The sequence below is a fragment of the Dromiciops gliroides genome, chromosome 4 (assembly GCF_019393635.1).
Source record: "Dromiciops gliroides isolate mDroGli1 chromosome 4, mDroGli1.pri, whole genome shotgun sequence".
Taxonomy (NCBI): Eukaryota; Metazoa; Chordata; class Mammalia; order Microbiotheria; family Microbiotheriidae; genus Dromiciops; species Dromiciops gliroides.
The window spans coordinates 214,546,890-214,691,068 of NC_057864.1; the positions used below are offsets into that span (position 1 = coordinate 214,546,890).

Here is a 144,179-nt window from a genome sequence, read left to right on the forward strand (position 1 = left end):
TAAAGCCCTTTGCAAATGCAAAGGTACTATATAACTTTGATGATGATGATGATGACAATATAATTCTAGATATTGACTACACTGTGGCTAATTTTGCAAGGACCCATGACATTTCTTTCTTTTTTTTTTTTTTAGTGAGGCAATTGGGGTTAAGTGACTTGCCCAGGGTCACACAGCTAGTAAGTGTTAAGTGTCTGAGGCCGGATTTGAACTCAGGTACTCCTGACTCCAGGACCAGTGCTCTATCCACTGTGCCACCTAGCTGCCCCCCCGACATTTCTTACCTTGGGAACGAATATAATAAATAGGTTCAACAAAGCTTAAGCTGTCTGAGCTTTAGCTGTTTGAGCCTTGGAGAGCCTGTGACTGAAAGCTCAGTTTCCCCTCTCCCTGGGAGCTGTAAGAAGAAATATTGCTCTTAGCCTCCCTAGGAAGTAAGAGAAATATATTTTACTCACTTAAGGAGGTGGTCCCAGAGGTGTGCAAGTGTTGAGGTTTAGTCTGGATGGTTTCAGAGAAGACACTTAGCAGTCTCAGTTCGCTAATGATGACAACGGCAAACTCTTACCACAATGGCTCGCTCCTCTTTTACTTTGGCTTTCTCCCAGGGACTCTTTTCCACTCCTCATTCTCTTAAAATATTTATTTGCTTTTTTTATTTTTAGTCATTTGCTTTTTTAAAAAGTAATTAATTAATTGATTAATTTTTTGTGGGGCAATGGGGGTTAAGTGACTTGCCCAGGGTCACACAGCTAGTAAGTGTCAAGTGTCTGAGGTCGCTTTTGAACTCAGGTACTCCTGAATCCAGGGCTGGTGCTTTATCCACTGCGCCACCTAGCTGCCCCCTTTTTACTATTTATTTAGTCATTTGCTTTTTTTTTTTAAATTAAAAAAAGTTTTTTTTTAATTTTTAGTGAGGCAATTGGGGTTAAGTGACTTGCCCAGGGTCACACAGCTAGTAAGTGTTAAATGTCTGAGGTCACATTTGAACTCAGGTACTCCTGACTCTAGGGCCGGTGCACTATCCACTGCGCCACCTAGCAGCCCCCTAGCTGCCCCCTAGTCATTTGCTTTTAAAGAAGCTAGTTACTCCAAATTAAAATGTTTGTTGATTGTAGCTGTTTGAGCCTTGGGTGCTAGTATGTGACCTGGGGGGTGAGGACGGGAGTAGGGAGGATTAAAAGCCACTGTAGGGAAGGCTAACAGAATTAGATTTTGCCACTGTAATATATATTTTTCTTAGAGAAATTCTCTCTGGCTGAGGGCTCAAGACAAACCAAAGAGATTTTTATGATGACTATTATTATAATTCTCCCAAAGCAGGAAAAATAATAAGGGAATCTAGACCAATAACCCTAAAGACTAAGCTATGAGTCAGCATTTTTACGTAGTGGGAGGAAGTGTGGGGAATAGAATCTAAAGGAAGCTCCCGTGAGGCAGTGGCCAGCATACAAATTTTCAGCATCCTTGCTAGAGGCTAAACACTGCCCCCTACCGACCTCCCCTCCTCCCCAAATCCTGCCAGTTAGGGAGAAGAAAAGGGTGATAATTAGAGAAAACATTAGCATCCTTGGGGACTCAAAAAAAGATGGATTTGGGAAAGAGTGGCTCCTCCACCTGATAAGGGGAGTAGAATAAACTAACTCACTGAGCCAGGTTCACGAATAAAAATGGCAGCTGAAAGAAAGACAGTTACTGCCCTTCTATTCTAATAAATGAAGAACAAAAATAAAATGTTGGTTGTGTCCATTTTTGAGTTTTCTTGGCAAACAGGGTTAAGTGACTTGCACAGGGTCACACAGCTAGTAAGTATCTGAGGCCAGATTTGAATTCAGGAAAATGACCTTTTAAAAAAAAAATCAGACCTATGATTTTATTGATATAGGGAACTCTCAATGAGGAAATAACATTCAGTAACTTAGTCTCAGAGTTGGTTGGGACTCTGAGAGGATGTGACTTGCCAAAGATCACAGGTGTGGGAGAGGGAGCTTGAACCAAGATATTCCTTATTCTGTACGAAGCTTTCTCCTTTTGGTTCTCAAATATAATCTAACTACTTAAACCTTACACCTCTCCCATTAATCCTAACCACAAACAAACTACTGTTCTGGCCTTATTTCCAGCTTTTCAAGTACCCTTCATCTCTAACCAAATGATTACTTGTTACACACCTTTCCTTTATTGCTTATGAAGTTCCCTACGCCCAGAAAGACCTCCCTTTTCCACTAAATATCTGCTTGTTAAAAATCCTACGCATCTATAGAAATATATTTTTGCCCTGAGGAAAAGTGGGAGGGGAAGGAGATGGGGGGGGAAGAGGGGAAGGAGGGAAGGGAAGTTTGGGGGAGGGAGCTGCAAAAAGCAAAACACTTTTGAGGAAGGTGAAGATGTTCTGCATAACAGCACATGTATGACATATATTGAATTGCTTGATTTCATAGGGAGAGTTGAGGAGGAAGGAAGAAAAATTTAGAAAACAGAATTAGCTCAAAGACCTTAACCTCATCTGAGAGGACTCACACACCCAACTGGGAGGAGTAATCTATTTAACCCTACATGAAAGTAGGAGGGGAAGAGGATAAGGAGGGAAGGGCAAAAGAAGGGAGGGTAGATTGGGGGAGGGGGCAGTCAGTAGCAAAACACTTTTGAGGAGGAATAGGACAAAATAAGATAGAAAATTGAGTAGATATCATTGGAAGGGAATAGGATGGAGGGAAATAGTTATGATGATTGACTACAATGTCAAAATGTATGGTACTTACTCTGCTGGACTACTGTGAAGAAAATTCTTTGAATTCTCTCATAACCTAGCTAATGTAGAGTTGTTTTCCATGACTACTCATGTATAATTTATATTGAATTGCTTGAGTTCTTGGGGTGGGGGTGGGAAGAGAGGGAGGGAGAGAAGTTGGAACACAAAGTTTTTTTTAAAAATTGATGTCAAAATTTGCTTTTACATGTAATTTGGAAAAAAAATTTTAAAAAAATCCTACCCATCAATCCCAGTGACATGGGGAAAATGGGGTAGGGGGTTCAGGATAGGGGTTAGGGGTCCTTAGGAATCTCTCTTTAAAGAATTACACCCTCTTTGCACACAAATCCAGTAGAATAAGATAGTAGTTTATTTAGGGGCAGGGGAAGGGAAGGGAAACCAAGAGAGAAATCCTTGGACTTCTCATGGGGAGAAAGACATGGCACAGAGTGTGGCTCTGAGATACCAATCTCTTCAAGCAGGAGACAGGCAGATACTTTTATAGAGATCCAATGGTGGTCCAATGAGGTGATCATCTGACTGTGGAAAGTTCTCTTATTGAGGGAGGACCACTGCCCTCTGGTGTTAGCTGGGGGAGTTGGGTGAGGGGTGGCTGTGGATCTCTCAAGCCATCTCTCTCCTCCTCCGGCCACAAAGGCAGCAGCTACACCTAATCTTATCTCCCCAGGGGTGGAGGAGACTGAAATGAAGGGTGGGGGTCCTGGAGCTAGCTCAGTCTGATCTGGTTCCACTTATCTCTTTAGGTGTGTCTGTCCTTTGTTTTAATTTCTCTAGGAGAAGTTTCTTTGATGTGCCCCAGAGAACTTCTGGGGTGGCTTGGGCCCATAATACCATTTTAAAAGCCACCTCCCCTCTAAGCCTTCCATGATCCCTTTTAGATCAGGAAACATTCCCCAACCCCTCTTAATTCCAGTGTTAATGATTTCCTATGTATCCAGTAATATAACTTGTTTTGGGCAGTTTAGGTGGCACAGTGGAGAGAGTGCTAGACCTGAGTTCAAATCTCACCTCACACACTAGCTGTGTGACCCAGGGCAAGTTACACCACCCCGTTTGCCTCAGTTTCCTCGTAAGTAAAATGAGCTGGAGAAGGAAATGGCAAACCACTCCAGTACCTTTGCCAGGAAAACCCCAAATGGGCTCGTGAAGAGTCAGAAATGACTGAACAGCAACAACAACTCGCTTTGTATATCTTTGTCTTCCCCATTAGATTGTAAAATTTTGAGGGCAGGGACTGTTTCTTTCCTCTTTTTGTATCCCCTAAGGATATTAGGATAGTGCCTGGCACATAGTAGGCACTTAATAAACGTTAATAGATTGATTGCTCCCTCTCTGAATTCCCAAAACACTTTAACTAATTTATATTTTCCTTATGTGGTTATGTGGTTCCTTATGTAGTCTATCTTGAAATACACTTGTGAACACTTCTTGATTTCCTTTTTTACATAGTACCTTTCTCGAGGTAGACTAAATAAACCTTTGTGAAGAGCCAGGCAGTAGGTTGGAATGAAATCCTTCTTGCCCACAAGGAGTTTATATTCTCAAGTAGGAGACTAGCCTCTTAGCTTTGAGCACCGGAGGCTCTTGATGAACGTCTACGGTAGCAAGCAGAAGGAACACAAGTAAGCCCGAGGGAGGGGGAAAAGAGACACCCGCGGGACTGCTCCCAGGGCGGGGGAAGCGCAGACGTAGGGAGGCGGGGGGGGGGGGGGGAAGGGTGGTGTCAGGGACCTTCCTGCGGTGGAAGCCGGAACCTTGTTTTCGGCTCTGCGTGCCTGGGGGAGCGCGTTGAGCGTGGCACTGAGACGTCGGCTGCAGGCTGAGGCCGGGCGGGCGGAGCTGGAGCGGCGGCGGTGGCTGCGGAGCGGGCGGAGGAGCGAGGCCGGGGCCAGGGCTGGAGCCGGAGCTGCGGCTGCGGGCCACTCGGGGCGGCGGGCGGCGGGGGTCGGGCGGCAGGGCTCGGCGACGGCGGCAGCGGCCATGGCCGAGAGCATCGTGAGTCAGTTCCCCGCGGGCCGGCCGGTGCGGGCGGGGAGGGCGAGCCGAGTGGGGCGCCTCTGGGATGAGGCAGCAGATTTCACCGCCGAGGCCTGCGGGGCGTGGACCCGCGTCTCCTTCGGCCCCTGGCACTTGGGCCTTCTGGCTTCCCCCCTTTCCCTGGCCCTGCCATCTGGGCTCTTTCTCAGACTCGGCCTTCTCCGGGACGCAGCCTCCGGGAGATCGCCGGGGTTTGGGGGAGAGTCAGCCTTCCCGGGGGAACACCCCGACCTTGGAGGCCAGGACAGGAAAAGTCCCAAATAGAGACCCCATTTCCTCCCCAGAGCAGCGGCCGCAGTCCGACCCTGTCTTTTCCATCAGCTCCCCATTTCTCCTTTCTGTCCCCCACTTTTTTCTCCTTATGAATGCCAAGGAGCAAAAAGTAGGTACAAATAAGGATACCACAAGAAAAAAAACAGCTCCTTCCCCTCCACAGGAAGGAGGTTCAGAACAAAAGTACAGTAATGTGACTTTTTTTTTAATTTCCAAGAAAAGCTTGGTAAATGCTTGTCTAAAAGGAACGTGGCAAAGGAAGTTTATTTTTCTTTCCTTGCTTTCCTTGGCCCTGTGCTTGGGAAATCAGACTTCACTGCACCTTAATACTTTACAGCAAAATTAAATCTTAACCAGAAAGCACAGAAACCGGTTGTTTCTTAGGCTGTGATAAGTTTTATGGGCTTTACCAAAGACGCAAGTGACTCAGGAAGATTAGGAACGATGTTTGGGGCAGTAGCATTTTGGTGGTTAAAAAAACGAGAAGACAGTGAGATGAGTGATGTCCAGACTTAGGGATGGTGGTGCTTCTTGCACCTGCTGTTTGGGCAGCTCTTCAGGGTGAAATCGACCCTCCCTGGATACCTCTCTGTTGAGCCAAACTTCTTGGTTCTAGACTTTTCACTAACCACTGCTGCCTCTATTTAGGTTTGTTTTATGAAACCGGATTCACTGCTGATTCTGTCTTTAGGGAGGAAAAGAAGGAATAGTATAAAAGAAAATAAAGTATTGATGCTTTTAAATATAAGGTTGCCGATATAAGTTATCGAAATCAAGTGACTTGGGGCTAGAAATAGGTTAGGAAACTGTTGGTGGTAAAAAGCTGCATTTACAGGAAAACTAAACCCTTCCGTTTAGGGTAAGAATGGTCAGATCTTGTTACAAAGTTCTTAAATCTAGTGATATACAGGAAAAAACACTTTTGTAAGGCTATACCACCATTAATAAAGCTAGGTGTTTGTAAAATTGTTTTGACTGAACAACTAAACACATTTACACATATACTTTTGAAATGTTTCTTTTAGGGGAAAATTAATTTAGATACATTATGTTTTCTCAAGAATATTGAGTGTATTGTTGAGATCTTCAAATCAGGCAAAAGCCAAGGGTTCTTAAAATAGGGTCTTGAGACGTATTATTTAAAAATATTTTGTGAACTCTACTTGAGTATAATTGGTTTCCTTTGTAAGCCTTTGTCTATGATTTTATGCATTTAAAAACATTCTGAGAAGGGGTACGTTGGCTTCACCAAAGTGCCATGGGGATGGGGTGGGGTGGGGTGGGGTGGGGGTGGGCACAAAAAAAGATTAAAGCCCCATGAATTTTAATTCTAAATATTCTGTTTCTGTGACATATGTAGTAGCTATCATAGTCATCCCTGTTTTATAGATATATAATTTTTATATAGGTATGTACTCAGGTCTGTGTCTCTTCTTGTGTCTTCTAAAACTAGTACAAATCTTTAATACCAAAAAAACTTGAAATTGGTTTGGGAGCATATATTCTGCGCTGTTTAAGATGATCAAATCAGAATAATGTCTGTAGTTTGAGGGACTATTTCAGAAACCTGGGATTCAGTCTCTTAGAGGAGAAATAATCTTGTATTTTTGAGCAGAATCGATTAGTTCGGAATGAGTTTTAATATTCCCAATTATTGTAGGAGAATAGGCAGAAGAATATTTTTCCCTTGTTAATTTAGAGCTAGAGGATTCAAACATGAATGGAAATGTTTTTATAAGTATGTATATGTTTTACATCAAAGTATTAAAGTTCTATTTAATGTGGAGACATTGACAGAAATCTGAATCCATATATGAGATGAACAGTCCAAAATTAAAAGGGCTAGTCTGTGATTCTTGTTCACAAAAGTTAAAAAGTTTAGGGTAAAGAGATAAATTCACTTTTTTCTAAACTTTTAATGAATGGAATGTTCATAATGTTCATCAAAGAAATACAGTACCTTAAACTTAGAAATTGACAATGGAGGTTTTTGGACAAAAACTTAGTGATTTATAAAAAAAAAAACAACCCAAACCCATCCCATTGTTATAGTATAATGAGCCCTGTATTTGGAATCAGAGGACCAGAGTTCGAATCCTGAATCTTCTACTTATGATCTGTGATCTTGGGAAAATCATCTCAAATCTCTTAAGTCTATTTCCTTATCTGCACACTGAGGGTGTTGGACTAGACCTTTAAGATCCCTTTCAGCTCCAAATCCTGTGATCCTTTGTTTTAGAGGGGGACATGAATTAGTCTTGATGAATATGATCCTAGAATGTGTCAAGTTCAGGGAGTCATGAGCCAGTGGGGCATTTTGCCATGTAATAGTGAAAATAATTTTTTAACAGATCATACATTTCTCATATGAGTTAGCACTTTTATCCAATAAACTGCACAGTAAATGCTGAGAAAAATAACTATAACAGAAGTGCTTTCTGACAGTCTGTTGTTGCATGGACAGTTTCTGTTCAGATGGTTAGAGCAGCATTTATTTTTCCACAACATTGTCCTTCTGTTTCAACATCACTCTTTGAAGCAATAACTTTGATTCAAATGAAAAATTTAAGTCCTCTTGGAAAGTGGACACCTCTGCCCAGTGGACAAATATATCTACTTCCCAACTTACCCTGTGCCTGATCTTTTAGGCTTGCTATAAAAAGCATAGAAGCAGGGTTGTATAGTGGATAGATCCTGGAAAACCTGGGCACAAGTACCACCTCTGACACTTAATGGTTATGTGACCCTGGGCCAGTCACTTAATCTCAGTGACCTACCCAGCTCTCTAAAACTAAGTTGCAGAGAAGGTACCTGTTTGCATTGATAGAGGAAGTTTTCCTCTTTGAAAGTTCCTAGACTAGTGAAATAACTGTCCCTATCCTCATTTCCTGTAAAAATGTATTGTTTTCTCTGTTATGGCACAGTACTATTAATTCTTTTGTACTTCTTACCAAGGATAAGTGGTGGTTTGATTTCTTGTACTACAGGTCAGCCAGTGCTTTTGTAAAAGGATTCCAGAATCAAGTGAATTCCTTTTCAGAAGGACTTTGAATCTTCTTTCAGTGATGATACATGTTTTCTTTCATGAATAAATCTCAAAGGCTCAGGATAAAAATAATCTCACTGTCCCAGATCTAGTCTTTTATAATTCCTAAAATGCAAGCTGTGTTATTCAGCACAAAACATAAAACCATTGCTCTTTTCAAAATAATCTTAAACTTTCGAGTCAGAGCTGTGCCTTTAGATAACACCACATTACCTGGTGATGATTGCAAATCTTCCTTTTCACCCTTTCATTTTCTAGAAAGAATTGATTTGGTATTGAGAAAAAGGAAAAAAAGTATGGTCTATGGCTTCTGAAGTTTCAGTGGCAGTCTTTGTTTTAGTGCTGAAAAGCTACTGTCATTTTTGTCTCAACCAGATAATGGGACAGGACTTTATGTTTCTTTTCAGTAACTCCTTTTTGTTTCATTTTTAACAGATAATCCGTGTCCAATCACCAGAGGGGGTGAAGCGGATCACTGCAACAAAGAGAGAAACAGCTGCAACATTTTTGAAAAAGGTATTTGTGACTTTGGTGTTTACCTTTCAGCAGTTTACCCTTCTCTGCCTGCCATTCTCTGCCTCCCCCTTCTCCCCCCAAATCAATCTCTTCACTCATTTCTCCCCGACCCATGTGGATTATAATTGGGTCAGCATTCTATAAAATCCTGGGGTTGGGTATGTAGCAAAACTGGTTGGCAGTTGGGATCTTACAAGAGGACTTGGTGGTGAAGCTATTAAATACTTTTTGAAAAGTAAAAGATATTTAATTTAAACTATATTTCCATTTGTACTTGATGCTCTTTATTGCCTACCCACATGGTAGAAACAATTTGAATATATAAACTATGAATAAAAGAAGAGAGGCCTTAAAATAGTAACTACAAGGTTCAAAGGAGCCTTGCTGAAATTTTAAATTACTCTTCTTTTTTGCTTTTTTAACCTGAGTAATAGACATCTGCTAGCAGTTTTTTAGAAGTGTGAGTTGACACTGATGCTCTGTATGAGATCTCTTCATAGACTTTATGAGAGAGTTAAAAGATTTAACTGAACTGAAGTGACTGTTATTGAAAACTTTGTGGGGAGAGTATGGACAAGAAATAATAGTAAATTGAATTAATTATTCTTCACTTTGAGTTTTTGAGGTTATAAGATTGCTACAAGCATTCTAAAATTTGACTCTTATTTGCTAGAGGTTTTGATGTTCAGTTTCAGAAGCAGAATTCTCAAACACTGAAACAAGAAACATCAACATTTGCTTTTTTTCCAGGGGTGAAACTAGAAGACAGACCTTGGAGCTCTGACTTTGATTTGCTAGCAGAAGAGCTTGATTTTTAATCCCAATACTTCCCTCCTAGCAGTTTATGTTGCATCTTGCCTTTCTTAGGGAGAGTTTATACATAACAGCCCCAGCTGTTGATAGTCTGGAGGGATTATATTGATGGGATGTGATTTGTGAGCATTGTTGTTTCTACTCTCTTCAGCAGACCATCATAGAGCACCTATTGGCCAGGTGAAATTTCCCAGAATTATTCATAAAAATAAAGGCAGAACTGGTCTGAAACGTGCTTTTAAAGTGCATCCCATCCTGTCCCTTCAAAAAAATTGCCTTAAGAAAAGTAAGGGTAGTAAGTATTATTAACTCTTCCTATTCTATCTGTGTCACCATTTTATAAATAATCTCATTGATTAATATAAATGTCTTGTCATCTAGTCCTTAATAGCATCATACTTGATAACATTTGATAACTAGCTTAATATTTTACTTTGTTTTGGGAATTTATATTTCATAGAATTGTAGAGATCTTAGAGCTTTATTCAGGTCTTCCACACTACTGATTAATCCCTTCCACCACATTTCTGATATTGTTTACCTTTGACTTTGTTGAAAGTTGTTTTTAAAAGCAAAGTAAGGGACTGATATAGAGTTGACTATTTGAAAGATGGAAGTGTGATTCTTGTGCTTCTCTCATATGTCTTTTGGGCAACTGTTTAATATCAAGTCAGTCTGTTACAAGATGTTCTTTACATTATTTTTCTTTTAATCTAAAAAATCAAGTTTCACTATCTACTTCGACTTGTTTTTTTGTTTTGTTTTGTTTTTTAATGCTAGAGTATCCAGCTACATTTAAAATAATAATTTTAAAATTAAAAAGTTCATCTTTAGAGACTTGCTTTTTAAAATACAAAACGAGAGAGGAGCACCAAGGTGTTTCTCTTCCTTCATTGTCTGTTTGCTCCAATTTGTCCTGCAAATGGCTGCCAAAGTATTCTTCTTAATGTGCAGCTTTGATCATGTACCTGTGCCACTCAAAAACCTTCCATGGTTCTCTGTTGTCTGTTGAATAAACTACAACTCTGTGAGCTTCACAGCCAGGACCCACCACAGTCTAGCACCCGATTTCCTTTCTAGCTTAATCCCACAGTACTCCCCATTATGTCATTCATTATCCAGCTAAATTGGAATGTTCATCATTGCTTTGAATTTGTCCCACTTTATTTCTTTGTGCCTTTGCTCTGTACTTAGAATGTATTCCCCATCCCCTGTTCCTTATTGCTTCCTGTTGAAGTAATTCTTATCCTTTGAGACCCAGCTCAGGTATTACTTCCATTGGGAAGCTTCCCATGATCTTTCACCCAACACTGCTCCTCAGGTAAACATAACTTCCTCGTAACTCTCATAGCAGTTCAGAAGTACCCAGTAAGATATATAACACTATATTAAATCAGGAATCATCATCATTATTATTTCTCTGGTAAAGTCCTGTTCCAGTACATCATCATCATGGCATGAAGGTGACCCTGCATTCTTGAAGACTCTGCCAGAAAATCACAAGCTTTGACAGGTCTTACCAAGTTGAATGGATGCAAATAGGGGCTTGGCAATGGACCGGAGGGCTGGTATCCAAGGACCAGCCTAGCGGAATTTAGAGAAACTCATCACCAGGAGTTTGATTGTGGGGAGGGGAGGGGGAGCATGGCAGATTAGGAAGACTTGTCCATTAACAAGCACAATAGTGAGATCTTTTTTGTACCAGAAATGACAACACTAATTAAATCATGAATACTTGAAATATTGAAGTATGATCATTATTATTTGTACCTTTTCTATTCATTTCTATTCTAATTTGTATTGCAGTTATTTGTCTTACCTTCCCTGTTGTATGTTATTTGAGGATAGAAGCTGTTTTATTCATCTATCTTGTACAGAGTGGATGCTTAATAAATATTGAATCAAATTGTGATTATATCTGTTGCTTTATATTTTCATTAAATTTATTTTTATCATATATTCTGTTGACAATCTGTATGTACAAGGGATTGGCTTCTTTTGAACTCAATTTCTTTACTCTAATTGACTCTAGAGTGAACAGCATATATGTAGGAGGTACCACCTGTCTTTCAGAGGGAATTCATTCATTTGGAAACTACTCAAAAGTTAGCAAAATAATAATGAAGGATCCCATTAAATTCAGGCTTTTCTGAACTTAAGAACTTAGAAAATCTGGGTGTGTTCTCTTGTGTGTGTGTGTGTGTGTGTGTATGCATATGTATGTGTGTACATATGTATATGTGTGTATGTTCATGCCTTTGTTGTTTTGGGTTTGTTTTAGGTTGCAAAGGAGTTTGGCTTCCGGAATAATGGTTTCTCAGTTTACATCAATAGAAACAAGACAGGAGAGATAACAGCATCACCAAACAAATCCCTCAACCTGTTAAAAATTAAGTAAGTACTCAGTGGGGAGAGTTTCATGTAGCAAGTGTTGACTGCTTCAGGTAGATTCATCTGTAACTTATCTCCTCAAGGCAGTCTAGATACTTTCCTATTTACAGACCAATATATGAGCTGTCATATTTCTTGCAAGGTGTTAAGCAGTCAAACTGAGTTTGCAGTTACTGTTGAGCTAGATTTGATTGACTTGCAGTATTCTGAGAGGTATGTCATTGAGGGAAAAGATTTGTAGCTTAAGTGTACTGAGATTGGATAAACTGCACACTCAGCTTCTTAGGAACAAAAGACCTTGAATGTAGTTCTTTGGGAAGAAATCAAGTCAATTAACTTTATACTTGAAGACCTCTATTGTGCATGAATGCCAACAGTGTGGTTTCGCCAGAGACTGCTGGGGTTTTTTCAGGTGGCAGAATCCTCTTGGAGACATTGCTTCCCTCTGTAGCTAGACATGAGTGCCAGTGGTGACTCCTACTCTACAGTCCTCTTCTATTTTTTTTTTCACTGTTGCTCCACACCGGAGTAGGTTTTTTGGATGTACGATAATCACATTTCCAGCATGCAGAACCCTTAAGTTAGTACAGTCTCAAGCTAACTGGACTCCAGGGGTCTCCTCAGAACACTGTATAGCATGAATTCTGTAGCTCTTGGGTATGTGTTTGGCCAACATTGTATGGGTCTAGTTTGTCAAGAAGCAGATGTTCTTTACAAAGCTTTTTGAACACTATAGTTAGTAGGAGAAACACATGATAATTTAGTGCAAATCATAGGCATCTTTAGTGCCTAGCATGGTGCCCAACACATAGTAGGTACATAAATGTTTTTTGATTGATCTCATGTGTAACATTACTCTGACCAATCATTTCTCATGTCATTAATTTGTTATCAGCAAACATTGCAAAACCCTGCTTTTTGGTCAGTTGTTAGAATTGCAAATTGTATAGTCAGCAGTAATCCCAGATAATAGTTGAATCCTCAGAGAAACTTCTTCTGAGCATCAGTTTCCTTAGTAGGGCCTATATTTATTTGCCTATGCCTTCCTTCTATGGAACTAGCTACTCCTTCATAATGTTTGCCTATGGGTTTTCCAGGATCCAATTAATGTTATATTAGTCAACAATCATTTATTAAGCATTTCCTATAGGCCAGGCATAAAAAGAAAAGTGGAAATACTGCCCTCAGGGGACTCACATTTTATTGAGGGGGACAACATGCAAACAATTAGGTACATACAAAATATATACAGAATAGACAAAAGATAACCTTGGGAAAGCACTGGCATTGGGGGAACCAGGACAGGCTTTTTGTGGAGGGTGGGATTTGAGCTGAGCCTTGAAGTAAGCCAGGCAGAGGTGAGAACATTTTCAGCATTTGAGATAGCTAGTACAGATGCATGACCAGGAGAAGGAGGTTTGTGTGTGAAGAACAGGAAGTGGCCAGTGTTGACGGATCATGGAGGTCATGGGAAGGGTAAAAAGAGGCTAGGTTGTGAAGGGCTTTAGATGCTAGACAGAAGTTTATATATGATCCTGGAGGTCTCTTATTGGAAATGTTCGTGTTCTTTGGTTTGTATAGACATATATTGCATCTTAAGAACCATCTTTCAGGTGACAGGTCATCATTGTGGTATTGGAGAAAGTGGAAAAAAACGGGACTTTTTGTAGAGCAAAGGAGATGAAAAGAACTAATAATTTAATAATAATAGTAAACTCAAAGTTTGCAGTGTTTTACCTTCATGGTATCATTTGAGCCTTACAATGGCACTTTAAAGTAGGTCCTACAGGTTTTTTTGTTTTATTTTTTGCGGGGCAATGAGGGTTAAGTGACTTGCCCAGGGTCACAGCTAGTAAGTATAGAATTTGAACTCAGGTCCTCCTGAATCCAGGGCTGGTGCTTTATCTACTGCCCCCAGGTCCTACAGGTTTTATCACAGTTTGCAGAAGAGCTAGCTTAAGTTTAGTGATAGTAAGTGACCTGCACAAGGTCACACAGGTAGACAGCAGAAATGGAGTACAAACTAGAGTCCTTTGAACCCAAAGCCATGCAATTTTGGGTTCTAAACACATATAAGCTAAGTATAATTGGTAAGTAGATGATAAAGTAGAATTGTATTGTTTTAACTTCTAAATTTCATACCCCATCTTTCTATAGTGCTTTGAGTCTCAGGAGCCCCTATGATGATTAAGATAAAGGGCATTAGCAAAGATAATTTATCTAATCCAGATTATAGCACTTTGACTTTAGACTTTTAGTTGGGTGATCTTTTGGGTCACCAGTATAAATCTGTGCTAAAGAACATGTTTTACATTTAAAATGATGGAAAATTTGCTAATATTTTGTTTTTTGGAGTATAGTACAGTTAGAGATGACAAAGTAACAAATTTTTTTACAGTAAAGAACATAAAAAACAAGAGGATACTGGCATAATGAAAACTGAGACTTCATTATAATAGTTGACACAATCATTTGCTTATCTTAGGGGACCCTCATATTTTGTTCGATTTTGTACATGTGCTCACTAAATCATTATTGATAAAAACATGCATTTAATGTTCCTTATTTGAATATAGACATGGCGATTTGTTGTTCCTGTTTCCCTCGAGCCTTGCTGGACCCTCATCTGACATGGAAACTTCAGCCACACAAACATTACGTGCTTGGGCAATTCCCAATGTGGTAGAAGATGAGATTGATCAATACCTTAGCAAACAGGATGGGAAGATTTATCGAAACCGAGACCCACAACTGTAAGTGTTGAGTGTGTTCAAATAGTTCATTTCTTTCTTCCTTATTTAAGCAATCTTTTTTTTGTTTTGTTTTTTTAAGTGAGGCAATTGGGGTTAAGTGACTTGCCCAGGGTCACACAGCTAGTAAGTGTCAAATGTCTGAGGCCGGATTTGAACTTAGGTACTCCTGACTCCAGGGCTGGTGCTCTATCCACTATGCCACCTAGCTGCCCCTATTTAAGCAATCTTAATAAAGACAAATGACAGGGGGAACTAAAGGGATGAGTAATGGGCCAGTGTGGGCCAGTAACCAATAAAACTAGACATTGAGGTCTGAGTCTACTAAGTATCTAATGAAAAACTCAAGTATTGAATTTGAGTAGTAATTTCTAAATCAGTTCTCAGGTAAATTCACTTCAAATCATTTGGTTAGTTTTCTCTCAGATTCAAAATTTCTCTAACATGCACTTTCAGAAGAAATTTGTAAAGTACTGGGGAAAAGTTTGAAAAATGACCAAGGGAAAGAAGCTTTAAGTCGATCTTTAAGAATTATTATACTGGGGGAAGCTAGGTGGCGCAGTGGATAAAGCACCGGCCCTGGATTCAGGAGTACCTGAGTTCAAATCCGGCCTCAGACACTTAGCAGCTGTGTGACCCTGGGCAAGTCACTTAACCCCCATTGCCCTGCCCCTCCCCCAAAAAAGAATTATTATACTTAAGTTTCAGTATACTGAAAACTTATATTGAATTATTTAGGCAGCAAAATGAGGCTTGAAAAGTTTGAAATGGGCAGAACTGATTTTTTTGCCAAAAAGTTATGACACTAGTTTGGATTTGTAATAGATCAAAAAAAAATTTTTTTAGTGCATATTTATTTATTTATCAAATGGTTTGCCAAATCATATGAATGTGAATTAAATGACTATACAGTAATGTGTCAAAGTATTCAATGTATTTACCCAAATGGGTTGAAAATTCATCCATCATCAAGGGATAGAAATAGCTAAGCCAAGAATAAATATATTTTTAATAGCATGTCAGTAGTATGGTCCCTCCACTTTGAGTTTTTCATTGCTTAAGAAATCATTTATTCTATAAATGTTTATAGAAATCACATGATTATATAAAATGTATATGCACTCATATACCTATTAAGTTTTTTTTTTTTACGAGACCAAGCAGAAATCTCTTGGTTTACACCCAGAGATATGAATATACCTCTGAGAGAAATTGTTTGTCTCTCTTGTACTAACTCTTTTTAACTATATAACTTTGTCAGTATGATGTAGTGCTGATATTGAAGCATTGGGATTTCAAATGCTGCATTAGCAACTTTTATTTCTTAGGCTAAAGAACCACAAGTGGTACTCAGTTATAGTTGGCTTTGATCCATGTCTCAGCCGTAACCATTAGCAGCACTCCTCCTCCATTTGAATTTCCTCCTAGGAACCCAATACTAGATTTCCTTTTATTACCTGTAACTTCATTGGAAATCTTTTCAAACTGGAATGTGCATGTGTTTTTTTAATACTCAAGTCTGACATGTTATCAATAGGAAATTGTGTAGTAGAAGACAGAAGTGATGGGAGGGTAAGGATGCACTGGTATAGAAATACTGCATATATAGTGTTGGATTTTTCTAGTGTAATGATCAGTTTTGCTGAATTTTTGCTTTCTTTTAATTTATTTTTTAAAAAATTCTTTGTTATAAGAAATTACTTTCCTGGAGTAGAGATCAATATGGGAGAAATTTGGGTGAAATAAAAGCAAAAGATATCAGTAAGAATATTTAATAAAGAAATTATGAAAGCATAAAAATGCTCTTAAACAATCTTCTGAAGGTTTCTACATAATCATGTTTTAAGTCATATATTATTTTTAATGGGTAAAATAGTAGACAGCAGCAGATAAATTAATCTGTGCTTTTTTCTTTTGCCTGTGATTTTCCTAGTTGCCGACATGGTCCTTTGGGAAAATGTGTGCACTGTGTACCTCTTGAGGTAAGAATTTTTGTGTGTGAGAGAGAGAAAAGAGAGCGAGCTCACACATATATTTTAGTGTTGGTTGATGGTATCTTTCATAGAACTGTCTAAATACTCTCCCTAAATCTCTCCTTGATCAGTAGTAGCAATTTGAAGAACTTAATGTATTTATTGTTCTGGGCCTCATATTCTCACCAGTGTGAGCTGCAGAAAGAGGATGAATCCTTATTTATGATAGTGACCTTCTCTGTGGATTATGTATGGTTAAAGCATTTGTTTTACTGTGATAAAGAGGCACCATTTACAATAGACTACCCAGCCAATCCTTTTAAAAAACGGACACAAAGCTGTGCTTGTCAGTTTTTATGCTTGTCATTGTATTGATTTACTTCTGCCCTGAATCTTGGGTCTCTTCTACCAATTTGCCCTGTTGAGATTAAGAGTTTCCATGATAATGCTGACTGGTAACCAGGAGCCTTGAATTTATAGCAAGACGACCCTGATTTTCTAGACGGGCTCACCTGACTTCTGGTACTTTTTTGTAAAATTCCTCCTTAAATTGGGGACTTTTTTGGTGAGGCAGATATAAATACAAGGAGAAAATCTGTGGGGTTTTGAACAGAGTGGTAAATTAAAATGAAGCATCCACTTTTTTTTCTGTCACTAGTGCCTGGCTTACAGAGGGAACACATGTTGCTAGGTTATTTTTCTGTAAGCAGTTGAATCCAGTTTGCTTGTTTTTCAGTAACCAGCATGTTTTCAGACAGGTGCATAACCAGACTCTTAATATTTGCATTTTGGCAGCCATTTGATGAAGATTACTTGAACCATCTTGAACCTCCTGTGAAGCATATGTCCTTCCATGCCTACATTCGAAAACTGACCGGAGGGGCTGATAAGTAAGCAGTTAGACTGTAGTAGACAAACAGTCTTTCTTTCTTTTTTTTTTTTCGTGAGGCAGTTGGGGTTAAGTGACTTGCCCAGAGTCACACAGCTAGTAAGTGTCAAGTGTCTGAGGTTAGATTTGAACTCAGATCCTCCTTACTCCAGGGCCAATGCTCTAATCCACTGTACCACCTAGCTGCCCCAGCAGTCTTAACAGAAAGAAATGCCTTTTTTCATTGCTGGCAGTCACCTCATGATTGCCACCAGATATAGGGATGATTAAAAACAGGGTTGATTTAGTTTGTCATATGGGAAGAAACTCCCAGGGAATCAGTGAGTTTTGTTCAAATTAGGGGGGGAAAAAAGGTAGGTTATGTAATTGCCAGTTAGCTAACTAGTGCTGGGTGGCTCTGAAAGTCATTTGGAGGTGTCTGTGAAAGGCTACATGGCATGATGTATACAGCATAGGACTTTGGAGACAGGGAGACTTTGGGTTTGAACACTGCCTTCATTGTGTACTAGCTGAGTGACCTTGGGCAAATACCTCCCTGAGCTTCATTGACACAGGGGTGTATTGATAACCTCTAAGGTCCTTACCAGATCTATATGATTCTGTGCTTCTGATCCTAGAATCAGACCCCAAATAATGACTACTGAGGAATCCTAGTGGAGAATTTTAATGATCTCATCGGGCTCTCAGGAGTAATGCCTAAAGGGGCTAGATGAACACTGCAGAGCTTTGTGCAATCTAAGACCCCTCTACTGAGGAAACATCTCAGGATGGTTTTAGCCTATGAATTTCTCCATCTTTATTACTTCTGTTCTGGCTGTAGTTCTTCTTTTCCAGTTTAATTACTGTTCTTAGAGGAAATTTCGTTGTGAGAATGGTGGGACTTTGGCAGTTGGTGTTGGAAATACTTTTCATCACTAATTAGACATCAAGATGGGAATTAAAATGGAGCCCTAGCCAAAATTGAGTTTGGCAGTGGCCAGTTAAAAACATTTTGATCAGACCCATCTCAGATGTTACCTGTGAGGTTTCCTTTTGTCCACTGAAGACATACCATATCAAACAAGTGCATTTCAACTTGGTCTTTAAACATTCTTATTAATATAGCTAGACTAGGCAGTGACTGATCAGCAACATTTAGAGAAGAAAGCATCGTCCATTTGATTGGAGATTTTGCTCTGACAAGCCATCGACATCTTAGAGCACTTTTCCTTTGAGTCCTATTTAGAGGGAAGATAGAATCTAATCTCCCTCTTATTCTTGTGTGGCAGCATGTAAAACTCTAGATTGTCGGGGCAGCTAGGTGGCGCAGTGGGTAGAGCACTGGCCCTGGAGTCAGGAGGACCTGAGCTCAAATCCGGCCTCAGACACTTGACACTGACTAGCTGTGTGACCCTGGGCAAGTCACTTAAGCCCCGTTGCCTCACCAAAAAAACCCCTCTAGATTGCCAAAGTAAAAGCAGGAAGGGAATTTTACTTAGCGGCACTTGCATTTTGTAAGGCTCTTATTAACTAGAAGGGGCAGTGGCATAGTGACTTGATGGAAAATCTGTTAGAGTAAGTGGGCCATTATTGTGACATTATCTGGAAATGGGCTTCATGTCTACAAGTGTACATTTATGTCTCAGTTGCTGATATGCTGACTTACTATTGAATATGAAAATAAAAATCATACCATTATGTTCACCTGTATATCTTTAATACTTTTCCCTTAGGAAGATTGGCACACTGTAATGAAGTTATTTGTCCAGAGTTAGCAAAAGCCAGTCATTGATAGAATGAGGTGTATATAACTCTTGCTTTCTGGGTCGTTGCTCTTAACTTTGGTTTTGGCAAATAGAAGAATTTTATGTTTAACTGAACTAAGGTATAATTTTCCCAAGTGTTACTCATGTATTTCCCTGGAATTATTTGAGCAACTTTTTTTTTTTTTTGCAGGGCAATGAGGGTTAAGTGACTTGCCCTGGGTCACGCAGCTAGTAAGTTGTCAAGTGTCTGAAGCTGAATTTGAACTCAGAACTCAGGTCCTCCTGACTCTAGGACTGGTGCTTTATCCACTGTGACACTTAGTTGCCCCCTACCTGGAATTATTTGAATGATTGGGATAGGTAGTTTGTAAGTATAAGGATAAAAGCACAAAAAGGTGATAGTTAATGAAACTCATTTAAAACATCTTTGGAAAAATTTTCAGAGGATACTACAGTATAGCTAAAAAAGTAGTTGTCAGACAGCATTCTTGAAAATATTCATAAGATGTCAGTGACAATAGATAGGTGATGGCAGTAAAATCGTAGATTTTTGTGATAAAACTGTTTTTTTCCCTGTTGAATCCAAATGAACAGAAGCTCGTTTTTTAAATGTGCTAGAATTTTAGCTATTTGTAATAGAATAATTTTTAGCACATGCTTTCTGCTCCTGCCTGCCAGATGTTTAGCTCCTTAGAGAGGATTCTGTTCATGAAATAGAAGGTATTTAACATATTCTTTTGCATCTCTCTCTGCTCTCCCCAGGCCACATTTTGATATTTAATTAAAGCTGCTTTTTATTTAGGGGGAAATTTGTTGCCCTGGAGAATATCAGTTGCAAGATTAAATCTGGTTGTGAGGGACATCTTCCATGGCCTAATGGCATTTGTACCAAGTGCCAGCCAAGTGCCATCACACTGAACAGACAGGTGAGTTGCTACATTGTAATAGAAGACTTTCAGAGGTGTCCCTTAAGCACCTACTGCATAGACAATAAGCATAAAAAGCATTTGGTGATTGATTGGTTTGTTGACTATTCCAAGGTCATCAGATATCAGAAATTTCAGCTCTTGGGGGAAGAGAATCTCAGGCTGCAGGTTTTCCTTTTTTCATTGTTCAGTGTAGTACAGTGTTCTCTCTTACTTGATAATGTCTAAAATATCATCAGTGTTTGTCCTGTACTCTTGTGTGGTAGAAGACTAATTTGATTCCTTCTAAGACTATTTTAAAAAAAAATTTTTTTTTTTTAGTGAGGCAATTGGGGTTAAGTGACTTGCCCAAGGTCACACAGCTAGTAAGTGTTAAGTGTCTGAGGCTGGATTTGAACTCAGGTCCACCTGACTCCAGGGTCGGTGCTCTATCCACTGCGCCACCTAGCTGCCCCCTTCTAAGACTATTAACAATCCCTAGTTGGTACTTCTAAGTGCTTAACAAAAGGTAAGTTTGGGGTTATAGCTCGAAGAGAACAAACTTCTCGACTCAAGGATATAGTAAAAGATGAAAATCAAATGTAAAGCTAATCGTAATGTTCTGTACTCATTCTTTTTTTTGTTTGTTCGGTGAGGCAATTGGGGTTAAATGACTTGCCTGGGGTCACACAGCTAGTAAGTGTCTGAGGTCAGATTTGAACGCAGGCCCTCCTGACTTCAGGGCCGGTGCTCTATCCACTGCACCACCTAGCTGCCTCCTGTACTCATTCTTTACCCCTGAATTAAAATACTCTCCTACATGACTTTCCTCACTTGCCTCTCCAGTGACCTTTCCCTACTTTCCTAAACATTGTGTATTTTATTTTCCACAAAAGTTTTTTGGACGAGCATTTTAATAAATAATACTTTAAGACAGAAGTTCTTAAGCTGGGGTCCATGAACCCTTAAAAATATTTTTATAATTATTTCAACATAATTGATTTTCTTCATAATACTATGTATTTTAATACATTCTGAGAAGGGTCCCTAGATTTCGCCAGCTTCCCAAAGGGGGCACCATGACACAAGAAAGGTTAAGAACCCTTGCTTGCTCTAAGAAGAATTTGAGTTTTTATAATGGTAGTGTTTCCCTGAGACTCTGGGTAAGAGTTTACCCTTTTCTACTTATCTTGGTTGGCATGATTAATAAGTATATTGATCTTAGTCTCTTTAGTACCATCACTGTTCCTGAAGCAGTTTTAGTTTGCAGAGCTTCTTGTTATCCCTTCATTTTGACCCATCTTTATTCCAAATATTTATTAATTTATTAATTATACTTATTTTTATTAATGTTAATCTTTGTCATGCTTTTCCATAAAATTGTATACGTAGGAAATAGAGTTATGAAAGGATTAATCTAGGAAAATAAATTATTTGAATACCATTACTTTATTAATCTCTTGCAATGAAAGTCATCCTGATGAACCTAATTCATTTGTTTCACAGAAATATCGGCATGTAGACAATATCATGTTTGAAAATCACACAGTTGCTGATCGTTTCCTTGACTTTTGGAGAAAGACTGGGAACCAGCATTTTGGGTACTTGTATGGACGATATACAGAGCATAAAGACATTCCTCTTGGCATTCGGGCTGAGGTTGCTGCCATTTATGAACCCCCTCAGGTACAAACAAAAACCTACAGGATTTGATCATTTAGTGTCATCATTTTTTGTAGAACTAAAAGAAATCAAATTTTCCCTCCGTTTCCCATTCCTGAAGGCTGTTTGAATGCTATTTTCAGCTAGCATTTCTAAATTTTCATGCTGAAATTCTTTATCTTCATTAAGCGCCCCCTCATTTCAGTTAAGACCAAATAGTCCTGGTTCAGCTTTGAAGTGGAGCTGGAAGCATCTGTTCCCAGGGACCTCATTGCTTGTAGTGATATTGGGGCGCTGAAAAGTTGACAGCTCTACACAGGTGCAGTGTATGCTGCTTGAAAAGGACTTACGGTTTTCAGACCATTCTCTCCTTAAGCCTCATTCTTGCATGTGGATGAAATATCAGATGAGCTTTGGATGCTCAGACTTTGTTAGCTATGACCTGTCTTTTTATCTGATTTTCCTAGAGCATTTCATTCATAGATCCTAAGGAAATCCAGCCCATAGTATTTACTATAGAATGTAGTTAATGAATATTATTAACTGTGGAATATATATGGCAACCAGTTGGAACATTGGAATGTCTTTGGTTGCCACACATATATATCATATTTGTCTGGCAATATTTACATCTGTTTTTAAGCTGAAATCCCACAGTATATTTGGGAACACAGTGTAGGGTATTTTGTGTCTTTTTTTTTCTTTCATGATGACTCATCATTTTGCAAAAGAGTCACTAGGTGGCAATGGAGATGCTACTTAAGAAGCTTTACTTTCTTTCAATTTAGGTCACATATTATAACCATCTTGAGAGATCCCAAATTTGTAGAATGTTTATCTGGAGCTATTTATCATAAACCATTCATTACTGTTTTAAAACATTCTTTTAAAAATAACAGTTTTAAGAACATTGACTTTAAATTTTTTCCTAAGTTGAAATAGCTCAACTACATCCAGCTTAGTGGAATAGAGTGGTCAGGTCTCTAATTTGGAGATCCTGAATGTTGAAACAGTTGACTTTCAGCAACCCTTGAGCTCATTAGGAGTTGAAGCTCATGCTGCCACATGTCATTAAACAAGTACTTCTCTCTAGATTTGTAATAAAGTCTTGATTTGACCTGTGCCCTAGAGGTATTAATGATCTCCATATGGGGGATATTTAGGCCAAAATAACAGTACTTTTGTTGGTTTGCCAGAATTTGACTAATTTACAAGGATATATTCAATTAGTAAAACTCATTCTTGGGATTAACTTTGCCTTCTCATTCCTGCAACTGGGAGCTCTGCTAGTATTCTTATTCTTAATGAGCTACAAACTGCATTTAAGTGAAGGTTAAAGTTCTTCAGTAAACTTCTTGACTACTAGGAAATTGGAGAGTTGGTGTTCTTTGATCAATTTGTATGTCTTTTGGGTATTATATTTCATATGAGTAAACTCATCCAGAACACATGAAGGTGAGTTAATTTGTCACAGAACTAAATCTTCTGGCTACTCTGGTGTAATAAATAAGGTACTTAATTTTGTGAATCCTTTTGAATTTTTCTGGATTGATGTTCTCCCCTTTTCTATTCTACATAATATTTTGTATTCCTTTATCTCTCAATATCCTTTCATGGTAAAGTGGCTATTAAGCTAAATGTTATTTTAAATTAAAGTACACAAATATTTTTTCAGGCTATTGCTTGAGGTTTTGTTTTGTGGGGTGCTTTTTTTGGTCTTAGCATTTGTACTGGCTTTAATTTTGCTCTTGGCTTCGGTTGCTTCTGAACTGAACAAGTCCATCATTTGGAACAGAATTGTATATCCAAAAAATTACATTTTTTCAAGGGGGGAAAAAGGTGAGGAAAACCTTCCATTAGTTTTTAGTAACAGTATACTTAGAAAAGAGCTTTTCTCCTAAACCTAAACCAATATTATAAACATTGTTTTCATTTATTTTTTCTTCTCTCAGCAAAGCTATGTTGGGGTTGGCTATATTTTCAGTTGGTTGCTTAAAGTTCTTTTTTGCCCAGACAATTCTCCTTTTCAGCATATTTGCGCCTTTTTGCCTCCTAACGAGAGATGAGAGTGAAGAGGATACCCATGGTTCTGGTTATCAGCCCAGTGGTTACTCTACAATTTCTACTCTCTAATATTCTCACAGATCGGTACACAGAACAGCCTGGAGCTCCTTGAAGATCCCAAAGCAGAAGTGGTAGATGAGATTGCTGCCAAACTTGGCCTGAGAAAGGTATTGGAGCCTTTTGTCAGTTATTCTGAGTCTTTTTAGGAAAGAATGTTAGGGTATTGTATTGGGTGAATGCAGGCAAGAGCGGGATTTGCCTCATCTGGGATCAATTCTCCCCAGCTGCACAAGGTCAGTTGCAGACCTGACACATTTTGAAGCCTCATTTGTGTTTATTGGGCGCCAATAGTTTTTACGTTTTTTGGCCTTAAAGTGAAATGGGAACATTTCCCTGAGCATAAAATGATCCAAATGCAAGAGCCACTCTTCTTTGGGGATTACATTAAAGAGCAATAGAAGGAAGACCCTTTCTTTTCTGTCCCTGTCAGGAGTGTATTTCTGGAGTATTTCTTTAGGCATTGCTACTCTGGTACAGTTCCCTATCCTGGTTTCTCTTTCTGTAGGGTTTTGTGTCTATTTTTTGAGGTATTAGTAACCTTCAAAGATTCTTCTAAGTTGTTAATTTACTTTTCTCTATGGTTGTAGGTCCAGTCCAGTGGTCATTGAATCTTCTGTAGTTTAGAAGTCTGAGAAGACAAGTCTTTTACTGTTTACTAGTCAGAAGTGAAATCAGAGGAGAAATTGGCCCAAAAAGGAGGAGTCTGGCATTCTTTGTTATTTGCTATAAATATAATCTTCAAGGTTATGAGAAAATTAATTTTTAAAGATTCAGAATTGAAAGTAGTGTTTTCTTCATATAATTGTTGGTGTTTAGAAGCATTCTTTCCTGGATCCATCAGTTCCTTCTAATTTTGTAACTACAAGGAGCTGTTGTTTGGTTGAAGAGATCAAATTCCACAAGCAGATAGAAAATTTGCCTGTCCTTCCTCCTGGCAGGAATAAAGAAGCATGGTGGTGAATTGCAGAGACCCAAGTTCAAATTCTGGCCAGATCACTTAGAAGCTGTGTGACCATGGGCATGTCAGTTACTTGTGCCTCAGTTTCCTCATCTGTAAAATAGAGATAATGATGCTGATGCTCCTATTGCTTTACCTACCTCTCATAGTTGTTTTGGGAAGAGTACTTTGTAAATGTGTGAGATACTGTTATTTCTTTCTAGCCTTTTAGATTCCATGGGACATGAGGCTACCTCATGCCCGCTCAGAAAAATTAGTTTTGAGAGAAGGAAGTGTTTGGTTGAAGGTCAATGTTAATGTTACCTAGTACCTCCTGGGGCAGGCTCCTTCTGAAACAAATGAGGGAACACGAATGCCAAGGATTCAAATATTTTAAACTAGACAGAAACTAATCTTCAATTATTGCTTGTTCTGTACTATTGTAAGCTATGTGGGGAGTATTAACAGCCAGGTCAGATGTTCTAATCTTGTTCACAACCTAAATTCATCCCATCCTCCTCTTACCCAAAGTATGCTACAGCTATTCCTTTTCTCAGCCTCACTCAACCACTCCTGTGCTCTCATGCCAAGTTCCCAAATGCACTTCCAAGGTTCCCAAACTCCACATTCAACCAGGTTCTCAGTCTCCCATTCACTCCCAAACCACTACCCTCCTATGCTAAGCCCTAAGATGTAACGTGGAGCTTTTCAGGCTCCATACTCAACCACTTTTGCCCCACTGCATCAGCTCAAGAGACCCTCATGCTTGCTATTCGACATTTCTACATAGGTACTTTGATTACAACCACTAACTCTCCTTCCACATATTTGTCCCACTGAACTTCCAGACCACCTTGACATACACCAGTCCTTTGTCTACTTCTTGTACTTCTGATTAGCTCCAGAGGAAATGCAATCATTTGTTCTCCTTTCTGGCTAACTTCATAGTGTCCAAAGGGGAAGAAATCTTCCAATAACAGGGACACGCCTTCTTCCATTCTCCTCTTTCAGTTTTGCAGAATCCCAGCCTCTTCCTAGGCATAGGTAAAGGGTGAGATCTTTGAAAAGAATATACTTAACTCTCAGAATGAAGAGAGTGAAAAAAGACAGAAGCTGGCAGTCAGGGTAGATGAACTGAAATGAGTAATCCCAGGTCTTCTAATGTGACATTTGAATCCAGTGATAGATTCTCGGGAATCTTTGTGGACAGAATTCTTTTGTAGCCAAATCGATAATGCAGAATAGTGCAAGAAAAAGTTCTACTCACAAGGGAATTCTTAGTATAGAGTATTTTTTTTTTTTGGTGAGGCAATTGGGGTTAAGTGACTTGCCCAGGGTCACACAGAGCTCGTAAGTGTTAAGTGTCTGAGGCCAGATTTGAACTCAGGTTCTCCTTACTCCAGGGCCAGTGCTCTATCCACTGCACCACCTAGCTACCCCTCACAAGGGAATTCTTAATGATGCACTAATGTTTCCTGACAGAAACTTAGCTTACATGGGAAGAATTTTATGATGGAAAATTCATAGGTCTTCTGGTTTAAATAGGTACAAGCCCAAAATGTCATGGACTGGTAAGATAAGATTCTTCTCTTTTAGAGAGATACCCCAAAATATATGTATTTTCTCTTTTATTAAGGTTGGCTGGATATTTACAGACTTAGTCTCAGAAGATACCCGAAAGGGTACTGTCCGATATAGCCGAAACAAGGTAAGGAAAATGCAGAGTAAAGTGAAAAGTGTCTACTGTTTTTAGCTTAATCAGCTAGTTTAGACTAGAGATTTTTGTAATAAACCAGTTTTATTTTGAATTGACAAGTTACTTTTACAATCTTCCACTGAGTTTCATTATTTTCCAAAAGAGTCCCTATAATAAATTAGAGCTATAGTCATTGACCCTCCTGATATTAGTGGCATGCAATCCATTTTTACCTTAATAGGAACACTTTAGCCGTGTGTTCGTGGGAGATGCTGTATGCGATTTCAGAGTAGTAGTTCTGGATAGTCAGTTTCAGTGAATGTCATTCATTAGGTATTAAATGCATACTATGTATGAGGCACAGTTCATCATGCAGGGGATATAAAAGTGAAAACAGACAGTGCCCTTAAGAATCTGGTAGATATTAGATTGGATAGGAACACAAGTAATTGCAGTGTACATTAGAATACAAGTCCACAAAAGAGTTCCAAACTGAGGGGCCACAAGAGATTTGAGGAGAGGTCAGCTGGATTTTAAATGAAGAAAAAAATGTAAGTGGACAGAGATGAAAGTAAAAGGGGGGATCAGTCCACTCCAGGTAGTCGAGGCGTTTTTTTCTTCCTTCCTCAATCCCCTCAGTTAAAAATGATCTGTCCCTTCTTACATTGTCTTGGAGGGCTTTCTCCCTTTCTTTGTCTTTGTAATCTAAGTGATCACCTAGCCATGTGCCATTCATGTAGATGATTACTAAATGGTGCTTGAATTGAATTGAATTTTGTCTAGCACTTAAGACGTTACCATCTTGCATTGTATTGTGTTAAAATGAAAAGGAAATAGCAACGCATTCTAGTTGGGGTTCTTCTCTTCTAGGACACATATTTTTTGAGTTCAGAAGAATGTATAACTGCAGGAAACTTCCAGAACAAGCATCCCAACATATGCCGGCTTTCTCCAGATGGTCATTTTGGATCCAAGTTTGTAACTGCGGTAGCTACAGGTATAAACTGCTTCAAAGTCAAATTTGTAATATCACTAATTTGTGTGTTTGTGTGTATGTGTATTTAAATGTATTTGTCTTATACCTTTAAGCAGTTCTTTATACTTAACTGGCATGGTGCTAATCCATTCTTATAAAAAGGCCAGTGAAGGACAGAGGAGACAGTTGTCCCCATTCACCTGTTAAGTGAGACTCAGCACAGGAAAATGACTGTATCAGAGTCACCCTCACAGTGGCAGGCGTAGAATCCAACCTAGTCTCATGGGCCAGAGCTCTCTCCACTAGACGTTGTTTTTGGCAAGTTAATTTTTGGCTCCCTTGGATCTGGACATGCTTCATTCTTTTTTTTTTCTTTTTTTGGAATCTTTTTTTTTTTTCCCCCAGGGCAGTGAGGGTTAAGTGACTTGCCCAGGGTCACACAGCTAGTAAGTATCAAGTGCCTGAGGTCGGATTTGAACTCAGGTCCTCCTGATTCCAGGGCTGGTTCTTTATCTACTGTGCCACCTAGCTGCCCCCTTGGGTCTGGACATACTTCTCCCCACTCTCTGAAACAAAAATGTGAAGTCCAGTTCTGTGGGAGAATGGTAATTTATTGTTTCCCAACACTGCTGAAATTTGCCTTTGACCATCCTAATAACAGAAAGTATTCTCATTCATTCTTGTAGTAGCCCACGAAAAATACATAATAGGGAAAGCTTAATGCTTGTGTTCTGTGCTCCAACTTGTTCCTTTTGTTTTTCTGAATGTGGTGGCTATTCTGAGATGCCTTCCATAGAGCTTCTTTAGGAGCAAAGAAGTTTTTGGTGTATATAACATGTATATCTAAGTTTCTTCACACACACATTATAGTAGAATTATAAAAGATTATGGCCTGTAAGAGGTGTCATGTAATGCCTTCCAGGGAGTCTTGAGATGCTGCTATAGGAAACAGCAGTACAGAGCACCATGTGTTCTGAGAGGAGTCCAAATTTGAACTGGAGACCTAATGTACAAAACCATCAATCATTGTTAATGGATGGGGATTCACTCACTGCACTAGGCATTTTGGGGGTTTCTGGGGAGCAGACATCATCTCTGCTTTCATAGAGCTTATATTCTAGTTCAGTTCATTTAAGTTTTTACATGGAACCTGAATAGATCGAGGAAAACTGTAACTTAATAGCTACAAGACTTATACACAAGTCATTCATACAAACTGTTTCTTCCATGCCCTTTCTTTCTACCCAGCCACTGCCCTGCCCTGAGAAAGCATAGTGTTCTTAGAGGTGACTCCTGAGGACTCCCATGAAGGGGAGGGAGGAGCATGTCAGAAACAAGCACAAGGGGGAGGGAAGCTGAGGCTTCTGAGGTGGTAATGGCTCTTGGCCCCCAGTGTTTTCTTTCATATTGCCTGGGTAATTCTACTGAAATTGTACTAATTAGAAATTCATTTGGGTTAATAACATCCTCTTTTTCTTTTAAAAGTTTTGATCACTATCTTTTGGTTTTTGATCTTTTCTTTCTGGTGTTCTTATTTAGCATTTTATTTTTCCCCAGTTACATGTAAAAACAATTTTTGACACTCATTTTTAAAACTTTGTGCCAAATTTTCTCTACATCCCCCTTTGAAAAGGCAAGCAATGCAATATGTTACACATGTGTAGTCATGGAAAACAGTTCCATATTAGTCATGGTGTATCACCTTCATTTTCAAGTATGTTCCTATTGTAGCTCCTTCCTGATCCAGAGAGCATCCTTTGTCCAGGGAAGAAATTAGTTTATCAAACCAACATACCCACATTTGACAGCAGGTACATTGTTTCATACTTCTGCAAAGAAAGAGGAAAGGTGCGTTTTTCTCCATTCTTCTTCAGGGCCAAGCTTAATGATTAGAATTACACAGCATTGGGGCAGCTAGGTGGCACAGTGGATAAAGCACTGGCCCTGGATTCAGGAGGACCTGAGTTCAAATCCAGCCTCAGACACTTCATACTTACTAGCTGTGGGACCCTGGGCAAGTCACTTAACCCTCATTGCCCCGCTCAGGCCCCGCCCAATTACGCAGCATTCAGGGTTTTTTTCTCCTTTTTACCTTGTTATATATATTTTTATATGTGTATATATATTTTTAACTGGTTCTGCTTCATTGTATCAGTTCCAGTTTTCCCCTGCACTCTTCCTATTTGTTATTTCTTCCACCACAGTAATACTCCATTCTATTCATGTACCACTGTTTAATTATTTCCCAGTATATGGGCATCTACTTTGACAAACATTGTCTTTAAAAATACAAATACCACTGAGTGGCTATGGGGCTTGTGGTCATTCACTCATGTGTATGAATTAGTTCAATCAGATCACCTTTGTTTTAACACCTGACATAATTCAACTTCTCTGAGGGAGTAGCAATTTTGATTGAGAGGAAGTGGGAAATTCTGAAGCACAGAGCCCTTGGAGGGATAAGACCTTGTCTAGGGTGAGAAAAGAGGGGAGGAGAGGAGTAAAGAAAGGTAGGAAGGATACCAGAGATAGAGTTGACTTTTTTCAAAATTTTGCCATGGACCACAAAGGAAAGGGAAGGGCCTTTTTCCTCCTTTTTCTCCATGTACCCCTTCCACCAGAGCATCTATTAGTGCTATCGGAATTATAGTCCTCTTCCATTATAGGCTAAATATACTCTTGTGAGCTAGCCTCAGAACCTAATAATCATTTATAACTTATTTTCTATCTGTAAATAAGCTCCTATGATCTGAAAAACCAATTTATAATGCAGCTCTCTTCTGATTTGGAAACCATATATACCTTCATCTCTTAAGAGATGGGGGAAAAAATTGGACTTGCAGTCAAAAGACTTGGGTTTGAGTCTCAGCACTTGACAAGTCATTTAACCTTTGGCCTCCTTTTCCTCATAAAATGGATACCAAAATATATGCAATACTTATCTCACAGGGTGGTTGTATATAATGTCATGTTTTGTAAGCTGCAAAGCATATATATGTTGTTATATGTTTATTACTGGACTACCCTGCTCTGAGTGATCGATGTTCTTAATTCTTCATTCCTTATATTGTTAGATGAGGATAGACATTTGACAAAGCTAAGTCATCAATTCTAAAAGTAGAAATTTGAGAAGGTCCCTTAGTTACCACTGGACCCTGCCTCAAAGGATTAATGCTTATAACTTGATGGTCTACACTTTTCTTTTTGATGTGAATTTTCTTAATTATATTTCTCAGTATTCAAAATAAAACTGCTCTTTCCACTAATTTAAAGAAGTTTTTATTTTTTTGATTTTCATATATGTGCAAGTGACAATGGGTGAATCCCAGTTGATAGACTTAGGTGGCTTAGCTTGTGAAGGGGATAAAGTACCTTTCTCTGACCATGTTCAGAATACCTCCTGTTTGAGCCATTCAGTGGTGGGAGAGCTTTCTTCAGTGAATTTGACTGATCTCATAGAGCTAGAGAGTAGCTCCTAAGATCAGAATGAGAATTCTGTGTTCGCAGTTTGGGTGGCACATATTTTTGGAATCCACTTCTTTTTTGTTTTGTTTTGGTGGTGGTTACTTTTTTGGGGCACCTAAAACAATAGTTAAAATTATGTCTGGGAAAGGGAAAGTAGAAGCTAAAAGTGACTTTATATAACAAATAATCCACATTGGAAAAGTAGATGTTAGTCACACAGTTTAGCTACAGATTCGGTGATATAGCTTCTTGAAAGAACACAGCAATATAGATAACAAAATCTCGCATTTCTATAACATTTATTGGTCTACACATATTTTCCTTGAAGCAGCCCAATGTGGCCTGTATTATTCATCTATTTTACATTTGAAGAAACTCAGGCTCCAGAATGTTAGATGACTTGCCCATGAAGATATGAAGGTAGGCTTCAAACCCAAGTCTTCCGATGCCAGTCCTTTTTTTTTTCTTCAATTTTTTTTTCTTTATTCAGAACTTAACAAATACCAAGTAAATTGGGCATGTCTACATACAGAGTAGAGCAGAAAAAGGATTGTGCATGAAATAGTTGAATCTGTTACATACAACTTTTTTCCTTTTATGTGCATAATAAATTCACTATGTGACTTTCAAAGATGTCCTACTTGTCTTTGTTTCTTTCTGGCCTTTGGTTTTCTCCTGAACAGTTTAAAAAAATGCTTCAGTGACCCTTTTTTTTTCTTTTTCTTTCTTTTTTTTTTTTTGCAATCCTTTAGGTAGCTAGCTACCTTTTCCCTTGCTGCTAAAGAGCTGGGGGGTTTTTTGTTTTTGTTTTTCTGGTGGTGGTGGTGTTTTGCAGGGCAATGAGGGTTAAGTGACTTGCCCAGGGTCACACAGCTAGTAAGTATTTAGTGTTTGAGCCTGGATTTGAACTCAGGTCCTCCTGACTCCAGGGCTGGTGCTGTATTCACTGCGCCACCTAGCTGCCCCCATGAGCTTTTTTTTTTTTTTAATAAATAATGTTGGATCAAATACAGCAGGGCTTATTAGATTTTTCTATTGCTACCCCTTCTTCAAGTCCCAAACTTCAGCATGACTTATAGGTGTTAGAAAAGAATATGTCTTAAGAGCTCTCTCTCTACCAGTATGGTAACCTGTCTAAACTCCCTGCATTAGGCATTCTAGGTTTTTGAAGACTTTTTTTTTTAAATCTTTGACTCCAAATGGTTAATTATAGTAGAATCTTAAAAAACTTTTATAAAGGAAAATGATGGTCAATTTAGGCTTTCTCTGAGTCTTAGCCCATATTTGGTTTCTGGGAAAGTTAAAAATGGAAGGTTAGGAAGAAAATTTGAGAGGGCTGTCTATTCCAGATAATTTCACAACACCATTAAATAAACCATCAGGACTTCAGTTTCTTGATATTCCACATGGCAGGGGAATTTACATCTCATTGACCTTACCTTTGGAGTATCTCCATATGGATTAATTTTGCTTTGCTTAACAGCCTTCAATTTTACAAGTAACACTTTCCATTTTCCTCCCATTCTCAAAGGTCAGATTTTTTTTTTTCTTTCCAGTGTTCTGTTACTTGTTTACTGATAAACTTGATGACTAGTTCAGGTTATAAACACCCAGATTCAGATGTTAACCATGTGGTCTTCCCTCCCCTTTTCCCCATATCTCAACCCATCTCACTTTCCCCTTCTTTCCTCCTCCTCCTTCAAGCAAGTAGAACCCGGTATTCTTCTTGTGTGGCTTAATTATTGATTAACCACTTTGTACTATGGAAGGTACATATGAATCCCATCCCTGACTTCTAGGAGTTGCCATTCATTTGGATGCAGATAATGATTTTCCCTTAAATACTCCCATAAAGACCTTGCACTCAAGATTTTGGGCTTTGGTGTCCCAATTAGTTTAATACATGACACTGAAAATTAATGGAAGCGGTGCGGGCAGCTAGGTGGCACAGTGGAAAAAGCACTGGCCTTGGATTCAGGAGGACCTGAGTTCAAATCCAGCATCGGACACTTGACGTTAGCTGTGTAACCCTGGGCAAGTCACTTAACCCTCATTGCCTTTAAAGAAAAAAAAAAAATTAATGGAAGCCAGACAGAAGGTGGGCTGTCTTGGAAGCCAAATGAACATCCTTATTTTTAGCAAACATGTTCCCCTCTATTTTTGTGATAGCAAACCAAGTGAAGCAAAAACGTGCAATGATTTTCCAAGGACATCCAAAGAGAATGGGTCGGAGCTGTCACTGAAAGAGATAATTTTTGGTTTTGTATAGATCAAAGCTTCTTTAACTGTGGGTCGCGACCCCAAATGATGTTGCATAACTGAATATGGGGGTTGTGAAAAAGCTGGCAGCAGTAAAAGGTTATGTATACTTATTTTATATACCTACATACCCAGGGCTATGTAAAAATTTCACAGGCAAAAAGGTCATGCAAGTGGGGAAAATTTAAGAAGCCCTGGTATAGATGATGCCTTTCCCTGAGTATGCAGACAGAATGCTGTGATAGTAACTTTCCGTTTTGCAAAAGGTTCATTTGCCCATGAAACTAAGATATTTTTATGGCATTTTTAGTCATTTTTATTTCAGGGTTTGAGCTTATTTCAGTGTACTTGAAAGTCAGTCTTTACTAGACTTCTCCCATACAGTTTTTTTCCTTTTAGGTAGGCTGGTGTAGTAAAAAGAGACTGAGAGTCAGAAGACTGGGGTGCAAGTTTCTTCTTTCTTTCTCTCTGACTTTGTGCAGATAATGTAAATTTCTGAGCCTCCATTTCTTCCACAAAATAATAGGAGCATGGAAAGGATTCAGTGTGATCATGTGAGCTGTTGTGTCTTGAACCTGATTTTAAGTTCAGCAGTTCTGTTTTTGTTGTGAGAAGGGAGACCTGCTATGTATGCATAGGATGGCTGGATACAGTTGATCATTCCTAGCATGTACCTTTTTTTATATTCCCTGGAGAGATGGCGTTTTCTGACACTTGTACTTTCTGCTGTATATACCTTGGTGCCTGGAGGAACACAACATGGTGGGGTAGTTATTTGAAATGGTTGGTTTGACAGTTTACTTAGATTTGCTCAATTCACAAGAGGGTACCACTGACCATAGCCTATGCATGAATTTAAAGTATGATTACAGTAATCTTAACATAGTAATGTGTGCCTGAGAACATTTTTTTTAATTGTAAAATAAATACCTTTACAGAAGTATATATGTAACTAAAATCAGTTGTGAGGGATTATCCCTCCTCTTTGAAGAAGATGTTTTTTTTATATGCTTGCCTGAAATGGGTTTGTTCTGAAGGTTGCTTTCTCTTTCAGGTGGCCCAGACAACCAAGTTCATTTTGAGGGTTACCAGGTATCTAATCAGTGCATGGCATTAGTCCGGGATGAGTGCTTGTTGCCATGTCGAGATGCACCCGAGTTAGGTTACGCTAAGGAATCCAGCAGTGAGCAGTATGTGCCTGATGTGTTCTATAAGGTAAGAAGTATGAGGTTTGTATCAAGAATTTATCTAATGGGGGCAGCTAGGTGGTGCAGTGGATAGAGCACTGGCCCTGGATTCAGGAAGACCTCAGATCAAATCTGGCCTCAGACCCTTGACACACCAGCTGTGTGACCCTGGGAAAGTCACTTAACCCCAAAAGAATTTCTCTAACATAAGCAATTGTCTTCATTCTGAAGTACTCAGATCTATTGAGTAATTAGCCATTTGTCTACCACAATTAACTGTTAGAACTCTCCCCATGAACTAAGACACAATAAAATTCTAAGGGATTTTAATTGGCTACACAATCTTCTCTTATCTTTGTGTCTTCAGCAAGAATACTGAGTGAATTATTTGGTTAGATTTTGGCAGTCATCCACTGTGGTCTGGACTTTATACCTATTTTCAGTTTTGTTTTTTTCTTTTGACCAGTAAAAATGATGTGGTTAAAATCAAGCTATTATAAAACCTGTCAAGATTCCTCCAGATGTTAAGAGCCAGAAAATATGAAGGCATATATATTCATTGATGAGATGTGATAGAATAGTATCAGGGAATATGATCTTCTGAAGTTTGATTTAGATCCTCAGTTCTAGCACAAATTTAAAAATTATTTTACATACTATTAGGTTTAAACATAACTAGCAAAACTGTATTATCAGTATTAGCCAAAAAGCCTTCCAACTGGGAATTTGGTTAGCAGAATATAGTCTTTAATAAGTACTTATTTTTTGATATCACACTTTTTTAAAAACAAGAATTCCTCTATAGTCATATTTCTCTTACTACTTGGAATAAAAATTGACAGAAGAAAGGCTTTTAGAAACTTAGACATGCCCATTATAGATTTTTTTTTAAATGAAAAAAAAAGTAATGTGAATCAGTTTCTTACTCTTAATGTGTCATTTTATCATCTTGTTCCATTTGTGAAATTTATCTTTGTCTTTGATTATTCCTAGTCTTGAGTTTGTCCTTGGATCTCTGTGGTGACTGGTAAAAAGAAAGATCTTTTATTATGTTGCTAAAAATTAGTTTACTCTTGCAACTGAGAGTAGGACACATACAAAGTCTTGTGTGCCCATAAATGCTACTAAATAATACTAATATTTGCTTTTTTTTTCCAGTTTTCTTCAGGGAGAATGACAGGATTGGAAAACATGTTCAGTGGTGATCTAGGTCTATTTTGTATGAAACAACTACATTTTGTTTACATGATATGACTTTTTCTCTGTTGTGGTTCTAATTCCATCTATGAAACACTGTAGCTGATTACAAGGAAATAGAATTCATGATGTCTCACTCTTTTCCATTTCTATGATCTTTGAAGTTCTTTGACATCCTTTTGGTCTTATATTCTAGACAGCTATCTCTTGATGAGTCTTAAGGATGGTATATTTGTGATCATAGTGCATTTACTTCTGGTATTATTCTCATCTTCCTCTTCTTGGATACAATTTGAGGGATGAAGAATTTGATTAACTACTAACCAGTTACTGACAGACTTGAGAGCCATTTTAGACTTTGGTCACAGTGTAATCTGTTGTATCAGTTCTTACTTCATGAGATAAATAAGCCTACATTCTGGGACATTGGTGTCTATATCACTTTCACTCTAAAGCAGGGGTTGTTCATTTGGAGTTCCTGAACTTTTAAAAAAAAAATTCTATTCTGCTAACTCCATTTATATTCAGTTGGTTTCTTATGTAATCACATCTTTTATTTTTTACACTTAGTTGCCAAAGGGGTCCATTCATACAAAAAAAGGTTAAGAACCCCTGCCTTAGAGCAAACAGGATGAACAAGACAATAACAGCATTCTGTGAAAATTTCTAAGCTCTAATACATTTTTTAATGACTTGTGAGAGTTAAAACATTGAATGAGGAAACATGTTTCATTACAAGTCCTGGTTGGTTGCATTTTTTATAATTTACATGGAGACTTCTTGAAGATTTGGTTGCCTTTTGGTGTTCTTGAAATTCACTATGTTGAATTTAAAATATTTTCTGGATTAGAAACTTAACAGGTAAATTTTTCATAATGCTGTTGAGCATCTGAAAAGCTGCTGGTTTTGTTTTTAATGGTATAAGAGGTGTTCTTATAAGTTCACATAGTGAAGAGGAGTATGAGTGAAGAAGGTTTGACTTTCTCAGATACATTATCCATAGGGCATCACATCTCATTTACTGAGGCATCACTGACTTTTAGTCAGGGCCAGATGCAACTGTGATCATCTGTGGCACAGATCCTCTTCCTGAGGAGGTGGGCTGTATCAGGTCTGTCTGCTTTAGCCTGATAAGGAGTCAGAAAAGCACTATAAGCTCCTTCCCATTTTTGAACAGTTTATGTGTTTGTCAAAAGTAAGTATGTTTCCGGGGGCAGCTAGGTGACGCAGTGGATAAAGCACCGGCCCTAGATTCAGGAGGACCTGAGTTCAAATCTGGCCTCAGATACTTGACGCAAGTCACTTAACCCTCATTTCCCCGAAAAAAGATAGAAAAGAAAAGTAAGTCCGTTGTGCATTCTGGAACACTACTTGTTGGAAAGATGTATCTTTCTCCCCAATTAGAAATAGTAGATGTTGAATTGCTTCAGCTTAAATTGTCTAGAAATGAATTGTATTGTCTGTTTTGTTTTTGTTTTCTTTTTTTAGTGAGGCAATTGGGGTTAAGTGACTTGCCCAGGGTCACACAGCTAGTAAGTGTTAAGTGTCTGGGGCTGGATTTGAACTCAGGTACTCCTGACTCCAGGGCCAGTGCTCAACGCACTGTGCCACCTAGCTGCCCCTGAATTGTATTGTCCTTCTGTTTTTAAACGGTGGAAGGACTTCAGGTGGCTGTGGTTAGTTTTAAAAAAAAAAATCATCCTCTCAGAAAGAGTGATTCTTTGCTTTTAGATTAGCTTTACTTTCCCTTTAGCTTATTTCCTCTAAGCTTTTTGGATTAAAAGTTTTACCAATGCACTTGAATTATGTTGATATAGAAATCTAAAGTAGTAGTAGCAATCAAAGCAGTACAGCTGGAGGAAATTATTAAAAGTGTGAGGTGGAAGTGTTAGATCTAGTAAGCAAAAAAGGACATCAGAGGTGATGGGCATGTTTTTTCTTGTAAATTATATTGTCTACGCTTATGGAACAAGAGTTTAAGACCCTGCCATGTCCCACCCATTTATTTTATTTTATTATTATTATTATTATTATTATTTGGTAAGGCAATTGGGGTTAAGTGACTTGCCCAGGGTCACACAGCTAGTAAGTGTTAAGTGTCTGAGGCCATATTTGAACTCAGGTCCTCCTGAATCCAGGGTTGGTGCTTTATCCACTGTACCACCTAGCTGCCCCTATGTCCCATCCATTTAAAAAAATTATAGCTAAGGCTTACAGTGCAGCTCCCCTGTGGCTGACTCATTCTGGTGGTTTCTAACTGTAAGTCTGAGGAGAACAGAGGAAAAAATGGCTTCTGTATCTGTTGTGCAGGAAAGCACTTATTAAGCCTTTTTGTTTGTCTTTCTCTGAGAAAAAGCTTTTTGCCATTGCTGCTTTTGTGCCACTATCTTATCAGCTTTGATGGGCAGACTTTCCTGCCTTTTGATAGGAAAAGCATTGTACATGAGTCAGAAAACTCATTAAATTAGCATCCAGTTTGAGGGGCTAACCATTGCTTTCACATTTGGTGAACCATCCAAAAGAATGTTGACCAACCGGTAAAATGTATTTATGTGATTTAGTTTTGACCCATTTTTAGAGGCTGATGGATGAAGATCTTGACAGCTACCAGCCAGCTATTCACTTTGATTTGGGAGCCAGTTAGCACATTTGAATCCATTTTTCCAGTCAGTGGCCTGAAAACCGAAAGGGCAAACATAGTGTTTTCTTTGGAGGGTTTCTTCCTTGACCCACCTTTGGCTCCTTTAAGATAAGTTCCTTTGAGAACTAATTTGGACAGCCTTATTCAATCTGAGGGTGTATTTTTTTATATTGTTTAGTATAAACATAGTAGTATGAGTTTTTAGAGTGTTAAGAACATATTTCTATGTTTTTTGTTGTAGATCTCTTGAATTCTTGATTTCAAGCTTCCTTCCCTGTTTCCATATAATATATGCTATTGGATTATAAAATATGCTATTATGGGGCAGCTAGGTGGCGCAGTGGATAAAGCACCAGTCCTGGATTCAGGAGGACCTGAGTTCAAATCTGACCTCTGACGCTTGACACTAGCTGTGTGACCCTGGGCAAGTCATTTAACCCTCATTGGCCCCCCCCAAAAAAAGAAAAATATATAAAATATGCTATTCTATTATGCTCTGTAAAATATAAGCTATTGATAACTATGGGGCAAGAGAAGATTTGATATAATCACATCAAATCTTCTGCTGGATTTGGATGTCTAAACATTACCTGAGGTTGATTGTTGGTTGTTGGTTGGGGGGGAAGAAAAGTAAAGGATGAAGTTAATGCGCCCTTGGAAACATTTAAGTTATCCCATGTTAATACTTTTTTGTAGTTTCTTGTATTAGCTTTAAAAACATACATTTCATTATCAGCAGTAAGTACAGATGCTGTCCTTATATTAAGATGCCATTTTATTGTTGCTTTCACGTGCAGAGATTTCACTGAGAGATAACTAATACAAGAGGACCATTTCATTTGGGTAACCTATGCATTCAGTGCTCATTTATGTCCACAGTGGGTCTTGCTAGACCCCCCCCCCCCCAATCCCTCTCTCACCCTTTCCCCCAGAAGCTGAGTCTGATGGATATGACTGTTGACTTAACTTCCTACTTCCTGAGCATTTTTATGCTAACTGACTGAATCTTAAATGGACAGCTGTAAGATGAGCAAATGAAGGGGGTCACTTCTTCCTTACTCTTTACACCTTATAATTCTAAACCTTCCTGCTCCCCATCTAACCATAAAGTCTAGTCGGCATTCCTTAGTACATTAGTGAATTTACTAATCATGACCTCTTGACGTTTTCATGGTGATCTCCTGGAACCAGACATGTTATAAGTTCTGGCTCAGTTAACAGGGTTTTGACATGTTAGAGTAAAGTCTATTTAAATCTCTCTTTAAATAAACAAATAAATAATCAAGCAGGCTGTTCCTTCCAAAAAAGACATTTATACATTCCAGAAATACAATTTGGTTTGTTTTTTGTATTTGTGAGACTGGTGAACTTTATATTGGTTATTATCCTCAAGAGGCATTACCTGTTAAATTTCAATCGCATTTCAGACTCTGGAAAGTTTAGTTTTGTCCATTCTTCTGCAGTGGTTTTTCATCTCTTTAATTTCTACAATAAGAAGTCTATAGACTCCAGACTGTTTTGTAGACATTAATTGAACATAACTTTTCCTAAGCATTCTTAAACATTAAAGTTCTTAATCAGGTTACATATCCAACTATTTCATTTAGTTGTCCAAAGGAAACTCAGCTAACTGTGTCCTTTTGGGTGTCTGTGTCCCAGATTCCAAACTTTTAGATCTGGGTTGTGAATAATTTACATGCAGTTTTTGCTTGCCCTTTCAAATTTATACTGCTCTGGTATGAAGACCCTGGAGGAAATATTGAATATAGGTTGCATTCTTTCTAAGCTGAATAGCTGACGTCTAATTTTCCTGGGAGTAGGGATTATTTCACTATTATATATGTTTCCCAGTATCTGGCACAAAGTAGGTGCTTAATAAATGCTTGTGATTGATTTATTGAGCATGTTTTCCTTTTTAAAAAATTCAGCCCGTTTGCTTCTCTGTAAGATTTTGCCATGAGATGACTTTTGATTGACTAGGAGTGATAAATTGAGTTTACATGACAGGCCTGTGCCTCCTCCACTTTCAGATCCAGTCAGCCAAGAATTCTACAGAAATGTGCCTCATTAAGGGTCCCAGGAAATGTGAAGAATATTCAACATTTGTTGAAGACTTGGCTTGAGTGAATGAATGGAAAAGCATTTAAGTGCTTGCTTACTATGTGCCAGGCATTGAAGAAGAATATATACTGACTCTACTGTATGTAACATGGTGGGGAGCAACATGACCTTATGTTTTATCTCTTGCCTCCAGGGTTTGGTAAACATATTGAAAGCATATGTCGAAACTCTTCAGTCAGTGTTGGATACAGTTTGTCACCTGGAAGTACTTGAGATGTTTTTATAACATCATCTAGTGCATAGTCTGTCTTAAATTATACAAAAGAAAGTAATTCTGGGGCATCTAATGTATTAGTCCAATCATACTTATTATCAAAATGCCTTTGTGATAACAGGACACCTTCTCGGCCCTGTGTCTGTGAAGTTAAAAGGATCTATTCTCGATAGCTCTAATAAATGAGGCCGTGTGGAAGGTGTTATTTAAGATTCTCCTGTTCAGAAGGATAAAGGAAGTTCTCATTTTATGCAGATTTCATTGAAGGGGAGAATGTCTCCACAACATATGGGAAGTAGTTTAGTGTCATTACTAAACATGAACATTGCTTAGCATCATAGCACTTAGCCCTAGTAACACTGCTTACCACTCCTGCTATATTATAGTGTATGCTATTTTCTCCCCAGATGCTTTCTTTTTTTTTTGTTTTTTAGTGAGGCAATTGGGGTTAAGTGACTTGCCCAGGGTCACACAGCTAGTAAGTGTTAAGTGTCTGAGGCCGGATTTGAACTCAGGTACTCCTGACTCCAGGGCCAGTGCTCTATCCACTGTGCCACCTAACTGCCCCCCCAGATGCTTTCTTAAAAATTAATTCTCACACAAGCTTGGTTTACAGGAAAAGAAAATCAGATCCAGGCTTCAGGAGTTTGTAATTGTTGTCTTTCTACTCTGCGTTTATTTTCTTTTCACTGTCCAAACTAGAGCCACAGACTGCCTTAGAGTAAAAGGGATTTTAAAATTTTTGTGATGTGTGATTAAGTAATTGAATTTAGAAAGACCGTCAGGGAGAACAACTGACTTCTGGATACCTCATAAAGGAGCCTGAATTACAGTTCTGTTTTCTGGGTGTTGGTGATTTTACTAGTTATGTTGAAAAGCATCAGTTTCCCACTCTTTAAGCAACAGTCTCTGACTTGCTTAATAAAATCGCCAGACAGAATAGGCTTGGAACTATAGCATGTCATTTGTCATTTTAGTTCACTGTATTCTGGGGGGATGGAGGGACGTAGAAGAATGGTGAGGAAAATCCTGTAGATGAGGATAGTTTCTAATCTATCACTTTAGGGTATTAAATTAGACCATTAGGAACCTTTCATATTTATTGAGCATTCAGTATGCTATTTAGCAGCATAAAACATATTGAAGATGTAGGTAGGCATTGCTTTCTAAACACAGTAAGGAGAGGGCACTTCTGCTTAGGGTTGAATGCTTTTGCTTAGTTCTAGGCACATTAAAAGTGTCCAGTAAATATTTAATGACTCGTTTAGCAATGCATTTCACAACATGTTTACCCAAGCTGTGCAAATTTTTGAGCTACTATTTTTCATCACAGAGGATCCTGTTTGTAACTTAAATTCTTCATAGAAAACTTCAGAATTAGTTAAGTCCAATAGGGAAATTCTGACAGATTGAGTTAAGATCATTCCTGTGTCATGAAAAATGATCCTTTGTTTAAACTGTCTTGGTCTGAACAGGCAGAGCCCTAGCTTTTAAACTAGGAACATGAAAGATAGCAAGGATCTTGTTCTTTGCACTTTAAAGGAATTTGGGCTGCTAGCAAGGACTAACCCTAAGGCTTTCAGGAGATGGAGTGTTTGCTATGATACCTTGTTGCGCTCTACTTCACTTCTTGATTCTCTCTGCTGGGAAATCCCAGAGGAAGCTGCTAGTTTCACTAGTTTCCCCTTCTTGCCAGTGCATTGGAAAAGATCTCATTTTCTTTTTCTAAAACAAGATGGTGCTGTCCAGTCTGGAATTTCCTGCTCTCTTGTCCCAACACAAGCTGCTTTTGGTCCTGTCTCTCCCCCACCTCCCACACACACAAGTTGCTGTTTTTTTCCTTGATTCCTGCCATCTGGTGCCTTTGCTTCTAAGCAGTACATAGATCAGGGGAGCTTAGCAATGAGGACCTTTAGTTTCTGACTCTTTCTTGTATCTTGCTACAAGTGGAGATAAAATTGCTGACACTTTACTGGTTGCCAAACTTAAGAGTTAAGACATCTCCCTCCTAGTGTACTCAGTCTGACATTTGCTAAGGCCCATAAAATGTAATTGCCTTTTAAAATGGTACATGGGGTTAGGGATTGGCTGGCAAAAGCACTGAGGCAAGAGAAGAGGGAGAGATAAAAGTTACCTGGTTTTCCCCAGGGAGGAGAGGGGGATTCAAGTACTCTTTTTGGGGGGGGGGAGCAGGAAGTAGGGTTCACTTAGGTAGTTAAATTAAGAGGGAATCACATGCCATACACAGAAGAGGGGGTATTTAACATGAAAATCCCTGGAGGGGAAGAAAGATTAAAGTGAACAGGTGCTTAGAAAAATGTTTCTGCATATTAGAACTTAATTAGATTTGAAGATGATTTCCAGATGGGCTAATTATATATGTTGTTGCAGGTTATTTCTTGTAGGGGCAAGAGCATATTTTTGGAGGTGGTGGTTTAGTTTGATTGGATTTGATTCCTGCCTACCATATCATATCGATCTAGAAACTGCTTCTTTGGGGGCCTTGAGATCCCATTGAAAAGGTCCCATGTCTTTGACAACTCTTTTCAAAACCAATAGAACCTAAGAAAACGAATGCCCCCCAGCTACCCTGACTGCTACAAAATAACCCATAAGGACAGCCACCTGTCATGTGAATAGGATGATTGGTTGGAAAGTCATTTCAGCTGTGAAAGGAAGAAAACTGAAAAAAAAATGACACATTTCCAGAAAGCTACCTTTGAACCATGGTAGATCATTTATTATTTAAAATTTTTATTTTCAGTTCCAAATTCTCTTCCTCCTCCTACCCACTCCCTCACCCATTGAGAAGGCAAGAAATGGGATACCCGTTATGTGTATGAAGTCAGGTAAAACATTTCCACATTAGTCATGTTGAGGATTTTAAAAAGCAAGAAAAATTAATTAATAACTAAGCTTCAGTCTGCATTCAGAGTCCTTTCTCTGGAGCATTTTTTCATCAGTCCTTTGGAATTGTCATAAATGATTGTATATTATCAGAGTAGCTAAGTCACAACCAATTATTGTTATAATATTGCTGTTACTTTGTACAATGTTCTCCTAGTTCTGCTCATTCTACTTTGCATCAGTTCATTTAAGTCTTCCCAGGTTTTTCTGAAACCATCCCCTTCATCATTTCTTACAGCACAGTCCTATTCTGTCACAATCATATACTACAACTTGTTCAGCCATTCACCACTTGATGAGCATCCCCAGTTTCCAATTCTGTGCTTCCACAAAAAAGAGCTGCTATAAATATTTTTATACGTGTGGGTCCTTTATCCTTTGTGTATGATATCTTTGGAGTTACAGACCTGGTATAATGGTATTGCTGGGTCAGAGGGTATGCACAGTTTTATAGCTGTTTGGCATAGTTTCAAATTATTCTCCAGAATGTTTGGATGGTGCATCATTTGAATGGAAATATGAGAGTCTAAAGTCTTGTTGCTATAGTGGTTATTGCCATTATTATTATAGAAAGCAAATGATGATAGTGCCTAAAGTATGCCAAACAGAATGGTCTAGATAAATTTGAGTAGGGAAAGTATACTTTCATTTGAGGGTCTGAGCTAGGCCTTGGAGAAAGGGAAGGATTCTTTGAAAGATTGAGTTGGGAAAGGAATGTACCTCGCTTATAGGGATAGGGGTGACAGGATGGGACAGTCCATGTGAATGCATGGAAATGACAGATGATATAGAGGATGAAATTGAGAACAACTCAGTTTAAGCTGGACTGTAGATAATGGATGTACAGAAAGGCCTCATGCCAGAAAATTTAAAACGAGAGAGGTCCAAACTGGGCCCCATAGATTTCTCATTCAGAGAATGGGATTGTTCTGGTTTACAAGTATCTTGTAGTGATTGCCTCAGAAGAGGAAGATACTGAGCTGCTCTGAACATCTCCCAGGAAGGGTACTAATGTGTTGGATGCTGGTTTTGAGCCACAATGCACACCTCAGGGGAATCGACTTGCAACCACTTCAGTGTCTAAAAGCCTTAATAACATAAACTTTTATGTAAGGCCTTATAATTGGAAATTACGGATATATAATTTATATATGACTCAATGAATGATTTAGAGAATAGGTGATGATTCAGTTAGAAAAATCACACCCCCCCAACATAATCTTGAATGAAAAGCGTCAGTTCTTACGAATTTATTTCTTGAGCTATGTTTGAATTCAGAATGTTTGACATAAATCAGATCTAATTGTCATGTTATGTTTAATGAACATATGCTGGCCATTTTTCCCCATAATTAAACTTTATGTTCGAAGCATCTGACAAAGCAAAACAAGTTTAGACTTTGACAGATTGTCAGAGGGTTTTTAAAAATTTTCTCTGTATTTTGTGAGAGAGTGTGTATGTATTCATTTGTATATATGTTCATCAAGATTTTTAAAGGAAAGTTTTCAGAACTATGAATGGGATTTTAGGTAATGGTAATTAAGTGTTGTTTGTAGAGGACAACAATGGTACAAATCAACCCTGGGTGAAAGAGACACATATCACTGATCTCTATGCTTTTTTACTTATCCAGCTCACAGGGCCACCGTATCACATTAGAGCTCCACCATTTGGGAATTCCTGTTCCCTATAGTGTCTTGCTATTAGTAGTACATTTACTTTTCCATGTTATGGCTGTATTAAAATGCTCTAAGAAATGAAGGAAGATGGATTAATTATGAAAATACACAGATTTTCCTGTTTAATGAACTTAAGAAAGAATTGAAATGATTCCAAGGCTGACTATGAAGGAGAAATATCCTGTCCATTAGTGTTTCTATATCAACAGAGTGCTAAACTTCTGGCTTCTTTTTCTTTTAGGATATAGATAAGTTTGGTAATGAGATCACTCAGCTGGCCCGCCCCCTCCCGGTGGAGTATCTGATTATAGATGTAAGTGTTTCCTTTATATTTACTCTTTTGTGTTTGTGTTGGAAGCTGTAATATACCATGGAAAACAACTTAGATCACATATCATAAGGAGTTCTAAGCATGCCTAAAAAAGTTCCATGGGGGAAAAAAGGATTAGGACTTTAAAAAAACAAAGGAAAAACAAATTCCAGGGATTTTTTTGTTTCCTTAAAAACAACTGATCCTAGCCCCCACCCAGTTGACAGAATGTCACTGGTCTTATACTTGATGTGAGGGTGCATATGAGAAGGCCAAATAAAGCAAGTTGAGGTTGTTGTTATCCTGAGAAATAATATTTGGCCACTCCTGTCAAGATATTTCTTACTAGTGGACTCATTTTAAAAGATCTACAGTATAGTTTCTTCAAATAAGTCAAATCTAGTCTCAAACCCATAATGTCACTATCTTTACTTGCAAGAAAACAGTCCATTCCCCCCCTCCCCAACTGTTTTCCCAGAAACCCAAGAAATAACTGGTTTTTTTGACTTTCCCAAAATTTTTTTTTTAATGGTTTTGTTTATTTTCTCTTGTCCTTGTTCACCTCAACCCTAAGCCCCTGGTGTTTTTCTCCAGATGGTACTCATCCCTTCCACTCTGCCCTCAAGCACTCCTATTTCATAATTAATAAATCTCCCTTCATTTTAGACCCATCATGCTCTTTCCACTCTCAGACCCAGAGATCTGGCTCTCAGGATGACAATATCTCTCTGGTCATCTTTTCCGGTACTAATTGTACCTTTATCTTCCTTCATATACCCCTGTTTATTGGTCCTGGGGGGAAGGTTGGAACACCCCTCCTTTGAGGTTCTTCTATTGCCTTATCTAGATTCTGGTGGCATTTATCTACAAGTCCCCTAGATTATCTTCTCTCCTTTCTTTTTTTTTTTTTTTTTTGTTTATTTTTAGGGCAGTGAGGGTTAAGTAACTTGCCTAGGGTCACACAGCTAGTAAGTGTCATGTCTGAAGCTGGATTTGAACTCAGGTCTTCCTGAATCCAGGGCCTGTGCTTTATTGATTGTTCTACCTAGCTGCCCCTCCCTCCTTTCTTTCTTTTTTTTCTTCCTTTTTTTTTGGTGAGGCATTTGGGGTTAAGTGACTTGCCCAGAGTCACACAGCTAGTGAGTGTTAAGTGTCTGAGGCCGGATTTGAACTCACGTCCACCTGACTCCGGGCCGGTGCTCTATCCACTGCACCACCTAGCTGCCCCCCCCTTCTTAAAGTATTTAATACATGGCTTACAGTCTTTTACCCCAAACTTGGGGTCCTTGTCTTAGGAGACTTAAGCATACATGTTGATGTTCCTTCATATACACTAACCTCCCACTTCCTCAGTCTCCTCAACTTCTAGACCTACCTTGCTATTCCACCTTGACTGTACCTAAGGATGGTCACACCCTTGGTATCCTCCCCATCACCCATACACTTTCAGTTTACATGATCAAGAACTATTAAATTCCAGTCACAATCTCTTGATTTCATTACTTCCTATCATTTACTACACCTAAAGCTGTTCTTCATCCCCTGAATGACTTTTTATCTCTCCACCCCGCAGTACTTTCCCAAGTGATCATCCCTACTCTGACTTAGTTCTCCTCTTCCCTTTTGTGTCACATGCTTTTTTAGGTATGAAGGATATAAATACAAAGAATGAAGCAATTATTACTTAAGGAGTTTATACACTACAGAGGAGACGACAAGTATAAGGAAAATATCAAGAGAATTAAGTACATAGTAGTTAAGCCCAAGAATAGTTATGTTGGAAGGATGCTCTCAGTTGGGGATCAGGTAAAAAACTTCATGAGGGAGAAAAGAGAAGCATTCTCTAAAGTGGAGGAAGGAGGGGGCAGCTAGGTGGCACAGTAGGATTCAGGAGGACCTGAGTTCAATTCCAGCTTCAGACACTTGACACTTACTAGCTCTGTGACCCTGAGCAAGTCACTTAACCCTCATTGCCCTGCAAAACAAACAAATAAAAATAAAGTGGAGGAAGGAGTGAATTCCAGGTTTGGAGGTTGGTTGATACAAAGACACAGATGTGGGAGATAGTGTCATGTGAGGAACAGAGAGAAGGCCATATCCTAAAGGGTAGATCATAGAAAGGGCAGTTATGTCCACTGATGTGGAAAGCTAGGTTGGGGCCAGGTTGTGAGGAGTTTTAAAAGGTAAGTAGAGGGCAGCTAGGTGGTGCAGTGGATAAAGCACTGGCCCTGGATTCAGGAGGACAGGAGTTCAAATCTGGCCTCAAACACTTGACACTTCCTAGCTGTGTGACCCTGGACAAGTCACTTAACCCTCATTGCCCCAGAAAAAGCAAAAAAAAGGTAAGTAGAGGATTTTGTATTTGATCCTAGAGGCAATAAGGACCCGCTGAAGTTTGATTGAAAGAATGACATGATCAGATCTGTGCTTATGGAAAATCACTTGGGCAGATTTTTGGAGGATTGATTGGAATAGGGCAAAGACGAGGCAAGAAGACCAGTTAGGAAGTTGTGGCATTTATCAAGGCTAGAGGTAATGAGAGCCAGGAGTAAAGTAGTAGTTGATACGAGAGCTATTGTTGAGGTAGACATGGCAAGATTTGCCCCCTGATAAATATACATTGGATGATAGAGAATAAAGAGTTGATAATCCTGAGAGACTGGAAGCAAGGTGGCACCTTTGAAGGTCACCTTTAAGCTTCTACTACATATGAGGAGACTTAAAACTCAACATGTCCAAAACAGAATTCATTGTTTTCCTACCCGTTATTTTCCCTTTTTCTCTGAAAGGTATCATCCTTCTTCTAGTTAGCCAGGTTTGCAATGTCAGGGTCCTCTTTGCCTTCTCTTTTTCTGCAGACTTCACCCACTGTCTTTTCTCCCTGTCCCTCAACCCCTGCTCTCCCCTTCTCCTCTTAGTGCAGTCTTCCCATTTTTGAGGAAGAACTCAGGACCTCCATCTTTTGTTCTCTGTGCTTGATCCTTCCTCCATGCCCTGAGGATATACCTCTTCCCCTCCACCTCTGCTTTTAAGCTCTTTTTCATGTCCTCTGCTTGGGAATAAGCTCCTTGAGGACCTTACAATGAGCTCCTTGAAGGCAGGGAAGGACTGTCTCCTCTTTTTGTTTGTATTTGTTTTCCTCAGGAGTTAGCACAGTACCTGCTTCATAATGAACACTTAATAATGCTTCTTGACTTGACTGGACTCATCACTGTCTCTTAAACATCTGATCAGTTACCACATCTTGTCCATTCTGCCTCCAAAACATCTCTTATCTCTGTCATCTTCTTCCTGCTCACACAGTCATCACCCTAGTTCAGTCCTTCATCACCTCAACTTTTACCTGGATGATGGCAGTTGACATCTCTTTGATCTCTTCCCCTCAGGTCTTTTCCCAGTTGATCTCTCCTTCCCATGGCTTCTAGAGAAGGAGCAGAACAAAAGGGAGAACATATTAAAGAGGAGAAATGTAATGGCAGCAACAAACCCAACAAAACAAAGGATATAGTAGTATCAGCCTTGTCTGGAGTAATTGGGTTAGCCTGCCAAAGACTTTCATTCTTTTCCTTGTTTCTTGCATTTCCGTGTTATCAGGGATGTATTTAGACTCTGAAAACATCATTGCATTTAGAATAATGGATCCCTGTGAGTAGAGCCTATTGACAACCCATTTCCAATTGGCAGCTCCAGAGAACATATTTATTACCCTATCAGTAAAGGCATCTGTTTTTTATGCTACCTAGGGTATAATTAAGTTGAAAACAGATTGATGGAACATATATTTAATGTAAGTCAGGGCGATTCAAAACCAAATTTATGAAATGCCTTACCTCTCCTTTTTAAAATGAGGTTAAACTTCTAGCTGCAGTAGAATAATTGTTGATTCTGCATTTTGTGTTCAGTTACAGAGTATGAATTCACTGTACCTAAGATCTCTGTTTGAGTCAAAGCGCTTGAATCACCAGAACATTCTGAGTGGAAACAGATAGATAGCAAAAGACCAAATAATGCAACCCATAGAAAAAACATTGAGCATGTTCTGTTTTGATACAGAATTGCTAGAGTGGCTTATTTAAAATGAGCTCCATTTTAAGTCTTAATGTTCCCAAATAGTCTACTGCGTGTTCCAAAGTTTGAAATCTGAATTACGGTGGTTTGGGAGCTTCGTAAATTTCTAGAACTGGGACAGAACCAGGTCAGTACTCTGAGGAGAAATGAGAGTTGGCTGCCATTCATCAAGACTCATGTCTAGAAGGCCACCAGCTTATAGAATCAGAAGAGCACACCTCAGACCGTCTGGCCTCCCCTCCTGTAGCTCTCCAGGGTAGGATGGTGGTGATGAATGATGGTGCATTACTTACAGGTTCACTTAGTAAACGTCTTGGAGCTACAGAAGATTTAAAATAGGAGAATATATTCCCAAACCCTGGCCTTTGTGACATGCATCTCAAATCTAAGAAGATTTTTGAAAACCTTACTCTGTCCTGACCGTAGACTCTTTTGATGGTTCAGCCTTTCCTCCTTTGGCAACTGGCACAGTCACAACAGAATCCCAGGCCAGCTAGCCATGAAACAGTTCGCTGCCTTTGCTTCTGTCAAAAGCTGAGCAGAACAGCATTTCCAAGGCTTAGAAATAGTCCCAGAGGATCCAGAATGGCCGCCCTAAATCTGAGATAGGTGTAATCTGCTACTGCTGTGAGTGTCATATTGCAGCAGAAAAGCTGTGTCAACCAAAAGGTGGTTAATAGCTCACACTTGGGTGCTTTCATGGGGAGGGCATCTGCCAGTAGGAATAAAAAACCCTATTTGTATTGATTCCTGTACGTTTACCACTGTCCCTGTCACATGTATTGATTGTATTTTAGATTTAAAATGTTCTTTGTCATCACTTAAACCTTTCTGAGCCAAATGAAAGGATTGAGACTCGGCTTTTGGCATCATCTCTTGAGTCCAGGCTTTTTCTTCATTCCAGGAGAGCAAAGAAACTGTGTTCCTCATGCTATTCACTTGCTTTTGTTTTTCCTTCCCTTTTTGCAAAGTACAAAGGCTGCATGGGAACTGTTTCTGGGCACTAAAAACTATTATCCAGTGCCATTAATGGTTCTAGCAATCTGGCTTAAAGTCATTTCATTTCCTAAAATTGTCACTGGTTGGGACTGCATGTGCTCCCAAAACCAGTCACATGTATTTGAGCCTCCTACTGCCTCCCAGAGATACCCTCTTGTCAGTCTTCTCACATAGCTCCTATTAGCACTAATGGGAGTTGAAAACCACCCTTTAGTGTATAGATAACAGGGGGGGAAAAAACTATTAAGAAAAGGCCCATAAAATGGAAGCTGCCCACTAACTCTGTCCAGGCAGGGGCTAAACTGCAAAAAAAAAAAAAAAAAGTAGTCATATGGATCAGAAAACCCTGTCCAAAATTTGTAATTTTTCTATAATTTTTTGTTCCTAGAATCCCAGAGTTTCTTAGTCTTCATTTAAGAATGACTCCCATAGAAGTTAAATTTTTTATTTCATTGTAAGAATTTGAGGAAGTATTTAAAAATTGATACCACTACCTTATAAAGCTTAGGGGTCATGTAAGTGCTCTGGGCTGAATAGAGATATTGGAGTCACATCTATATCCCTGTCATATAACTTGGTTTACTCTAGATTCATGTTTGTTTATTCACTTAGATCACGACGACTTTCCCCAAGGATCCAGTTTATACTTTTTCTATTTCACAAAGTCCATTCCCTATTGAGAACCGAGATGTCCTAGGCGAGACACAGGTAAGCTCCTCATCCCCAGAAATATATTTTAAAAGATCTGAAGATTGTCCCTGTGTCAGTGGTATTTTTCTAGAAAGTGCCAGGTACTTGATCTCTCTCTCTTATTCATGCCTAACCAGACCTTTGACTGAGATAGTTTTGATCTTAATTGCTACAGGGCCTATGACTTCGAGTGACAAATTATTAGCTAGGCCAATCTCTTCTAAATCCCCAGAAGCCTATGGGACCTTGGGGGAAGGACCCTTTTCAATTGACTTTTCACTTTTCAAAATTCAGTGGTTATGTTAGCTACATTAGCAGCAGTCCCGTTTTATTAATTGAGACAAACACCTACAGCTAAAGAAGTGTAAACTGCTGCTGTTTTTCTCCCTGGGCTGCCCCATGTCCTGAGATGCCATCTTGTGGTTGTCCTTCATATTTCCATAAGCATATTTCTCAAGAAATCTGCAAAGAATTTTTCCTCCTTAAAAATGGAGAAAAACCAAGGCTCAGAGAACTCAAGTAACTTCTTGAGTCAGCTAGTAAATGTTGAATGTAGAAGATGAACCTATCATTTCACTACACTACAAGGCCTCTTCCAATGAAATTTCTTCTTTATTGTTTTGTCAGAGCTAGGAATGACAGCAGTGACTGAAACATTCAGACACAAATCAATGTTCTTTTTTTAAAAACATAAGTTTTCACCAATGTTTTTTGTTTGGTGTTTTTCTTTAATATTTTGACTACTAGGGATGAATGCTCTAGGTCTCTGGTAACTCACATTCAAGTTAGATCAGACCCCCCAAAAAAGGGCAAATCTTGAGCTATTCTGCCAATGTATACATATTTTTTTAAATCACCTAGCAGCGGCGGACTTGTGAATAAAGATCTTACAAAACAATATGAATCAAGTAAGTTCATAATAAGGTTTCCTTATGAAAGTCATTTTTATAGTGTTCCAAAGGTGCTTCATAGACGGCCTTTTTTCTCCCAAAGACATCTCCAAGAAATTTATAGTATGGGAAAAAATTCTCACAGTTGGAGTTTCCTGCCTAAAGTCTAAATCTCCTATTACTCCCCCATGTACATGTATGCCCATGGTCCAGGATGAGGAGAAAGTTCAGATGACTGAAAAAGCCAGACATTACCTTTTCACCCCTAAGTGGAACTTGCTGTGCATCATTTTTTCCCCTAGATGTGTGACACTGAATTAAATGAGGATTTTTTTTTCCTAGCTACTTGAAGGTATCCTTTATATCTGGATATGCTTAATACTCACTTAATCTCTTAACTACTTCACTAATTAAGTGTTATCCCTAAGGTTCTCTTTCCAGAAGAATATCAGAAACTCTTTTGAAACTACTCTTTCACTTTGGATCCCATGTTTTTAATGTCAATTTTAAAAAAACACACACACCAAAAAAACCCACAACAACCTCAAACCTTGTATCAGCATTGTATTTGATCAAATAAATCTAAACGGAAAAAATATTTTCCTGAATACGGAGCTGCAGAACTGAAATGGAATAGTAAATCTCTTTTTTTCCCTCTCCCTGATCACTGCAGGATTTTCATAGTTTGGCTACATACCTGTCTCAGAATACCTCCTCCATTTTCTTAGACATCATCTCAGATTTCCATCTGCTCCTCTTTCTGGTCACCAATGAAGTCATGCCTCTTCAGGTATGTAACCCAAAGAGAAAATTCTTGGCTAAAAACCTAAGCATATGGAGTCCAAAATTGCCTTATGGGAGTGATATTTCGGCTGGGAAAGAGTTGCCGTTTAAGTCTCCTACTTTCCATAGGTATTTTCCATAGCAGAAACTAGAAGGTAGCTCTGCTTACCTTGAAAGGGAATTTGGTTCTAGACTGTTTCCCAGTCTTTCTGTGCTTTGAGAATGTAGAAAGTAGCATTTTGCAAAAAGAATATGTGCAGGGAACAGCTAGGTGGCACAGTGGATAAAGCACTGGCCCTGGATTTAGGAGGACCTGAGTTCAAATCTGGCTTCAGACACTTGACACTTACTAGCTGTGTGACCCTGGGCAAGTCACTTAACCCCCATTCCCCCACCAAAAAAAAAAAAAAGAATCTGTTTAATGATTGGGAGATCAATTTTCTGATTTTGGAATCTTCATTGGGAAGGCTTTGTGACCTTTCCATGCCTTTTGTGGTTGAGGGGAGCTTTTCTAATCAAAGGGAAAGCCAATTCTACTCTGTCCTAAGGCAGAAAACATTAGACATACCGGAAGTAAAAAATTACTGTCATATTTCAAAATTACAGCCCCATGTCTTTTCTCTGATATCTCTTTCCCCCAAAATAAGCTTTAGTGTTAATAACTTGGCATAGAGAACTTGGCTGATTACCAGTCATGGAGTTAATATCTGCACAGTGGGTATTTTCTGATTTTAAAGACGGGGGAAAAAAAGGTGTGTTTTACACAAACTGGGAGTTAAACACTGTTGGCATGTGCAGAACAGTTAGGCTGACAGTAAGCAGCTGGAGAGTGGGACTAATCAGCATTGTAGCTGGTATCCTTCAGCTTTAGCCTTTCATTTCTGAGAAAATACCAAGGAGAAAGCTAAACAGTGTGTTTGGAGTTCCCCTTGAGTTAAAGCATTGACTAACAGCTCCTGTAGTCTATAGGAGAGATTCTTCTAAAACAGTAAAGTAGGTTGCTCCTTCCTTTATGGTAGGCAGCTTCTGGTATGTGTTGCTTGGTTGGTCTTTGCAGCTCCTGTTTTGCATTGTAGCAGCCTTGTTTGTCTTCCTTTATAGACCAGTCTTGGCAGGTAAGTGGCATAGAGTGCATAAGTGCATAGAGCACTGGCCCTGGAGTCAGGAGTCAATTTAGCCTTAGACCCTTACTAGCTGTGTGATCCTGGGCAAGTCATTTAACCCCAGTTGCCCTTCCCCCTCCCCATCCCACGCCCAATAAAGATCAGTTCTTTGCTCAGCTGGGCCATATACCACTTTCAGCTTGCAGTTTTTCTCCTCAGTTATGTCCCAGTACTTACATCTCAGTTTCCAAATCTGACCAAACTAACCAACTGAATTGATGAGATAGTTGGAAGAACTTTACAAATCTCTGCACTTTTTCATCCTAATAGTAATATTAATAATAGTTTTTTATATATAACTATTATTAATATTACTCTATATATATTATTACCTAATAGTTATATTCACCCTTCCTCAACTTAACAATCTGAAAAAATTACTTTGCAAATGAATAGGATATGGTGGAACAGCCTTTGTCTGGATGTTCATTGTTAAGAGCCCCCTGAAAGCTTCACCTTTTAATTTTGTAACTTTTAAAATACTCTGGGTTAACCTTAAGAGCCTTGGGCATGAAGTGTGTTTTTAAAAGACATAATCCCCAAGAAAAGGAGGAGCTGAGTTGGGGGCGGTGAGGAAAAAGCTACAATTACATCACTCAGTCAGCTTGTATACCTATGTCTAATTCTTTGTTCGCCTGTCCTAAGAATATGAGCCCCCAGGATAAAGGACCCTCTCCTTTATCTTCTGTGATCCTGAACAGCCTGTCAGTACATGAAAGACAGACACGGCATCCCCCCATTTGGGGGTTATTTAGGAAGGATTTAGAAGCTTGATTTAGCATACGCATTTATAGCCCAAAGGATGTTTTTTTGAGCTTCATGGTGTGGCAACTATAGGATTTCTTTAATTCCCTCAGAAGTTTGTCCTTTCAACAAGAGCCATTGGAATCTACTAGCTACATTTTTGTCTACACTTCACAAAACAGGTTTAAACTTACTCATTTTGGGGTCTTTCAGGACAGCATTAGCTTATTGCTGGAGGCTGTGAGGACTAGGAATGAGGAGCTAGCACAGACTTGGAAGAAATCTGAGCAGTGGGCCACCATCGAACAGCTCTGCAGTAAGTACCTCCTTTGTTGCCACAGCCCCAGCACCTCCTGCCTTTTCATCCTCCCACCTCTGAAGTCCTTATGCTTCCTACTTAAGAGGAGAAACAGAGCCTTGCACTCTCCAGATGCTACCACTTGGTGTTTTATAAACTCACGGAGTCTATTTCTTCCTGCTAGGACTCAGACTTTGGGGGTATTTGTGATAGAGCAGGTACAGACTAAAAATGTCGCCATGACTTATTTAAACTTTTTGGAAACAGCTTACCAGACAGAAACTTGGTATTTTGATAAGCGTGCTCTTGGCTAGAAGCCACATTTGGGCATTTCTGGCAAAGGAGAATGTCTCCCAGACAGACCTTCCTCCACACCTACCCTTCTTCAAAGTGTCCTTGGCTGATGATAGAATCTATCACAGTCCATCGTTCAAATTAGGGCATAGAAATATTGTGACATCTTCAACTCCTAATGTTCTTTGCCACTGCTACCACCCCAAACAAGCACTTTATGTCAGTTTACATTGGCTACAAAAACCATCCCAATTTCAAGGAAGTTGTTCCAGTTCTCTGGGCCCTTGGTAGCTGTAGGCTTTTTCCCTGCAACTTTGAGAAATACCTGAGTATGTTATACAAAGAAACTTGAAAATGCCGTTGTGGTTTTTTCTTTCATTTAGGCTTTATCTTCAAGCCAGTTAGGTATGTGGACTGTTCACCAGAAAGTGAGGGAATTCCAATGAAAAGAGATGTATTAACCTGTTAGAGTAAAACAGTTAGAAGCTTAGGAGCCAAAGAACTCTCATATTAAATGTGAGAAGACTGGGGGGAGGGAGGAGGTACGTGGTGACCAAGGAAGGTGGGGAGGGATTTTCTGTTTACATAATAAAGCTCTTGATTATAAAATTAGTAATATAGCTGACTAAAACCCCATTTTTTTCAAATTAGACTTTGTGTTCAGATCTTCTGAAAACTGACCAAAAATGAGTTATTCCGTCAAGTACTCAGAAAAATACTTTGGCAGCTTCACTGCTGTTCTCAACAGAGCAGGTGAAATGAATGTGCTTCAGACTTGGTATTAAGACAGTCTCACAAGCTGGCACTTAGCACTTAGTGCTAATGTTGCACCACCAGCTTACTTTGCCCACAGTATTATTTTTGTGGCCTTTGCATAAGCAGGATGGAAATATCAATCGGAAGCTAGAAAAAATTTAGAATTTATTATTAAAGAAAAAAATGAATGAACTGTATAGAAGAGGAAATAGTGATCACAAAGAAGTTCATCAACAATAGGTGCCATGGGGGCAGCTAGATGGCGCAGTGGATAGAGCACCAGCCCTAGATTCAGGAGGACCTGAGTTCAAACCTGGCCTCAGACACTTAACACTTACTAGCTGTGTGACCCTGGGCAAGTCACTTAACCCCAATTGCCTCACCAAAAACAAAAAAAAAGAATAGGTGCCATGGGGCAGCTAGGTGGTGAGGGGGATAAAGCGCCAATCCTGGATTCAGGAGGACCTGAGTTCAAATCCAATCTCAGACACTTGACACTAGCTGTGTGACTTTGGACAGGTCACTTAACCCTCATTGCCAAAAAAATATATAGGTGCCAGACTGATTGTATTTCCCTTTTTGATAAGGTTTAGTAGACTAATAGATCAAAGAAATGCTATAGATTCTCTAGATTTTAGCAAAGCATTTGACAAAGTCTTACATTCTCTATTTGTGGAAAAGACACAGGCTAGGCAGTAGTGCAGTTAGGTGCATTCTCAACTGGCTGGACTTAAAACAGTAGTCATTCATGATTTGATGCCAATTTCTCTTGTGGAGTTCCTTCAAGTTTAAGATGAGGGAAGAGTTGTCTAGATAGCAGCTCACCTGAAAAAGATCTTTAGGCTTTAGTGGAGTGTGTGCTCTTGTGAGTTAGCAGTACAATATGGGAGTCAAGAAAGCTAAAGGCATCTTAGGTTGTATCAAAAAATGCAAACTGGGGCGGCTAAGTGGCACAGTGGATAAAGCACCGGCCCTGAAGTCAGGAGGACCTGAGTTCAAATCCGGCCTCAGACACTTGACACTTACTAGCTGTGTGACCCTAGGCAAGTCACTTAATCTCCATTGCCCCGCCAAAAAAAAAGCAAACTCTGCATCCAGTGTCCATACAGGGATAATGGTGGTCTCACTACCCTCTGCCCTTGTTAGAGCCCACATGGAAGATAGCATTTAGTTCGGATTGTCATAGTTTAAGAGCATTCCTAAGCTGCTAAGTGTCAAGAGAAGGATTTCTGGGATCACAGATCTAGATTTGAAGGGGACCCACCTGAGGGGCCAACTAATCCAGCCTCATCATTTTACAAATGAGAAAATGGGCCTAGGGAGCTTTAGCCCATGGCCAAACATAGACAATATCAGACAGATGGAATTTGAACCCCTAGTCCTTTGATTCCAGAAGTCCTCTGAAGAAGGAATCCAAACTCTTTGCATATGAAGGTCAGTCAGAGGAACTGATGATGGGTAGAGAAAATGAAGGGAAGGGCAGGTTAGCTGTGAACATTTGAAAAAATGTTCAAGGAGCTGGCACAGAGAAGTTTGTTCTGTTTGGCCTCAGATGATAGGATCAGAAGTAGTCGGTAGCAATGTTGAAGAGCAAAAAGTCAGGTCCTTTGTAGGAGTTCCAGCTTTGGGTTGGATTGGATGACTCCTGAGGTTCAGTGATCCTGGGAATTGCCACTCATTAGAACCCACTGCAGCATCCTCTGGCCTTGGCAAAAGTGTGAACAGAAAAATTTAGAAGGTCAGGAAAAGTTGATTTGTGTGCAGAAAATTTTAGTCTGATTCAAGAGAGGGAAAAGAATGAAAACATGCAGTAAGTTCTGTACTTAACTAGAAGTTTGGATAGCTATCAAGAAGGAAAAACAAATATCAATGTATCAGTCTGAGCAATTCCTGAGAGCTTAAAGTTCTTATCCCTACTTCCTTGCTCTTAGAGATGTGGGACTCTACCGAAGGAAAGGAAAGATTTTATTTGGCCGATAGATCTGTTTTCCCTTTCCAACTGTGTCTCTGACTCCATCGGACAACTAGATTTTAAAATTTTCATATTATTTAATATAACCTCATTTTTTTTTAGTTTTGTTTTTGAAGTATAGCTGGATACTTTAAAAATTATTAATATCTTTTGTGTTTACATAACCTTCATTTCCAAATATAGCCCTCTCTCTCCTCTGCTACCCAGAGAGGAGCCATCTCTTGTAACAAAATATGAGGAAAAAAGGGGAGAAAAGCAATCAGCACATGTAATCAATATTAATTGAGGCTGACAGTATATGTGATATCTCAGACCATAGCTCCGCCCTTTTCTGTTCTTTCCTTTCCACCTTGAAAAGAAAGAAGGGACATGTATTTTCTTATTTCTTTAAGGTCAAACTTGGCCAATATATAATTACACAGCTATTTGAGTTTTATTTTGGTTTTGTTCTTTTCGTCTTATAATATCCCTTTTGTTAAGAAGTAATCTCGGGGGCAGCTAGGTGGCACACTGGATAAAGCACCGGCCCTGGATTCAGGGAGGACCTGAGTTCAAAGCCAGCTTCAGACACTTGACACTTACTAGCTGTGTGACCCTGGGAAAGTCACTTAATCCTCATTGCCCTGCCAAAAAAAAAGTAATCTCAAGGTGTTCTCTTTGAAATCCCCAGTTTTGTTTAGGAGGTGCCATCCTTATATCTATATATGATGCTCAGAATTGTGAAAGGAATAGAGGGGTGATACTGCATAGAGATTCTGATCTTTAAGGGATTACCCAATAGTTGGGCTAATTTTTGGGGGGGGGCTAATTTTTATATGCACGCTTGTATGTGTGTGTGTGTGTGTGTGTGTGTGTGTGTGTGTGTGTGTGTGTATATATACACATTATCAGAGCATCATCACATATATTATTTCATTTGCATTCTCATTACATCCCTATAAGGTAGGCCGGGCAGCTGTCATCTTCCCCATTTATTTTATTTTATTTATTCATTCATTCATTCATTCATTCATTCATTCATTCATTTATTTATTTATTTATTTGTTGTGGGGCAATGGGGGTTAAGTGACTTGCCCAGGGTCACACAGCTAGTAAGTGCTGCCCCCCATTTATTTTTTTTTAACAGCTGTGAGGAAACTGACTCAAAGAGGTTGATTGCCCAAGCTTACAGATAGTAATAGAACTAAGACTAGAACCCAATTCTTATAGCACATAGTTGGCATCATACTTCCCTCCTTTTCACATCTAGGATCACCAATTGTTCAGTCATCAAACATTTATTAACTATTTCTATGTGCTAACCATTGTGTGGAGACAAAAAACTAAGGCATGATCCCTATGTTCTTTTTTTTATCATAAAAGTATTTTATTCTTTTCCAGTTATATGTAAAGATAGTTTTCAACATTTATTTTTATAAGATTTCCAGTTCCAAATTTTTCTCCCTCCCTTCCCTCCTCCCCTTCCCAAGACAGAAAGCAATCTGATAAAGGTTATATATGTACAATCACATTAGTTATGTCGTGAAAGAAGATCCCTATGGTTGAGGAGGTTTATGGTAAAAACAGGAGCTAAGGCAGGTTCTCTAAGTCCACCTGGACTTTTCCCTGGGGAAAAGAGAAAGTGCTCTTGGTCAGCACGTTTGACTGACACAGGTTTCCTAAATACATATCTCTTTAAACAGCACCCATCCAAATCATTCACAGGGATAAAGTGTCCCTCTTCTATCTCTCATGTTAATGAAGTAGAAACCTTTTAGGAAACCAGAATTTCAAACACAGGACTAGTCACCTCTTTGGAATTACTTAATTTCTTCCTCTGGGAAGCTCAGAATATTCCCCAGGGCTAAAGTGAAGAGAATGCTGGTCTTGTCGGGGTACCACCTACAGAACCCCAGGCAAATCATTTACATGGTTGCTGCTTCAGTTTACTGAAATGGAGATGGTAACTGTACCTATTTCTTAGGTGCTATAGAAATGTTATTTATTATTACCATTCTTCCAAACATCCTGGCAAGAGGATTTGTCAGAAATTCTCGTTTCCATTTTTATGAAATCAGAAAGAGTATTTTTATGCCTGGTTGTCTGGGAGGTTTTGGTGCAGAACCAGGAATCACTTCCAGTGCTCCTGACTAATGGGGCTAGCTTCATATTTGTGACACTAATATGCGTGGGAAATTTCCCTGAGGTTTCTTGAGTGAAGGAGGGGGAAGGGTACTGTTTCTCACTAGCCTTATAAGAACAAAACTTCCTGAGCCTCTTTCAGGTGCTTAATATTTTCAGTTAAAAAGCACTGGATCCATGTCAAGTCATAACTGTATCATATGAATGGCTGGGAGGGTGGGGGGGAATAGCACCAGACAGATCTTTCTTACAAGAAGTAATTATCATTTGAGATAATTTCTCAGTGAAGGTTTAGGATCAACAGTGAGTGGCTTGCATTCCTCAAGGTAATGCCTGCTCTCCAACCCAGCTGTTAACACTCTGTCATCACCAGCAAGTCTCTTAGGCCAGGCTTCCTCAGAATTGGTTGTCACCGGTATGTGAAGAGCAGAAAGGTCACTGAAGCTGGGCCAGCGAGTTGCTACTGTATCAGTCGTTCTTTTTCTGCGCGTGCTGTGTGTCTGTTCTGGCTGCTCCACTCGTGCTCCCTCAGTTCTGCGGATCTCCTGATTGTTGTTTGATGATTTGACTATATACCTTGCTCTGCTACCACAATTTTGGTAGATTTCTTGGTTTCTTTTGTGTGAATTTTACTCTCAGCCATTGTAGGCCATCAACATTTACATATTCTTTGAGTTCTTTTTGTTTTAGTAAGCTTGGCTTGAAGGCTTCAGAAGGCCTGGTGGTACATAGTGCTTCTCATTCATCAGCTGAAGGTGGAATTGGTCTGAGGGCACCACTGGGGAGGCCCACAAAGTACAAGGCTTGAGGCATTGGATGAGTCCAATGCCAAGTAAGCAGTAGAAATCAAATAGTACAGAAATGCCAGCAGTCTGTGCTAGTTTGATATGTCTAAAGTCCTAGCAGGTAGCAACTTGGAGATCCATAAGCAGTAGAACAGAACAAGGGGGATGGTCAAATGGTCAGCAAGTAGCAACCAGGAGATCCTTTAGAAGTAAGTGAATAAGGGGCAGCTAGGTGGTAAGGCATCATCTCTGAATTCAGGAAGACATTAGTTCAAATCCAGTCTCAGACAGTTGACACTCACAAGCTGTGTGACCCCAGGCAAGTCACTTACTTAACCCTCATTGCCCCACAAAAAAAAAAAAAAAGTGAATAAAAGAAAAGATATGCAGCCTTATCAGCAAAATAATTTTTGACAATGAGCCTAGCTTCAGCTACCTTTTGTGTTCCTCCTCCAGTGATAATCCTGAGGGATGCTTATAGTGGTGACTCAAGACAGCTGTCTGGCTAATGTAGGGGTTGGAAACAAGAAAGAACATTTCTTTGGCTATAGGGTAGAATTGGGGGAAAAAAGACTGTTCAAACAACTGTAATAGCAGACAGGGAACAGTATGACCATACCTTATCTCCCAGATTCATAGCAAGCATCATCAAAAACATCAGTGTGATTGTGGAAAATGGTAAGAATTCAGATGGACCAGTATGTCTGTGGTAAAAAAAATATGAAAGTTTTTTTTAACAGTCGGTTAGGATAACTGAAAGACGCCAGTTTTTGAAGGACCACCCTTTTGGGGAGGAGACCAACGGCATGAGCTACGCACGCCAGTCCGCCTGCTGCGCACGTCAGACTGCCTGCTACGCACTCGACTTCCGGGGTGCGAGCTTAAAAGGCAAGGAGAGAACGGAAGTGGGGCTTTTTTCCTGCTCTGCTGGTCTCCTGACTGCGCTGCACAGGCTGATGCTGATGAGTTTCGACTGGGCCCGGCTCGCAGTTAGCAGCAGCACATGGTCTCTCTCTCCCCAAAGGTGGCCTTCGGTTTTGGTGAGTTTTATACGGAATATAGACTAAGCTTAGACTTAAGACGATTTGTATTGTGTTTCTACTTTCCTATCCTTCTAATCAACATCACCTTGTGACTATCATACAATAAAAGCTCTAACTGAAAAACCAGAAGCTTCTTCCATTTACTAGTCTGGGAGATAAATTAAGGGAAAGGTTAAAGAGGGGAGATTTATGATCTAATATCCAATTTTAAATCTCACATGCCCTTCCTGTTTCCTTCTCTGCTCACAAGTGACATGGCCTCTCTGGTTCTCTTCCACTCCCCACAGGTACAGTTGGTGTCCAGCTTCCAGGAATGCATGAGTATGGTGCCATTGGAGGTTCAACACATGCCACCTCCTCTGCCATGTGGGCTTGTCAACACTGCACCTTCATGAACCAGCCGGGCACGGACCACTGCGAGATGTGTAGCCTCCCCAGGACCTAACACTCCCTACCATCCTCCTGGGCAAACCTGGGGACCAGACTCACAGCCCTCTTAGAAGCCAGGATCGTTTCTTATGATTCTTCCCCTGTAATGATGCCCCAGTGGTGGGCAGACCTGAAGGAGGGGAAAAGGCTACCTTTGGGTCTCTGTGACCCACAGAAGCATCTTGGCACTGTTCTTTCCGGAGGGTACCTACTAGATAGAGGGATCCAAGGCTGGGCTTTCTGCCAGGCTGAATTTAATCTCAAAACTGGAAATCCCAAAACTGTATCCCCAATGCAAGAAAGTCAGACATTTAACCTCAGTTTACAGTTTTGCAATTTGTATTTCATAAGAATTGCGCCCTTCTGTGTCACCTGGAACTTGCTTTTCCTGCAGCCTTCCCTTTCCTTTTGCAGTTTCCTCCCTTTTTTATTCTCTTGCGCTGTGTCCTCCACTCCTTTACCTCTAATCCCTTTTTAAACTCTTGTTGGCCCTCTGCCCTGTCCTCTGTTCTCTTCTCCATTACCAGGTGTTGGACGCCTGCTGGCGGTGGTCAGTTAGGCCAGTCATCTGGTGTGAATGAGAACCAGCACAGTCAGATGAGCCTGTCTTGGGGCAGGAGGCTACTTCCCTTGTTGATTTGCATGGGTTTTTTTTTTTCTTTCCTTTTCACCTCTTCCTTCCTCTCACCAAACTAGGAGGTGAGATTTAAAGATCTGCATTGGTTATAATCATAGCAATTTGTAATTCCTGCCTACAGGCCTTTTTGGTTTGTTTTCATTTTTAAAGAGAAAAATACTGCACAAAAGGGAAGTGTGAGAGGCTACTTTTCCACTTCCCTTTCCCCCTCCCTTCTCAAGCTTTCACCTTAATAAATCCCTTTTGGGGTGTGTGTTTGTGGATGGGCTTGTAGGGGTGTATGTAGGTGTGTGGATCCACAGTTAGTTATCCTTTGAAGTAAACCTCAGTGCCTGAGTCTTTCCACTGAACTACGCAGTAAGGACAGTTTTAAAAAATGAATGTCTAGATTGGGAAAACTGAAGAGTGAGCTGCACCCAGGCAAGTGGAACACTGAAGCTGAGCACTGGAGTTGGTGTTGGTTTGGTTTGGTTTTGCTTTTTGAATTTTTAATTAGGGCCGATAGTCTCCTGGGTCTACCAGAGGTGAGCTCAGCTCACCCACAATATTCAGTATTGTGTTCCCACCCACACACTCTCCTCTTCCTACTTCCTTAGTCTTTGGCCTTCTGATTCACTGGCATGTCAGCTATAGTAATCCCAGGAGGGAATTTAAGGTTCTGCTAAGTGTGAGGTCTGCACAAGGCCCCCTGAGAAGGCAGCTGAGGAAGTGAATAATGACAGCTACAGGGGAAGAACAGAGATCCTAATGGGATCACTGGCATCTATTTACTGGCCAAGTTTCTGACTGCAGGTGGGTAGGTACATCCTATACCAGCACCTCTAGGGAAGTTCTTTACAATCTTTCCCCATATTGATCCAATTGGCATGACATGGGCACCTTGTTACCATTCTGTCTTGATGCCAGCTACAAACTATGCTCAACCTTTTAGCATAGAGGAAAATGGGCATGGCTACAGGATGCTTTTGCCACTTCTACACATCATGATATTTCTTGCATATGCAGAACCCTCTTTTCCTCTTGGGTTCTAAAGAGAATATTTGCATCTGCTAGTTTGCATGTTGACTCTGATGTGTCAGAAAGCTCAGTATAAGCTTTGGCTGATATCTTTGGGCAGAACTGGCTAGTGGCATTAGCTGCTTTCCTGGCTGAGGGTTTGGTTTGGATGATTATCTTTAACCTGGGCAGTAACTTCTGTGGGGGCATATAGAGGATCCAGAATGAAGCATGAAATCCTACACAAGGAAGCACCTCTCCAGGTAATTGAAAATGATATTGAAAATGGTATTGGGACTGAATACTGACTATCCTTATCAGTTCAGACCTGATCCTTAGAATCTTCTGGAAGGTTAATGCATCTAGTTAGTGATCACACACGGAAATAATTCTCATTATTCATTTTCAACCAAGTGGAAAGAACCTTGCTCCTGAGACTTCCTGTCACAAATGTGGGATTAGATCACAGAAAAGATGCAGGCTCCTCCTCTGCCTGCTCTAGTCTCCTTTATTTGCTGCATTTGTTTAACTTTACTTTCAACCATGCTTTTTTTTTCCCCTCTGAGAAATTCTGGCATTCACACAACTCTGTCTTCTTGATTTTATTTTTCTTTTGGTTTAACTACCTTGGTTCAGTAATGGACTTTGTGCCATTAGCCAAAGATAGCTATCAAAGGCTATATGAAGCTGTTAATATAGCAGCAGGGTGGGCACAAGGGCCCAGGCCCTGACCAAATTGCTGGCTGCTTCCCTCAGAGTGGATGACTGATTTCCAGCCCCACTGATGAGTCTGATGACACAATTTGCCTTCCTAAATGCAGAAAGCCTGAATTGAGCTTGCCTCTCCTACCAATAGTATAGGCCACTTTCCCTTTGTCGTCCCAGCCAGAAGTATACCTCCCTCTGCACTGTATACAGCAGAACCAGTAATGGTCCACAAGTCAGGAAAGTGGTGACTCATAGGTGCTCAGGGTGGAACATCGTGTGCAGGCAATTCCAGTGACCCTTTTTGGCAAGGAAGATGTTGACCTTTTCCTAGCCCATCTCCACCCTTTACAGTTTGCATACCTAAAAACTAGCTTTCTGGGGGTGTTGGTGCTCCAGCTTTGCCTGTTTGCAGATGTGCATTTGTTGGATTTGGATTGGAGTTATCTTCATTACAGCCCTTTAAGTGAAATCTAATAAAAGTACCTGAAATGACTGACTGGATCCCCCTCTTTGTTGCCCTCCATTTAGTGTTTTGTTTTACTTTTTTTCAACAAACCAGTATTTTCTTTCCCACCATCTTCCCTGCCTTCCCCCACACTGTAAAAAGAAAAACAGAGCTCTCATAACAAATACACATAGTCTAGTGAAACAAATTCACATGTTGCCTGTGTCCAGAAGTGTGCATCTTCAATCCATTACCTCATCATGATTCTTAGTTGATTCTCTGGAATTGCCTCTCATTGGTCAGAATTCTCAGGTCTTTCAAAGTTGCTTGTCTTTATAAGGATGTTACCGTATAAATTGTTTTTTTGGTTCTACCCACCTCACTGCATCATTTCAAACTCGTTTTTTTAAATTTTTTATTTTTCTGAAACTGCCCCTTTTGTCCTTCATCTCTTATGGTATAATTCCATCATATTCATATATCATGATTTGTTCAACTATTCCCCAGTTGACAGGTGCCACTTAACTACTTCCAGTTCTTACCACTTCTAAAAAAAAAAACCCAACCCTCCTATAAATAATTTTATACATATTTATTTATACATATTTGTCCCTTTTCAATCTCTAAAGGATATAGGGCTCCAGGGGCCAGAGGGTCTGCAAGTTAGTGATGTGGGGGAGTAGTATCTTTTGACCGTTAATCATTTGGGGAATCCACTTCTATTTACTGTTGAACAGTGGAACCTGGGTTCTTTCCCAACCAGATTATCTTCCCTGGCATTAAAAAAGTCACAAGATTGTGGCCTTTGCTTCCCAGTTTTCGTTGATTTATTTCCTGATGTTTCAGTGATACATTTATGATCCATTTGTTGCTACAAGTTCTGTAGCTTTTTATTAGAGGAGTCCCCATTGAGCTTTCTTCCTCTTGTCCCTTTAATTCTCCTAACTCTATCTCAGGATTTCTTTTCCATGATCCTTGGATGGAGAATTAGTTGAAAATGCCTGCAGAACCTCTTTTTGCATGTAATCTTGAGCAGTAAGCAGAGTGAAGAAATAGTGTGTTTGACTGCTGGTTTAATTTTTGGTCAGGCTGGTGGAAGGCTGTTAAAATACGAAAAGCTAGATTTATGTTTAATGTGCAACTTCTGCTTCAACCACATGCCACTTCCTACCTTCCCCTGGGCTCGACTGCCCAGGTTGACTACTTCTGTAGACAACATGATATTCAAAAGGAATAACGAAGCAGCAGATTGGTTACATCTCTCTCCACACTGACTACTCTTCCTAGTCCTAGGAGGACTGCCAGGGATGCAGGTACAAAGCCAGAGAAAAATGCTCCAAAGGAATGAGTCCATTGAGACATTTCATTGTCTTGGCATTGTTGAGGCACAGAAGTCGACACGATCCTCTTGCTGTCTAAATTATCGCATGGAATATTTCTTTTTAGAAACATCTCCTTAATTCTTCAAATTCCAAGCCCCTGAAAACTCAGTATACACTCAAGCTTGCATTTTGCATAACTGTTCCTACCCCCATAAGGTCTTTGTTTTCCTACTTATGCTGTATTAGAAGTTAACTTCTAAAAGTCAACACTGATTCCCTACTACATGGAAAGCACTTGGACACAAAGTTGAAAAATGGTCCCTGTCCCCCAAGAACTTATGGTCTACTCAACTTAAAACTCATACCCAGGTAAGTAAGTATGAGGGGGAGTGGATGGGGAAGGAACTAATGAGTGCAGAAATTAACCAAGGCCTCCTGTAGAAGGTAGCATTTAAACTGAGCCTTGAAGGGAGATGCCAGAGGTTCCAAGAGATAGTGGTGAAGAGGGAGACCATCACAGACAGAGAACAGTCTGTGATGGAGAAGAATAAGGAAGTCAGTTTGGCTAGATCTTAGAATGCATGAGCAGAAAAATAGATGAACCAAGTTGTGAAGGACTTTGCCAGACAGGGTAATTTTTATTATATGCTAGATGTAATAGGGAGCTACTGAAGCTTCTTGAGTAGGGAAGTGACATGGTTGGATTGGAGAGAGGATGAATCTTCAGGCAGGGGGACCAGTCAGGAGGTTATTGCAACAATTCAGGTGTGTGAGGGTTTGAACCTGGGTAATAGTGTGAATGGAGCAAAGGAGATAAATGTAAGAGATGTGGAGGTAGAATCCATAAAACGTGAAAACTGGTTAAATGGTTGGTGGGGAAAGTGATCATGGAGTATGACAGGTTTTTTTTGTTGTAGTTTTTTGTGGGGCAATTGGGGTTAAGTGACTTGCCCAGGGTCACACAGCTAGTAAGTGTCAAGTTTCTGAGGCCATATTTGAACTTAGGTCCTCCTGAATCCAGGGCTGGTACTTTATCCACTGTGCCACCTAGCTGTCCCAGTATGACAGGTTTTAAACCTAGGTGAATGGAAAAATGGTCAATCAACATTTATTAAGTACCTACTATGCCCCAGTGTTTAGCATTGATTGTGTCCTTGACAGAAATAGGAAAATTAGGTGGAGGATAAATTGTTTTGGAAATACTGAGTTTGAGATGCCCAGGAAATATCCAAGTGATGTCCAGCCAGCAGCTGGAAGTGCAGGACATAGAGCTCAGAAGAGGTGAAGGCTAGATACGTAGATTTGGGAATCATCAGCACAGATAATGATAGTTTTACCCAGTCAATCAATAAACATTAAAAGCCTGCTATAGGGGGCAGCTAGATGGCGCAGTAGATAGAGCACCGGCCCTGGAGTCAGGAGTACTTGAGTTCAAATCCGGCCTCAGACACTTAACACTTACTAGCTGTGTGACCCTGGGCAAGTCACTTAACCCCAATTGCCTCACTAAAAAAAGTAAAATAAAAAATAAAAGCCTGCTATGTTCTAGGCACTGTGCTGAGTGCTGGGGATATAATGAAAGGGAAAAATCCCTGCTTTCAAGGAGCTCACGAATGGGAAGACAACATGCAAACAACTATGTACAAACGATATATATGAGATAAATTGGAGATAATCAACAGAGGGAAGACATTAGCATTAAGGACAATCAGGAAAGGCTTCTTGTAGAAGATGGGGTTTTAAGTAGGATTTCAAGGAAGCCAAGAGACAGAAATGAGAAGGGAGGAAATTCCAGGCATGGGGGATATCCAATAAAAATGCCTGGAGTTGGGAGATGGTGTTTTATGCAATGGACCCAGTTTGCCTAGAAAATGAAGAGGGCATAGGGCAGAGCCTTGGATACATCCACACATGTAAGATAAGCCAAAGATGATGATGATCCTGGAGAGGAGACTGGGGACTAGACAGGAAGAAAACCCAGATTATACTATGAAGACTCGGGGAAGGAGATTGGTCAAGAGAGTCAAATGCTGCAGAGGTGAAGGATGAGAATGACAAAAAAAAAAGGCTATTTTTAGAAATAAAGGGATCATTGGTGACCTTGGGGAAAAGAATTTAAGCCAAATGATGGGATTCAGTGGTAGTGACAAAACCAGATGGCAAAGGATACAAGTGAGTGGAAGGTGAAAAAGTAGAAGTGATGAGCAGATACTTTTTCTAGGAGTTTGAAGTAAAAATGAGGACAATAGCTTAAGAAGAAAGGGGTTTTTTTGGTTTTGTGTTTAAAGGATGAGTCTTCTGATAATGTTTGTAGGTATCAGGAAAGGAGCCAGAACTAGGAGAGTTTGGAGATTAGGGAGGAAGAGAAGTTCAAAGGGAGAACATTAGGGAATGGTATCAAAGACACAAATTGGCACTGATGACCTCTGGAACTCCAACAAAGGAGAAAAGGGATGGTGGTTAAGGTTGAAGTGTAGGTGAGATAGCTTGTGATAGAGGGGCCTGATTTATTTATTTATTTGTGAATGGGGAAACAAGGTCCTCTAGTGAGGGGAAGGTGGAGTGTGGTGTAAATGGCTTGAAATTTGAAAAGTTAGTGCAGCTAGGTAGCACAATTGATAAGAATACTAGACCCGGAATCAGGAAAACTCTGAGTTCAAATCTGGCCTCAGGCACTTCCTAGCTGTGTGATGCTAGGCAAGTCACTTAACTCTGTTTGCCTCAGTTTCCTCATTGGTCAGATGAGCTGGAGAAGGAAATGGCAAACCACTCCAGTATCTTTGCCAAGAAATCCCCAAATGGGGTCACAGAAAGTCGAACGCAACTGAAAAATGACTGAATAACAACTTTTGAGGAGATAGACAAATCAGGAAAAAGTAAAAAAGATTGGGATGCAATAATGAAAATACAGGTTGAGGTTAGGTGGCATAAATTTGCAGTGGACCCAGCCAATGCTACTGTGTGACTTCTAGGAGCACACAGCAGCATGAGTAGGTGCTGAGAAGGCAGAACAATAGAACAGAAAAAAGTGATTCATGGGTTGAGAACAGTATACAGTTAAACCATTGAACTAGAGGGTCAAGACTTTGAAGGGAAGAAAATGAGACTAGAACAAGGGTGACTACCTGGGAAAGCAGGGATGGGTAGAATCACTGGAAGTTACATTCAAACTAGAGGCAATGTAACACGTATATAACTACGATACAAGTCTAACAAAAAATATCACAGGCAGCTCTGTAGATCAATAACTTGGTAGGATTACGTTCAGTTTGGGGACAACCTGATTGCCCAGGAGATGATTTTTCTTTTCTTTTTCTTTTTCTTTTTTTGGTGAGGCAATTGGGGTTAAGTGACTTGCCCAGGGTCACACAGTTAGTGTCAGGTGTCTGAGGTCAGATTTGAACTCAGGTCCTCCTGAATCCAGGGGCGGTGCTCTATCCACTGCACCACCTAGCTGCCCCCAGGAGATCATTCTATCCTTAGCCTTTGGCTCTTTACATTCTGACCTAGGTGTCCAGGGGATGGAAGCTTTGCTTAAGTCCTTGATTCAGGCTCATGTATAAGGTCTCAAAAGTAGAGAGAGTAGAACAGCACTTGATGTACACTCTAGATCAGGTATGGGACAGGTATTTGTTCCCCACATAAAAGAGATGCTTAACACAAAAGTTGTCAAGTTCAAATTAAGAAAAAATGATGTACAGTAACATGACTACTGTTATACTCAGTACATAACTGATAGAAATTTAAATAAGCAATAACTGCTGTTATACTCTACCCAGACGTTGAGACTTTTCAGGACATTTTATATTTTACTTCAGCTCCACACTGTCTCCCTCAAAATCAATGTCTTTTGACAAGAAGATCAGAGTTAAGGCTCATTCTCCAGCCAGTGGTCACCTCCAAGAGTGGTAGAGTAGTTGACAGGAACTCCCTTCAAAGACTGAGAATCCAGGATTTCCAAAACTCTCTTACAAGGTGGCCTCCAAGTCTGAATATGTCTGTCTTGGGATCAATACTCATTTACCCAAGGACAGGAAAGAACAAACACCAAAGAAGTAAGCCAAAACCCAGGACTTAGGCAAGACATGGACTTAAGCTCCCGCTCACTCATGGCCATATAGCAGCTAGGTTGCAATGAATTGCCCTACTTCCCACCCCTCTCAGGAATCAACACAAAATAGTTCTGATATGTGATCAGGAAAAAGGAGAGGAAATAAGAGCTAGGGGCCAGCAAAACTGTGTTGTAATTGTTAGGATCTCAACTCTTCCTGCTCAGTAGCCAATAAAGGAGTTATTTCTTCACCTAAAAGTACCAAGTCCCCTCAGCATTAAATCTCAATCTCTCTGTCTCACACACATACAGTCAGCAAAAAGAAACAAGTTCTGAACTTGCTCTGTACAACCGTGGTTTTACAAGGTACAAAGTAAACATATCCCAGCACCTAGCACTGAGCCTGGCACATAGATTCTTCTTTTTTTGTGTGTGTGGGGCGATGAGGGTTAAGTGACTTGCCCAGGGTCACACAGCTAGTATGTGTCAAGTGTCTGAGGCCGAATTTGAACTCAGGTCCTCCTGAATTCAAGGCCAGTGCTTTATCCACTGCGCCACCTAGCTGCCCCAGGCACATAGATTCTTTTTTTTTTTTTTTTTAGTGAGGCAATTGGGGTTAAGTGACTTGCTCAGGGTCACACAGATGGTAAGTGTTAAGTGTCTGAGTCCGGATTTGAACTCAGGTCCTCCTGACTCCAGGGCCGGCGCTCTATCCACTGCACCACCTAGTTGCCCCAGGCACATAGATTCTTAATAAAAACTTGATTGGTTGGTTGGTTGAAGGGGGCAAAGAAGAGAGCCACAGGAAGGGTTCTGGGGGAAATTCGAAGAGGAAAAGAGCTGGAAGGTTCAGAGAAGACTTGATAGACTTGATGGCCCTTGACCTTGAAAGAAGGGGAGAACCAAGCAGAGAGGAGAAGGGAGTGTATTCTAGCCAGAGGAAATGGACTGTGAGAATGTCTGGTGGTACCAGAGGGGCAGGCCAACCACAAGATACGTTGGAACCAAATTACGAAGGGAATTAAATGCCGAGATAAGGACTTCGTGTTTTCCTCAGAGGTGAATAAGGCCATCTGTGGTTAGGAGATAACTAAGGACCTTCTCTGGCTATAGTACATGTATATTGGGTCTTTCCAATGGGAAATGGGTTTGGTTTAGTCATGCAGACAAAGCTGAAATGGGAGTCAGGGCTCCTGAATTCTTATTCCAGTTATGCCATTGATTGACTATGTGTTCTTGTGCCATTCGAACCTCCTGATCTGAGGCCTCTCCACTGGGATACAGGGTAGTATTCTGATGACTCCACTTATTCATCCAGTTTTGGAAAGAATTGAGCCGCGCTGAGGGTTGTGTTAGAGAAACCTTTTGGTGGTGATAGCCCCTTCCATGTGACAGCTCAAGATGGAGAAGAGAAGCATTTCTCCAGGTGACAACAATTCACCAGAGAAGTAGAATTCAAGAATTCCAAATCTAAAATTCTGCACCCATCCTGCTCTCCTTGCAGAAGGGGTTATCAGCTATTCGATGATGTCATTTGCTGCCTCAGCATGCATCTTTCCCATGCTCCCTTCAGCAGCTTTCTCATCTCCTGATATAATTGCTAAATTCCATCATGTAATTTTTCTGTCCTTAGGGAGACGACACCACCTCCAGATTTAGCACAGTTACACTCTGCATTTCAGTTACATATTCCACTGTCTTTACTATTCCCTCCCTAGAGTAGAAAGTGTTTCAATCTTTGTGTTTGCATCCCCAGCATCTAGTACAGTGCCTGACACACAGACGCTTAATAAAATGTTCTTTGATAGATTGATTAGCAAGGTCTTGTAGTACACCTGTTCCCTAGTGTAGGCATTCCTATGCCCTTTGCCATTCTACCTGTTAGCTACCTTTCAGCCAATTACCAACCTGAGTTAAGACAAGACTCTACAAGCAATTCAAGGACTGGTCTTCAGACATTTCCAATTGCTCCTTTCTCCAGAATAATCCTAGCTCAAATTCCTTACCAGGGAGTGTATAATCATAAGCCCTCATGTCATGAAGCTGTGTAATCCCATGTGGAGGGAAATGGAGAACACGTAGAAGAGGGAAGGGAAGGGAAAACACATTGATTAAGCAACTAATATGTGTCAGGCAGAGATCATTACAGTAACCTTGTGAGGTAGGTGATGATATTATTGACCCCATTTTACAGTTGAGGACACTGAGGCAGTCACAAAGCTAGTAACTGTCTGAAGCCAGATTTGAACTCAGTTGGCCCTATGCCACTTAGTTGCCTAGCAAAGATAAAATGGTACATACTGGGGTTCTCTTTGATAAAAGATTACTGATAAGAAAGTAGGGTAGGCAAAGATACCAGCTTAAACTCACTTGGCTCCTCCACAGTCCATTTTCTGATCAACCATTTGGTCGTTTTCTCTTTGCATTGAGGGGAATAAGGAAGGACTGCATATTAGCATATAGGAGTGGGTTTGTTTGTTTGTTTGGGTTTTAACATAAGGGAAGATTAGAAAGTTGAAATTATCTTCCTTAACTGTCATTTCCCCACAAAAAAGAAAAAGAAATTATCTTCCTCTAATGATCAATTACAGATACTCTTTGTAATGCTTACAGGATCATGAGATCATCAAATTTGGAGCTAGACAGTACATTAGGGGTCATCTAGTCCACCCACTTCATGTTACCAAGAAACTCAATGTCATTCAGATAGCCAATAAGCATTTATTAAGTACCTACTATGTGCCAAGCACTGTGGTAAGTGCAGGGGGATACAAAAAGAGGTAAAAAATGATCTCTGTCCAGAATCTAACCCAGAATCTAATGGGGGAGATAACAAGAACATATATATACAAGTAAGCTACATGCAGGATGAATATGAAATAAGAGAAGAAAGGCACTAGAATTAAGAGGGGTTGGGAAAGGCTTTTTATAGAAGATGGGATATTTGCTGTAACTTCAAACCAGAAAGCCAATAGACAGAAATGAAGAGAGAGCATTCCAAGCATGGAGTACAGCCAGGGAAAATGCCCAGAGCCAAGAGATATGGAGTGTCTTTGTGAACAGGCAGGACGGTGTTACTGGATCAAAGAGTAAGTCTCAGAGAGTGAGGTGTAAGAAGACTGGAAAAGTAAGAGAGGGCTAGGTTATGGAGAGTTCTGAATGCCAAACAGGATTGTGTATTTGATCTTGGAGGTAATAGGGAGTCACTGGAGTTTGAGTGAGGGGTGCTATGGTCTGATCTGTGATTTAGGAAAATCATTTTGGTGACTGAATGGAGAATCCTTGCAGTGGTCCAAATCTGAGGACCTACACCTGAGTGGTTGGCAGTCTCAGAAGAGAGAAAGGAGCACATCAGAGAGATGTTGCAAAGGTGAAATAGACCTTGGTAACCGATTGGATATGGGGGGGGGGGGTAAGAGATGGTGAGAGGGGGCAACTAGGTGGCGCAGTGGATAAAGCACCGGTCCTGGATTCAGGAGGACCTGAGTTCAAATCCGACTTTAGACACTCGACACTAGCTGTGTGACCCTGGGCAAGTCGCTTAACCCTCATTGCCCCACAAAAAAAAAAGAGAGAGAGATGGTGAGAAATCCAGGATGACTCCTAGGTTGTGAGCTTGAGGAACTAGGAGGATGGTATTGTTCTTGACAGTAATAGGGAAGTTAGGAAGGGGGATGGGTTTAGGGGAAAAGATAATGAGTTCTGTTTTGGACATGTTGAGTTTAAGATGTGTACTGGGGGCAGCTACGTGGTGCAGTGGATAGAGCACTGGCCCTGGAGTCAGGAGTACCTGGGTTCAAATCCGGTCTCAGACGCTTAACACTTACTAGCTGTGTGACCCTGGGCAAGTCACTTAACCCCAATTGCCTCATGGGGGGTTGGGAGGGGGAGAAAAGATGTGTACTGGATGTACAGTTCAAGATATATAAAAAGCAGTTGGAGATAAGAGATTGGTGATTAGCAGAGAAGTTAGGGCAGGATAGATAGATTTGAGAATCATCAGCATGGAGATAATAATAATTAAATCCATGGGAGCTAATGAAATCATCTAGTGATCTAGTATAAGAAGACCCTAGACAGAACTCTGTGGAACCTCATGGTTAGAGGGCATGTTCTAGATTTGGCTCCAACAAAGAAGAAGGAACAAATAGGTAACAGGAACCAGAATAGAGTGGTATCCTAGAAACCAAGAGAGACTAGCCAGGAGGAGACAGTGATCAACAATGTCATAGTTTGCAGAGAGGTAGAGGAGAATGAGCATTGAGATAAAACCATTGAATTTGGCAATTAAGAGATCATTAGTAATTCTGGAGAGAGAAATTTCAGTGGAATAATGAGATTAGAAACCAGATTGTAAAGGGTTAAGAAGAGATTGACCCTGGGCAAGTCACTTAACCCCCATTGCCCCGCCAAAAAAAAAAAAGAAGAGATTGAAAGGAGGGAAAGTGGAGACACCTATTATAGATGATCTTTTCAAGGGATTTAGACACAAAGGGCAGAAGAGACATGAGCCAGTTATCAGGAATGGAGGAATCAAGTGAGGGTTTGTTTGTTTGTTTTTTTGTGGATAGGGGAGACAGGCATATTTTAAGCAGTAGGGAGTGAGCCAGTAGAAACAGAGACTGAAGATAAGTAATAGAGTGGAGATGACAATGAGGGTACTCTGTTGGAGGATACAGGATGGAATAGAATCACTTGAACAAGTAGAGGGGTTAGCCTTGGTAAGGAGTAAGGTCACCTAATCACGTGAGACAGGTGAAGGACGTTACGGTAGCAGGAAGTATTTGAGTGTTAGAAGATGAGGAAGAGGGAAGAAAAGGGAGCTCATAATGAGCAGTCTCAATTTTTTCGCTGTAAAATGTGAGGCAAGATTCGCAACTAAGAGTAGGGGGGGGGGGGCGGGCGGCTAGGTGGCACAGTGGATAAAGCACCAGCCCTGGATTCAGGAGTACCTGAGTTCAAACCCGGCCTCAGACACTTGACACTTACTAGCTGTGTGACCCTGGCCAAGTCACTTAACCCCCATTGCCCCCCCCCCCCAAAAAAAGAGTAGGGGGAAGGGAGACATGGGAGGTGTGAGGATAAAAAGGTTTGTAAGAGTGGTTATAGAGAGTGAGAGAGTGGGTTGATAAGGGAGGTATAGCAGCAGTGAGGAACCAGTTGAGGTTATATAGCATACATTTGCAGTGGACCAGTCAGAACAGTTGTGAGATTTTCTCCACTCTCACTCAGCAGCACATGATTGTAAGAGCAAAGGTGGCAGATGGTGGGAGTTGATTTTAAGGCTGAGGCTTGGCAGGGAGCAATAAGTGATGTGATAAGGGCTCAAGAGAAAAGGACAAGGTAGAGTTGAATCAAGGTTCATCAAGAGCTCAAGGTTGAGAGGGGCAGCTAGGTGGTGCAGTAGATAGAGCACCAGCCCTGGATTCAGGAGGACCTGAGTTCAAATCCAGCCTCAGACCCTTGACACTTACTAGCTGTGTGACCCTGGGCAAGTCACTTAACCCCAATTGCCTCAAAAAAAAAAAAGGTCAAGGTGGAGAAAAGAGGTGAGAATGACAAGTACAGGGTAGATGGCCTAGGAGAGAATTAAGGAGTCAAAGGACTAGAGGACAAGGTGAGGATGAAGAGTAGGGTTTGCTAAGGGAAGGCAGACAGAGAAATGGAAACCCAATAGATTATGGTAGCAGAAAGGAATTTCAGAATTCTTGAATATTTGGTACATTTGCGGGTGATCAAGATGACAGCTAGGAAAAAAGTAGATACAGTTCAGGACCTGGAGTCAGGAAGAGCTGAGTTCAAATATGACTTCAGATAATCACTAGCTATGTGATCCTGGGCAAGTCACTTAACCTCTGTTTGCCTCAGTTTCCTCAATTCTATGTAATTTTTTTTTTTTTGCAGGGCAATGAGGATTAAGTGACTTGCCCAGGGTCACACAGCTAGTAAGTGTTAAGTGTCTGAGTCCGGATTTGAACTCAGGTACTCCTGACTCCAGGGCTGGTGCTTTATCCACTGCACCACCTAGCTGCCCCAGTTTCCTCAATTCTAAAATAGGGTTGTTGAGAGGATCAAGTGAGATAACTATAAAGTGCTTAGCACGGTGTCTGGCCCATAGTGAGTGCTATATAAATGCTAGCTATTTTATTTTCGTCATCATCATCATTAGTATGTAGCTAAATTGGGTTGGAGAGTAGGTAATGGAAAGTGAATAGATTGAGGAACTGGGTTGTTAGGGTGTTTGAGGGAGAATCAATATGCATCTTGAAGTTCCCTAGTATAAGGCTGAGGGGGTGTGAGAATAAGATAGTAAATAAGCAGAATTAGGAATCAGGCCTGGGTCTTCTGATGGCAAATCCTGTGCTCTTTGCAGAATATGTCACTGTTATCACTTCTGACAGAGAGACATCTTTAGTTCAAAAACTTATTACCCGAGCTTGTCTGGGCATGCCCAGTTCTATGTACCCTGTGGCGCCTTTGAATCATGTCTCTGATTACCTAACATGGAGGCCTCTGTATGAGTGGATATAGCCTCCTCGATCGACTACTTATAGCTTTAAAACTAGCAAGACTGAGCTATTCAAACAGACAGTTTTCAGAAAAAACCAAAGCTATCCATAATCGTATGAAAAATACTCTAAATCACTATTGATTAAAGAAATGCCAATTAAAAAAACTCTGAGGTACCACTGTGTGGGACAAAAGACCACTTACTCAAAATAAATACCCAGAGTTGGAGAGTTAAAGAAAAAAAAATTCATTTCGTTCTCAAGAAAGAGGCACACATCCATGTATGATGAGTGTGCCCATAAGTTCAGAAACGAAGTATTATATATGATCCTAACGCAATAATCCCTCCCACATCTGTTGGACTCCCACTGGCTGGTTGTCAGGATTTACAATCTATATGTGACATCTAACCCAATCAGAGAACAGAACAATGTATAATGTGCTAACCATTAAGTTCAAGCTGGGGGGCTAAGAGTTATGGTATACCCTGCATGTCCCTGATGTTACACAATGGCAGGATGTAAGCTGAAAACTAGGGAAATAACAAAATATACAATCAGGATATGGTTCCTCTGAGAAAAACATACCTTGTTATCTCTCACACCACCTCCCCTGTCAGAGTGACTTATATGCCAGGAAAGGAAATTGACAAATGTTGGAGGGGATATGGAAATATAGGAGCACCAACGCACAGTTGGTGGAGTTGTGAAGTGATCCAACCATTCTGGAGAACAATCTGGAACCATGCCCATAGGGCAATCAAACTAGGCATACCCTTTGACCCAGCAAAGCACTAATAGGTCTGTATCCCAAAAAGATCAGAGGGAAAGGTATTATATGTACAAAAATATTTATAGCAGCTCCTTTTGTGATGGCAAAGAATTGGAAACTGAGGAGATGCCCATCAATTGGAGTATGGCTGAATGAGTTGTGGTATATGAATATGATGGAATAATATGCTATACTATGGAATACTAATGCTAGAAGAAATTATGAGCAGGATGCTTTTAGAAAAACTTGGGAAGCCATGTGAAGTGAGAAGTAGAACACTGTACACAGTAACAGTAATATTGTATGATGATCAGCTGTGAATGATTTATTCTCAGCAATATAATGACCCAAGACAATTCTGAAGGACTTATGATGAAAAATGCTATTCATGGGGGCAGCTAGATGGTGCAGTGGATAGAGCACTGGCCCTGGAGTCAGGAGTACCTGAGTTCAAATCCGGCCTCAGACACTTAACACTTACTAGCTGTGTGACCCTGGGCAAATCACTTAACCCCAATTGCCTCACTGAAAAAAAAAGCAAAACAAACAAACAAACAAAATGCTATTCACCTCCAGAGAAAGATATGAATGCAGATAGAAGTATACGGTTTTTTTTGGTGAGGCAATTGGGGCCAAATGACCCTGGGCAAGTCATTTGGCCCCAATTGCCTCACCAAAAAACCCCCCAAAAAAACAAAACCTTTATTATTCTTGCTTTTTTTTGGTCTCGTTTTCTTTTGTAATATGGTTAATATGAAAATGTTTTGCATGACTACACATGTTTAATCTACATAAATTTGATTGCCCTCTCAATGAGGGCAGAAAGGAAGGAGGAAGAGAATTTGGAACTCAACATTTTTTTTTTTTTTAGTGAGGCAATTGGGATTAAGTGACTTGCCCAGGGTCACACAGCTAGTAACTGTTAAGTGTCTGAGGCCGGATTTGAACTCAGGTACTCCTGACTCCAGGGCCGGTGCTCTATCCACTGCACCACCTAGCTGCCCGGAACTCAACATTTTAAAGAGTGAGTGTTGAAAATTTTGGTTTACATGTAATTGAGAAAAAAAATTTAATAAAAAACAGCTATTTGAACTTTTTCTCCTACTTCTTTTTGAGCCATTCTTATCTGCTGAATTCATCTACTGAGTGAGGATCACAGTTCACCCACAGAATGGACACCATGAACTGAACTGGTGAGAGGGGAAGGGCCTTCTTCCTTGCTCTGTCTTTTACCCTGGCTCAGAGAAATGGGCCTGGAGGTGTTTGTTGGTGTTCGATGTTGTTTGTCCTCCTCAGTTTCAGGTATCTGAGGTGGAATTCAAGCCACAAGGAGCCAGGATTGAAGGTGGGTGGGATGGGTCAGCTGGACAACCTGGCATGGAAGCCCTGAGAAGCCAAGGTGCCTGAGGCTTGAGCTTGAAGGGGGTTTTGGACTTTGAATTGGGCCTGTGCTTTAAAGAAACCTAGCTAAACTAAGAACCTAATTCCCTTCTCCTCCCCAGAAACAGGTGGTGCATGTGGAGATAAGGATTCTGCCTCCCACAAAATGGGGGAGTGAATTTATATATTTGTGATTAAACTTTCTAAAGTAAATAGATCTGTGTAAAAGCTAGTGGAATTTGAATTCAGGGGAGCCCCTTTTCAATTGAGTGGAGATTGAAGCCATTTGCAGAGCCTAGACACTACTCAGTCCCCTTAAGGCTACCAGAGAACTCTGGGTGAAGGACACAATGGTAAAAGCTAACCCACCCAGCTTTCAGGCAGTAGGGACCAGGGTAGTCAGTGTTACAGACTAATGTCCCTTGGAGCCAAAATGGCAGAGTAGTTGGAGGTGTGTAGTGAACTCCTCGCCACAAACTTCTCTAAATAGATCCAGAAAATGCACTAGACTGAATCCTTATGGGGAAATTCAGAAAAAAACCACAGTGAGTGATTTGTCCAGCCCAGCTCAGCATAGGGAGACAGGGAGGTCTGTGGACTCTCAGGGAATGGGCTGGCACAGAAACAGACTTGAATGGAGCGTTCCAGCACCCAGGGAGAGATTGTGCACCAGGGCAAGAGGAGGTTCCAGACCCATACCCAGTCACTGTGATGGGGGACAGGTGAGAACTGGCAGCTTTGTCACCCACTACCTGATGATTCTGAATCTGGATTGATTCAAAGTGGACTAAGAAGAGGAGCTGCTCAACTAAGTGTTCTTGATTATAGAGGCCCTGGGCTGTGTGTGTGGAGAAAGAAGGGAATTCATAAGTAACAGCAACAGAGTGGCTCACATCCTAGGCTTTGGGCCTGGGGTCTCACTTCCAGCATCTAGCCCAGCTTACAGAGGAATAACCAGGGCAGGAATCCCAGACCAAAGAGCCTACAATTCTGCCTCTCAGAACCAACCGATCTCCCCAGTGGAGTGGAGCAGCTACCCAGGTTAGGACATTGCAGAACTCAGACCAAGGATCAGCAATGAGGCTTTGCCCTGAATCAGACCACTTTGGAAGTATTGAAAGCTTGCAGTTCCCCAGCTTGTCCCTGAGACCCTGGAATAATAGCCCCTAGAAAGCAGCAAAAGGACCAATCCAGATCTTCCCTCCAGAAGTTTGGCAGAGCCCAGCCCTAACATCAAGTCTAAAGTTGGGAAGTGGACTGGAAAAATGGGCAAACAAAAAAAATATTGTGGCTCTCCCCACCATTAATGAGCTAATGCTCAAGAGCCAAACACAAAAGAAGAGATTAACTTCCAAACATCTAGGAGAATTGCTTCAGAGAAAAATAAAGCACAAAAAAATAGCATCCCTGGAAGAGATGAAGCAAGAGTTTTAAAAAAAAATAAAGAGGTGAAAAGGGTTCTCATAAATGGAATGAGAGAATGTGAGGGAAAAAATTAGAAAAGAAATGAAAGATTCTCAGTTCTTCTCCCAAGCTAGGTGTCAAGATCTGCCATTGCTGTTGTAGCTGAATCCCTGAGAAATAATGATAAAAGTTGAAGTCAATGGATTTGGCACCTGGTGGACATTGTGGCCATCAATGACCCCATTCACTGACCTCAAATATCCAGGAGCCACTACTATAAAGAAGCAGAGAACTTGTAATGTGATATTCCAGAAGGCAAAAGATATGGGATTATAGTCAAGAATAATTTACAAACCGAGCAAATCTGATCATAATGCTATGGGGGAAAAATAAATCTTTAATGAAATAGAGGACATCCAAGCATTCCTGATGAAAAGACCAGAGATGTGAAGAAACTTTTAAGTTCAAACACAGGTGTAAAGAGAAACATAAGAGGGTAAGCATGAATTAGCAATGATAAAGGACTAAACAAGGAGATAAACTGCTTACATTCTAATATGAGGAGTTGATACATGGGTTCCTTATCATCATCAAGGTTCATAGAAGGAGTTGAAACAGACAAAGCTTGGGAGTGGTTGTTATGTCTTGATCTTAAAAAAAGAATGTAGGGGCAACTAGGTGGCACAGTGGATAGAGCACCAGCCCTGGATTCAGGAAGACCTAAGTTCAAATCCAGCCTCAGACACTTAACAATTACTAGCTGTGTGACCCTGGGCAAGTCACTTAACCCTAATTGCCTCACCAAAAAAAAAAAAAAAAGAATGGAAAGAGAGAGCCAAAGGAATACACTAGGGCAGGGTGACAGAAAATTATCTCTTAACTGGAGTGCACAAGTAGACATATATAGAAACTGCACAGGGGGCAGCTAGGTGGCGCAGTGGATAAAGCATTGGCCCTAGATTCAGGAGGACCTGAGTTCAAATCTGACCTCAGACACTTGACACTTGCTGGCTGTGTGACCCTGGGCAAGTCACTTAACCCTCATTGCCCTGCAAAAAAAAAAAAAAAGAAAAGAAAGAAAGAAAGAAAAAAAGAAACTGCACAGGGGCTCGGGGGTAGTGTCCTGACACCTGAACTTTACTCTCAAATGAAGAAAAGAAGGAAAAATTCACACATATGCACCCAGAGTCAGGTACAAAGATATGATTTCATTCAACATGAAAACAGAAAGGAAAACACAGAAGGGAGAAAATGGAATTAGAGATAGAGTAAGGAAGGGATTACTACTAAGTAAAACAAACTCAAAGGATGTATAAAAATTGTTATAATACTTTTCATGATGGAAAAGGCTGGGAATCTAAGGGAATGCTTATAAATTAGGGAATGGATAAACAAGCTATGGTATCTGTATATAATAGAATACTATTATGCTAAACTCTTAGCAGTATGATTGATCAACCAGGATTCCAGAGGACTAATGATCAAACATGCTACCCACCTTCTTATAGAGAGGTGAAGGACTCAAATACAGAATGAGACAAATATTTTTTTTGGACATGGTCAATGTGAAAATTTATTTTGAGTGTTTTAAAAAAAAAAAACTAATGTCCCTTTTAGCTTAAGTATTTCCCCTTCCCTCTCTTTATTCCAAAGATTAAAAAAAAAAAAGAAGAATTGGAAGTCTTTGCTTTTTCCTTGTCTCTTTTTTTTTTTTAGTAAGGCAATTGGGGTTAAGTGACTTGCCCAGGGTCACAGAGCCAGTAAGTGTTAAGTGTCTGAGGCCAGATTTGAACTCAGGTATTCCTGAATCCAGGGCCGGTGCTCTATCCACTGTGCCATCTAGCTGCCCCTTTCCTTGTCTCTTAATCATGGTCTGTTTTCCATTGCCTTCCCCTCTCACTCCTATCAAGAGTAATACTGTTGCTCCTGGTGGACTCTTCAGTTTTAGCAGAAAAAATCTTATTTCCAGGCAAACTGTCTTCAGAACAGAGCTAGAGAGAAAATAGTAAAAACTATGTATACAGCAAGTATATCCTGCAAGTGCCCAGAAAACCAAAAAACAAAGAAATTGCTATTCCTTTCCCCTCGTGAATTTAAGATTCACTTAACACTACAATAAGTGTGTGATATATTCAATATCTTCTACAACCTTCACTTCACATTCTGGTGTTGTTGCCATGGAAACTTTAGGTGCAGAAGTGACTGGGAGCCAAGCAGACATTTTTTACCCAGAGTTCCCAAATGCTTCTGATGATGAACTTGAGGACTTCTGCAAAGGAGAGAGGCCTGGGGAGGGGGATTGGGAAGGGGGAGTAAGGGTGTGTGAGTCATGCTAGAGAGGCCTGGACTAGTGCCATGTTCTTGACTGTCTGAAGTGGGAGTGGAAGGAAAGACTGCAGCCAGGGCCTCAATGACAGAAGCAAAGGGAGGTCATGAAGCCCAGTGAATAATGAGTGGGGTTGTGAGTGGCACAAATCACACCAGGTCCAAGCAGATCATGAAGTTGGCTCGTTAGTCTTCCATGTGGGGTACCCGACACCTTCATTGCCCCTCTTCCATCCCTGGGGTGGGGGTGGGGGTGACTGGCCATCTGATGAGGTGTTTTGTTCACTTCCTGTTTCTCCTCCTTCCAGAATAGGGGAAGAGTAAAGTGGGGAGAAGCCTATTCTATTCCTATCCAGTAGGATTGGAATTTGTTCCCATTGCAGTAAAAAGCTGGGGGGCTACCAACCCTCACTAGTAGAATTAACTATGGATTAACTCCCTCTCCACCCCAGTTTGTGTGGAAAATTGTCTCTCATATTTTTTTTAACATAAAAACAAACAACAACAACAAAAAAAACTTGTTTCCATAACTTGTTTCTCAAGAACTATTAGGGGTCTTTTCATCACCCTGTCCATCTTGACTCTCCCCTCCCCCGCCCAGGGAGAAAGGGCAGAACAAGGGCCCAGGGATCAAAACAGCACCCCAACAACTGGGCACCCTAGGGAGGGGCACAGAGGAGACGTGGGTGGGGTGGGGTGGGGTAGGCCCAGTATTATATATTCCCTTCTGTCATCCCCTCCCCTGACACATATACCCCAACACATACCCAATGTGGGGTGAAACCACACAGACACATATTTCCTCAGCCTGGATCATACCTATATGACTGTATGAGGTTTGGGCCATGCCAGACAAGGGTCAGTTGAAGGAACTAGGCATGTTTAGCATGGAGAAGACATGACTTGGGGGAGCAAGATTGTTGTCTTCAAGAATTCCAAGGGCTGGATAGAGCACCAGCCCTGGAGTCAGGAGGACCTGAGTTCAAATATGGCCTTAGACACTTGACACTTACTAGCTGTGTGACCCTGGGCAAGTCACTTAACCCCAACTGCCTCTCCAAAAAAAAAAAAAAAGAATTCCAAGGGCTGTCCCATCATGGGACTAGACATTCCATTTCTATTACTCGATCCCAGGAGTGGCAAAGAGGCAACTTTAGGTTTGATGTCAAGAAAAACTTCCTAATAACTTGAACTTCCCCAAAATGGAACAGGCTGCTTGTAGAGGAGGGGTGTTTCCCCCCTTGCTCTTCAAGCAGAGGTTGGATGGCCATTTGTTCAGCATGTTATGGTGAAGATTCCTTTCATGTATGGGCCTGCCAAGGTCCCTTCCAAAGCTGTCCAAAGGACAGAGACAGAGACAGCCATAACCCTTTCACTCCGGCAGCTGAGACCTTTTCACAGAGCAAGAAGGAACTTTTTCACCCCCAAGTTGCTAAGCGACTAGCTGCCTTCCTCCCGGGGAGATGGCTGCTTTGACATAGATCCTTTTTCTCTTTCCATGCGCCCAAATGTATAATGCTTCCAAATAAAGTCAAACTAAGTCCAGGCTAAGGCTGGGCATTTCTTTTTTCTATCTCTGTCTGTATTCTTACAATAGTCTCCTAAAGAATCTTTCTCCCTTTTCTCCTTGCCTGCTTTACTTTGATGCTAGATCTCTTGACCTTATACATAGATCCAGTAATATCCCCTCCGTGTTCAACACCCCACTCTCTCTTCTCCAATATATGCTTGAAACCCTTTCCTCCTTGGGCTTCTATGACACTGCGTTCACCGGGTTCTCCAAACATCCTCCTTTTGAGGAGACTGATTGAGCCATCCCTTTCTATCCTCCCCACACTGATCCAACACTAGGAATTTCTGTACCTTCTCCAAAAGGCAGACAAGTTGCCTTTTTCTAGATGGAGGGAGACCTTGGGATGCTGGATCAAGGTTGGGGGTCAGACCTAACCCCTTTGAAATATGATCGATCCTGTTCCACTTATCTCTTTAGGTGTGTCTGTCCTTTGGTTTAGTTTCTCAAGGAGCAGTTTCTTTGATGTACCCCAGAGGACTTCTGGGGTACTCTGGGCCCATAACACAAGTCTCCCCATCCTTATAAAAAAACCCTCACTGGGGCAGCTAGGTGGCACAGTGGATAGAGCACTGGCCCTGGAGTCAGGAGTACCTGAGTTCAAATCCAGCCTCAGACACTTAACACTTACTAGCTGTGTGACCTTGGGCAAGTCACTTAACCCCAATTGCCTCACTAAAAAAAAAAAAAAAGAAAGAAAAAAAAAACCCTCACTAGAATGTATTATTTGATCTAACTCTAGTCTTTATAGCTATACTCTCTTTTACTACCAAACCAGAAGGGGAAAAATGCCTATACTAGTTGCCTCTATGTCTTCTCCTTTCACTCACTTCTCAACCCTCTGCAGTCTGACTTCCAACTACAAAACTTAATTGAAACTGCTTTCTCTAAAGTTACCAAGGATTTCTTCCTTCCTTCCTCCCTTCCTCCCTCTCTCCCTTCCTTCCTTCCTTCCTTCCTCCCTCCCTCCCTCCCTCCTTTCCTTCCTTCCTTCCTTCTTTCCTTCCTTCCTTCCTTCCTTTTTCTGGACAAAATATTAACTTTTTGATTGTTCATGCTTTTTGTAAGTTTTAAAGTTGACATGAAGCATGCTTAAGCCTTTGCCTTTATTTTACCCCTCATTCACATACCTCTCTCCATGTCTTTCATTTTTAGAAAAATGAAATAGATGCTAGAGAAAACTCCAAAAGTCATGCCTTCCTATCCAAAGCCTAATCATTTTCTTTCCCCTCCCTTTTCCCCCTACTAAAGGACCATAGTTGAACAGAAGAATCTCCTCTTTCCTGTTCATATTTTTATATGAACTAAGGTGGTGCTTATCCATTGGGAAAATGGCTGAAACAAATTATAACATATGAATGTGATGTAATATTGACAAAAGGAAAGGATTCAGAAAAACCTGGAAGGATTTGTATGAACTGATTCAGGGTGAAGTGAGCAGAATCAGGAGAATAATTTATACAGTGACTACAACATTGTAAAGACAATCAGTTATAAAGACTTAAGAACCCTGATCAATGCAATGACCAATCACAATTCCAGAAGACCAAAGATGAAATATGCAATGAACCTCTTGACAGAAAGGTGATAGGCTCCTAAGGTACGCAATGAGACATACACTTCCAGATATGGCCAATATATGGATTTATTTTGCTTGACTATGTTTATTGATTACAAGGAAGATTTTTAAAAATTGGTGGTGGGGAGCAGAGAGAATATGAGGATAGAAGGGGAGTAGCGATAGTAATGCAAAAAAAGCCTAATAATATGAGCATCAACAGAGGATTTTAAAAAAAATGCGTGGAAGAGAACAGAAGGAAGTTCAGAAGAAACTAGGCAATTGGATCAGTTATAAAACTATCATACTGAATTTATTACATATGTAAAAAAGCGAACAAGCTGTTCCTAATGGAAATTTGTGTTTCATATTTAATCCTCTTTTTTCTTTTCTTTGTATGTGGTGTTTGTCAAGTTCAGAATAACAAAAAAAGAAAAAATATCAAAAAGAGACAATGAGTATGATAACTACAGAGAAGCACACAAAGACATAGGAACAGATGCAAAGCAAAGTAAATAGAATCAGCAAAACACAAGGACTACAACAATGTAAATGGCAAGAAGAACAACAAAACAATCAAAACTGAATGCTGTATAATTATAACAACCAAGCCTGTTCCAAAGAAGAGATCAGAGAACAATAGCACATTCATTTAAAAAAATTTGAATTCCAAATTCTCTCCCTCCACCCCAGCCCTTTTCCCACTCACTGAGAAGGCAAGCAATATGACATCCATTATACATGTGAAGTCATGTAAAACATATTTCTATATTAATCATATTGCAAAATAAAACAAAAGCAAGAAAAAGAAAGTCAAACAAAATGCTTCAATCTGTGCTCAGAGTCCATCAGTTCTCTCTCTAGAGTGGGATAGCATTTTTCACACAGTCTTTTGGAATTGTTGTAGAGCATCGTATTGATCAGAGTAGAATGTGCATTCAGTTGTTTCAGTTGTGTCCAACTCTTTGTGACCCCATTTGGGTAATTTTCTTGGCAAAGATGCTCGAGTGGTCTTGCCATTTCCTTCTCCAGCTCATTTTTACAGAAGAGGAAACTGAGGAAAAAAGAATTAAGTGACTTGCTCAGGGTCACACAGTTAGTAAGCATCTGAAGACAAATTTGAACTCAGCAAGATGATTCTTCCTAAATCCAGGCTGGGCACTCAATCCACTGTGTCACCTAGCTGCCCAGATCAGAACAGAATAGCTAACACTTACCTAGTAACATGCCAGGCACTCTGCTAAGCACTTTACAATTATTCTCTTTTGGTCCTCAAAATAATTCAAAGATGCAGATGCTATTTTATCCCCAATTTACAAATGAGGAAACTGAGGCAAGCAGTGTTAAGTGACCTGCTCAGGGTCACACAGCTAGTAAGTGTCTGAGGTAGGATTTGAATTCAGGTCCTTCTGACTCCAGGGCTGGCACTCTATCCACTGTGCCACTTAGCTGCTCTGCCTCATGAGGGATATGGTAGCCTTCTTGGCCAGTTCCTTTTGGAGACTCTTCAAGCGAGAGTCTCTTCTTTGGGGATTCATCAAACTTCAAGTTTTTTTTCAAGTGCTGAGTCCCTTGGGATGCTCCTAGCTTCCACTTAGAGGAGATGGAAGAGGCCAGGCCTGCTTCAGGTTGTTAAGGGAAAGACTCTAGAAAGACATGAGAAGAGTCAGTAGTCTCTCCATCATGTCCCTGTTTCCAACTTGCTATATTAGAGTTTCCCTTTGGGTAAGATCCAGGACCCTTTCTCTTGGTTGAAGTGAGTTATTTTTATCCCAATGGGAGAGCTCCTTCACTCTGTATTGCTGGTATATACTCTCCTCTGTAAACCTTCTTCAATTTCTGTTTTTCCATTATTTGGATAAATGGGTTTCTTTGCTATTCTCTATGTGTGTTCATTATGGAACTAGTATTAACTGGGGCAGGGGTCAAGTCTTGGATATAAAGGTTAGGGTCCCCTTTCCCTCCAAAAATGACAGTGATCAAAAATCAGATGGAATCCAATCATATTCCTTAGACAAACAGTATTTCAGGGAGCAGATAGATGTACTTGGGGGCAGCTAGGTGGTTCAGTGAATTCGGGGTAGTTCAGGATCTGGAGTCAGGAAGACTTGAGTTCAAATCTGGCCTTGGATGCTTAATAGCTGTGTGATCCTGGGCAAGTCACTTAACTCCTATTTGCCTCAGTTCCTTATCTGTAAAATGGAGACACTTAGGTGGCACAGTGGATAAGACACCAGCCCTGGAATCAGGAGGACCTGAGTTCAGATCCAGCCTCAGACACTTAACACATCCTAGCTGTGTGACCCTGGGAAAGTCACTTAACCCTCATGGCCCTGTAAAAAAAAAAAAAATGGAGACACACTGGAGAAGAAAATGGCAAACCACTCCAGTATCTTTGCCAAGAAAACCGCATGGACACAACTGAATAACTCAACAACAACAACAATAAATATGCTTCTGGTCCCAACCTCCTGTTTCCCCTCCTGGCAGGAATGAAAATCTGCCTTGGAGAAGGGTCAGGGGAGAAAAGATTAAAGTTGTCTAGTCTGCCTCCCTTCAAGCCATACAAGGACATGCCTTTCAGAACTGTATTTATCATCATCGTCATCACCACCAACACCATCACCATCATCCTACAATGAGGCCTCCAGTCTGCTGATGACTTCATTCCCTGAGCTTTCTACTGTACTTGGGCTGAGCTCAAGCAATGTTTATAGAGCAAGAGTTGGCTCCAGCACACCCTTGGGCATTCATTGAGAAATGTAAGTGATATAAAAACAAAAGAAGTCAATAAAACTTTACTTTAAAAGAATATGAACACAGGCAGCTTTCTCTGACCCAAATACATCATAGTATATGAGCTCCCTAAAATGTAACGAGGGCCTCCCTCCACATTGGGATCCCTAAAATACTCAGGTTTAATGTCAGAGGGAAATAAAGGGTCCAAGCCCCTAACCAGCATAGATTCTATTCATAGACCAGGCAAATCACCATAGAGCTAAAATGAAAACATTTAATTGAAGATAGTCAAACATAACTAACAGGCAGCTGGGTGTCACAGTGGATAGAGCTTGGAGCCTGGAGTCAGGAAGACCTGAGTTCAAATCCAGTCTCAGACACTTACTAGCTGTGGAACCCTGGGCAAGTCACTTTACCCTGTTTGCCTCAGTTTCCTTATCTGTCAAATGAGATGGAGAAGAAAATGGCAAATCATTCCAGTAACTTTGCCAAGAAAACCCCAAAAGGATTTGCAAAATGTCAGACATGACTGAAAACCATGAAACAACAAAAAAAAAACATAACTAATAGGAAAACCTATGTTATAAAATATCGTTCTTAACTGTCATGGGGGAAATTGGTGGTGTGGGGGTCCTTAGATATTCCTTTTTAAAGAATTATACCCTCTTGCACACAAATCCCATTAGAATAAAATAATCTTTTATTTAGGTGCTAGAGAAAGGAACCGAGAGAGAAAAGTCAAGGACTTCTCTCAAGGGGAGATGGTTCAGAGACATGACTCTCTGAGGTATTTATCTCCTTGAACAGGAGAAAGGCAAAAGCTTTTATAGATGGTAGATGGGGTGATCACCACCTGACAATGGAAAATTCCCTTTAGGGGTGGGGAAAAGGTTGAATGAGAAGTGGTGGTCCAGACTTCTGGAGCTATCTCTGTCCCCTGGCACCGATCAGGCAGCAGCCAAGACTAATTGGCTTATCTCCCTTACTTCTCAAGGTGTGTCTGTCCTTTAATTTAGCTGGCCAGTCTAAACTTTAATAGTCCCAAATACCTTGCTACCTCCCAACCCCATATCATTAACCTCTCATATACAAATGGAAAACAATTTTCTCCATGATCTCCCATGCCAGTGGAGAAAAGACACAGATTGACTCTTGAGAGAGGAGACAACTCATACTCCAAGGACACTGGAGCTAGTGGAACAATTCTCTAAATAGTTCCTTGCCCTTTTAGCCGTCACTTCAAAACTCCACCTCTACCTCTTTTCCACTTCTGCAACTATTAATTATAGCAACCCCACGGTAGCACTCAAAAAATCTTCAAGCTCTTTGAGAGCCATAGGATCTTGGCTTTAGAGTTAGAAGAGATCTCAGAAGCCATTTGAGTCATCATTATACAAATGAGGAAACTGAGCCCCAGGGAGGTTTCATGACTTGCCCAGGCTTCCACAGGGAGTGAATGTTAGAGACAGGACTGGAACCCCACCTCCTTCTTTCTTCTGTATTATGCTACTTCTCCTAAGATTTCTGTTTTCAGCAGGTTCGTTTTGCTCTTTCTGTCCTTTTCTGTAAACTTCCATGCCCTATTTGAGCTGGGACTCAATCAATACCCAGAATCTCCCTGCAGTTTCCACCTTCTGTTATTATTTATGATTTGGAGTATTTTTGTACATAGTTTTGTACATAGTTTTTTTATTTTTTTATTTTTAGTGAGGCAATTGGGGTTAAGTGACTTGCCCAGGGTCACACAGCTAGTAAGTGTTAAGTGTCTGAGGCTGGATTTGAACTCAGGTATTCCTGACTCCAGGGCTGGTGCTCTATCCACTGTGCCACCTAGCTGTCCCCATAGTTTTTGATATCACAGCTAGGAGACCAACTGGGTTTGCTTGACCGAGGTTCTGCCTCCTCCCTATAAAATCCAGGACCACTTACCTTCTGCTGCCTACATGAGCTGCCCTAGTGTGAAGGTGATTGTGAAGCTTCCCCTGCCTCACCCCCCCACTTGAATAATGATTCAAGGGGAATGACCAGAGAGCTTGGCTGAGCTGGCTGTGCCAAGTCTGGAGTGACCTCTCTTGAAGGGCCATTGCTGACCCCCTTCTTCCTGTGGCACAAGATGAGCCCATTAATGTCTCACAGATTTGCTCCACCTTCCCCAAGCTCCAGCCCCTAGCTTCCTCCTTGTGTGCATTAAAATGAGCCCATCAATGATCTATTGCTTTAGGTTCTCTGGGTCTGCCCGGTTCTTTTATGAAACTCATTTCTAAGTACCCAAACTGCTGTGGAAGGCTGGGACCCGCCTTGTCAGGCATGAGCTGCTGCAGCTCCACCTCCCCTGCTGTCAGTCTCTTCTTGCTTAGGGGTCAGTTGCTGCACTCCACCCCTTCCCCACACCCCCATAGCTAGCTGTCTGTCATAGGAACAATCTCGGCATCTCCATCCCAAACATGCTTTTGCTGCTAATAATGCCTCAGGCTTCTCCTCTACTGCTGGTCAAAGTTCTGCCCCAGATTTTATTATTCTTGCTTTCTAAACAAAGGTGAATTGTTGGGAAGGAAGAGGAAGCAGATCTTAGTTTGAAAAAGAATTTTTTTTTCCTAATAAAAAAAATTCTGCCCCACTTTATCCTCCCAGCTGCTGTTTCAATTATGTTATCTTTTAGCCCATTGAAGATCAGTTCCTGTGGGTCATGGGATGCTTGTTGGATCTCTCCTTTTATACTCCACACTTAGTCGGCATCAAAAAAGTTTGTTCAGGCACCATAGATAGGAGTGGTTCTTCCTTTCCTCCCTCAACTTAAGGTTCCCAACCTTCACAACCAGCTGGGTTCGAAAGTATGATTTTTAAAAAAATCATACCTCAGGGTACCTATGGCACCCTATAAAAGGGATTCTGAAACCATTTTTGGTTTTCAGTTAGGATGATTCTTGCCCTCAAAGAAGCTTATAATCTACCAGGTAGAAAGGAATGCTATGTGTATTTTTAAGCTGGCTATAAATGAAAGGGGTTTCTTTAAAGGTACAAAATCTTTTTTGGAGGATATGACTAAATCCAAGAAGCAAAATTTCCTTTCAGTAGTGCCTTTAAACACTACACTGAAATCAAAATTCTGGACACAACCTGATCACACAAATAAGTACAGTACAAGGAAAAATTTGATAGGGGCAAAAGAGAGAAGCACTTACAAGCCGTTTTCAGCACTTCTTAATTTGGCACCTATGAGTTTGTTTTTTAAAAATAGTTTGAAAATAACTGTATTTCAATTTAATTGGTTTCCTTTGTATTTTCCTTTATGCATTAAAAACATTCGAAGGAGTAGTTCATAGACTTCAACTGCAGAAGGGGGTCCACGGGGCAGCTAGGTGGCACAGTGGATAGAGCACCGGTCCTGGAGTCAGGAGGACCTGAGTTCAAATCCAGCCTCAGACCCTTGACACTTACTAGCTGTGTGACCCTGGGCAAGTCACTTAACCCCAATTGCCTCACTTAAAAAAAAAAAAAGAGGGGTTGGGAAGGGCTTCCTGTAGAAGGGATTTGATTGGAATTTGAAGGTAGCAAGGGAGTCAAGAGGTAGAAATGAGGAGACAGAGCATTTTGGGCCTGGGGGACAGCCAGTAAAAATGCCTGGAGCCAAGAGATAGTGTCTTGTTTGTGGAACAGCCAAGAGGCCAGTGTCATTGGACTGAAGACTAGAAAGATAGCATAGGGTGGGGTGAGAGGGGCTGGAGTGGGGGTAGATGGAGCTAGGTTATAAAGGGCTTTGTATGCTAAACAGAGATTTTTGTATTTGATACCACTGGAGGTGATAGGGAATCACTGGAGTTTACCTAGTGGTGGAAGTGACACGGTCATATCTTTTCTTTAGGAAAATCACTTTGGGGGCTGAATTGGATTGGAGGGTGTGTGTGTGTGTGTGTGTGTGTGTGTGAGAGAGAGAGAGAGAGAGAGAGAGAGAGAGAGAGAGAGAGAGAGAGAGAGAGAGAGAGAGAGAGAGAGAGGGAGAGAGGCTTGGAGCAGGAGGACCCACCATCAGATGTCGCAAAGATGAAATCAACAGCCCTTGGCAACAGATTGTATATGAGAGATGAGAGATAAAGAGAAATCCTGGATGACTCTTGGGTTATGAGTCTGAGGGATGGGAGGATGGCGTTGCCCAGGATAGTAATAGAGAAGTTATGAAGAGGGGAGTTTAGGAGGAAATAGAATGAGTTCAGTTTTGGACACGTTGAGTTTAAGATGTCTACTGGACATCTGGTTCGAGATGTCTGAAAGGCGGTTGGATATGTGAGATTAGAGGGCAGTAGAGATCAGGATAAGTAGATTTGAGAATCATCAACATAGAGATGGTAATTAAATCCATGACTATTTGTTGGTCGGCTGGATTGTAGCCTCAGTCAAGCTTCCCACGCCAAAGGTTTCTTGAAAATAGACCCAAAAATGAAGGGAGGAGTCTCATTTTCTATTATTCCCAGTGGTCAACCCTTCTCTAGCTGGTCAATTTCAGTCTTGTCTGGCCTCTCCCCTGGACTTCCTGTTGCAAACGTCTATTGCCACCTGTTGACTGAGCCTGAGATGAGCCCTGTGGACAGACCACCATCAAGTCTTTGGAGTTCCCAAAAGACCTTATGTCTGCATAGCCACCATGGAAATTGGTATGAACAATGTAAACTATATGAAAGAATTGGAAGAAGCCTGGGGATCTGGATACCCCAAAACTCCCTTTCTGGTCTTTAGTATCCTTGCCTGTAGAGACAGTAGGATCTTGATGAGAACATCAACAATGCTGGACCAGAAGCTGAGCCGGGACTGAATGAATTTTGAAAACTTTGTCTTTTATGTGGAAATATCCGCAGGAACTTTGAGTCTTCACTGTTCCACATGCAACTTGACATCATAAAGTAAAATAAATAAAATCATTCTACCATGTAGAGCAGAACTTTGTGGAATTAAAAATGTGTGCACCTATGAAAAGTAATATTAATTATAGGTTGCATCCTACATAACTGCCTGTTATCTAGCCTAGCCCCAATTCTGCCCAGGGAGATACAATGGGCCCCATAGCCTAATCCAAATGTAGCACTGCTTCTGGCATGTGTCAGAGGAAAGCCTGGTCACCTCTCTCCTCTCTTGTTCTCTTGTTCTCTCCCCCCACTTGTTCCTTCTCCTTATTTTGAAAGCCTTACAACTCCCACTGTAGGGGGGAAATCTTGTCTTCCAGTTCTGATCTCATTAGTTTCCTCTCTTCTCATGCTGGAAAGAAGTACAAGTCCCAGGGTCTTTAGTAACTTCGGTGCCTCTTGCGAGATAACCAGTCTAAACCTTGTCAGAAGGAAAGCTTTTATTTTTTAAGGAAAGATTGTTATATATAAATTCAGAGACTGAGATCTCTATCACCTAATCATGGAATTCAAGAGCTGAAAGGTGCCTCTGTGATCATCTCTTCCAACTGTCTAATCTATACATGGGATCCCCACTCTAACATACCCGACAGGTAGTTATCCAGCCTTTTCTTGAAGACCTCCAAGAATGGGAAATCTATTACCTTTTGTAGCAGCCCATTCTAGTTTTGGACATATCTGTTAGGAAGTTTTTCCTGGTATCTAGCCTAAATTTTCCTCTTTTCAACTTTCACCCCCTCCTCCTAGTTCTTCCCCCATTTGGCAGCCCTTCGAATAGTTGAACATAGCTATCATGGTCCCCTTGAGTTTTTTTCTTCTCCAGCTAAACATAGATAGCTAGCTAGATAGAGCTAGATAGATAGATAGAGATAGAGATAGAGATAGATGGATGGATGAATGGATGGATGGATGGATGAATGGATGGATGGATGGATGGATGGATAGATGGATGGATGGATGGATGGATATGTAATTAGATTTTACTTGTCACAGATGGATAGATATTTAGGTAAATAGATAGATGATGGATGGATGGTTAAATGGCTAGATAAATAGATAGATGGGTTGATGGATATGTAATTAGATATGCCACAGATAGATGGATAGATATTTAGATAGATAGATAGATAGATAGTTATAAATAGATGGATGGATGGTTAGAGAAAGAGACAGACAGGCAAATAGAGTATTTATTAAGTACTTACCATATTCTGAGCTAAGCACTAAGTATACAAATGAAAGTGAACAAGACAGACCTTTCTGCCCTCAAAAAGCTTATACTTTAGTGGGGGAAACCTAGAAGAGGGAAAAGAGAGGTCTAGCATGGTGTGGACAGTCAAGATAATTGAAAACTCATCTATCAGAGACAGTGACCTAGGAGAGGATAAATCCAGTGATTTAATGAGAGTGCCATTTATACCTTTATCCAAGTCACTGATAAAAATGTAAACAGTACAGAGACAAACACAAATCACTGGATTTCTTCACTGGAGACCTCCTGCCACATTGATATTCAGCCATTAACAACTACTTTTTAAGTTACTTTTTAATCTATCTAATGGCATTATTGTCTAGTCCATATCTCTATTTTTTCCGCAAGAATGGTGTGATATACTTTATCAAAAGTTTTGCTACATCTAGGCAAACCACTGAATTCTACTCATCTACTGGTTTGGAAACTGCATTAAACAAGGAAATCAAGTTAGTCTGGCATGGCTTATTCTTGAAATTCATGACTTATTCATAAATCAGGCTGGCTCTTTGTAATCATCGCTTCCCTTTCAAGATGTTTGCCAACCATCTTTTTAATGATCTGTCCTAAAATTTTCCCAGGAATCAAAGTCAAGCTCAATGGTCTATAATTCTGCAGAATCTGTTCTCTTCTGTTTCTTATTTTTTTTTGGGGGGGGGACTCATTTGCTATTCTCCTTTCTTGTGGTACCTCTCTCATTGTCCATGATCTTTCAGATATCACTGACAGGGGCTCAGCAGTCACATCTGCTAGTTCTCTCATTACCCAGGGATATCGTTCCTCTGGGCCAGGTGACTTGAATTCATCAAGAGCAGCCATTTACTCTCCTACTATTTCTTTATCCTGAGCATCAATTCCCTGTTGGTCATTTTTGTTCTGTCATTTCTAGTGCAAAGATTATTTTTCCATCAATAAACATTTATTAAGTACTTACCGTGCTCAGAACTCAGCCCTTCTTCCCTAGTGTGTGGATACTTCTGCCTGCCCCAACCCCTTAGCTGTCATCCCTATTACGTTGTCCCCTGTCCCCCTTCCTCTTATCATCCCCTCCCCTCATTCCCTAATGCTTTGTGCATTATCTTTGACTCCTGACTCAATAAATGTTACATATCAGGATCACTCATCCCTGACTGACCCTGGGTAAGCCCTTGGATGTCCTTATATTTCACCTTCTCCAGTGGTAAGGCACGGAATAGAACAAGTCCCCAGCTAAGCTTTAAGCCCTTTCTCTTTGCACCGACATTACCAAGGCTTGGTGATTGACAATCTGTGAGGTTTCAGGATGTTCTTATTCCTATCCCCACCATACCTCTCCAGGACTTCAACTAATATACCAATTATACCACAACTAATGATACATGCAGGCCCAGATTTCCCTTAGCATACCTCACTGACTCTTGGGAAAGATGGGGGCTGGGAGAGGTCAAGTGCCTAAAAATCAGGAAACTCAGTAAGACTACTCACCATCGGGGGCAGCTAGGTGGTGCAGTAGATAAAGCACCAGCCCTGGATTCAGAGGACCTGGGTTAAATATGACCTTGGACATGTGGCACTTATTAGCTGTGTGATCCTGGGTAAGTCACTTAACTCTCATTCGCTGGCTTCATTCCCTCTAGCTGGTGTCTGCCTCCCCTCTCTCTACCTTTTAAAATCCTTCCCTTGTTCCTTGAGACAATATTTGCCATTCTCTGATCTTGTGGTACCTCTCCCAGTGTTCAAATATCAAGGCCCAGCTCAGGTTCTAGCTACTCCCCCACCCCATAAAACCTTCCCTGATCCCCACCTCCCTTTCATGGACATTTCCCCTCCCCACAATGTACCTTGTTTGTGACTTTCTTTGGATACTTACTACACTGTCTGCTGCCAATCCATATGGGGAGTTTTGGCAAGCTTTCTTCTGCAAGTATGTGATGATATGGAAATGGAGGGTCCCTGCTCCCCATTCAGAGCACTCCGCTTCAGCTGCTTCCTGTCTTCTTACTTTGCATTAAGCTACTGAGCTAGAATTAAGTGTCCAAAGGGCTACAATAGAAAACTCAACCTTTCTCTCTGCCATGAAGTATAAGGTTGATGCTCTGGGCTCTGGAGGCCAGCCCATGAGCCCATGCTGGCCTAAGCAAGCCTGTGTCTGGGATGGAGCCACCGCCTCTTTGTGTCTTCTGTATTTTGGTACAGAAAGAACCTTGTGAGAACTTGAAAGGTCAGAAGGTCCACCATCGCTGAACCTGGAAAAGAACCAGCCCTGAGGAGTCATGGGTCTGACCCAGTCCAACAGTGAATCTACCTGGCTGCCAAGACACCTTGCCTTGCAAGCAATGCAGCGCCTGGAAGTGAGCTTGTCGGGGAAAGTACTGTTGGTAACCACTTTAAATTTGAGCCCACTCTCCCAGGGACTAAGCTGGCAGAGGGAAGAGTGTGTCCTGGGAGATGGATGTGTTTGTCCTTCTAGTCTTTCTGTATCTTCTTAGTAAATACCCCTTTGTAAAAACTAATTGAAATTCATTGGTTAATTGATACTGAGGAGAAACCAACTGGTTAAACTGTTAGTGAGGTCTTCATCTCTGGTTAGTTGATACTGGGGAGAACTCACCAGAATGGGGGCTTGAGCTAATAACTTCCACTGCCCTTCAGGGGTACTCCTAGAACTTTGAGGGGGTAGATGTAGCTGTCTTTTTTTCTGCAGATCCAAACTGCTGGTGTTGTGTGTGAATTGGGATAATAAATCCATAGTCTCAATCCATAGATTTCAATCTCTTGAAGATCTTTTGTTCACAGGAGTGGATGCTCCCTCTATTAATATAGACTGATACATAACTTGTCAATCATTCACTGCATTCCAGTTAGTGTTCTTTTTTTTTTTTTTTTTAGTGAGGCAATTGGGGTTAAGTGACTTGCCCAGTGTCACACAGCTAGTAAGTGTTAAGTGTCTGAGGCCAGATTTGAACTCAGGTACTCCTGACTCCAGGGCCGGTGCTCTATCCACTGTGCCACCTAGCTGCCCCCCCAGTTAGTGTTCTAAGCAAGCAAGACAGTCTAAACACTCAGGGAGGTGATTGTAATGGGGGAAGACAATAGATAAACTGGGAGCCAGACAGGGTGTGGGGTAGATGAATGAATGAATGAAGCATTCATTAAACACTTAATACATATAAAACACTCTGCCCTTCCCCAGGGTTCCTCGATGCTTCAACTTAAGTGTCTTATCTACCCTGTGAATGGCAGCTGGTTGGTAGTTGGGGATGACTGATCCCTTCTCTACCATTGCTTCTCAGGGTAATGGTTAGAACAGAAGCATGCTGGGTGGGCTGGGGAAGAGGGTGCACCCTCCCAGGGCTCCTGTTGTCTGTTGGTGACAGTTGGTCAGCAGTTGTTATTGGTCATGATGAGAAAGGTGAGCCCCTTCTCTCTTCAACGATGGCTTGCGTGCAAGATGGAATGATGAGGATATAGCTGAGAAATGATGTGGAGGTTTGGTTCTGGCTGCCCCTCTCTGTATTCATTTCACATATCATTTCTTATAGTAATGTTCCATGGATCACAATGTTTAGCTATTCCCCAACTGATGAGCATCTACTTTGTTTCCAATTCTTAACTATCACAAAAAGTGCTGATATAAATATTTTGGAGGTTATAGGGACTTTCTTCTATTTTATGGCTTCCTTATGGTATAAACCCATTGGGGCAGCTAGGTGGTGAAGTAGATAGAGCACTGGCCCTGAAGTTGAGAGGACCTGAGTTCAAATGTGACTTCAGACACTTACTAGCTGTGTGACAAATCACTTAACCCAATTGCCTTAAACATCCAGGGCCATCTCCAGTCATCCTGATGTATATCTTGCCACTGGACCCAGATGGCTCAGGAGGAGAAAATGAGGCTGGTGACTTTGCACAGCCCTACCTCACTTAAATCCAATTCAATGAAAGTCATGTTATCACCCTGATGTCAAGGAAAGAACAGAAAAACAATAACAACAACAAACCCATTAATAGAGTCTCCAGTTCAAAGGTATGGACCTTTTAATCACTTTATTTGCATAATTCAAAATTGCTTTCTAAAATGGTTTGCTAGTTCACAGCTCCACCAACAATGTATTAGTGTGCCTATCATCTACAACCCTTTCAACATTAATTTTGCCATTTCTTGTCATTTTTGCCAATTTGCAAGGCCTAAGGTGAAACCTGAAGGTTGTTTTGATTTGCATTTCTCTTATTATTAGTGATTTAAAGCATAGTTTCATGTGGTTGTGAATACTTTATAATTCTTTTAAGAGCTGTTTGTTCACATCCTTTGACTTCTTAGAATTTTGCTTGGCTGAGCCTTAGGCAGCAATCACATCACCAGGCCCATTGTGCAGGACACTGCCTTGTATTGTGGTCACTTGCATTTGTGTTTTAATTTTTACTGTATTATAATCTTGATGGGATTATAGATTTGGCTTTGAAAGAGAATTTTGGCACCATCTGGCCATCTGTTCCAAACTCCTTCAATTTACAGATATGACAACTGAGGCCTAAATTAAGTGATTTGCCTAAGGGTAAGGTGGCAGGATTAGAATTTAAAACCCAGTCCTTAGACCACATAACATCACCACACTTGGACAGAATCTTATTTGAAATTTTTATCTCCTCAGATAACTCTGTGAACTAAATAAACAATGTTGCAGAATCTAGAGCTGGAAGGGTTCTCTGGGGCCCTCTATACCAATTCTTTCATTTTGCAAATGAAGAAACTGAGGCCCAGGGAAGCCAAGAAACTTGCCCAAGGATCATACAAATGGTCAGCAGAATTTGAACCCAGGTCCTCTGACTCTGGAGTGATGAGTGCCCTTTCAACTTTGACCTAAGTTCATATTGCCCTAACCCTAACGTGTGACTTTCAGGTAAGTCACTTCCTTTCTCTGGGCCTCACTTTTCTCATCAGTGAAAAGCAGAGGTCACACTCCACGACCTTAGACTGTCCCAGCCGGGCCAACCTGAACATGGGTCAAAGAAGTCAACTGGGCACAACAGAAAGGGGGCGGGGCCTATTCCTCCCACCTGCTCTGGTCGTGGCCCCACCCCTGCCCCGCCCCCAGCGCTTTACGGCCTGCTCTAACTCCCGCGAAAAAGATTCTTGTCGTAAAGAGGCTCCTCCCTCCTTTCCTTCTCCCCATCCCCTCCCTCTCCCCTCCCTCCTCCCAGCCTCCCTGCTCCGCCTGCGCGGCCCATCAGCTCCTCCTCCTCCTCCCCCTCCTCCTCCTCCTCCTCTTCCTCCTCCTCCTCCTCCTCAGGTAATGGCCCCAGCTGCAGCCTTGAGTCTGGCCGGCTTCGGGCAGGACAGGGCGGAGGGGTGGGGGGTGGTGGCGCGCGGGGGAGCTCGAGGCCGGGGATGGGGGGGGCGGGGGAGCGCGCGAGGCGGGAGGCGCGAGGCACGAGGCGCGCGCCCTCCCGGGCCAGCCTCGCGGGGGAGCTGAGGGGTGTGTGGCGCCCGGAGCACGGCGCTGCTTCTTGGGTGTGCGGGACCCTGGCGCCGGCCGCGCCCTCCCTCTCCCCTCGGCACCCAAGCCTCCCCCTTCCTTTTCGGTCTCCTCATCGCCGCTTTCCCAGCCCCGGAACCCCTTCTTCATTCCTTCTTTCCCCTCATCCCCTACACCTCTTCATCCCCATCCCCTTTCCTTTCATCCCCCCCATTCCCATTCGTCAGCCCCTAAACTTCTCTTCCTCCCTATCACCTTTCCCCTAAGTCCCCTATTCCCACCTCTCTCCTCTCACCCTCGGGCCCCTAAACCTCCCTCTTCTTCTACATCCCCTTTCTCTTCATCCTCTATTCCTGTCCCAACCTTCCTGCCCCTCTCAGCCCCCACACCTTCCTTTTCATCCCGATCCCCTTCCCTTCCTCCCCCATTCCCACCCCTCTCCCCTCACCCCTTCAGCTCTTAAACCTCCCCCTTCATCCCCAGTCTCCCTTCCCCCATTCCCATCCCTCTCCCCCATTCTCTTATTCCTCCCTCCTCTCCCCTCTTCACCCCTTTGCCCTCATTCCCTAATCCTCCCTTCTCATCCCTGCCCCTATTTCTCTTTCTTCATCCTCCTATTTCTCTTATTGCTCTCACATTCCCTAAACCTCGCCCCTAATTCTTCTACCCCATCCTCCTCTCCTCCTTCCCTTATTCCCTCCTCATTCCCCACTTCCCCTAGCCCCCCCCATTCTCTGCCCTTTCCTTAACCCCCTTCCTCTTCCCTCATGTAATCCCCCTTCCTGATCTTCCCATCCTCATCCCTTGGTCATGATTCCCTAATCCTTTTTCCTCAGCCCCAGCCCCATCCCTCTCCCCCTATTCTTTTATTCCCTACCTTTTCCCCCCTTCCTTCTATCCCCCTTCTCATCCCTTTTCCACTCCATTCACCAATCTCCCCTTCTTAGCCCCTCATATCCTAGTCCCCTTCCTCATCTCCCCGCATCCCTCTCCCTGCATTCCTTTATCTTCTTTCTCCTCAATCCTATACCCATCCCTATCCATTCCCCAATCCCTCCAGTCATTACCTCATCCTTCTCCCCTCATTCTTGGATCCCCTTTTCCTTCATTCTCCCTCATACTCCCATCTTCTCGTCTTTCTCTATTCATCTCCCTTATCCCTTTCCCTCTCTTCCCACCCTTTTACTCCCCCCCCCCTTTCCCCCTTCCAACCCCTCCAGCCCCAGCTCCTGCCTGGATGGGAAAAACTGGCGTTCTGTGCCTGAACAAAGCCCAGCCCCAGAGCACTCGCACCAGCAGCCACAGCAGAGATAGGAGACAGCAGCCGCCGCTGCCTCGTGTCCCATGCTTGTGCCTTCCCTCCCTTCCTTAGGTTAGCATCAGGGAGCTGTATGGCAGGAGGATGGCAGAGGACAACCAAAGGGTGGATTATCTGGCTGGGTTTTGCTGCCCAGTTGGGGGTCTGGCTGCAGGCAAACCCCGGGTGCTGTGCCATGAGTCAGAAATCTACCTCTCCAATGGGAGTGAATTCGTCTATATCTACAACCAAGAGGGAAAGCTGCTAAATGTAAGTAACCCAGATGCTCTGATGCACCTCCAGGGCTGATTATATACTCTTCATAGGAGCTTAGGGTTAGAGCTAGAGGGGTCCTGAGAGGCCATTGGATCTAACCCCCTCACTCGTTTTACAGATGAAGAAACCAAGTCCCAGAGAGGTTCAGTGACTTGACCAAGGTCAGATAGTTAGCTAGTGTCAGAAGCAGGATTTGAACCCAGGTCTTCTAACTCAAATCCAGTGTTCTTTTCCATGGTACCATGCTGCCTTTCAGTGGCCTTGAGAAATAAGGGTAAAGTTTCCATGTTTATAAATAGCATAGATGAATATTTTTCCTGTTAATAGCAGGATTCATATATTTTGTTCTAGTGAGTCACAAAGCTCTCTCTCCTTCTGTCCTGGTGACCAGCTTCACTCCTCACTATATACATGGTGAATGCATGTTCTGTGTTCTTGCTCAAGCATTTGTGGCATGTTTGACATTGTTGCTCTTAACTCTGAAAAAAAAATCAAAATAGGTTGTGTGCTTTGTGGAGGAAGGAATTTTTGTCTTGTATCAAACCCATGTTAGAAGAATGACAACCTTAATCTCTTGCCCTAGAGCAGGGCTTCTTAAACTTGTTCTACTTGTGACCCCTTTTTGTCCGAGAAATTTTTATGGGACCCTGGGTGTCTTGGTATATGAAATAGGTATACATAACCTTTTACTGTTGCCAAATTTGTTGCAACCCTCACATTCAGTTATGTGACCCCATATGGGTTTGAGACCCACGGTATAATAAGCCTTGCCCTAAAGGATAACAGGAGGAAGTTATATTGAATTTCAGGGTTAATAAGTCAGGTTATTTGTGCTCTACATTGTCTAATGGGCTTGTTCTCTTCACATCTAGGCTGTATATAGGTTTCCTGATCAAGTCTGGCATCTGGAGCTCCTCACCTTACGTAGGGAGCTCTATGTCCTGTGTGCTCGAAATGGCATTTACTGTTTGTCACTGGATCCTCAAAACAGGTGAGGTACAGGTGTATCTTAGCAGTTGTAGTGGTCTCTGGCTTGGCCAGAGAATATACTAGGAGGAGTAGCAACTGCCTTTCTCGTACACATGTAAAAATGTTTGAAATGACACATGACATCACTCACCTGAGATGCTGATTGATGCGTACTTTCTAACTCAGAGGAACATAATTAAAGGTAGCAGACCACCAGTGGACCACCATACTACCTCTCTACTTAACTTACTTCCTTAACTCTATCCTTTTGCAAATAATCTGCCTCCCTCAAGCTATGGCTCAGAATAAGAACTACAGTGGTCAATCAGGAAAACTTACTCTTTACTCGTGGGCACCAGTCCATGTCTAAAGTGTTTTCAGCCTCTGCTTGTTTGACTATCTGTACCTATTTATTATGCCACTATTTTACTTGAAATACACATTCAGGAGAGTTTACTCTAAGGAGTCCCATACCTAGACACGTGACTCAAAAAACACTTCCAAGTACTGTCCTTTCTTCCTTAGCTTGTTAAGAGAGGGTGTACAGGCTGCACACTCTGGGCCTTTGTCTTGACTGAAAGCTTTTCCCTGTTTGCTTGAAGGTTGGTGAACCAGACTGATGGCGAGGACAAAGAAGGTGATTTCCCTTCAAGTGTGTTTCCTGTGGACTCAGACTCCTGTGTCTTTCCTGATGCTACTCTGTGTGCTTTCACGGTGCTGAATGACATCCTTATCACCCTGTCTCAGGGCCCATCCAAGTGGAGGATGAGACTGTTTGAGCAGCCCCAAGGCTCAGATGAGGACTCCAGGCCAGAGAGCCGGTTCAGTGAGGTGGAATTCTCTACCTGCATTTTGCCATCAGGGAGCAATGGAAAACCCTTGGCCTCTCGCTTCCTCCCAGTTCTGTGCTGTGCATCTCCTCCAGGCGCCAGTGTTCCTCACACAACTTGGTGTAGTTCTGGAGGTTTTGTGCTAGAGGAAACCCTCTTTGGTTTGCTATTTGGAGCAGATGCTGCCCTTCTGGAATCTCCCATGATCCTTTGTGGTTTTCCAGATGGTCAGCTGTGCTGTGTGCCTTTGAAGGCCCTTTTATCTCCTGAGGTGGCTCTTGGTGGCCCAGAGACCCCTGTTAAGATACTTCACCACTTAGAAGAGCCTGTAGTCTTCATTGGAGCTCTAAGAACAGACCCAAGGATCCAGGAAGACACGGATGAGAAACCACTAATTGAAGACACAAGCTGTGACTGTATGGTAGCTGTTGGTCACTATGGCAAAATGATGGCCATTAAGTCCAGTCGGGAAGAAGGAGGAAATTTGGTGCCAGAACTCAGAGAATACTACATCAGGGGACCAATCCTCTGTGCTGCCTGTGGTGTTGGAAGCCGCATGTATTACAGCACCCATTCTGATCTTTCTGTGGTTGACCTGGCTTGTAATAGCAACCCCTCAGACCCTGAGAAGATAGATAATGTCCAGGGGGTCCTACCTTCAGTTCTGTCGCCAGCCAGTTTAAGTATCTGTAGCGTTGTGACCCTTTCTGTGTCTTCTAGGGCACCTAAAGGTACTGGCAACTATTTAAAGATAAACCAAAGATCTTGCCTAACCCACAGTTTTACTATCTCAGTGAAGTTGTTGGTAGATCCATCTTTCACTTGTTCATTCTATTCCATTCTTTCCTATATCTTCAATTTTACCACCATCTTTCATACCCTTATTGTTAAATCACTTTTCTTATCTCAGGCAGTGCTGACTTAAGAGTAAAGAAAAGTTTAGTTGTATTAAATATGGAACTTGAATAGTATTAACTACATCCTGCAAAACTCCTTCCTTTGTTTTTAGTTCTCATCGTTGGTGTTGGGAGAAGGGGCTTGTCTTTGATTGATTTTGACCCTTGGCTGTTTGATAGATTTCTCACTTAGTTCCTGTTGGGGACAGGTCATATGCAACAAATAGTTTAGGATAAATTCAGATTGACCTAACTGAGACTTTGAGTTTTCTTTTGAAGGTTGAAGAAGCAACTGGTCTAGTCATCAAGTGACCTGCCAGTAAACCACTCTGAAGTAGAGATGTGTGGAAATGAGGGGTTCCACTTTTGTGGGTCTGTTTTCTACTAGACAAAGCCAGAGAAGGTTTGAACTGTGCTTTCCTAATGTGAGGGGGGAAAGAATAGAGTGATCATTTCCATTGCCACATTTTTCATTAAGGTACCTTGTGAGTGTGCTAATAAATTCCATCCTGGAAAGCATTTTATATGAAGAATACTCCTTTAGACATAAAAGCCAAAATCATCTCCACTACAGGGAGAGGAGAATTGAATGGTCAGAGAAGAGAATACCAAACTAGTGAAGACATATATATATATTTGTAACCTTTTTAACAATGAAAAATAAGGCTACTTAAGATGTTGACAGCAAAACGACCTCATTATAATATGCTATTTGCTTGAGGAAATGTGCAAAATGTTATTTATGAACCGAGAGCTTAAGTATACAAAGGAATACATGCTCTTTGGAAAAATCAGAAAAATCATCTATTTGAAAATATCTTCTTGTTGACTTTTTGAGGAAGTCTCTATCAAAAGTTGCCTGTTCCCTTTGACCTCCTTTGGTGGCTATCTTCCTCGGCCTTCCTGTGTCTATAACCCAACCATCAAACGAGATTTAGGGCTTGAAGTGGAACGAGGGCTGGGGAACCAGCAATTTCTTCAAAAAGAACAAGATCTTGTTTGCCCCAAAGCGTTCCTGACAGACAGTAAAGGAGATTGGGAAGGAAACAGAACTATGGTAAAGAGACAGAGCAGCTTTCAGAAAGTCACCTGCCCCTGACTACAGAGGCTGATGAAAAGCTCTCAGCAGGACTCCCTGCTGTGTCTTCTGTCTCTTTGGAAATGCTGCAACATTGTTCTCTGTAGCCTGTCTTACACTGCATAGCACTGTCACTATGTTGTGTTGTATGTGTTTATTGTTTTCCTTGTGACTTTTCTTACCTGTTTTTTCTGTTCATTGTAGTCAGATTAACATCCTTATTGCCATTTCTCTACAGAGTGACTTTATTTTTCTTGGGAGGGTGCATTTGGGATCTCCAGAAGTTTCTCTGAATTTCATTTCAGCAAAGATTGTCTGTATAACAGAAATATCTATGTCTATATCTATATCTACATCTATCTATCTATCTATCGTATTCTGCCTGGGGGTGGGAAATTTTTCTTCCTGGTCTCTGGGCAAGGTATCTTGTCTGTCCCAAAAGAATGGCCTTCTTTCCTCAATAGCTTATTGGTCTTTTGCTAGCTTGTGTCCTGGTGGTCGAGAGAATATTGGGTATCTGAGATATTGCATCCTGTATGCTTATCGGGTCTTAACTATGTGTGTCTCATTTGTCAGGTGAAGCAGAGCTGTTGGCCCTGTCTGCCAAGGGCCGATTAATGACCTGCAGCCTGGATCTGGGTTCTGAGGATTCTCGGTCAGTAAGGATGACCACAGGAAAAGTGGGTCAAAAAATTAAAGAATTGCTCTCTGGAATTGGCAATGTCTCTGAGAGGTAAGCATGCTGTCTCCTTAGCTTCTGCTGCAGATATGAATGTCTATTAAAATGTATCCTATCACTCATATTCATCATTTAGATCTATTTTAATGCATATTGGTTTTGCCTCTGGCTTAGTGTTTAGAATACTGAACGTTGCCATTGGCTGGACAAAATGCTGCATAAATTTGTAGTTTGAGCAGTTGGGAAGCCAGACTATCTCAGGAAGACAAAAGAATCCTTCTCTCTTTCCTAGATAACAGCCACACATCCTTCCTCTGGTAGAAGAGAGGAAGATACACTTAAACCCAGCTAGTCTTTCCTATCAGTTCTTTCAAAAGGATTAGAGGTGACATGTTAAAAGAACATGTGCTTTAGATGAATTCACTTATCTATAGCTGTTTGCATATCTCCCTTTCTGATTTTAGCAGGGTATTATAAAGACTATCTGAATCACAGATGCAATTGTTTTGAATTATTTCTCTAGCTTCCCACTGCTTTCCTTTTAAAATTTTTTTCTCTTTTATTATGAACTTAAACATCAACAAATCCGCACATTTCTGTCTACAAAGAAAAACAAAAAAGGGATTTGTGCTGTATGTGAAACTGAACTTCTGTTATGTACAATTTGTTTTTTCTCCTACTACATACATCTTGCTGGTTTTTTTGTATAATTCATATTTAACATAGTAGTTCCAATACTGCCCTGCTTGTCTGTGTCTGTTTCTGAACTTCCTTCCCACTACTTTCAGTGTTGCTACTTGTACAGCTTCAAAAAGTAAAATGGGCCAATTGGGAACATTTTGGTGAACATCAGGGTGGAGGATGATACATAATTTCGGTCCCATTGAAGGTGTTAATTAACATCAGAGTTGCTATTTAACTGGCCATATATGGGGGTGGTGGCGGGGGTGTGTGTAAAATTTGAACTCAGCAGATCTGGCAGTAGGTTCTGAATAGTCAGAGTAAAACACCAGGCTCTCTGGTGGTTCTTTTCAACTATGTTTTGTATGGGGACTTGCACTATCCCTAGCTAAGGAGATGGGATATCTTGTGTGGGAGTTTAGAGCTTTTTTTGGTAAATTGATTAGAAAGACTTTGTGTGACAAACTAAGTATTCTTCTTTCTACAGAGTGTCTTTCCTGAAGAAGGCAGTTGACCAACGGAACCGTGCCCTGACGTGCCTCAATGAAGCCATGAATGTGAGCTGTGCCCTTCTGTCCAATCGGGAAGGACCAAAGCCAATTAATTGTACCACTACCACTGCCTGGAGCCGCTTTCAACTCCGGGATGTGCTGACAGCCACTTGTTTGCTTGAGAATAGTAGTGACTACAATCTAGACCAGGGGTGGACTTTTTGCATTCAGGTGTTTACGAGTTCCTGTGCCTTAGAAGTGGATTCTGTTGGCTCTGCCATCACTTACACCATTCCAGTTGATCAGCTCACTCCTGGTAGTAAAAGGGAAGTGACATTACCACTTGGCTCCAATGAAAATGGCAAACTAGACCTACCTGTGACCATATCCTGTGCACTGTTTTACAGCCTGAAAGAGATTCTAGGCAGTGCTTTAACCTCTTCAGATTCTCTGGATGCCCCTTTTTTTGATGAATGCCCCCCTGACATCCTGCCTGACCGGGATGGTATCTTCCTGCCCCTGGGTGAATACACTGTGGACATGCTGCAGTGCCTTCGTTTCCCTAGCCTTGCAGTGGCTGAAATGCAAGTTCCAGGCCTTCCCAGCCCTACCAATGACCCTGTGAAAACCTTTTTAGATGCTTCTCGGGGGCAAGTAGAGCCTGAACATATGAAAAACATCGAGCCAATGGGACCAGACTTCCTTAGAGCCAAGTACCTTCCACCATCAGTGGCCTCAGTCAAGGTGTCATCTGAGCTGCTCAAAAATGCTCTGAAGGAATATTGCTCAGGTGGGTAATAATGACTGGTGGCTCTCTCCCTGATCCTGAAAGGACTTCAGAGCCTAGGAAGATTAGATCCATTCAGTCTATCATCTTTCCTTCCCACCCTATCATTCCTTGCTGTAGCAATTGCTACTTCTTCCTCTGGTGTGATTGAGGGTTGGGGTATTTCCGATTGTTATATCTAAATCCCCTTCTCCTTTGGATTTATGTCTTAAAGATAGAACTTCATGCCTTCTCTCCCCCATCCTGAACATACCCACTTAAAAAACTCTTTTTGAAAGAATATTAGGCTATTTAAGTACTCTATCTTCCCTTTTGAAGAAGCTGAGGTTTTTGAACTTTTAAAAATTTCCTCTTAGCCTGAATAACAGGATAGTAGCAAAGGGAAGAAGGATTTGAATTGGCAAGCTGTTCTTGGTAGATATTGGCCATTAAAGCAATGGGGAGTGTATGTAGCCTTCCCTAAAGTGATAGGTATTTTTTTTCTGCCTTTCCAGAAGTCCCCCTGTGTTGTGCTACTCTCCAGTGGCTATTGGCTGAGAATTCCATAGTGGACATAGTGAAGACACAGGTGCTGACAGAAGTCCAGGGGGTGGCCCCAGATGGAAACGACATTCACCTCCTCGTTCGAGAGGCAAGGAATGGGTTAGCTCACCTGTTTCTGCAGGGAAACCTTTACCAGCCACCACCCTTACCCTGTTCCACCCTAATTTCTCTTCACAATCTCTCAGTCAGGTTGTGGAACAGCTGGAGAACCTCTGTCACATGTAGGGCCTAGGGTTAGTAGCTCATGTCTTGACTTGTGTGTGAGGCATGGTGCCTTTGTAACCTTGTGGTTACAAAGATAGTTTGAGAACCACAATCACGTACTTTCGTGCATGGACCATTCTGATACAAGTTCTTTACCTCACCTACTTCCCCTCGCCAACATGGAAAAACCCTCACTGGCAGAATAACAGTGCTTTTATAAGGAACTAGTGACATCATATCTGGTTTTATTAATTATAAGTTAGCTATTAATGCCAGAAAAAATGTCGGCCTCTTTTTTATTAGAAGAGGCAAATCCTCAGACCTCTGAGAGGGCTCTTACAGACCAGCCTTTGTTTCTCCACTCCCTTTCTGATGCCAGCCTGATTCTCAAAGCTGAAATGTGATGTCAGGTCCAACAGCCTTCTCTTGGGAACATCTCCTAGCACATGGCCTTGTAGAAATAAAAGGCTGACAGTGCTTTTGTACAACCAGTCTTGCTCTCCTCATTCCTTCCCAACTAGCAGTGCTGTGCAGAGCAAAAGATATTTGTGTTCTTTCCCTGCCCCCTTTCTCTTCGTTCTAGGGAAGGGCAAATTATATGAGCTCAGACCGTCTGGCCTAAACTCAGGTATAGAGGGCTTCTGGAGACCATAGTGGTTTTGAAATGTTGATCTAGAATTTGCCTGTAATGAAGACCTCAGAGGCCGGCTTCAACGCTTTAGTCTCTTGGAGATCTCCTGGAATCCCCAGATGGTTTCAGACCAAAGTAAACTCTTGAGACTGGGCCAAAAATAGCTTCTAGGTGCTGCTGTGCTATTAGGAACTTTACAGGAACAACGGCTGATAATAGTCCAGCATCTTGCATTTCCCACAGGGTCCAGTAGAAGGAGCTAATGGTTGAAGAAGGAGCAAAATCCTAATTAAAATTCCTGTCCTGGGGGGTGGCCTGTCCTGTGTGCTAATTACTAAGGACAAGCCAGACTTGCCTGGCTTTCTGTTTTTCTTCAGATTTACTGGATTGTTTCCCCTTCTTCAAAGTACAAAGTACAAAGTCATAGCTACTTCTACTGCATTCTTGACAAGGTTGGATAAATCTTCCTGGAGAGATGACTGGCCAATCAGAAGATACAACTTGCCTTCAGCCTTTCATGCCTGAAAACATTAATACCAACAGTAATGTGATTACTGACAGCATTAGTACAGCCCAGGACTCAGCTTTCTGGATTAAATCCATTGGTGCTGCTATGCGCCTCTTGTTGAGTGTTGGGACACAGGTCTGTCTCATTAACATGCTTTTGGTGGCAATGGACTGACAGGGTTGGAGATTTATGGTTTCCATGGAGGCTTGATTAAACTAGTCACCTCAGATTTTTCTGTTGTAGATAAATCTGGCTTGAGGCCCTGGAGTGAGTTCAGCAGGTCTTGATTTTAAGGGGACAAGTGCTCCACATTTTCAAACTCATTCTGTATTTTTGGGCCCCACTGGAAACATCTGTTTAGAAAATAACTATCATTGATTTCTGACAGTTAGCTGGTCTGTCAGGCTTAGAACTAATGTTGGTAGTACAGGAGCCTTTGCCACAATGATTATCCTTTATGTTCAATCACTGCTAGCTTCTAGCAAATAGGTAGCATGGTGGTGTTAAGCTAGGTGATGTGGGAGCACCTGCCATGCTCATGAAAAAAGATTTCAGTAGAAGTAACCTCAATGAGAGAGGGAGTCACCTCCATCAGGGATTTTAGAGAAGGGTTGAGTGGAGTCCCTTCATCCTTTTTAATGAAATTCAATGATACGCAAAGTTTGCAGTAAGGATCTCTTCTTTGTTGCAGGTGGCCGTGACTGAGCTGTGCCCTGCAGGGCCCATCCAGGCTGTGGAAATCCAGATGGAGAGTCCCTCTCTGGCTAACATGTGCAGGGTGCATCATGCAGTGATCAGACGCATCCAGGTATTTAAAAACTCATCAGTGAGGCAGTGTGACCCATTAATCTATGAGGCATTCTGCTGAGAGCCCCACCAGCATAGCCCCAAACAGAAAGGAGCAGGAGTGGTTTTAAATAGCTTTATGGGGTCTCTATGTGTACAGTTTAGTTGCTTGTAGCATGAGCTACATTTACCATGCCAGGATGTTGCAGGAAAATCTATCTCAGTCTTGTCTATTCTGCTTCTAAATGCATCTGAAACAGTGCTGGGTTTCTTTGCAGCTAAAAGGAGTCTGGTATTGTGTGCTCTTGTTTACCATGGAAACAGCCATCTCTCACAGCAAGCAGCCAGGCCTCTTTCCTTTCAGATGCCATTCTTTCCTGGTGTTTGTCCTTGTGCTACCTCTGTAGGGTCATATGGGTGTTGGGAACAGTGTCTAAATTCCTTATGGCTCTCAGATAAAAACATTAAGTGTATTAGTCATACTAACTATGCAAGAAGGTTCTTTAGCCCATTTACCATAGAGTTTAAGTTCCCACATTTTTGCTGCTTCCTCATCCTAGCCCTACCAGCTTCCACTCTGAATATGCAGTGAGCACCTGATCCTTTTTTAAAAAATAATTAATTAATTAATTTTATTTTTTGGTTGGGCAGTGAGGGTTAAGTGACTTGCCCAAGGTCACACAGCTAATATGTGTCAAGTGTCAGAGGCCGGATTTGAATTCAGGCCCTCCTGACTCCAGGGTCGGTGCTCTATACACTGCGCCACCTAGCTGCCCCCCAATCTTTAGTATATAATATGCTATTGGGTGCATTAGGGTAACTGACCCAGAAAATTGGTTTGAAGTGGAACAGCAAGGAGAAATCCAATGGTTTGCATATTTTTAAGTTAAAATTGGTTGGTGGTTCTCTAATATGCAGAAGACCATTTCTGAAGTGGGTATTAGAATTCCTAATACCTATTGACCATTCTTTGGTTTATGGGAAGCTTCTTCAGCTTACTGTTTCCAAAATCGTTTTGGATTGTATACAATAGAGTAAGAATAATAATGAAAATAACAACATGGAGCCAGTGTGATATAAGGGAAAGAACATGAACCCTGAAGTCGGATGACATGGATTCAAATCCTGCTTCTGACACAAATTAGCCATGTGACCTTTGACAAGTCATTTAACCTTCCAGGGCCTCACCTTCTCAAAGCCTAGCCCATCATCCATGTCATGGATAGGGGAGAGGGTGCTACAGCAATGTGAAAGAATGCTAGCCAGGGTGCTATAATCAGTGTGTCTGAAGACTGCTACAGTAGCTGTGAAGGCCTGACTAGAACCCTGAAATTCTGTCCAATTAGGGCCTGGTATCGTACTTATTGAATTAGCACTCTGACCAGTGTGATAAAACTACTCCTATGAATCTAAGAAATAGGCATAGGCTTGACAGCCTGGCACTACTCAAAATTCATCATGATGATCCTCTTAGCATGAAGGGCAGCAGAAGCAGTTGTGTTCCTTCTAGTTCTGCTATCACAGAACGGCAGAATACATCAGAACAAATCAGAAATACCAACATCCACCTTTTGGAAGTCCTTTGATGCAGCTGGTACTGACTCTGAAAGCAGGCAAATGTTAAATGTGCACGAAGTGGACTAAAGACATGAATACTTTATTATGCACCAATACTCATAGTATAACAGAATTGGAAACGGATCTCAACAGTTATAGACAAGGGTTTTATCCTGCTTCTTTTCAATGATACTGTCAACCTCATGTCACCAAACAACATATTGCTGACTAGTGCAAAGGTGATCATAAAAAAAGACTACTTTGGATAAAGCACCGGCCCTGGATTCAGGAGTTCCTGAGTTCAAATCCGGCCTCAGACACTTGACACTTACTAGCTGTGTGACCCTGGGCAAGTCACTTAACCCCCATTGCCCCGCAAAAAAAAAAAAAAAAAGACTACTTCATTAAATGTACATTAGATGAAATAAGAGATGAAATTGAGAGGCTAATGAAATTTGAAGAAGGTAAGTTGATGACATGGAGGTCATTGAAAATCTGCACTTAATACAGACTCTAGAAATTATATCTAAAACATTGTGAAGCATTCTACCTACCTCCTTACTGAGAGGTGATGGGCCTAGGTTGCAGAATGGATCCTGGACATAGTCATTGTGAGAATTTGTTTTGCTTGAATATGCATATTTGTTACATGGGTTTGGGGGCTTTTTTCAGAGTGGGAGGTTGGAGGGAAAAAATACATTAAAACAATTCCTAAAACAAAATCTTTACCTAGTAAGATATAACCAAGTAGCTAAAGTTATACATCAGAAGCTTGGTGTCTTTAATGGATTGACATGACAAATTCCCATGCTACAAATACAGACCTCCAACTATAGTGGAGAAAGTAGCTGATAAGCTATACTGAAATCAGATCATTATGACACCCTGAACTACTGCCCACAATAGCCTGAACATGACATTGATCTGTAAAAACTGAAGAACATTCTTAATAGATGTCACTAAACCAAAAACATATCTCCCAACTACATGGAACAAAAAGCTTTCAAAGTTTTGAGATGTAGCAGAGATCAAAATCGCATTTGATCAGGAAGTCAACAGGATAGGACCTGTAATGCTTTCAGTGAGCCTTCAGAGGCTGGGCTTATATTGTAATACTCTTTTTAAACTAAAAGGGCAAGTTACCTTATCCCCTTACACAATAGTCTGTAAAAGATAAAATATGAAAGAATAATAGGATAGTGGCTTGTCTTAGAGGATTCTGTCTCAACTTCATTGAAAAAGATTTGAAAAAAGAAATAATAATGCCTACAGTTACATATTGCCCTAAGGTTTACAAGGTACTTTACGTGCATTGTTATGACCTTAAAAATAATAGTCAATGTTTCATTTTATACATGAGGAAACTGAGGTTCAGAGGTGGAAAATTATTTGCCTAAGGTTATACATCTAATAAATAGTAGAATCTAAATCTGGTGCTTTTTTTTCATTACATTAGAAAACTGTCCCACTGTAGAAATATTTTTGAAGATTCATTTGGGATCTGTTGAGCATATTCAAACAGTCTGGGAAAGTGAAAAATCAGTGTAGCATAAGATCAGGGAACAAGTCACACACTGAGTTAGGGTTCAGGGATGTGTACAGAGACTGCCTATGATGTGGTCCATTAGTTCAGATGTTTTGTAATTGTCACTAGGTATTCGCATAGCTTAGCGTTTCAGGAAATTCCTGTCCTTGGCTCTTGACTGGAGCCAAATCTCAAAGTTCTTATAAACTGGGACCCATAATTCTACACTTGTGGGTCTCAGAGCAAGGCTTCTCCATGTAGGAAAGGACAACTGACCAGGCTAGGAAAGTGTCTGAAAGAGAAAGGAACAGAAACCACCTGGGAAGTGTTAAGCAAAGTAATAGTCACTTGTAGCTCCATCGTAGAGCTCTTTGCATGAAAAGGAATGAATAGAAAACCACCCCTTGAGATAGGCTGGAAAAGGTTTATTTTAAATGGTTTAGGATCTAAAATAGGTTTTGCTGGTGGTAAGGGTAGAAAAAATATTGGCCATGTCAGTTCAACAAATATATTTATTGTTGAATCAGCATGGTTTCAATACCTCAGAGTTATCTTTGACTTCCCTCTCCCTTATCCCCCACACCCAGGCAATTGCCAAGTCCTGTCAATTCTGCCTATGCAACATTTCTCACAATCTGTTTCCCCTTCACTTACACTGCCACCAGTATAGTTCTCAAGCCATCGTGATTTTTTAGCTGGACTATTGTTCTAATTTTCTGACTGGTCTCCTTGCCTCTAGTCTCTCCCATCTCTAATTCATAGTTCAAAACAGTCTTCTTAATTTATAGGGATGGTCACTTCATTCCCATGCTCAAAAACACTGAGTGATTTTCCTGAGGTGGTTATTGATGGTTCTCCAAAGGAATTCTGTGTCATCAGTAAAAAGGTTCTGAGTACACAACTCCAACCTATATTTGTTTATAAATATATACTATATGTAATAAGAAAAATATATGCAAAAACAGACATAAAAAAGATCAAATTATTTTCAAATATTTTAATTTTATTAATGGTCCAAAACCTTTTGCCTCTAAAAAGTTATTAATATTTCTTCAAGCAATGTCATTTAATATGCTTTGTTTAAAAAAAAATCTCAGTTTAGCACTTTTGCTATAGCAGGGGGCAGCTAGATGGTGCAGTGGATGAAGCACTGGCCCTGGATTCAGGAGAACCTGAGTTCAAATCTAGCCTCAGACACTTGACACTTACTAGCTGTGTGATCCTGGGGAAGTCACTTAACCCTCATTGCCCCACAAAAAAAAAATCAACCATCCAACTTTTGCTATAGCAATTCCAAATTCCAGTTCCTTCTAAGTTCAGTTTATTTTGATGTTCAGTATTACTGGCTGTCACAGCTGACAAAGATACCCCACAAAGACATGTAAATCCAAATGGAAAAAGTGCATCAGTGGCCCTACTTACTAAATCATGATGCATATTTTTCAGTCCCTCCCACAAGTTATTGAAGGGTTTTTGTGGTATCTTGCATAGTACATTTACATCTTTCCTGCAGCCATTCAGTTGTTTTTGTAAACTAATTGGAAAGTGTTGCCTTTTTACATTTTTAACAAATGGGTTAAAAACCCACTGAAATTCTTTGGAAGATTTTGAAACAGTTTAGATTATTCTGTTCCCAAGTTATTTAAGGGTACTCCTCTGAGAGTTCTTATAGGTTTCATACATAGTTTTCAGCAACAAAAACTTATTTTTTTAATGCCTTGCTATTCACGATGGCTTCATACTTTCATCAGCTAATTCTCTAGGTACATTATTAACTATAATGGATAACAAGTTATATTTCAGATAATCTTTACAATTTCAGATTTTTTGGCCTACTTCATGTCAGATCCAATTAGTTCATCACTGCCTGTAATGTAGCTGATGAAGTACTCATGCGAAGGGTAGGAGCAACATCCCTATCATTTTCTCGTTCAGTTGTGCAGCATTATTAGTATTATCTTCAATCCACAGTTTCTTTGCAGGGATCTTTTTATGCCACTTGACCATTTTGAGGTTTAGTTTAATTAAAACTAGATAACATAATTTGTAAATCCACTTAAGGCAGATGTAAAATAAAATACTTTTAAATTTGCTGAAAGCAAACGAATGAGTGAGAATGGCATTGCCAGCCCCTCCATTCCATGTGGAATGCCTAGTTCTGAGGATACTTCATGTTCCATATCACACTTCAACACTTCAAATATAGACCAAGTAGTGGGGGCAGCAGCATAAGTCTATATAGTAAATATTAGTGAAGCCTAATTTCTTATTTTTATATAAAAATAAATATAAAAAGAAATTCTAAGATGTTCTTCCTGTACTTGCACCCTAGTGGATCTTCTTGTATACCCCTTGTGGGGCACATAACCCATTTTGGATACAGCTGACCTATAGGATAAAATACAAAATCCTTATCTACTATATAAAAATGTAAGTTCCTTGAGGTAAGGGAGTATTTTTCTTTTTGTATTTGTGTTCTCAGTGCTTAGCACAGGGCTTGGCATGTAGTTAACACTTAATAAATGCTTTTTCATTCAGTCAGTCATTCAAGGCCTTCCACAATCTGACTTCAGCCTACCATTATAGCTTTATTTTGCACTGCTATTATTCATGTACTCTGAGAAAAATTGGGCTACTAACTTTCTAGCTCTCTCTCCTCTCCATGTCTATGTAGTTGTGTTATGCCTGAAATATGCTGCCTCTACACTTGCCTGTTGACATTCCTCCCTTCCTTCAGGGTCTAGCTCAGGTGCCACCTCCTCTGTGATCCCTTTCATTACTGCCACCTCAAAGTCAATCAAGCAATCAGTAAGCATTTATTGAGTATTTATTATGTGCCAAGCATTGTGCTAGGCCTTGAGAATTCAAACACCAAAATGAAATAATCCCCACTTACAAGGGACTTATGTTCTAATGGGGAAGACAGCATGTGTGTGTGTGTGTGTGTGTGTGTGTGTGTGTATGTGTAATAAAAAGAGAATAAACTTCATTGGTTCTCTGTCATCTTCAGCATCAAATATAAAAACCTCTCTTTGGCATTCAAAGCCCTTTATAACCTTTTTACTCCCTGCTTCCCAACTTTCTAGTTTTCTTACACTTTGTATACTCCACTCATACCCCCACCTATTCTGATCCAATGATGTTGGCTTCCTGGATGTTCCTAAGACAAAACATTTTATTTCCTGACTCTGGGTCTTTTCCCTGGCTGTCTCCCATGTGTGGAATTCTATCCTTCCTCATTTCTACTTCCTGACTTCTTTCAAGTGCTAGCTAAAATCCCACATTCTACATGAAGCCTTTTCTGATTTCCCCTTAATGCTAATATCTTCCCTCTGTTGATTATTTCCTATTTCTTCTCTATATAGCTTATTTGTAAGTAGTTGTTTGCGTGTTGTATCTCCCATTATCTTGTGAGCTCCTTGAAGTCAGGGGCTATCTTTTGCCTTTCTTTATATTCCTAGTGCTTAACACAATGCTTGGTACATAGGAGGCTCTTAATAAATATTTATTGATTAAATAAAATAAAATACCAAGCAGTTAAATATAAGGTAGTTTCATTGGAAGAAAACTAGTACTTGGGGAGGAACAAGAAAGGCTTTATTACCTGGTGGAGGTGAGAAGAGATCTTACCCTCCCCAGTCCTTTCATGCCTCTCTGACCTCTTAATATGCACTTAGTACATTCTAATTTGCAATATAGTTATTTTTTACATTTTAAAAATCTTTATCTCCAAGGCTGAACATACTTATTTGCCCTTAGTAAACACTTAATACGTTTGTTAAAATTGAATTGAATGCCATGTGTGTAGATATGCTTGAAAGTATACTCTTTCTGTCTCTCTCTTACTCTCTTCCTTTATGTCTCATACTTACATATTCACACTCATACACATAGAAAATGAAGAATAGGAAAACGGAAGATGGTTCTTGAAGTGCCTAAATTGATTTGGGTAGCTGTGCCTCATATATCTTCTGTTCATCCAGCTATAGTACCAGCTGATGAGTCTCCCTGGATCTCTTTGGATTCAGATCATAGTTAGGTGAGCAGATTGGGGTTTTGTAGCAAGACTTTCAGAAAGCAAGAAGACTGGGAGGTTGTTGGTTGGGGTTTTTTTAAACTTTTTTTTTTTTTTACAATGCAACCATAAATTAGACTAAGTGGAGTGAATAAATGGGACACTTCATTGGAGGTCTCTGCATGAGACAACTTCAGGGGATTGAAGGCAGGAGCAGGTCTCACCAGTATCCTTACTTTGAAGACCATGGGATTAGAGTTGCTCAGGTGGGGAATGCCAGAGCATCTGAAATTATAATTAGGCCCAAAGGTGAGAACAGGAGAAAAAAAGAAGGGACGGAGAAGATGAGCTAGATGTGGGGCTGAAATTTCTTGGGGGAGGTGGGAAGATTAGTGGATGAAAAAGGACAAAATGAAATTTGTTTCAGAGTCAATAACCATCACCCTCTAGGTTTCTTTGTAAGGGCATCCGCAAAGGCCCTGACCACACAAGGAACAGAAAATAGTTCATGTGGATGAATAGGAAAGTAGAAAAAGCAGTGAAGAGTGAGCAGGAGAGAGGCCTGAGAGAGGCATAAAACAGCAGGCACTACAGAGGCCTGGGAAGATTACAGAATGGAATTAATAGAGTGTAAAAGTGGGGAGGGAGGCAGTAAAGATGAAGATCTAAAAGAAGATTGCAGGAGATAAAAGGAAAAATGTCAAGCTCACATCCAGGGAGAGGCAGTGAAGAGATGAGTTTGAATAGGGTTCATTTCTTCATTCTAAGAAGGGTATGGGGAACAGATGCCAGAAATGAATCTGTGGTCCCTCCAAGGAAGAAATACACCATCCCAAAGTATTTTAGGTATATATCAGGACAGGTAATGGAGAAATAAACATGGCTGGTGACCATCAGAGGACTAGGCTGAGACTAGCACAAGTTCAGAACAGGAAAGAAAACAGTCATGGTGCCTAAGCAAGCAGCTCTTTTAGGAAACAAGGAATAAAACTCTTTTTTTTTCTTTTTTTCTTTTTTTTTTTTTGTGGGGCAACGAGGGTCAAGTGACTTGCCCAGAGTCACACAGCTAGTGTCAAGTGTCTGAGGCCGGATTTGAACTCAGGTGCTTCTGAATCCAAGGCTGGTGCTTTATCCACTGCGCCACCTAGCTGCCCAGGAGTAAAACTCTTTAGAAGGTTTCTGCAGACAACTCTAGAAAGGGGTGATAGAACTTGTCCATTGGCTTTTTAATCCTTTTGTGTTTTTTTTTATTTCCTCTATCCTACATAGGTAATGATCATGGACCAGGCTGCTCAGGGTTCTAACCCACCTGATCTCCGTGTGCAGTATCTTCGTCAGATCCATGCCAATCATGAGGTGGGTGACAGCCTGCATCCTTCCTTCTAGAAAACCTGGCATCATGCTGTTGTTTGAGGCTCTAACTGGCCTAGAGGTGAATGGGTAATTTGGGACCTACATCACATTCTTGTTTATGTCACTTTAATAAATTTTTCTGTTTAGCCCTGTAACAGGAATGCCAGCAGGTAATATTACATACATGATCATTATATAAACACATAACTAGAAGGAAAGAAGAGTTTGTAGCTATCCCTTTATGGTGCTACAGATGTTGCCTAGATTATTCCAAAAACTTCTCAATGCCAATGCTTATGCTTTGCTCCTGGAGTGAAGGTCTTCTTGTTGTCTGGAACCTATGTGAATCAGACACAAACTCTCAAGCCAGGTGGAGCCCAGAATTCCAATATTCTATTATTAATTTTTTTTTGCGTGGGGCAGTGAGGGTTAAGTGACTTGCCCAGGGTCACACAGCTAGTAAGTGTCAAGTATCTGAGGCTAGATTTGAACTCAGGTCTTCCTGAATCCAGGGCCAGTGCTTTATCCACTGCGCCACCTAGCTGCCCCTCCAATATTTATTCTAAATAGTTTAGGGCATGACCAAAATTGGAAGGAGCAGGTTGGCTGATTGTATATGGACATAATGTCAGTGAGAATATTTAACAAATTGACATGGTCTTGTAAGAGTGGCATCAGGTGTGCTAAAGTTCAGAGTGGTCTAAGGATAGTGAAGAAAGCTAAACTACTGAAAAGAGGTTTTTTTAACTATATTGGGGAAAAAAGAGGGATTAAAGAGGGTATGGGACCACTGCTTGGGATAAATGGGAGGTAGTGGTAGATAGTGGGGAAAAGTTAGAGCTACTTAACTCTTACTTTGTTTCTATTTTCTCTACCAAGGAGAACAATCATTGAATTAGAAGGGACAGAATGAAAATGACTTATGATCAGCTGAGTAGGGACATAATAATCACTAGGGACATAGTAAGAAATTACCTGCTTGTCCTTGATCAGTTTAAGTAACTCAGCTTACATGAACTACAGTTCTGGGGCCCACACTGAATAGTTAGGAAATGTCCAGAAGAGGGTAATCAGACTGATGAAGGCCTGTGAAGTCATGCTATATATATATAGAAGGATCAGTTGAAATTGGGGAAGAGTATCCTGGAAAAGAGAAGATTTAAGGTGAAGATGAGAGCTGTTTTTAGATAATCAAAGGGCTATCACAGGGAAGAGGAACTTTTTCTGCTTAGCCCAGAGGGCAGAGAACTAGGAGCATTGGGTGGAAATGGTAGACAAATTTAAGCTTGCTATGAGAAAAGAAATTCCTAATAATTAGTTACCCAAAAGTGGAATAAGCTGCTCTGGGACTGGAAGACCATTTGTCTGATATGTAGTATAGGATATTCTTCTTCAGGGATGTGATAGACTGGATGCCCTTTGGGGTCCCTTTCCACTGTGACATTTCTGGGATCACGGGTTTCAGTTCTAGTATGGGACAGTTAGTTTCACTGAGAAACTGTTCCTTTTTTCCAAGTGGTAACAAGATCGATCGGGTGAGTATGAAAAGATATCACCAGTACTTGAAAAACGATTCAAAAGTGCTTGCCCTCCTGATAGTGGGTAGTAGTGTCAGGCTCTCTTGTCTGATATTTTTGCTTCTGTGCTGTCTCTTCTTCCATTAGGTTTGTTCTGCTTGGCCCTAAAGACAAACCTAGCTCTTGTTCCTGCTGTGTACCTACTTACTTCTGCCTCTGTTACATTGGGAGAATGTTATGTTCCCAGGACTTTCCTTTGGGGAATCAGTGTTCTCTCTTCTCCTTCAAGCTGTACTTGAGCTTATCTCTTCCATGAAGCCTTTCCAGACTGCCCCTGCCCTACAGCCTTCTAATCACTCCCCACTCCTAACAAAAACAGCTGGTGTTTATATAAAGTGTTTTACAGCATACCCAAGAGCTTTTCTTCCTTGTTCAACCCTTTGTTCTGCTGTTGTGGTGGTTGTTGTTTGTGTTTTTTTTAAATAATTGTGCTTGGCCCATTATTCCTATTAAACTTAAAGTTTTACTTCATAGACCTTATCTAGGAAGGTGATAGCCCTACTATATTCTATCCTGGTTAGTCAGTCAATAAATATTTATTAAGGGGTTACCATGTGCCAGGCACTGTGCAAAGTGTTGGGGACTCAAAGACAGTTCAATGTACAAACAAGATTTATAGAATATAAATTGGAGATGATCAATAGAGGCAAGACACAAGATGGTATTTTAGCTGGGACTTGAAGGAAACCAGATTAGCCAGGAGTTAGATTTGAATAGGGAGAGAATTCTCTGCATGGGGTACAGCCAGGAAAAATATTCAGTCTTGTTCAAGGACTAGCAGGGAGGTCATTGTCACTGGATTGAAGAGTACATAGTAGGGGGGTGGGGTAAGAAGACTGGAAAGGTAGGAGCGGGCCAGGTGAAGGGCTTTGAATGTTAAACACAGGATTTTATATTTGATCCTGGAGGTGATAGGGAACCACTAGGGTTGATTAAATAATAGGAGTGACATGGTTAGATCTTCTCTAAGAAGATTAATTTGAAAGCTGAGTGAAAGATGGAATGGAGTAAGGAGAAACTTGAGGCAGGTAGGTCAACCAGCAAGCTGTTGCAATAGTCTAAGTGAGAGATGATGAGGGTCGTAGCAGTGTAGTGGCAGTGTCAGAGGAGAGAAGGGGGTATATACTAGAGAAGTTACATGTTAAAATTGACAGGACTTGGCACCAAACTGGATATACGGGGGATGAAAGTGGGGAGTTAAGGAAGACAGCTAGGTCTTGAGCCTTGGTGACTGGAAGGATGTTGATGCCCTTGACAGCAAAAGAGAAGTTAGGAAGAGGAGAGGATTTGGGGAGAATGATAATGAGTTTAGTTGTGGATGTCCAGTGTGATATGTCTAATAGGCAGTTGAAAATGTGAGTGGAGGTTCGGAGAAAAGTTAGGGCTAGATAAATAGATCTGAGAATCTTCAGCATAGAGATGATAATTGAATCCATGGGAGTTGAAAAGATAACCGAGTGAAATAGTACAAAGGGAAAAGATAAGAGGTCTGAGGACAGTCCTGCGGCATGCTCAAGGTCCGTGGGCATGACCTGGATGAAGACCCATCAAAGGTCCTGAGAAGGAACAGTCAGATAGTAAAAGAACCAAGATAGAGAGAATATAGAGGGGAAGAGGGTGATTGGCAGTGTCAGAGGCTTCAGTAAGGTCAAGAAGGATGAGGACTAAAAAAGGCCACTAGATATGATGATTAAGAGATTATTAGTAACTTTGGAGGGAGTGGTTTCAAATGAATGAAAAGGTTAAAAACCAGACTATAGAGGGTCAAGAAGAGTGAGAGGAAAGGAATTGAAAGCATTGAGTATAAAGAACCTACTCATGGAGTTTTGCCACAAAAAGGTGAAGAGATATGGGACAATAGCTAGTCGAAGTGGATGGATCAAAGGAAGGTTTTTTAAGGATGGGGATGAGATGGACATGTTTGTAGGCAGTAGGGAAGGAGCCAGTAGACAGGGAGAGATTGAAGATAAGTGAGAGTGGGGACGACAGAGAAGGCCATCTGCTGGAGAAGACAAGATGGAATGGTGTCACTTGTGCATGTAGAAGAGGTTTTCCTTATTAATTTCCTTAATAATAAGGAGAAGGTTCACATCTTCATGTGAGAAAGGAGTAAAGGAGGAAATAGTGGCAAAAGGCATTTGGATGATGTGAGATGAGGAAAAAAAGAGGGAGATCTTGGTGAATGGCTTCCTTTTTTTTTTCAGTGAGATTAAAAAAGAAGGTTTTCAGGTGAGAGGGTGGAAGAGGGAAGTATGGTTCTAGGCACCACATTTAGGAATGACATTGAGATGAGTAAACAGTATGATGTAGCAAACAAAAACACACCATCTTGGGTTGAATTCAAAGACAGCTTCCAAAAATGAAGAGGTCCCACTGTACTCTGTCCTCAGACTGGAGTATTGTTCAGTTCTGGGAGCTACAGTTCAAGAAGGACATTGATAAACTGGAAATTAACCAGAGGAGGGCAAATAGGATGGTGGAACCTCTGAGTCCATGTCGTATAAGGATTATTTGAAGAAACTAGGGATATTTCACCTGGAGAAGAGAAGACTCTGAGAGTTAAGGTGGGGTTAGAATATGTGAGGGAGCAGACATGCTTGATGTTTTCAAGTGTTTGGAGGGCTGCCCATGGAAGAAGGATTAGACTTATTCCAAAGTAATAGATAGAAGCTGCAAAGAGGAAATTAGACAGTCAGGGAATGTTTTAAAAAAATATTTTATTTTTTCAAATTACATGTAAAAATTTTTAACATTCATTTTTAAAAATTTTGAGTACCAAATTATCTTCTTCCATCTCTCCCCAACCCCCTCATTGAAAAGGCAAGCAATTTGATATAGGTTATATATGTTTAGTCATGCAAAACATATTCCCATATTAGTCATGTTGTGAAAGAAAACACCCAAAAAAACCCCAAGGAAAAAAATTTTTAAAGTATGCTTCCATTTGTATTGCTTTGATCTGCATTTAGTCTCTATCAGTTCTTTTTCTGGAGGTGGATAGCATTTTTCATGATGAATCCTGAAGAGTTATCTTAGATCATTTATTGTTGAGAATAGCCAAGTCATTCACAGTTCTTCATTATGCAGTATTGCTGTTACTGTATACAATGTTCTCCCGGTTGTGCTTATTTCACTCTGCATCAGTTCATGTAAGTCTTTTTTTTTTTTTTTTTGGTGTGTTTTGTTTGTTTTTTTGTGGGGCAGTGAGGGTTAAGTGACTTTCCCAGGGTCACACAGCTAGTAAACATCAAGTGTCTGAGGCCATACTTGAACTCAGGTCTTCCTGAATCCAGGGCTGGTGCTTTTCCACTGTGCCACCTAGCTGCCTCAGTTCATGTAAGTCTTTTCAGATTTTTTTGAAAGCATAGGAAAACTTTTCTTAACAGATAGAGCTATCCTGAAGTGGAATAGACTGCCTCAGGAGGTAGATGGCCATTTATAGGGCATGATAAGAGTCAGGGTTCTGTTTGCACATGGGGTGAACTAGATGGTAGATGAGGTCCCCTCCACCTCTCAAATTCTATGATAAATCTTGAGAGCATCCAGAGGATGGTAACCAGGTTTTGAAGGGCCTTGAGATGGCATTATACGAAGACCCATTGAAAACACTGGGATTGGTTAGACTGGAGAAGAGAAACTCAGGGTAACATGTTTGAAGAGCTGACACGCAGAATAGGGAGGGATTAGACTTGTTCTCCTTACCCTCAGTGGGTAGAACAAGTAGCCGTGAGTAGAAGTCACAAAGGGGCCAATTTAGACTCAATCAAAGGGAAAACTTAATACCATTTAGAGTTCTCTGAAAATAAGATGAGTGGCCATAGGGGGATGATCGGTTTTCTTTCCCCCCCAAATTATTTACATTAAGCTTTTATTTCAGAGAAAAGTATAGTTAATAAAAAAAAATTAGCAGTACTTTCCCATTGAAAATATCACATTTAAGTCAGAAACTGGTAGCTGTAGTCACTTCTTAATATTTCTTGAAATGAGTTGTTCTGAGATGACTCCTTCTGTGGACTTTCTCCTCCTTACTTAGCTAAGCCACTGATGCATCGTGAACACTGAGAATTCAGTGTTAGTCTAAGAAAATATGAGGAGGAAAGTAAACTTGGCTACTGCAAAAGCATAATGCATTCCAAAGTCCACAAAGGTTTATCTGTAGATTGCCTGCAACAGTTAACCTTCTGTGCAGTTGACAATACATTTCTACAACTTAGTTTCTATTTTGGTACATTTAAGACTCATCTGTTGCATTTATCAGATATATATACACACACATTTCTTGTTAATATAAAATTAAACTATCTTAGAAAAATGAGATCTAATGATAGGCACAGAAATACTATAGGGAGTGCCCCAGAACGGTTTTAAATTTTTTTGACTAGGCTCTGCCAGTCGGTGTTCTACTAAGGCATATTGGTAGAGAAGATGGTCAGTTTTCAAGTAAAAGAAGTATGTTATAGTGGGAAGCAGTGATTTGGGATTCAGAGGACTTGGACCCACATGCCAGCTTAGCCATCTGTTTACCTGTGTGACTTTGAGTTAGTCCTGAGGGAACCTGGTGGTCCTGTAGCTTCAACTCTTGGGATTTCAATAAAATTACATTATTTCATGGCATTCTGATTCCCCTGCTTTCCTTTGAGATGAGAGAACTCTCCATTTGCAAAGGTCAGCCAGCCATTTCTTTTCAGGAACCAACAATTACTTTAAAAATTATTGAAATCTTTTGTTTTCTCATCACCTTCATTTAAATTTCCAAATATATTCCTTTCCCCTCACCCCTACCAAGCCAATCCTTGTAATGAAGAATTAAAGAAAGGGGGAGAAATACAATTCAGCAAAACTAACTAGTAGAGTCTGGCAGCTATAGTCTCTGGAAGGAAGAGAGGGAAGTACATTTCTTCATTCTTCTTTCCTCAGGCCAAGCTTGGTCATTGTAATTATCTCATAAAGTCCATATGTCCAGAACAACTCATTACCTTTACCCTCAAACGTGTATCTTCCCAAACTTCCCAGACCTATTATTGTTGAGGAGCCCACAATCCTCTCGGTCACCCAGGCTTATCATACTTAACTCCTCACTTGCACTCATCCCACATATTCAGTCTGCTGTCAGATTCTATTATTTCTTCTTTTATAACATCTGTCATGTATAGCTCCTTCTTGACACTCACACAGAGGTCCTTATTACCTTTCACCTGGACTATTAAGATAGTCTCATTGGTCTTCCTCCCTCAGGTCTCAGCCCTACTCTCTCCTACTTGGTTGCCAAAGTGACTTTCCTATGGGGCTGGTTTGAATGTATTGCTGCTGCTCCCTCTCCCCGCACTATAAACTCTAGTGGTTCACTATTACCACCAGAATCAGATGTAACAGCCTTCAGAACCTTGCTCCTTCCTATCTCTCCAGTCTGCTTATACTTTTTCTCCCTCATGTACTCTACAATCTAGATACACTGGCCTGCTGGCCATCTGCTGATTCCATCCAAGCCTTTGCACTGACTGTTCCCCCCATCCCTATTCCTGGAATGTTCTCCCTCTTCACTTCTGCCTCATAGCTTCCATGGTTTCCTTCAAGACTCCACTCATTCCGCCTTCTGCAGCAGGCAGTCTTTCTCAGCTACTCTACTTTTCTCCCCTTCTCATCCTTCTATCCCCCCACTAGTGCTTTCCTTCCGAGAGTATATTCAGTATATATCTTGTATGTAATAGTTACTTACAGGCTGCCTCTCCTATGAGAAGGTAAGCCCCTTGAGGGCAGGGACAGTGTTTTTAGCTTTCTTTACATACCTAATACTTAGCACAGTGCCTGGCACATAGTAAATGTTTAATAAATACTTATTGACTGACTGAGCACAGTACAAGTTACTCTTCCTTTTTAAGCTAATTTTATTTTTTCACTCCCCTTTGAAAAAAATAAATAGCTTGAATTTATATGGTGCTTTATGGTTTCATCACAACCTCAATGGGGAAAAAAAGAAAAACCAAGCCATATGACAAATATCCATAGAAAATCAAAACAGATTCTCATACTGGCTGTCTCAAAAATGTATTCTTTTTTTCCATATAAACATTTTATTATTTTCCAGTTACATAAGATTTCTAGTTTCAAATTTTTCTCCCTCCCCCTCCCCAAGACAGCAAGTAATCTGGTATAGGTTATATATGTACAATCACATTAAACATGTTTCTGCATTAGTCATGCTGTGAAAGAAAAATTAGAACAAAAGGGAAAAACCTCAAAAAAGAAAAACAACAACAACAAAAACAATAGAAATAATATGGTTCGATCTGCATCTAGATTCCACAGTTGTTTTTTTTCTGGATTTGGAGAGCATTCAAAAATGTATTCTTATTAGCATTCTTCATCATCAGTCCTTAAGAATTATAGTTGGTCATTCTATTTGTCAGGTTTCTTAAGTCTTTCAGAGTTGTTTTTCTTTACCATGTTGTCACTGTATAAATTGTCCTGGTTCTGCTTACTTCACTCTGCATCAGTTCATTTGTATGAATTAGGTTTCTTAGGTTTCTCTGAGACCATACATTTCTTCATTTCTTACAGGGTGCAATAATACTCTGCTACACTGATTTACTTTAAAGTTTGCAAAGTTATTTACAAATATCTGGTTTTCTTTTCACAACAACCTGGGAGATAGGTGCTGTTATCCCCATTTTACAGATGAGGAAACTGGGCCCAGAGAATTTTAAACAGTTTTCCCAGGGTCACACAGCTAAGAAGTATCTGAGGCTGGATTTGAACACAAGTAATGAGTTCTGTTTCTGATTCCAGGCCTTTTGCTCTATCCACTGTGCTCCCCTGCTGCCTCAGTGGTAGCTAAATGATAACATTTACATGGTACTTTCAAGTTTCCAAAGCTTTTGTAAGAAATTACATAGGTTAACTCATTTGAGTTTGAAAAAGAAAGAAAAGCAAAACCCTTGTAACAAATATGCAGAGTGGGGGCAGCTAGATAGCGCAGTGGTAAAGCACTGGCCCTGGATTCAGGAGTACCTGAGTTCAAATCCAGTCTCAGACACTTGACACTTACTAGCTGTGTGACCCTGGGCAAGTCACTTAACCCTCATTGCCCTGCAAAAAAAAACAAAAAACAAAAAAACAAAACAAAAAAACCCAAATATGCAGAGTGAAACAAAACCTTCCTTCACTGACCACGTCCAGAAAAATATATGTCTGCATCTTCCCCCTGAGGCACGTCCTGTCTCTGAGGAGGTGAGCGTCACGTTTAATCGCGAGTCTTCTGGAATTGTGGCTATTCGCTGCCTTGATAAGGTGATTTTCTTAGCAGCTTAACATTTCTTCCCACCTTCCTGCTTTTGCTTTCTTTACTGTCCGTGTAGATGCTACTCAAGGAGGTACAGTCGCTGAGAGACCGTCTGTGTGTTGAGGATGATGCCAGTGCTAGTGCTGCTGCAGAGAAACTCCTACAAGTCTACAAGCAGTTGCGCAACCCAAGCCTCATCCTGCTGTGACCCTTGGCACTGGTAGGGCATCTTACACCAGAGGCTCCCCTCTTCTTATGGAGAAGAGCTCTGCCCCCATCCTGGGTTCCTCTAGGAAAGTACACGTGAAGTCACCTGATCTTTTTGAGTAGTTTTCATTTGTCTCCTATTCTTTAAGGACTGGCATTATGTTGGCAATTTTATAAGATAAACTTGCTCCTTTGGCAGCATCTAACTCCAATATATACCATATATCCTGTATATTTATTTCCCCTAGGTATGATCCATTGAAAACAAGTGTCTCTAGTTCAGGTTCCTGCCTAATAGTATATAGTGTATATATACCATATTCATATATACAGTATAGGTGTAACTCTCATGATGCTTGTGTAACTCACTTGGCATACCTGAAAAGCAATGTATAAATTGAATCATTTTGAATGTACTAGGAAGGCTGGTGATTTAAAACTAGTAGGTCCAGTTTTCTCTGTGACATCCCCCCATAGATGTGGTTGTATATGTGCATGTGTGTGCACATTCACTTGGGTGCACTCTTGAGGAAGGGGGACTCACTTTAGGAAATATGTGTATACTGAAATAGTAACTTCAAATAAGCTGTAATTTCATCCTTTCATTGACTGAAATCCCAATTTCTCTATGCCCTAGTATATGGCCAAAAAAAAATGCCTCCTGGTGGCAGCCTTCTGGTGATAAGCCTTTGCAAATTAAATGAACCAGTTCTCTATCAGCAGGCACACAGTCCCACACTGGGCTGTACTTAAAGCCTTTCAGTATGGCAGGACTTTATTGAGATTTCACTCTGCCAGAATAGCCCTTACTGGCATAACCTTGGGAACCTAGGCTCAATTCCATGGTGTAGAGAGACATTGAAGGAGGACTTCAATAGAAGAATGTGTATGTGTGTTTAATTTTTTTCCTTTCCTCTTACAGGTTCTTCTGTTAAGCAGCTCTGCTAGAAAATCTTCTATATGATCCCTAAGGATGGGATTGAAGATACACTCTCTGTTGAGAAGCCAAGCAGTGTGCAGTCATAGAGGCTGTGGAAATCTTCTGACACCCCACCCCCCAGGATGGGGACGTCTGAGCCTGATGAGGGCCCTTTCATGCCAGAGAAAGGTTTCGAGGGATGGATCTGTTTTTAACTTTTTTGATATTACACAGCACCAGAGGGTCCGCTAGCCTCTCCCGAACAGGAACATCTTATCCTGCCTCGAGCAGAACTCATCCCCATTCCCACTCACATCTCCCATTCCCTGCCCATTTGCTTCCCCTTTGGGTAATTGAAGCTAAAGAGTGGTTGAGTGTTTCTGTCATTCTTAGGATAACTGCCCCATGCATGAATGGTTCTTGAGCCTTGTACCCATGGCATGATGAGAATAGGTGATGTATATTTTGTGTGTCGCCTGTGAGTGCTAGTTTAGCTTCTGATGTTCGTAGCTAAGCAGTGGCTTTGTGTTTCACAGTGGAAAGAACCTGTCATTTCAACCCACATTTCATAGTTCCCCGTAACAGTGGCCAGAATACTAAGTAACTCCATATTTAGTGATGTAGAAACTTAGGTCTCTAGCACTGAGTCATTTTTCTGGGGGTCCCGTAGGGGTAGTACTCTGGCCAAATGAATGACTGCCAGTCTCCCCTGCCTCCCCTGTATTTTCTCTGTACTTAGCTTCAGGCAGAGATACCTGCCTGCTATTTTCCCTAGCCTTACACACCTCCAAGGTCCAGGTGTGGGATAGGTTTTTGGTTTTGTTATTTAATTACTTAAAATAGAAGGGGGAAATGGGAGGGGGAAAAACCCAGTGTGTTACCTTACCTGCATTTCTTGCATCTTTCTCTAGTGGTGGTTTCAGTTGGATTCATTTCCTTCCTGTTTAAAGTGCCGTTTATAACAAGAAAATTTCTGTGGCTGTTAACCTGTGACCTGTCATGAGAATGATTCTTTTCTATTGAATGTCTTCAGGTCTTCCTTGCCTTTTCACCCTGCTCTTCCCTTTTTCCTGCTCCCCCCACTCCAATATTTGATATTTGGCAGCTCAGCCTGAATTTCCACTTTCCACCCTCCCTCCTTTTCTCTTAGGCTTCCCCTTGAGTTTTCTGTGCCTCCCGATTAAAGTACTGGCTGCCTGAAAAGTTACCACTCTGCATGAATAATTAAGCCCCTTAGCTCTGCTCTCAGTGGTCCTGGGGGCCATTAGGGAGACCTCTAGCACTTAGGGATGAAGCCTAGGCAGAGGAAGCAATCACTCCAGTGCCCTCATTGTATTGTGCATTTCATGCCCATTACCATAAATCTGAGTGTTGAACTACTTGCTTCCCAAAGTATCTAGTCCCAGGGGCCCAGGCAGGTGAATGTAATAGACTTCCCTGTACCCCACAACTCTGAGAGCACTGGGGGAACAGAAAAGGTCTGTGCTCCTGGATCAGAAGGGCCTGGCAGTGCAGCCCAGAGTGGGGTGGGGAACTTCTCGTCTCTGTCTCACCCTGGATAACTTGTGCAGAAGTGCCGGGTCCTCCTCCTTACCATACTCCTGAGTCAGGCTCCCTCAAACTCTTTCTCTGCCCCAGAAAAATTTGGAGGGAATCTGTGAGTAGAAAGCTGCACTGTCCCCAGTTATCCATCTGGTGGTTTAGCATTCCAGGGGAAGGGGAATAAGGGGAGCTGGTCCAACTGGAAAGAGACGGGAGTCACCATTCTGACACCGATGAAATCACAGAATAGCCTGGGCCTTCTGATAACTCCCGCATCCACGTTTGCTTTGGGGACTGCAGCTGGCAAAGGAGGATTTCCCATAGGCAGAAAGCCCTCCCCATTTGTGCATATTCACCACGGGGAGCCAGGCTCGACGGCCAGCACTGGCTGTTAGGCCAGTTTTTACTTGAACCACGGAGGGGCTCTGTCCTCCTTCCAAGAGGCTGGGACCACAAGGAGCTTCAGCTTTCTCAGTCAGACCATTTCCTCTCTGGGTCTGGGTCAGGCTTTTTCTTGAGGGCTTCCTCCATGTAGGCTCAGGTCTCCTGACTTGGATCACACTTAATCCCTGTTTGGCCATAGCAGAAATTTTGCTAGAGAATAGAGGTTCTTAACTTCTTTTATGCTGTAGACCAGGGCTTCTTAAACTTTTTCCACTTGTGACTCCTTTTCACCTGAGAAATTTTTTCACGACCCTGGGTATGTAGGTATATAAAATAGGTGTACAAATCAAACATTTTTCGTGACCAATTTTTTGTGACCTCCACATTCAGTTATGCGACCCAATAAGGGTTCATGACCCACGGTTTAAGAAGCTTTGTTGTAGACTCCATTGGAATTGTGAAGAATCCTATGGCTCCCTTCTCAGAATCATGCTTTTAAGTGCACAAAACAAAATACATAAGATTAAAGGAAACTGATCACATTGAAATATGGTTATAAAAAATTGTAAAAACAAGTTCACAGACCCCAGGTCAAGAAACACAGCAAGAGAGAGAGGTTGCGGCAAGGAGCAGCCAGGGAGAATACCAGAAGGAACCCAGAACCCAAAGCAGTATGGGTCCCCTAAATGGGACAGGTGACCGAAAAACCTTCAGGAGGCCTTGGGCATCCCGCGTCTGAAAAGGTTACAGTTTGGGGGACTGCAGTTGGATCTGTCTGTGAGACTTATCTACCCCACTGCCTTTGGTCTCTTCATGTGTCTCCATTTTCTAATTCAGGCAGTTTTAAATCCCAGAGCTGACAAATCTAGGTCTCTAGGTCTTTTCAATCACCCTGCAGGGCTAACCTAATTGGATTTCAGCCAACTGCCAGGCAGATCGGAGCTCAAGAGCCCGAGGAGAGACAAGTTACACGAAGCTGCCTAAGATATAATTTGCTGGTGCCTACTGTATGTAAAGTGTTCCGTGTCCTTACAAATGGGCTCTGCTCTCCTTGTTAGCTGCAGCAGCACACTCCCTTATCGACTGGGAGAACATCACACTACGCCCATCAGCAAATGGCACTGCCAGTGAAATACTCAACACTATGCAAGAGGCAGAGATGAGGGGGAAGACAATAGGATGTGTGAATAATCTTAAGTATTACATTCTAATCAGAGCAAGGTCCATAAGGTGATCTCCAGCCAGTCCCCTGGTAATTGCCAGACGGCCTTGGTTTGAGAAGAGGGAGGGGCTTCCCCAGGATGCAACTGCACACAGTGAATGAGGCAGGAAGTGATTTTTTTCCCCCCAAAGCCAGGAAGTGGAACACAGATGGGAACTAGGTGGCCCCCCTCTGAGTAGGGAAGGAGCCTCCCTCCCAACTCCACGGGCATTCTACCCTCACTACACCCTGACTCTCCTGCTGGGCTTCAGCCAGGAGCTTGCTTGCCAGCTGTTGGCCAACTGCTGCAGCACGATCTGTGTCCAAAGGCAAATGAAATTAAGAATGATTTGAGGTCTCCTTAGCTCCTGGCTGCTAGGGAAACCTGAGTTCAAGTCCCGTTTCTGACATATGCTGGCCGCATGACTTAGCAAGTTACTTAAACTCGGCTCTAGGCAACTCTTAAAATTCCCAAGTTGTAGAACAGGTGTCGACCTGCACTCGTAGTTTCTCCACCTGGGAGTTCCCTTTATTCACTGAAATCAAAAGCCCAAGCCCTATTCTTATACACATACTGCCATACTAATATTTAGGTACATTATAAAGCTTATGAAAAAATGGACATATTAAAAGGATGGGGTGTAGTCAATAGGAAGTCACGAGTTTGACGGTCTAAGCTGTGCTTTAGGAAAACCGCTGGCAGCTGTAGAGCTGACTCAAGAAGGAAAAGACTAAGCAGGAAGACAGATTAGGAGACTATTCAAGAGTCCAGGTGAGAAGTGATGAGGACCTGAACTATAATGGGGCTGTGGGAATATGGAAATGATTGGATCGGTTGTTGGGTAGGTGAGGGAGAGTGAAGTTGAGGATAACGCCTAGATTTTGAGCCTGTGTGACCAGAAAGAAAGTGATTACCTCTTCAGTAATAGGAAGATTCAGAAGAGGAGTGGGTTGGGGGCAAGATAATATGAGATCTTTGATGCAGCTGTCCCACTGAAAATGGATTGGTGGGGGGGGGGGGCAGCTAGGTGGCACAGTGGATAAAGCACCGGCCCTGAATTCAGAAGGACCTGAGTTCAAATCTGGCCTCAGACACTTGACACTAGCTGTGTGACCTTGGGCAAGTCACTTAACCCTCTGCCCTGCAAAAAAAAAAAAATGGATGGGTCAGGGAAGGGGTTCCTGCTTAAGCAGGCAGAGTCCAACAGCTGTGACTACAGGTGTGACAGGGTCCTGAGGGAATGGGGGTGGGGAAGTCTGCCTTTGTAGCTGTCATGTATACCTGGGGCCCAGTTAAGTTATAAGTGCCCAAAGGGCCAATGCTAGGGGGAACTAGCAATGTGGAGGGCCTGGTGGAGGAGGGAAATGTCAAGTGATAATGAGTAAAGAGGGTGGTGAAGAGACTGGTCAGTGATTGGCTATCACTGGCAAGGCTAACTTATACTCATCTATCCACATTCTAATTATCGCACACCCTTTGAAGGCATGCTATGGAGCCCACTGCTTTAGAAGACTGCAGAAAAGAGGCAGCTAGGTGGCGCAGTGGATAGAGCACCGACCCTGGATTCAGGAGGACCTGAGTTCAAATCCGACATCAGACACTTAACACTTACTGGCTGTGTGACCCTGGGCAAGTCGCTTAACCCCAATTGCCTCACCAAAAAGCAAACAAACAAACAAAAAAAGTCTGCAGAAATCCAAAGTGTCTGCAAGGAGTGTCATTCAGGGCTTGATGATGCCTGAGCCCCATCACTCATCAGGACCATTGGAGTGGGAGTGCATGTGCCTCCTCTTACCAAAGCCCACCCAATGGAGAAGTTTTGGCCTCTAAGGGGCAAAAATATCTAGACTGTATGATCCCTTTTGTGTAGATAGCTGATTCTGGCAACAATCTTTTGAGTTATGTTCCACAGGTATCTCTGCCTTCCCTCCCCACCAGTCACACCAAAAGAAAAACCCATAATATCTTACTTAAACTTTCATGGACAAATACAAGTGTTCAAAAATGCAAATGAGCAGAAGAAATAGACAATACTCCCAAGTGATTGTAAGTGGAAGAATAATAACAAAAGTGTCTTGTTTGTTTCCATGTCCTCCGCTAGGCTATTGTCTTCATTTACAGAACCAGGATGTCTAGATTTTTTTTGGTTCTGCTTTCTTCACTCTGCTATTATTTCATGTGTCTTTCTCATTTCTGTTTTTTTTTTATCCAGATGTTTGGGGACCTTCCAGTATAGTAATTCCTTTCACAGATGCCGATCAACTCATTAGCAGTTTAGGATTATAAGCGCATTAGATCTGTCGGGAATTTTGGAGGTCCTGAAGTCCCACCCCTTCATTTTACAGTGAGGAAAAAGTTAAGAGGGTTCATTTGACTTGTCAGGGTTACATAAGTAGTACAGCTGAGAGTTTTAGAGTTTCCTGGTAGCAATGAGAGGTTGTGGCATGCCTGTGGTCATATAGGTGGTATGATTCAGAGGAAGGATCTGAACCCAAGTCTTGCTGACTCCCAGGTTGACTAAGCCATGCTGCTGCTTCTCATATTGCTTATATTATTTCTCTTTGTCATTTCTTGTGGCACATTATTTCATTACATTCACATATAATTTGTTCATCTGTTCCCCAGTTAACGGACAGTTTGATTCCAGTGCTTTTTTTTGTTTGTTTTGTTTTTTGTTTGTTTGCTTGGTTTTTTTTTGTTTGTTTGTTTTTTTAGGCAATGGGGGTTAAGTGACTTGCCCATGGTCACACAGCTAGTAAGTGTCAAGTGTCTGAGGCCGGATTTGAACTCAGGTACTCCTGAATCCAGGGCCGGTGCTTTAACCACTGCGCCATCTAGCTGCCCCGATTCCAGTGCTTTTGCCATTAGAACTGTTTGGGATAATTTTGTCCAGATAATTTGGGGGGAGGGGTATTCAGCCTGTCTATATTAGGCACTAAATATGGTACAGTGAAAAGTAGCTACCTGCCCAACCTTGAGCAAGCCACTTAACCTCTCTGGGCCTCACCTTCCTGATCTCTAAGATGAGGGGTTTTTCTGAGGTTCCTCTCTGTCATAAAGTTATGATCCTATGACTTCAGGGTGTTAAACCCTAAACTATACAAAATGCATGCCCCTCAACAATCTTGTTAGCTAGGTAGTGCCTATCATATCCATAGACTCCTAGATTTAAAGCTAGAAGCCACTTTAGAGGTCATTCCAGAGACTCCTATGAGCACTCAGAGGTTGGAAGGGTATGCTGTGTATTACCCCTACAATTCTCTGGAAAAATCTCTGTGGGTCCAAACTATAGCTCAGCCTCCCCAATGGATTTACCTCTGAATAGACACAATTAGCTCAAAACAGTCATTTACTGAGATAGCATCTTAAGAAGAGTAGTAATAAATTATTCCTGCCATTAACCTGGGGCAAGCTTTTCCACAACTACTTCAGTGACAGTGGGATGAGAAGTCACACACAGAGTACACTAATAGAAAAACTCATGTGGCCATCACAAATCATGTTTCAGATCCTCTAGGACAAAGCCGCTTGAATTGTGGGTTGTGACCCCATATGGGGTCACACAACTGAATGTGGGGGTCGTGGAAATTTTGGCAACAGTAACAGGTTCTATCTGCCTATTTTATGTACCTATATATAACTGACATCGCATGAACATTTCTTGGGCAAGAAGGGGTCGTGAGTGGAAGAAGCATAAGAAGCCCTGTTGTAGGAGATGATATACTTTTCCTCCCAGGATGGGGCATCTCTGCTGGGCATGTCATTCATCTGAGTCTGCTCATTGAGGATGTAGTATCTCCTAATGGCCATGTAGCTGAGAGAAATCACCTCAACCTACCAAGTCTTTTCAAGAGTTGGTTTTTTCCATGGCCAGCTCTCTTCTCTCCTTCCAGAGCTCACATCTCAGTTTCTACATTCAACACCCTTATTGGGTTCCCCCAGCAAACCTGTCTTGCTTTTTAATTTGTGTGTGTGTGTGTGTGAGGCAATTGGGGTTAAGTGACTTGCCCAGGGTCACACAGCTAGTAAGTGTTAAGTGTCTGAGGCTGGATTTGAATTCAGGTCCTCCTGAATCCAGGGCTGGTGTTTTATCCACTGCACCACCTAGCTGCCCCCTGTCTTGCTTTTTAAAAGGCCTGTAGGAGTGTAGTTAGTCCTTTCGGTCAGGCAATGGCTAACCGCATTCGTGCCATCAAATTTGAAAAACATTTCTATATACCAGAGGCAATGGTTTCATTTAAGACCCAAATACCTTGTTTCTGTCAGCTTGTTCCTTACTTTGTGATTTCATCAACTGGGCTGGAGGGAAATCATTTGATCAGGGGTGCTCTGACCACCTCCCCCCACCCTCATGAGAATCAAGTTTACAATATATCAGGCACTTAACTGAATTTTGGGAGTACAAAAAAACCCAGCTCCTGACCTCAAGGACCTTATAGTCTATGTTCATCCATATGTAGATGAGAAACTTGTGGATTTGATTTTTTAGAGAGATCCTGAACCGTTTGGCAACAGGTTTCATGAATCAAGTGAATAAGTCTGACGAGGATAGTTGGTTAAATAGCAGTGAGATTAATTTTGTTGTGTATTGACACGAATAAAATAAACACAACTAGGATAAGAAAGGAAGTGGTCGATTGGAGGAAAAATCTTTACATTAAAGATCTTGTTAGGTAGGTAGTGCCTGTCATATCCATAGACTCCTAGACTAAAAGCTGGAAGCCACTTTATAGGTCATTTTACATGTAAAGCCTGATACATGGGGGTCTGATATTCATGATATATAGGGAAGTATCACAAATATATGCCCAAGAGCCATAGCAGTATGGACAGAGAGGAAAGTGAAACACTAGGCTATTATTCCTGTCTATTTCCTCACCTCACAACCCCTTGGTTTATTCCTCCACTATCTCTTCAGTCTAGTCTAATGAAAAAGTAGCCCTTTTCCTCTCCAAGGTCCTCTGCATGAAGCTTGTGATCCCTTTCATTTCTGTATTCTCCAGCAGATTATTCCCCTCTCTCCAATCTTCAGTTTCTCCATAACTACTGGATTCTTCCTTGCTGCCTAAAAACATGAAAGTGTTTCCCATTCTTAACCCTCATTAGCTCTGCCATCTCTTCAAGCTACCTTCCATCTTTTCTCCATTTCTCAGCCAAACTACTTACACTCATTTCTCCTACTTCCTCATTTTCTTCTCACTTCACCACAGGACTGAAACTGCTGGCTCCAAAAGTATCAATTTCTTGATTGCCTCAGTCATCACCTTTCATGACCTTTGTGGCATATGACCCTATTTACCACCCTAGATAGATTCTTTTTTTCCTAAAAACTAAAAAAAGAGAGAGTACCCAGGCCAGATATACTGTTCCAAGTATTACGTAACAAGATCAGAGCACAGCAGGACTTCTCACCTCCCTTATTCTGGACAGTGTGTTTCTGTTAGTGTAGCTTTTAACTTAAGATCACGTTAACTTTTGGGGGCTGCAATGGTCACGCTGTTGATTAAGCTTGTAGTCCATTAAACTCCCAGATCGGGGCAGCTAGGTGGCACAGTGGATAGAGCACCAGCCCTGGAATCAGGAGTACCTGAGTTCAAATGCGGCCTCAGACACTTAACACTTACTAGCTGTGTGACCCTGGGAAAGTCGCTTAACCCTAATAGCCTCACTAAAAAACACAAACAAACAAACAAACAAAAACCTCCCAGATCTTCCTTTCAAAGAAACTTAACTAGTTATGCTTCCTCCCCTATGCACATACCCTATTATTTCCAACTTCCTATGGCTCCACTACAAAAAATAATAATAGATAGCATTTTACATAGCTCTTTAAGGTTTACAAAGCACTATACAAATATCTCATTTTATCTTCACAATAAACCTGGGAGGTAGGTGTTATTTTTACTCCCATTTTACAGTTAAGGATATCAAGGCAGACTGAGGTTAAGTGACTTGCCCAGGGTCACACAGTAAATGTCTGAGGCTGGCTTTGAACCAAAGTCTTCCTGACTCTAGATCCAGCTCTCTGTCCCGTGCACCAATCCGGCCATAAACTTGAGCATTTGTGCCTTCCTCATCCAGCCATTTAGCCTTCCCTGCCACTTCTCTTCCTTTCTTTCAGGCAGGAGACCCCTGCCTTCTGACTTGCTGATTTTGGTGGCTATTACTTACTAACTCCCAGATCAATCTCCCTACTTTTTCTTTCTTTTCTTTTTTTTTTTTTTTTTTTGGTGAGGCAATTGGGGTTAAGTGACTTGCCCACGGTCACACAGCTAGTAAGTGTTAAGTGTCTGAGGCCGGATTTGAACTCAGGTACTCCTGACTCCAGGGCCAGTGCTCTATCCACTGCGCCACCTAGCTGCCCCCTCCCTACTTTTTCTAAGAGTTCAGACCCTTGATCACATGCTTGGTCTTGCCATCACCCATTCCTCTACATAACCTCCTATCATTCCATCTCAATGCCTCACTCCTAAACTTCTATGTGTCCAGGATTTCCAGTTTTGCTGCTCCTCAGTACTTTCCTAGACTATCATCCCTTTTTGGCTTCATTTTCCTTCCTTCTATTCTCTGTTTTTTAATCCCTCATTCCTTTGTGCTTGAAACTTGTAACTCAGGATTTCTCTTACCATTTCCAACATTTTGTTGAAGTGCTACTGAACAGAGATGGAGAAAATCACTCCTCTGTGCTGATTGGGCCCTCACTGTAGCAAGACAATCATTGTACTCCAGTACTCCTCTCTAATTAATTCTCATTCTCTCTCTGTGTCTCTCTCTGTCTCTGTCTCTTTCTCTCTCTTGCAGGGCAATGAGGGATAAGTGACTTGCCCAGATTCACACACCTAGTAAGTATCAAGTGTCTGAGGTCAGATTTGAACTCAGGTCCTCCTGAATCCAGGGCCAGTGCTTTATCCACTTCACCACCTAGTTGCCCCTCTAATTAATTCTCTATCCCACTCCCTATGGCAGTTGTTCCAGACCTTTTTTTTCCTATCCTCCTACACCAACCCTATCTACCCACTCCTAACCACCTATGGTTTTTTGTTTGTTTGTTTGTTTGTTTTGGTGAGGCAATTGGGGTTAAGTGACTTGCCCAGGGTCACACAGCTAGCAAGTGTCAAGTGTCTGAGGTCGGATTTGAACTCAGGTCCTCCTGAATCCAGGGCCTGTGTTCTATCCACTTCGCCACTCACCTGCCCCCTGCCCCCTCCCCCACCCACCTATGGAGGAGCTCACCTCATACTTTACTGAGAAAGTCAAGGCTATATGGTTAGGTGAACCTTTTCCTTCCTAAAGCCAACCTCTTGTATTATTAACATATTCTTCATCACTTTCTTTAAGACTAGACAATCCACAGAACAATAAATCAAGCCCTGACTTGTATCATTTGCTGATTTCCAAGGTGCATATGCTCACTCTGAAAATCTAATGCTCTGCTCTCATGAACCTCTCCAGTGTGGCCCTGCTTCTAACCTTAGCATTCAACAGGACCTGCCCTTGCCAGAGCTACCAGTGATGGTCTCAGACCTAATCTTTCTTGACCTTTCTGCCACATTGGAAGCCGATAGCCACCCTCTACTGGACATTCTCCTCTCTGGGTTTTCTGCTCTCTCATGGTTCACTTCCTACCCATCCGACGGTTCCTTCTGTCTCTTTTACTGGTTCATCATCTGTATCAGACTCCTTAGCCCTTTTTTCTTTCTACACTCTTGGTGACACCATCAGCTCCCATGGGTTTCCTGAAAACACATCCCTCAGAGCCCCCTAGTCCTGGGACCCCTACCCTCCCTCCCTCTGATTGGAAGCAGTGGAGGTCAGACATTGAAGATCTCCTGCCAGACCCTCCATCTAAGGAAGGGGCCTGGTGAAGACACCTCATTTCCTACCAGGCAGCAGGTCTTTATGTGTTCTCTTCATTAGATTGTGAGTTCCTTGAACAGGGGCTGTCCTTTGTTTTCCTAGTGATTAGCACAGTTCCTGGCACGTGGGAGGCACTTAATAAACTATTGACCGGCTGACAGTGATCATGTTTATGTAGATGATTCTTCAGTCTCTATAAACAACACTCATTTTCCTTTTTCCTGCACTCCAGTCCTGCATCACAGATAACCTGTTGGACATTTCAAGCTGCTATTTCCACCTCTACATGTACATGACAGAACTCATTATCTTTCTCTGACAATCCAATTCTCTCCCAAACCTCTCTATTTCTCCTGAAGGCACCACTATCCTTCTAGTCACCTAAGTTCAGAACTTAGATGTCATCCCCAGCTCCTCTCCAGCATTCACCCCACATAGCCAATCAACTGCCCAGTCTTGGCATGTTTCCACAACATCTCTCTATTCAGAGAGCCACCACTCTAATTCAGGTCCTCATCACCTCTCACCTGACCTATCGCAAAATGTCTCTTCCCTGTGTCCCCACCTCAAGTCTCCCTTCTCTAATTTAGCCTCCAATACTGTTGCATAAATTATTTCCAAAGTAGAGGTCTAGCCATTTCAATTCCTCCCTCAGAAGTTCCAGTGGCTTCCTCTTGCCATCCAGGATCAGATATAAAGTCCTTCATTTTGAGGGGCGGTTAGTGGTGCAGTGATAGAGCACCGGCCCTGGATTCAAGAGGACCTGAGTTTCAAATCCAACCTCAGACACTTGACACTTACTAGCTGTGTGACCCTGGGCAAGTCACTTAACCCTCATTGCCCCACCCCAAAAAAAAAGCAAAACAAAGAGAGAAGTCCTACATTTGGCATTTAAAGCCCTTCATAACCTAACCTTGTCATATCTTTCCAGCTTCCCATATACTGGTCCAGCCAAAGTGGCCTTGTCTCTTCCTCATACACATACAGGCCTTTGTGTCCCATCTCTGTGCTTTTGTACTCACTGTCCCCCATGCTGGAATCTCTTCCTTATCTCATCCCCGTAGAATCCCTGCTTTCCTTTATGGCTAGACTGAAGAGCTGCCTACATGGCCTTTCCTGATCCCCTGCAGTAGCCTTTCCCCTTCCCCCAAATATATTATATTTAGGGGAAAAGGGAAGGAGTAAGCATTTATATAATACCAATTATATGCCAGACACAGCTAAGGGATTTACAAGTATCTCATTTGATAGTCACAAAACCCTTTGAGATAGAAGCTCCATTTTACAGTTGAGGAAACGGAGGCAAACAGATTAAGTGACTTGCCCAGGTCACACACTAAATGTCTAAAGCTGGATTTGAACTCAGGTTTTCCTTACTGCAAGCTCAGCACTTTATCCACCGAGCTACCTAGCTGCCACCTACCAATATAGAAACATGAACTTATGATATCATTTACTCTACTCCCTTTTGATTCTTACATTCATCTGGTCAAGTGGCCTTGCTCCTGCAGACTGAACCTTTGCCTCCACCAGCCCTCTCAGAAGTTGGAGGCCATTGAGTGGCTTGCTCAAGCATCATACAGGTCATAAGTGTCAGAGCCGAATTTGAACCCAGGTCTTCTTGACCCCTGCAAATCTAGCATGCTCCTGGCATTTGTGCCCCACTGGCTCTAGATAGAGCCTGGAGAGAGCTGGAGCTGAGTGAGTGACAGTCATGTGCTGCCCTTGCTGTGGATCCTAGGTATTCCATGTGGTGGCAGTGCTTGGGCCCAGCAGGCTGCCCTGGAGGGAAGATGACCTTGGTAGAAGAAGATGGCTGTGGTAATGGGAGAGCTAGGCAAGGGAGTGACCTAGCCAGGGCAGCCAAGCACTCCAGGGGATTATAGGGAACATCTGTGACATTGGCTGCCCCCAGCTTGCTTTCTTGCTCTGCATTCTGGTAGGCAGGTAGACAAACACACCTCTAACCCCAGATAAAAGTGTCTATAAATGCCACAAGAAACTCAGAGTGCCCTGGGAGAACAGATAAGTGAGAGATCACTTCTGGCCAAGAGGACTATGGAGCCTTTTCACAAAGGAGGTGTCCTTTGAGATAGGCCTAGAGGAGGTAGGGTAGGGTTTTATTAGGAGGAAGAGGTAGAAGAGATTCTAGGTTGAGGGAACAGCATGAACAAAGACAAGGAATAGAGGGATCAAAGGGGCGTGTCCCAGGAATGGAGAGTTGTCCAGTTTGGCTGGAATGTAGGGTATTGTAGATTAAAAAGCATGGGACATGGGGCAGCTAGGTGGCGCAGTGGATAGAGCATTGGCCTTGGATTCAGGAGTACCTGAGTTCAAATCCGACCTCAGACACTTAACACTTACTAGCTGTGTGACCCTGGGCAAGTCACTTAACCCCAATTGCCCTGCAAAAAAACAAAAAACAAAAAAAGCATGGGACAAATAGGACTTTGCTTGAAGATACTAACACAGGAGGAGAGGGGGGCCTTCCCACCAAGGTAAAACCACCTGCCTCACCTCAGGGTCCTTCAGCACTATGTGTTTGGGGCCTATTGCTATGGTGCATCTCTCCTGGACTGCATTCCTTCCCAGCCCCCACAGGGGAAAGGGCCTGTCCTCTCCTTCACCCAAGGCAGTGCACCTGAAATCAGCCTGCTGCACTCCACAGCTGTTTTTTTTCTGATGTTTAGCAGCAGTACCATCAGAGGCTCAAATGCACTAATGTCTCTGCAGCACTTTGAAAACTTTAGAATGAGTGAAAAAGCATTTCTTCCTAAAGTGCTTCCTAGGTGCCAAGAACTGGGGTTAATAATAGAAAAGCAAGTCAGTCTGTACCTTCAAGGTGCTCTTTCTAGAATATAACATGCAGAGGAGATTGCAACTGAAAGTCAAATGGAAAAGCCCTGTGATACTTAGAATCAATGGCAAAGCAGATGGTAATGCATCTTCCATTAACTTCCAGGAATAGATCCTTATGGGGTTCTAATGTTGAGCCATTTGAGAATGACAGAGACTTTAATAAGAACTTTCTTTGTCAGTTCTTCAGTAATTGGCTACTGAGGAGGCAGGAGCTACAATATCTACAAAAAAAAAAAAATTTCCAGATCCCTCAAGGTTTGTGTCACTGGTGAAGGAGCCAGGCTTGAGTGTGTGTGTTGTGTGTTGTGTGTGTGTGTGGTGTGTGTGTGTGTGAGTGTGGTGTGGTGTTGTGTGTGTTGTGCTGCTATCCCCCAGGGCTTCTTTGGGAAAATTTAATTATGCCTACCTTGCCTGTAGCAGGTTGGTGGAGGGTTGTGACAGTTGCCTGATAGGATGCTGTGCCCCTTCACCAAAATGACTGCTCCCTTTGAATGATGGTTACAAGTGCCAAGCTGGAAGGAATGGAGCCACCTGAGAAGCCATTGCTGTACCTAGGGGTCTTGAGCTTCAGGCTTTTCTAGATCTCTTCCACATTGGTTTGAGAGGAGGTAGTAGTTTGAACTGTCTGGCATATGTTTGCCTCTTGTCTTTCCCTTAGCAAGTGTGTCTAGCTGTCAGGACTTCCTCTCCTTTCATTTCTTTAAAAA

At 41.3% G+C, this 144,179-nt stretch overlaps 2 protein-coding genes across 4 annotated transcripts; both read left to right on the plus strand.

Moving 5' to 3' along the window:
• Positions 1–4,626: 4,626 nt before the first annotated feature.
• NPLOC4 (NPL4 homolog, ubiquitin recognition factor) lies at positions 4,627–65,355 on the plus strand. 2 transcript variants are annotated; one of them, XM_044001173.1, is made up of 18 exons: positions 4,724–4,768; positions 8,565–8,645; positions 9,610–9,753; positions 11,740–11,852; positions 14,426–14,602; positions 16,533–16,581; positions 17,368–17,462; positions 20,009–20,132; positions 21,618–21,797; positions 23,918–24,004; positions 26,471–26,542; positions 27,401–27,527; positions 34,285–34,445; positions 45,418–45,489; positions 51,166–51,261; positions 52,807–52,923; positions 55,037–55,139; positions 62,380–65,355. In XM_044001173.1, exons 5-18 carry the CDS (start codon positions 14,481–14,483, stop codon positions 62,535–62,537), a joined length of 1,563 nt encoding a protein of 520 aa, XP_043857108.1. In that variant the 5' UTR covers positions 4,724–4,768; positions 8,565–8,645; positions 9,610–9,753; positions 11,740–11,852; positions 14,426–14,480; the 3' UTR covers positions 62,538–65,355. The 2 variants fall into 2 exon arrangements, with proteins under 2 accessions (XP_043857109.1, XP_043857108.1); XM_044001174.1 differs by lacking the exon at positions 9,610–9,753 and having other exon boundaries at positions 4,627–4,768.
• Positions 65,356–100,267: 34,912 nt separating this feature from the next.
• Positions 100,268–132,079, plus strand: FAAP100 (FA core complex associated protein 100). 2 transcript variants are annotated; one of them, XM_043963832.1, is made up of 11 exons: positions 100,268–100,354; positions 101,913–102,107; positions 102,986–103,104; positions 103,685–104,643; positions 106,463–106,619; positions 107,734–108,527; positions 109,019–109,155; positions 111,102–111,218; positions 119,563–119,649; positions 128,579–128,722; positions 129,632–132,079. In XM_043963832.1, the coding sequence occupies exons 2-10, from the start codon at positions 101,943–101,945 to the stop codon at positions 128,708–128,710; spliced, it is 2,667 nt and encodes an 888-aa protein (XP_043819767.1). In that variant the 5' UTR covers positions 100,268–100,354; positions 101,913–101,942; the 3' UTR covers positions 128,711–128,722; positions 129,632–132,079. The 2 variants fall into 2 exon arrangements, 1 of the variants encoding a protein (XP_043819767.1); XR_006352785.1 differs by lacking the exons at positions 100,268–100,354; positions 109,019–109,155; positions 128,579–128,722; positions 129,632–132,079 and having other exon boundaries at positions 101,081–102,107.
• The last annotated feature ends 12,100 nt before the right edge of the window (positions 132,080–144,179 follow it).

Coding starts and splice junctions, on each gene's coding strand:
- NPLOC4 (XM_044001174.1), top strand. Junction 8,646..11,739: donor CTGCAACATTTTTGAAAAAG/GTATTTGTGACT, acceptor GGTTTGTTTTAG/GTTGCAAAGGAGTTTGGCTT. Junction 14,603..16,532: donor CGAAACCGAGACCCACAACT/GTAAGTGTTGAG, acceptor TGATTTTCCTAG/TTGCCGACATGGTCCTTTGG.
- FAAP100 (XM_043963832.1), top strand. CDS start 101,943: ATGGCAGAGGACAACCAAAGGGTGGATTATCTGGCTGGGTTTTGCTGC. Junction 104,644..106,462: donor GTCTTCTAGGGCACCTAAAG/GTACTGGCAACT, acceptor CTCATTTGTCAG/GTGAAGCAGAGCTGTTGGCC. Junction 108,528..109,018: donor TCTGAAGGAATATTGCTCAG/GTGGGTAATAAT, acceptor CTGCCTTTCCAG/AAGTCCCCCTGTGTTGTGCT.